Below are 113699 nucleotides of genomic sequence, written 5' to 3'. Positions count from 1 at the left end.
ATTTACCAATCAGAATTTGGTCCGGAGTGTTTTCTAGATCTTTGTTAAGAAGGTATGGTGGGACAACTAGGCTGTAAGGTTTCCTTTTATTCTGCCATTTTGACCTTCTTCTCTGTTTTCCGAAAGAGCACAAGAGTGCCCCAGCTGAGGATTACAGAGCAGGTATCTGTGCTAGATGGCTAAAGAGCTTCCAAGTCCTATAGCAACAAGAGTTATGAATTGCCTTTGCTTTATGTGTATCCTATTTCTATGCCTCACTACCGTTGTACTCTAAACATGAAACCTAGTATTCCTACAGGTGCTATGTGTTATTGTATGAGAGTATTTTTATTGAGAGTAATATTTTGTAGCAACTGTTCTTACTAAGCTGTTAGTAAAGGCCTTTGCTAAGAGTTAATTGTGTCTATTGGCTGAATGTTAATGAGAAATGTGCCAGTAAGGGCTCATAAGCTGTTGTTGCAGGAGTAGCTTAGCCACAGGGTTACCTCTTAAACCCCTATATAAACCACCGAAGCTTGGGACAGTACATTCTCCACATTGGAAGCAGGCTTTTACCTTAACAAAGAGTTTAAAACTCAAGTAATTGGCCGGGATCATGAGCAAGAGGCTTTGGTCAACCTCTTGGGACCCAACTTGTGGGTATAAGTTGGAGTAGCCCCTAGGGGGCATTACATGTAGGTGTCACCACCCCTATTAGCAAGTCATCAACTTTTCCACTTTTTTCCCTTGTATCTCCAAGCACATTTTATAATAGGTTTGTTGATTTAGACTCTAAACCCCTACTTTGGTTTCAATTTCTATGCCTTCCTTAGGAAGTTTCAAATTGTATAGTCACTTGAGAATGGCAGATGTCTGGGATATGAGGTTACAACTAGTTCTTTACTATCTGGAAAACTGAAACTAGGAGTGTTAGTATGGAAATCCTACTTCAAATAACTACTAAGTGCATAAAATACCTAAAAAGAATTGTATAGATTCAGTTACAAAGTGCTCCTTGAAGAAATAAAGAGCAACTTAAATAACTTAAATAACATTGTGAAAGATGGCAGCATGAAAGCAGTGACTTGCTTGAGCTCTTCCCCAAACCCCTCCAAATACCCATAAAAAATGGCTCTAAATAAATTCTAAAGCAGCAGAACCCACAAAAAGACAGAGCAAAACAAATTTCCAACCCAAGACAGCCTGGATGGTTGATCGGAAAGGCGTATCACGCTGGGTGGGGAGAGGAGCTCAGTTCAGCGTGGGCACAGCGAACCTGGAGCAGGCCTCAGAGGACTGAATCATGGGCAGCTGTGGTGGTTTCCAGACTCCTCAATCCATGAATGCCAAAGACAACTTAGAAGGTCAGTGGGAAAAGTCTGTTTTTGTGGTGAGAGAAGAGATAGGTCAGAGCCAGTTCCAGAGTGCAGAGCACAGAGCGCTGAGCACAGAGTGCCACCGCTGGGGTGGTGGCTGTGTCCTGAGCTTCCGGCCCACAGACTGAGGGGGAATCAAGTGGCTGAGCAGAGGGGGACTGGAGGAATCTCTTTGCCAGTGCTGAGACAGGAAACTCTTGCTTTGACCATGCTTGGATCTGGGTCACAGTTCTGGGTGGCGGTCCTGGGGTGAGGAGGAGCGCTGGCACAGTGGAGCTTGTAGTGGAGGCAGAAAGGAAACCCTCCTCACAGTTCCAAGAGAGAAAAGACTGCTTGTGGCCGGTTACTCAAAAGACCAGAGCTCAGGCCAGGAAAAGAGTAAATACCTTCACCCTTTTTCATACCACCTTCAGGTCCCTTAGAAGTATCTCTGAAAACAGCTATATAAACCCCCGAAGCTTGGGACAGTACATTCTCCACATTGGAAGCAGATTCGTACCTTAACAAAGAGTTTAAAACTCAAGTAATTGGCTGGGATCATGAGCAAGCAGCGCAAAAAGAGTCAGACGATATTATCTTACTTTGGTGAAAAAGAAGACCAAAATACACAACCAGAAGAAGACAACAAAGTCAAAGCCCCTACATCCAAAGCCTCCAAGACAAATATGAATTGGTCCCAGGCCATGGAAGAGCTCAAAAACAATTTTGAGAAGCAAGTTAGAGAAGCAGAGGAAAAACTGAGAGTGTTGCTAAAGGAGACCCAAAAAAATACTGAAGAAAATAACACCTTAAAAAATAGCCTAACCCAAATGGCAAGAGAGGTCCAAAAAGCCAATGAGGAGAAGAATGCTCTAAAAAGCAAAATTGGCCAAATGGAAAAGGAAATCCAAAAGCTTACTGAAGAAAATACTTCCTTAAAAATTAGAATAGAGCAATTGGAAGATAGTGACTTTATGAGAAATCACGACATAGTAGAACAAATCCAAAAGAATGAAAAATTAGAAAACAATGTGAAATATCTCATTGGAAAAACAACTGACCTGGAAAATAGATCCAGGAGAGAGAATTTAAAAATTATTGGACTATCTGAAAGCCATGATCAAAAAAAGAGCCCAGACATCATCTTTCAAGAAATTATCAAGGAAAACTGCCCTGATATATTAGAACCAGAGGGCAAAATAGAAATTGAAAGAATCCACCGATCTCCCCCTGAAACAGATCCCCAAAGGAAAACTCCTAGGAATATTGTAGCCAAATTCCAGAGTTCCCAGGTCAAGGAGAAAATATTGCAAGCAGCCAGAAAGAAACAATTCAAGTATGGAAACACAATCAGGATAACACAAGATTTAGCAGCTTCTACATTAAGGACCGAGGGCATGGAATATAATATTCTGGAGGGCAAAGGAGATAGGATTACAACCAAGAATCACCTACCCAGCAAAACTGAGTATAATCCTTCAGGGGAAAAAATGGTCATTCAGTGAAATAGAGGACTTTCAAGCATTCTTGATGAAAAGACCAGAGCTGAATAGAAAATTTGACTTTCAAGTACAAGACTCAAGTGGAACATGAAGAGGTAAACAGGAAAGAGAAATCATAAGAGACTTATTAAGCTGACCTGTTTACATTCCTGCATGGAAAGATGATATTTATAACTCATGAGACCTTTGTCAGTACTAGGGTAGTGGGAGGGGAAAAATTATATGTATGTATGGATAGATAGATAGATAGTTAGATAGATAGATAGATAAAGGGCACAGGGTGAGTTGAAGATGAAGGGGTGATATCTGGAGAACAAAATCAAGGGGTGAGAGAGGATTATACTAGGAGAAGGAGAAAGGGAGAGGTAGAATGGGGTACATTATCTTGCACAAAACAGACAAGAAAAGGTTCTTACAGTGGTGGGGAAACAGGGGAAGGTGAGAGGAAATGAGGGAATCTTATTCTCATAGGATTTGGCTTAAGGAGGGAATAACATACACATTCAATTGGGTATGGAAATCTGTCTTACCCTACAGGAAAATAGGGGAGGAAGGGGACAAGAGAGCATGGGGATGATAGAGAGAAGGGCAGATTGCGAAAGGGGTAATCAGAAGGAAGTACTTCTGAGGAGGGACAGGGTCTAAAGAAAGAATAGAATAAATGGGGGGGCAGGATAGGATTAAGGAAAATAGAGTTAGTTTTTCACAACAAGTCTACTATGGACATGTTTTGCATAACTGCACATGTATGGCCTCTGTTGACTTGCTTGCCTTTTCAATGGGGGGGGGAGTGGGAGTAAGGGAGAAAATTTGTAACCCAAAGTTTTAAAAACACATGTTTAAAAAAACATGTTTCCACATGCAACTGGGCAATAAGAAATACAGGAAATGAGGTACAGAAATCTATCCTGCCCTACAGGAAAATAGAAGGGGAAGGGGATAAGAGAACGGTGGGGAGTGATAGAAGGGAGGGCAGACTAGGGGAAGGGGTATTCAGAATGCATACCATCTTGGGGTGGGGGAGGGGCAAGATGGGGTGAAAATATGGAATTCAAAATCTTGTGGTAAGAATAAATAAATTTATATACAATAAATAAATAAATGAATGAATGAATAAATAAATAAATGGCATTGTGTTCGATGCTCATGGCTAGGCTATGCCAACATACTAAAAATGACAATGCTACCAAAATTAGATTTTAATGCTATAACAATCAAATCACCAAGGGGATACTTCATAGAACTTGATGAAATACTAACAAAATTAATTTGAAAAAAGATATCTAGAATATCAAGGGAAATGATGAAAAGAAGTAGGGTTGTAGGGGGAATAACACTTCCAGACCTCAAACTATATTTTAAAGCAGCAGTTATCAAAAATATCTGGTGTTGTTGGGGTGCTTGGGTGCTTGTGCTTAGGTGCTTGTACTTGGACCCCAATTTCTCTCTAGCTTCAGAAACACTGTCCCTGACGGTTTCTCCCCAGCCCAAGGACCCAGTGCTTAGCAATTACTCATGAGTGGGCCCCAGCAAGACCCTTATCTCTCTCCCTGGTGCAGTTCCAAACAGCACCTGAAGGATTTATTAGTTTGAACTGGCTTTGCACTGGGTCATAAAGACATTTTACCCACTGAACTCTCTATTCTACCGCCCTACCTCATTATCTACATCCTGGACTCCTCATTAACTGTTTTCTAGACTTAAGACATATGTATACTTCCTACATCTATCTTGTCAAACAAGACATTGATTGGTAGTAGACTGGACAACTCTCAGTTACCCTGAACTCTGGTTGACTTAGTGACATAGCAGGCCTAAAACCACACCTCCATGTGGCCCCCCTTGTGGGCTTTTCCCAGTGAACTCTGGGTAAATCACCTGAGCAGTAGATACAACAAGTGCATGTTTCTTTAAGAACTTGACCACTGCTTAACCACTCCCTAATCCTGCTCTGAATCACCTAGTTAGCATATTTGACACATGTCTTATCATATTTTATACTATATAAACTTTAGCTATACTGTTTTAAGATTGCAGGTTCCTTAAGAATCCTTGCCCGTTTAAAAGCGTAACAATAAACTTTTTGCAACTTGGCTTAAGATTGCTTGAGTTTGTGAATTCATTCCAGACAACCCATTTTGTACTTTGGGTTTTTTTGAGGAGTCCCAACCTCTCAACCCTCATCAGTGTTGGTTAAAAAATAGAGATACATCAATGAACAGACTAGATAATGGAGAATCAGAAAGACTACTATAACATGCCATCTTGTGTGATCAGAGCAAATCATTTGCTGCAAAAATCCAAGCAAAACTCCCTAATATCACAACATAAAAAGGGAAGATAACAGCTTAAAAACCAGAAATCCAACAGTTAGGAAAACACCACTTAGCGGTTAGAATCATTATCACTTGTACCTATGAAAGAAAATGTCTTGAGTCTTTGTTCCAGGTCTTTTAAAAATTTTTGGCACTTTCACCTTAAGCAGGTGGGGAAAAAAATGAACTTAATAACTAATTAGCTGTAATTAGCTAAAATAGGAAGTTACCAGATGGCAGCACTTGTATATCCCAGGTGAGCTCTGCTCTGGCCCAACTTTGTCTCCTCTTTAGGTGGCAATCTCCCCAGATACGTCTATGCATTTCTTTAGTCTCTTCCACCATAGAGCCACGTGTTCCCAAATCCTAGTTCTCTCCTACACAGCCCTTGTTTACTGCCTTACTCTAATGAGGGCAATTTGGAGGGGACTTTTTCCCCAACTCCCTTATTTTATATTGTTTGTTTTAAACTAATTTTTTTCAATCAATAAGAAATTATTTTCCCTCCCTCTCATTTCTTACACACACTAAAAAAAAGAAAAGTGAAATCCTTGTAACAAATATTCATGGTAAAGCAAAACAATGTCCTGCATTATGTCCTAAATTAGTATTTCATTCTGTGTATTTAGTACATGATTTCTGTCAGGCAGAGATGGGGGCAGGGGGTATGGGGGAATTCTTCATTAGTCCTCTGCAATCATAGTTGATTATTGAATTGATCGGAGTTCTTTTCTTTCAAAGTTGTATGTTTTTACAATATGTTGTTATACTATAAATTATTCTCCTGGTTTTTCTCACATCACTCTGTGTCAATTCATACAAGTCTTTCCATATTTTTCTGAAACTGTCCCCTTCATTGTTTTTTGTGGCACAGTGGCATTCCAGTGCATTTGTATACTCTGGTTTGTCCAGCCATTCCCCAATTGATAAGTACCCCTTAGCTACCAGTTCATTGCCACCACAGAAAGAGCTACTATACATATTTTTGTGTGTATATACACACACACATATACATACACATATACACACACACACATATATATACATATACATATACATATACATATGTATATATATATATAAATAAACTATTTCTTCTTTCTTTATCTCTTTGAATTTTAGGGAGAGGGGGCAATTTGTGGTACTTCCAAATGTCAGAATCACTAGCTGCCTGATTGCCCCCTATCTTGGGGCAGTTCTTCTGTATAGGATCTTCCTTGTTTGTTGCATACATTATGTTATATTGATATGCATTTTGTATTTTTTTTCATGTATTCATACTCTGAATTCTAAGCTCAAGTAGGCAAGGATCACTTCCTCCTACATCTTTTCTCTCTTTTCTTGATACCTAGGATAAAGTTCACCATAAATTGGGCCTTAGCATAGTATGTTACTAGTTGATTGGTAGATTTCTCCCTGATTCCCAGATTGAGTGAAATACTTTCTTCTATTTCTTTTTAAGGTTGGTATAACTCTACATTTGCTAAAACAATTCTGGATAACTTAAAAAGCTGCCCTCCTGTTTACTATATTCTGAATAATTTGTAGGAAACCTACATATATACTAAAGTTCCTTGTTAGTTTACAGAAAGATGGGGATTTACTAACTCAGCAGCAGAAGATTTGATTGTAAATCAAGTGATCCTTGGTTCTAACCCTTGGGTACCTTGATAGGTGCTGAAGCTTTCAGTCTACCAATAGTCACAGGATTCCAATGCTTTATGTTGCTTTTGTGACAGTCAGTGTGTGCAAATTATGCATTCAGTGGTATTAAAGGAATAACAACCCACACCTGGCTCATTTCCCAGCTTTCTGCCACCTACAGAAAAGCAGGCTGTCACTTTATTAATTAACCAATCTTTGAGTAAATTATACATATTTCGGCCACCAGGTGGTGCTACCTTCAGGATAACTCCCTCTACAAGCGGCTTCATCAGCAATTCGCCAGTGCGAAATACAATGTGTATAAAATGTATGTAAAAAGTATATAAATACCCTGGCTTTCCAATTCACAGCATGATCCCCAGTGCTCACTAGAGTGTGCTAGACTTCAAGTTGTGCTGTGTTTTTTAAAAATTTTCCCGGTAGATAGTATTTTATTTTTTTTTCCAATTACATGTAAAGACAAATTTTAACATCCGTTTTTATACAAAATTTTGAGCTCCAAATTTTCACCCTACACTCTACTTAATATAGTAAGCAATTTGATATGGGTTATATATGTGCAACCATGTAAAACATATATCCATATTAGTCATGTTGTGAAAGAACAAACAGAACAAAAGAAAAAAAACACAAAATAAAGTGAAAATTATATGTATCGATCTATATTCATATTCCCTCAGTTCTTTCTCTGGATGTGGATAGCATCTTCCATCGTGAGTCTTTCGGACTTGTTGCTGAGAACTAAGTCAATCACAGGTGATTATCACACAATGTTGCTGGTACTGTGTACAATGTTCTCCTGGTCCTACTCACTTTATTTTGCATCTGTGCATGTGTAGAATTCAAGTTCTTCTGGTCAGTCCTCTCTTTTGCTTCTGGTGCAGCAGTGATAATGCCTTGACTCAGCATTAATTTAAAGGTATGATGAAAAAAAGACAATGGCATATCACTCTCAACTATCAATAATATGGAAATATTGACATGGCTCTGTCCTTGACTCTATTCCCAACCCACATTTGGGAGATTTTTTTCAGACCAATCAGACTACCGTTCTATAAACAGTCCACCCTAATGGCCATAATAGAGATAACAGGAAAATGGCCTCAGGTCATTTCCCAAAAGAGAAAACATCCTCCTGCTGTCCTTTCTTCTTTCCCTGCTGGTAAAAGGGGCAGAAATTTGCCAGGGACTCCTTTTCAGGGGTCAAGGGCCTCAATCAACTTGATCAAGGAAACAGTGTAGGAGTAGACAGTTTGTCCTCCCTCCATCTTACCAGCTGCTACAACTTTCAGAAGCTGTTGGTCCAGGCGGCTAGGAATTCATCTCTAATTCAGACCTGATTCATTCTGCTTAATAACAACTCTCCATAGTACTGGTAAGCAGCTTGAGTCTTTGCCCTGTATCTGTTACTATGTTGTTCCTGTCAAAGCAAGAGCAAGTAGAGGCTCAAGCCCTGGCTACAATAGCGGTTATCCTTGAAAAATGTCTATCTGAGCACAGACTCCAATTGCTCTTTGTGGCTAGCATGACCAAACGGGACATGCCTCTCAGCCTCTTCTCTCCCTTCCACCACTGAAAGTAGCAGAAGAAAACCCTTTTAAAGGCAAAGAAAATAAAATGTGGGATTTTCAGAACTTATAAAGCATTACCTTGTCCAAATAATTCACCAATTTCATCTCCTTCCCATCACTTCCTCAAAGGTGAGAGGGTCATATTAGCAATATTTACTTTTGTGATTGGGTGAGCATTGGTACACTTTTCTAACATTAAGGAAACCACTGTTGGGGACCATAGGGGCTGGAGTACTGTACTGCAGCACTGGATCACTTTATGATTGGAATCAAACCCCAAAACTCCTATATGGTTGACTGGAACCAGGAAGGGCAACCCTGAGCAGATCCCATGGGACTGCACTTTTACACTTCCAAATACATATGACATCCCCTTGTAGGGTACCCTGAAAAACAGCTTTGTGTTTTATGTTTTGTACTTGGAAGGAGATATTAGTTGATAATAACTAATTAAGTTAACTATAATTAACTTGACTACTTGAGTAGTGACACTTCAAGAAAGGACCTCCAGGAGGCAGTCAAGAAAGATAGGAACAGAGAAAGAGACAAACAGAGACAGACAAAGACAGCAAGAGGGATAAATAATCATGGGGAGAGAGAGAGAGAGAGAGAGAGAGAGAGAGAGAGAGAGAGAGAGAGAGAGAGAGAGAGAGAGAGAGAGTTGGTTTTCAATGATGTGAACTTTTAAATGTCAGACTAGAGCACTTGGAGCATAGACTTGTATGGAAAGCTGGACTAATTCATGTTCCTTGACCTCCAGAGCTTACAACTCTAGAGGCTGCTATGACTGAGCTTGCCTATGATGAGACTGCTCCTTCTCTCTCAATCTGAGCTTTTTGCTCTTAGTTCATTTGAACTCATATATTCTTTGGTATATTCCAGGAGTGGGGAACTTGTAACCTCAAGGCTATATATGATTCTCTAGGTCCTCAAGTGGGGCCCTTTGACTGAATCCAAACTTTACAGAACAGCAGCTAGGTGGTGCAGTGGATAGAGCTCCAGCCTTGGTGTCAGGAGGATCTGAGTTCAAATCTGACCTCAGACATTTGATACTTACTAGCTGTGTGATCCTGGGCAAGTCACTTAACCCTGATTGCCTAAGTAAAAATAAATAAATAAATAAAAATGATTTGTTCTATAAAACTTGGATTCAGTCAAAAGGCTGTACCCAAGGACCTAGAAGGCCATATGTGGCTTTGAGGCTGCAGGTTTCCCACCTCTGTAATCTATCCTGTAGAACTTTTCTGATTTCTGTTTGCTATTTTGCTTAGATAAATGGTTTACTTGCTATTCACTATTTGTGATGATCTTTCATGTAATCAGCATCTTGTGAGAAGTAGCTGAGCTTTAAGAGTGATTAGCTTTCCTTCTGATACTCTAAAATTATACTACTAGACTAGAGATATTTGAGAGTTGGCAGATAGATGTAACTCTAGCCCAGTATCCTTTTTGGGTATTAGAAGAAAGAGTGCCCATCCTGGGCTGTTCTGGATCCTGTCTCCCTCTCCCTCCTACCTATAGTACTGGCAGTACAATCAAGGCATGCCTCTTGCTTTCCACAGATAGGCCAGATCTCAGATTGAATCTATGCATGCCACCATCAAATCCCTGTTTTTATATTGACAGTTTTCCACACCCCACATATATATTACGTGCAGATATACTTAATTTTGTTAGCTAAAATACCTCTATGATGCAGTCTTAACCTGCATATCAAGAAGGATTTATGTACACAAAAACTCTACTTCACTATATTCCTGTTGTCCCATTCTAATTAGTACTCAGGGTAGTGCTATAGACCAGGCATGTGTATTAGTGTATATGCATATTAAATTGATTGGTGTGAGTTTGCAAATGAACCAGAGGGTATAAGCTATATGCTGCTAGGTCCCAAATAGTGCGAGTTCAAATAACCTATTTCTACCAGGTTGAAATCATTATTATAACTTTGAATAACATCTATCTGCCATCCCTCAAATATCTCTAGTCTAGGAGTACTATTTTAGGGCATCAGAAGGAAAGCTGACCACTCTCAATGCTCAGTTCCTTCTCACAAAATGCTAGTTACTTAATAACATAATTATAACTTTGAATAGTATGAATTTGAATACATGTGATCATTTTAGGGAATTATTTGTTCACACTAATCGGGACCTAGTTTTACAGATATAATTATTCTAATAGAAAAGGTGATCCAGTTATTTATGGGAACAATAGGAAGTCATGGTAGCTAGAAAATCTGGGGGTGGGAAGAGTGGGACTGCAGAGTATGTGACAAGGAGAATCATCAAATAAGACTGGAAAGGTAGATTAGGGCCTTTGAATGCTAAGGGGCATCATTCAGCTGGCAAAAGGGAACTATTAACTGATTTTAAGCAGAGGTGAGATATGACCATCCATAGATAAGGAAGATTAGTCTGGGAATATGAAGAATGGATGGAAGGAAGAGAATGGGGAGATAAGAAGAATAGTTAGGAGGCAGTGGTAATAGTTCAGGCAGTTGGAAATAAGGGCCTGTACCAGAATGGTGTCAGGGAGAATAGAGGGGCTGGACATGAGAGATTACAGAGAAAGAATCAGTCAGACTTGGTAACATTGTAAACAAAATGGAGAGCGGGGGAAGAAGCAAAGACAACCTCAATATTTCCAAAATGCAAGACGGGGTGAGTGGTAGCCCCTGATCAATATGGTGAAGTCAGAAGAGAAGCAAGTTTTGGGATAATAGAGTAAACCCAGTTTGGGAGTTAGAATTTGTTATTTGTTGGGTTAGAATCCATAACTTCCTTCACGAGTCAATAGGCAATATCCCATAGGAAGTCTTTTCTGATTCCTCCAATTAGTGGCGTTCATCCTGTACCAAACATTTGTAGAGCACTTATCACGTAGTAGGCACCTCATAAATGCTTGCTTCTCCTGCTACACACCCACACATTAAAAACCCATACATGCACACCCACTTCACTTTGTATTTACTCTGTATATGCCTTTGGTTTTTCCCCTTCCCACTCTCATGTACAATGTTACCAACTCTGACTGATTCTAGACCCTCTGTTCCCACTGACATTGTCCTAGTACAGGCTCCCTTATGTTTACTTATCCGTGTAAAGGAGATAAAAGGTTTGTACCTCTTTGCTTCTCTAGGAGGTGTGAAGAAGCATCTCAAGTTAACTTAATGGAATTATAGGAAAGCTAGCTATTGGGCTGAAGAATCAACAATGCCTCAGGTGGTATTTTTATTTTACTTTTTTTTTGTAAATTTTTAAATTTATTCTAAACTTAAACACAAAATGAGAAAAAAAATTGCCTTGTTCACAGCAGAGCATAAGAGAAACAGAACAATAAATTTCCATTTCAAGAAAACTTATATAATAAATACTACACATTGTTTTCAAAGCTGCCCAGCTTTTCTTTGCTTCCTTGTAGGTTTTCTTTTGTTCTCTGCTGTGCACTTTTTACTTTATTTTCTTCCCCTCCCTCTGCTTCCCCACCCTAAAGAAGACTACAATTAAGTATGGAGATATGTATATATATATACACACACACACATATATACAGATGTCTATAAACATACACATATATGTAAGACCATAATATGCTTATTTCTACTTGTCATCTATTTCTCTGAAGATGGATAACATCTTCCTTCATAAGCCCAAGTCTTTCCATGTTTTTCTGAGTCAGTCAGCTCATTGTTTACTATATCACAGCAATATTCCAACCCAATCCCTTCAAAGAAACCATGAAAAAGAGATGTAAAGGATTCAGCGGTATCAGACCTTAAACTGTATGAGAGCATTGTTGAAGTATAAAATGGATAATTTCAATTATTTTAAATTAAAATGTTCTTGTATAAATAAAACCTATGTAGCCAAGAAAAGAAGAAATGCAGAAAATTGGGGGAACACCATCATAGATAATATCTCAGGTAGGCTGGTGGTCTTTAAAACGGCAAGTTTGCCAGCTCTGAAATCAGGAGGAAATTTTGTCATTTGAGGGACTTCTCCCTCAAGAAGGGAGCCAGTTATGGAGAAAGAACCCAGCTCTTAACGAGGGAATTGTTCTTTTTGCCTTTTCCCTTGCCTCTCTTTGAGGAGGGGGCAGGAGAGGATTTCTCTTTCTTGTAGCCGGTGACTTGTTTACCCAGTAAAAGATGCCACCCCTGGCAGAGAGGGAAAGGCCTGGGAATCCAAGCAGAAGAACTTGCTCAGCACATCCAGGAGGAGCCACAGAAGGACACCAAGAGAATGAATGGAGGACATCAAGGTTCTGAAGCCAGGGGTTTGAATTGCTTTGGCCACGTCTGTAGTTGTGTTCTTCTCTACTAGAAAAAATCGGTATCAGAAGGGGACCATCTACATTAGATCTTCAAATGTGGATGTGAGGGCTATCCCAGAGGAGATGCTTTTATCTTTGTCCTTACTGTATTCCTTCAATAAAATGTAAGCTTCTTGAGAGATGTGCCTTTTTTCATCTTTACTTTTGGATACCTAGCACCTAGCAGAGTTCTTAGCACAGGTCAGGTTTTAATGAATGCTTATTGAATGAATGAATGAATGAAATAATGAATGAAGTGCAGGAAGAATATCCAAGTAAGATGTCCTGTGGGTAGCTGACAGCAGCCTCAGGGGACTGGGAAGGAATAACAAACTAAGTCTGACTCAGGCTGGTTTCCCTTGGTAATTTAGGTCCAATATTGGAAGTAAATGAGACTCTCATAATCCATACAAGTTAACAAAAGGGGGTTTACTGAGCCATAGCAGGGAAAGATCTGGGATAAAGTACTGATTCAGTGGAATACAGCTTCCCAGTCTTGTTCATCCTGGTAGTCTATGCTGTGAAGCCTCAGGTGTCAATAAGTAGATTCTTAGTTCATTGTTCATTCAATCAAATCTCAAGAACAGTTTTAATATCTTGAAAGCAGGGATTCCTAACTTGAGGCCTGTGAATCTTTAAAAAAATATTTTGGTAATTTTCAATATAATTTACTTTCTTTGTATTCCTATGTATTTAAAAACATTATTGTTATTATTGTTATTTTTTTTTTGCTAGGCAATGGGGCTAAGTGATTTGCCCAAGGTCACACAGATAATAAGTATCAAGTGTCTGGATTTGAACTCAGGTCCTCCTGACTCCAGGGCTGATGCTCTATCTATTGCGCTACCTAGCTGCCTCAAATCCTTTTTTTGAAGGAAAAACTAGCCTAATTAGCATGGTGAATATTAGGCCATTTGCAACCATTGCTTTGTAGGAGGCTTGTCCAAGCTCAAGATTACTGAAAAGGTGCCTTGTTAATTAATGTGCCCAGTAGTAAAGCAGCTAGGTAGCAAAATGAATAAGAGTACTAAGCCTGGAGTCAGGAAGACTCATCTTCCAGAATTCAAATCTGGTCTCAGATACTTCCCAGCTGTGTGACCCTGGGCAAGTCACTTACCCTCTTTGCCTCACTTTTCTCATTTGGAAAATGATAAATTTGCCAAGAAAACCCCAGAGGCACAAAGAGTCAGACATGGCTGGAACAAATGAATAGCAGCAGCATAAATCCAAGTCCCATTTTTAAACCACCCTCATCCCCTTCTAGATTTGGGCAGAATCAGGATTAAACAGAAGACAATCCAAATGGCCTATTACCATCTTCATATTCCACCCACAAAAGAAAGCTTTGTGTCAGGGAGAACTGGGACTAGGCCAGGAGGAGTGCCACACTCAGTGGTCCTTAATGCGAGAGACTCTACCTTCTGGGCTCTCACACTTCCAGTCTCCTAAGTCTGCTAGGACTCTTCTAAATTTTCCCTGGAGAAAAAAAATAAATAAAAAATAAAAAATAAATTTTCCCTGGAGGATGTGGGAGAAGCAGTTTGATCTCCTCCCATATCAGGAGAAACAGTACACTTTCACATTTGGTAATGTGAGCTTGACATTAGATCTCAAGAGCTTTATGTTTCTTTCTTGAGTACAGGTGATAGATAGAACAACAATCCTGGGTTAGATATTTCCAGCCGTAGAGGAAGCCTTGCAAATTCAAGAAGTTAGAAGCTCCTGAGTCCTCATTTGGGGTTAGCTGCAATTTGGGAACTCCATGTAATTATTATAACACTTCTTGGAGAAGATGACTATCAGTTGGAGGGTGAGCCCAACCTCTGGCCTGGCTCACTACAAAGTATGGACCTGGAGGAGGTTGTTGGGACAGATCAGAGCTGAAGTGAAGGTGAAATGCCAATTAAGCAATTCCACAAAATGCATCATATGTTGATGTTCTAAGAATCAGTATCTTCTGAGAGATTATAATAGTAGTTAGAAGTTACCACTTCATATTTATGATGTTTGTTTTTGTCAATGCACATTTGTGAGTCTTTTATTTTTGCTAGCATTTCTTTTTTGTGGAGGAAATAAATTGCTGCCACATACCTGATTTACATTTTACAAGTTTCTTAAGATAGGGACATAAAGAACCAGAGAATGCAAGAAAAGAGTGTCCTAACCCAGGACTGAAATCAGTGCAAGAAGTCCCTTAGTGGAGAGAAGGGAGCTAAGTGCCTCAGAACAAATGGGCCCAGCAGCAGGTGTTGTCTTACTACACTGATAGTACTAGTACCTCACAATTTGTTTAGAGCATGCTATAGAAGATCATCTATAGTAACTGGTGTGTGTTTGACTTTACTTGAGCAGACATCTAAACTGCTTGCCTTGTGATAGAATGACTTTGAATAGCTTGTCTGAGACTCTAATGAACTACAGGGTCATTAAGGTAAAGACTGGCTTGTTTATCTGGAAACCCCAAATAACCAACCCTAAGTGTTTAATCCCTTTTTGGGAGCCCCACATTTCTTTAGGACTTTTATGATTTTGATTGCTTTTTAAGCTAGCCTGCTTTGTCCTACTGAGGGGTTGAGTTTGGTCCTCCACTTGGAACGTCCTCCATGTTGCAGGGGTCCATTGAGGAAATTTTGGGTGTCTTACTGGTGTAGGAACCCACTGAAAAATTTTTGTCTGGACAGCCAGTTGGAACTTCCTATGTAGTACAGGGAATCCTTGAAAAAATTAGGTGCTGTATGCATTGTAGGTACCCAGAGATAGATAGATAGATAGATAGATAGATAGATAGATAGATAGATAGATAGATAGATAATAGATAGAGAGAGAGAGAGAGAGAGAGATATGATGTGTATATATATATATATATATATATATATATATATATATATATATATATATATATATATATATATATATATATAATATATATATATATACTCTATATACAATGTTACCATATCTAGATCTAGGTCTAAAATGACAGAAAGTAAAAAAACAGGGAGAGAAGACAGAGCCCTACAGTACACCCAGAATACCCTGTTTCCCAGAGCTAAGACCCAGCAAGCAGTCTGTGTCCTAAGCCTGGCATAACAATAATCCTTTGTGTTCAGGATGATATCACCCTCTGGTAAAGTGTATTGCTTGAACCAGCACCATGTGTTCCTTGAGGGATTTAGCTCCCCCTATTTCCCAGGGCCATCTATCATATATTTACAATCCTGTTCCTTGTCACTGACAGGTACTACACTCCTGATCCCTTCACATAACTCTGGTTCTGTGCCCCAAAGGGTGGGCACGACCCCCAAGATTTGAGACAATGATATTCCCACAGGGCCCTTGGGAACAGTAATTCAAGACCTAAAAATGATTATGTCATGGGCCAGCCCAGGATGTATATAAGACCTGCCTTTGATCCAGCATGTTAAGCCATCCTTCTTAGGAGGGGGTCTTCCCTATGCATATGTCATTTTCCCCACTCTGAAATTTATTAAACTGTTTTGTGTCTCTGACTCTCCCGTGTCTAGCCTGCTCTGTTGGTTTGGCTCTGGCCACCTTCAGGTTAGAGATAGGTTCTAGTCTGGTTGACAGGTGGGACATGAATCCAACAAAAGAAACTGAGAAGGGGTTGCCAGCAGTGTGACAAAAACCCATGTTTGAGTGTCTATGAGGTGGTTAACAGTGTCAAATGCTGCAGAGAAGTCAAGAAGTATAAGGGCTGAGAAAAGACCCTCAGATTTGGTAATTAAAAAACACTGGTAATTTTGGAAAGCAGTTTCATTTGAGTGATGAAGTCAGATTTTATGAGGGTGAAAAAGGTATGGAAGGTGAGAAAGTAGTGGTAGCCAGTATTAGACTGTGCTTTCTAGGAGTTTGGCTATGAAAAGGGGAGAGATAGGATGAGAGCTCAAGGAGGTGGTAGGATTAAGTGAGGTATTTTAGGCATGAGGAAGATTCTAGACATATCTATAAGTAGTAGCAAAGGAGACAGTAGGGTTTGTAAATAATAAGAGGAAAAGTTGAAAATTAGGGAAAGAGCATGTGATAGAAGGGGCAAACTCCTGGAATAGACAAGAGAGAAGGGGACCAAGAGCATAGGTTGGAGTGGCAAAGAAAAAGGCCACCTCTGACACTGGAACAAGCAGGAAAGTATAAAAAAAAATAATATGGAGAGGATTTGAAGCAAAGAACTGGGAAGAAGGAGATCTTGATGAATAACTTCATTTTCTTTCTATAAAGTACAAGGTGAGATATTCTGTTCACAAGGGGAGGATAGTGCTTGTATTATCTTGTTAAAGGCTGTATCCTCTCAGTTAGACTGTAAGCTCCTTGGGGGCAGGTACTTTTTCTTTTACTTTTCTGTTTCAAAAATTATTTTGTTTGTACACGCATCACATAGCATAATGTTTTGTTGAATTTCAGTGGAATTGGCTCATTACAGGGAATACCTTGATGGAGTATTTGAATATAGAGTATAAAAATAATGAGGTTCCAAATTCAAACTTAGCCATCTTTTTCATTGATTTTATAAACATTTACTGAGCACTCAGCTTAACTTAGGCCTAAGCAACTTGCAAAGATATTTTTCTACTATTCTAAGTCTCTGCTCTTTCTTTTCCAGCTTCTAAGGATGCCTATTAGAAACTTCTTCTAAAACTCTTCCTCCACTTTTTCCAGTTTATTAGAACTGCACCAAGAGGGTAGCTACTGCCCATGCCACAGCTTCTTGGAGCCATCTGGTAAACTGTCTAGGCAGAAGGGCTAAACCAGGTTGAAGGTAACCGACAGGTCTCAAACTTGTTGGTGAGTTAGGGGGATGTCTACCCCAAACTTGTGAAGATTTTCCCCAGCAGAATGGGCAGGTCAGAATAGTTTGTTCCAATAGCCATAAAGGAGGCTGAAGCAGGCACTGTGGAGCACTTAGACTTTGGTCAGGCCTCAAAGATGTCAAGATCATCCACTGCATCCTGGGTCATTATCAGCCTTCTTGATATTTGTCCTGTCACTGGACTTCAATGACTCAGGAAGAGTGAAGCTGATGACTTTGTGCAACCCTGCCTTACCTAAATGCAATTCATTCACAAGTCGGACATCACCCATGATGTCATTGGTCCTCTTCAAAAACGAAGTATGAACAAGAATGCACCCTCAACCTGGTTTAGGTCATCTGCTGAGTTTTGTCAGGGTGTGGCCACTGCACATGCTATACGGCTTCTTGGAGCCACAGGTCAGAGTCGGTCAAGGCAAACACCAAAGGTGGATAGGTAGCCCTTTGCACCATTGGTGCTAGTCCTCCTGGAACACCCCATATAGCACTTGATTTAAAAGCCCCTCCCACAAAGAGAAGAGATGATGCTATGTATTTCTAAGACTCTAAAATCCTTTGGCAGTCATTTTGGAAAGACTGTTAAAAGTGATAACTCAGAGGGACAGGTAGGTGGCACAGTAGATAGAGCACCGGCCCTGAAGTCATGAGGACCTGAGTTCAAATGCGGCCTCAGACCAAACACTTGACACTTACTAGCTGTGTGATCCTGGGCAAGTCACTTAACCCAATTGCCTAAAAAAAAAAATGCGAGGGCAGCTAGGTGGCACAGTACATAGAGCCTTGGAGTCAGGAGGACCTGAGTTCAAATGTGGCCTCAGACACTTAACACTTACTAGCTGTGTGACCCTGGGCAAGTCACTTAAGCCCAATTGCCTCACCAAAAAGCAAAAAGAAAAAGTGATAACTTGAGAGAAACTGAGAAGACAAAGGGAATGAAGATAACCTCTTTCCTGGAGAGAAGCATTTGAATCCTAATCTCACTAAGAGGATGACAAGAATTCTTGAAAAGAGATTTTAATTGGTATTCTGAAAGAATTAAATGAGATTTTAATTTGCATTCTGAATGGGAATGAAATCTTGTAATAAGAATTGTAAAGTCAGCAAAGGGATAGGGAGGTAACTCTGACTGCCATCATTTTACTCACAGCTAAAACATTGTAAATAGTCACTTGTCTTTGAGTTGTTACTGTGTTAATAAGTTGCATAGCCAGTAATGTTGATGTTTATTTAAGCCTATTTAAGACAAGATTGGGATACTCTCTTCTCTACAGGTGACTGCTCTTTCCTGGTTTTCCTCTTGTCTCCTTTGCTAGATCTTCAACTACATTATAGTCACTAACCGTGGGGTAGCCCCCAAGGGTCTGTCCTGTGCCCTCTTCTCTTTATTCACTTTATTTCATTTGATGATCTCATCTACTCCAACATGTTCAATTATCATTTCTATGCAGAAAATTCTCACATCTGTTCATCACAATCTCACCTCACAGCCCTTTCCCCTGCTCTCCAATCTCACATTACCTACTGCATATTGGACATCTTGAAGTGGATGTCATAGCCATCCTGAACTCAAGTTGTCCAAAACAGAATTCATAATCTTTCTACCGAAGCCATCCCCTCTTCCCAGTTTCCCTATAATTATTGAGGGCACCACTTTCCTTCTGATCACCTATAGTTCATTATCTGGGTGTAATTTTCACCTCTTCACTTGCATTCACCTCATATCAATCAACTTTCCCTTGGAGGCCAGAAGAACTAGACCCTGTTGTAAAGACAACTTGTCTTGTTTTCAGGAACAGGGAGGACCTCTAAGGATTAAACAACAAACAAAAAACACAAACCTGAATGATGTCCTCACTCTCTGAGACAATAAGCCAGCTGGCATGACCACCTTTATGAAGGAAGTCAGTAGGTCTAAGCACCTACTACGTGCCAGACACTGGGCTAAAACCAAGGACACAAAGAAAGGGGAAAGCAGTCCCTGATCTCAAGCTCAGAATGTAGAATCTAACCAGGGAGACAAACTGCAAACAGCTTATGGCCAAGCAAGATGTACATAGAATAAACTGGCAGTAACCTCAGAAAGAGGAACTAGCATTAAGCATGACGTCACAGAACTGTCATTATGGGGATGGGTAGAGACACAATTTGGTGACGTCATACTTTCTGACTATAACTGGGTAATAACATGCTAAGATAACGAACTGAAGGGTGTGGCTTGGGCCGGACAGCCACGGCCATAAAGACCAGAATGCAATGACGAATACTGCACTGATAAGAGCGGTGACAAAAGAAAGGTCGGGGTGAGTATGACGTAAAACAAGTGCGCCAGGACGCCTGGGCAACCCCGCGCGGCGTCTCAGCGTCCACAGATAGCTTTCCCCTCACGCCTTCCTCCTCCGCCCCTCCCTGGCTCGTTCAGCCGTCGCAGCCTGATGGCGCACTCCCGGAAGTGGCGCTCTAGACAGGGTAATAAAGACAGCGGCGGCCGTGGGGGGAAGGTGTTTGGGGTTGTCTCTCTGTATACAGTCTCCTCCTTCCCGGCTCCGGGAGCCGTGCCGAACCTTCCCCAAAAGAAGAGCAGGCCATCATGGGAGGTGGAGATCTGGTGAGTGAAGGGAGCCTGGGCGGGGAAGGGCGGGGGTGGGGGCTTAGTAACCATGGCAACGGAGGAATGCAGGAGGAGAGGGAAGGGCAGTGACCTTGGTTCCGAGGGGACTGAGGCCCAAACCCCGTTGCGAAGAGGGAAGAGAAAGGGAAGGAGGGCAGAGAGGACTGCAGAGAGGGGTCATGAGGCTTTGTTATGGCGCTTATTATTAAGCACTTACGGTGTGCCAGGCCCTTTACTAAGCACTGAGGGTACAGAGAAAGTTAAAAATCAGCCCCGGCCCTCAAGGAGATCACAGTCAAATGGGGGAGACAGCGTGCAAACAGCTACGTACAAACAACAAGCTTTAGACAACATCTTTTGGGGAAGGATAGCAGTGATTTGGTTTTGAGAAGAAAGAAGCCAGGAGGTTAAGGGGGGGGGGTGGGACACCGGGCAGAGAGAGGGGAGACATGAGAGACAGAGATAGACTGAGACCCAGGGAGAGCACCTTTCTCCTTCAAGGCAGGTAAGGTGGCCTCAAGGGAATCTGATGAGGAAATGAGTCCTAAGGCCCAAGCACCATTGCTTTAGACATTGTTATCTCCATCTTCCCATTCTTCTCTGGCAACTCTTACCCTCTTTTCTCCTTTTTGATCCTTCCTTCATATCACTGCCGAATGAATCTTCTCAAGGCACAAATCTCATTTCTAAACTCCATTCAGTGATTCTCTATTGCTGGCCAAATAAAGTACAGACTTCTTAGCTTAGCTTTAAAGGGCTTCTACTATCTGGAGTCCAGTTTTCTACCCCTGAGTTTTATCTTATTTTCCACTGTGCACTCTGCATTCTAGCCAAACCTGACTTCACACTGGTCATCTTATCACAGAACACCCCTCCCCCATATCTCATTTTTTTCTTGACACTGGCAGTCTTTCTCATGATCGTCCCTAAATATTATTTACTGATTGACACTCCTGCATATTTGGAACACCCTTTCTTAAGCCCCCATTGAGAAGAATTTAAATCCTACTCATCATTTAAGACACGCCTTAAATTCTACTTTCTTTATGAAGGTTTGCTTGATCCTTCTAGTTGGAATTGATCTTTCAATTCAGCAAACATTTGTTAAACTACTGTTGTGGGTAGAGCACTATGCTGGGCCCTGAAGAAGAAACAGTTTAGCCAAGATGTGGTTCTTGCCTGCCTGAAGCTTGTAGTCTAGTAGGGAGGGGGAGAATATGTACATAAGTTTGTTAGACAGCTGCAAAACAAAGTGCTCTGGGAGGTCCAAGTATGAGAAAATTACTAAGTTTAGGGAATAGGCTTTATTACAGCATTTGAAAGTTGGTCTTGAAAAGCTGGGTATTAAGAGGTGGCTGGTATCTGTGGAAAGGGAGAGAAAAGAAAGGAAGTATGAGTATTTAGGGGTGGCTGGTACTTGCAGGATAGTAGTCATCAGCATTTCTTAAGTGACTACTGTGTGCTAGGCGTTGTGTTAAGCCCTTTGGATACAAAGAGAGACATAAGAGTATTCCTACAAAGGTCTTTTCTTGACCCTCATAATGATACTTTACACTTTTATATACTCACAGTCTCCTCTTGTTTTGCTTCGCATTTTAATTATTTGTAAATGCCTTTAAATATGCTCCCTATGGGGAAAGATTGTCTTTATCTTTGTAGCTCTCTGGAACCTGTTGCTTATAGTTTACACTTAATAAGTGTTTGTTGAATTGCGTAGGATTTTTAGTTCTCTATCTTAAACCACATTAGTTTTTGATTGCAGCCTTAGAAGGACTCTTCCTGACCTTGAGCTTTGTGCTGCATATCCAAAACTCTCCAGATGAGTTGAAAAGGCAACTCTTATCTTTCTGACTGAGACTGTCATGAGAGAGGTTTTCCCTTGCCTTATTCCTGTCTCCTATTGTATGAAGAGGTGGAGGCCTGAGAGGCCATGCCAACGAGCATTTATTAAATGCTGAGTATGTGTCAGGCAGGCATTGGCTTAGAGCAGGTCATATAAAGAAAGGCAAAACCAAAAACAATCCTGACCCTCCAGGAAATTCCATTGCAGGGGAAACATCCTGCAAATAAAAAACTCGCCTACAGAGTAGAAAAGAAACTTAGAGGGAAAGTCTCAACACCAAGAAAAGCTTCCTGCAGAAGGAAGAGTTTGTGCTGAGTCCTAAAGAAAGCCAGGGATGTCGGGAAATAGAGATGAGGAGGGAGAGGATTCTAGGCTTAGGGGGCAGGAGATGAATTGTCACATGTGAGGAACAGTGAGCAGGCCAATACTGCTGGATTGTAGACTTCATGGAAGGAGTTACTTGTGAGAAGACTGGTAAGACAGAAAGGGGACAGGTTGTGAAGAGCCTTAAATAGCAAACAAAAGACTTTATATTTGATTACTGATGATAATGGGGAGCTAGTAGAAGTTATTAAGAAAGGGTTGGGGACAACATGGCCAGACCTACTTTAGAGTAGTCCAAGATCACTTGGACAGCTATGTGGAAGGTGGCCTAAAGTGGGAAAACACTTGAAGCAGACTTGAGACCAATTAGAAGGCCATTGCAATAGACCAGGACAGAGGTAAGGAGGGCCTGAACTAAGTTGTTGGTGGTTGTGGGAGTGGAAAAAAGGGAGATGTAATAGGATTTGGCAAGTGATTGGATTTGTGGTACTAGAGAAAGTGAATTATTAGGGATAATGCTAAGCTATCAAACCTGAGTGACTAGGAGGATGGTGGTATTCTTAACAGAAATAATGGAAGTTTAGAAAAGGGGAGAGTTTGGGAGAAAAGATAATGAATTCTGTTTTAGACATGTTGAATTTGAGATGCCTATGAGACATCCATTTGAAATGTCTAATTGGAGATTGGGGATTAGAGCACAGAGGAGACACTGAGGCTGGATATGTGAGAATCCTCTACATGGAAGTGATACAGGTCTGATGATTCTCCCTGCTCTCTCCTTTTGACTCCATAGAATCTGAAGAAGAGCTGGCACCCACAGACCCTCCGAAATGTGGAGAAAGTGTGGAAGGCTGAGCAGAAACATGAGGCAGAACGGAAAAAGATTGAGGAGCTACAGCGGGAGCTTCGGGAAGAGAGGGCAAGGGAGGAGATGCAGCGCTACGCAGAGGATGTGGGCGCTATCAAGTGAGTGTTGGAACTTAGCATTTGGTGAGAACTTTGGAACGAGGGTCTTCTGATATGGATCCAATTCCTGATAGTGGGTTACCCAACTTTTATATTATTTTCATCCCAGATTGGTTTCTTTCTTGTGTGTTGCATCTAGCACTTAATGTGGAAGAGTACCTTGCACACAATAGGTGCTTAATATTGAATTTACATATATGCTTCTACTATTGGATAGCATGCACTTTGGGAATGTAGGTTTTTTTTTTAAATGAACAAAAATTCTTTCCCCCTTCAATTAAAAAACAAAAGAAAACCCTTAATAACAAATATGCAGAGTCAAGCAAAATAGATTCCTGAATTGGTCATGTCCAAAAAATAGAAATCTCATTCTGCACTTTTAGTCTGTCACCTCTCTGTCAGGAGGTAGATAGTGTGTTTTATCATTGGTCTTCTGGAATTGTGGTTAGTCACTGTACAGATCAGAGTGCTTGAGTCTTTTTAAGTTACTTGTCTTTACAATGTTGTTGTTATTGTATAATTTGTTCTGGCTCTTCAGGAAAGTCTTCCAAGGTTTCTCTGAAACTCCCTTTTATTATTTCTTAAGAGTATAATGCTATTTGATTACATTCATATACCATAACTTGTTCAGCCATTCCCCAATTCATAAGCACCTCCTTAGTTTCCAGAGCTTAGCCAGCACCAAAAAGCTGCTATAAATATTTTTGTACATGTGAGTCTTTTCTCTCTTTAATCTCTTTGGAGTGTGGACTTGGTATGGTATTCCTCAATTAAAGGATATGTACAGTTTAGTAACTTTTGGAGCACATTTCCAAATTGCTTTCCAGAATGGCTGAACCAGTTTATAGCTTCACCAATAGAATGTAGGTTCATATTAAGGAGCCAGTGTAATGTCATGGAATGGGGAGTGGGCTGGAATTCAGAGACCTGGATTCTAGTAGCATTTCTCCCACTATCAATCCATCAGCGTGCATTAAAAATACTAAAGAGTTTTTGTAATCTTGGATATAGTTTTCTATTGTGTAGAATAAGGATAACATATTATCTACTCTATACCTTATGATGTTGGAAGGATAAAATGAAATGTGAAAAAAACAAAATCACATAATGTATTCTAAAAGTATAAACCATAAATGATTTTCTAGATTTGTTGTGTAGGGGCATCTGTACTGTTATTCTCTTCGATTAGAATAAATAATTAACAGTTCACTATGTATGTGTGGGGTGGCCTCCAGCTGTAACCAGTTACTACAGTAATATCATTCTGGGGTTTTTGTTTTTGTTTTTGGTAAAAATTCCGTTTTCTCCAGATCACAAGGGCACAGAATATGGAGGAACCCCATGCTATTGGCTCTAAGCTTTACCTGGGGCAAGTCTGCAAACTGGTTATATCCTACTTTCCCTCATCTGCTATACAGAAGGCTCTTAATTTTTTATTAACAGCTGGCATTTTTTACTTAATACAGTAAGCATTTATCAAGTGCTTACTATGTGCTAGGCACTGGAGATATAAAGACAAAAATGCAATAGTCACAGCCCTCAAGGAGCTGGGAATTGTGGTCAGGGAAAACGTACCTAGATAAGTAATTTCCGGATTGGGGTGGAGAGGCCATCGGCAAATCCTCTTTTTGGAGCAGGCACTCGGGGTGAATATTGAAGGAAGACAGATGAAGGGAAGGTGGAAGGCAGGAGAGAACATTACAGGTATAGGGAATAAATAGCCTGTGCAAAACCGTAGGCGCAGGTGATAAGAGTATCATGAACCAAGTACAGCATGTGAGCCGGTTTGGTGGGATCCTATAGTGTACATAGGGAAGGGTATCTGAAATCTGTCTGGGAAAAGAGGCTGGGGTGGGATTGTGGAATACTTTAGATGTCACGCTGAGATGTTACATTTAATCCTCGAGGCAATGGGGAGCTACTGGTTCCATGAAAGATATCCTTTGAGATCATAGCTGTACTTGGTCTATCTCCTTCATTTCACAGAAGAGAAAACTGAGTCTCACAGAGGCTTAAAGGACTTGTTCATTGACACAGAGGTAGTAAATATCAGAGGTGTGATTTGAACTCAGGTCTTCTGAATCAGGGCCAGTGCTGCTTCTACTGTTTTGTGGAATTGACTTTTCTGAAATACAGGAAAAACATACTAAATCAAAATGCTGGAGAAAAGCTAGAAACAGAAATATAAATAGGTTGCTGGTAATTTAAAAGTTCTCAATAGACATATTTATATCACAATGTATGGTGAACATTCTTAAACTGTTAACATACAGTAATCCTGGATCTAGAACTCAAAGCCACATTGAAATAGTTCTCAATTTTCTGAACTTTTTTTTTTTTAGGCAATTGGGGTTAAGTGACTTGCCCAGGGTCACACAGCTAGTAAGTGTCAAGTGTTTGGTCTGAGGCTGGATTTGAACTCAGGTCCTCCTGCCCTCAGGGCCAGTGCTCTATCCACTGCGCCACCTAGCTGCTCCTAATTATCTTTCTGAACCCTTTGAAAAAGTTACTAATTTTATCTTTTTATATTCCTCTTTATCATAATATATGTACTAAAACCTTGCAGAAGAAGAAAGCGTTTTTTAAACTACTTACCACACCACTTCTATCTGTATTATTACCAATTCTGAAATAGTGGAGTTTTCCATGTAAATGAGCTTTCTGGAGTTGAGTGTCATGTCAGACCACTTAAAAACCCCAGCTTTCTCCCTACTTACTCTGCCCCCAACGGTCTTTTATTTACATAATGACCTTTGAACATAGAGCCATGAAATATATATACTATTCTTTGTGCTGACCGTGTCTTGTTTGAATCATATGGCTCAGGAAGGCAGACTCCTTGTCCATGAGCTTTGCTCCTGTGGTATTCAATATATAGAATCATGCTTATATGCACACTGAATTTAGTGAAAACTCATTTCAAGGTGCTTGGTCATCATGTTCCCCCATGGTTGCAGTCATCTCTCAATATAAACAGAGTGGTTAACATCATTATCTATTTAGCCCCATCTTTGTTTTGATTATAATTTTATTTTTGGTGGTAGGAAAGTTTTCCCCATAGGATATTGTGTTTTCTTAAAGAAATTGAGTAGAAATCATTTTAAGACCAGATTAAGCTACAGAAAATAGTTGAGGCAATGGTCTATCTTTATTTCCCTTGACTTGACTGCTAAATTTTATTTCCCCACAGCACACCATAAAAAATACTACTCTAGTTGTCTCCTCCAGCATCTTCAATCACTCCTCTGTTTCCTTTCCTGGTGTCTCTTCTTTCTGACCCTTCCTTAAGGATGGATATTCCTTTAAGGCTTTTTGGACATTTACAAAAACTTAGCTGTGCTGCTGTTCCCTCAAACCTAACATGTTTAAAATCAAATTTTGAATCGACCTTCAAGACGCTTCTGATTTAGCTTCTTTGTCAGTGGCATTACCATTCTGACAGTCACCTGGAATCTTGGCTTTTTAAAAATTTATCCCTCTTCTTCAGTCCTCATCTCCATTCAGTTTGCACATTTTGCTTTCCCTTCAAAATATTCTACATAGCTTAAGTGTCACCTCCTCTGTGTACTCTTCCCTGATTACTCTTGGCCCTCACTGAACTCTTTCTCTCCTTTGAATTCCTGAAGCACTTAAATTTTATACACACTGTTTAGTAGTGTGTGTGTGTGTGTGTGTGTGTGTGTGTAGCTTATTAATTGAATCCTGCTCTTGACAGCTGCTACGTGAGTTTATATCTATGAAGGCATTACTGTGACAGTCATAAGACTTGGGTTTGAACTCCAACTTGACCACCTAACTCTGTGATCTGACTTCTCTTGTGTCCATTTCCCTGTGTCTCAAATGGAGATGATGAAACTAGTATTGCTTGTCTTGCCTTCCAGCAAAATCCTACTCTTGTATTGTGAAGGATGCTCAAAGGCTGTATCATTTTGGTAGGTCTTTGAGTATTGGCCATGTGACAAGGCTGTCTGCTTGTCTTCCAGAGATTATCCTAGCCAATTGAAGAAAGCCATCACCAAAAAGTGATTTTTTTTTCTTGTTACTACATCAATTCATACGTCATCTCATAGGATCATAGATTAAGAACTGGGAAGGACCTTAGAGGCTAGTGAGTCCAGTTTCCTCATGTTACAAATGAGGAACCTGAAGCCCAGAGAGGCTAAGGGACTTACTTAGGGTCACACTGTCAGTGAAGTGTTTGAGGCAGGATTTGAACCTAGGTCTTACTGACTCCACTCCCAGTGTTCTACTTATTTTTACCACATCACTAACTTCATCATCTTACTGTCTCCTAGGCTATAGAAAGCCTTTCATATTGAGTACAGAGGCAGTAACTACACACTGATGAAATCCCAAATGTTGATAGAAATATTGTGGTATTAATCTCTCTGTTCCATAAGGTTATTCTGAATAACAAATGATATAATGAATGTGAAGTACTTTGTAAGCATAAAGCATTTGTAGAATTTGCATTAGCTATTAAGTGTATTTATAAATTAGTAGGTATCTAAGCTTTCTTTGACCACATAGAAGGTGACCTATTGAAGGGATGAATTTCTGAGAACTTTTTTGGTAATTATGGAGTTTGTTTTTTTTCCTCTTGGAATCAGAAAAAAAGAAGAAAAACTGGACTGGATGTACCAGGGCCCTGGTGGGATGGTGAACCGTGATGAGTACCTGATGGGACGTCCCATTGACAAATACGTTTTTGAGAAGATAGAAGACAAGGAAGCAGGTTGTTCGTCTGAGACAGGACTTCTTCCAGGCTCAATCTTTGCCCCCTCGGGTGCCAATTCTCTACTTGACATGGCCAGCAAAATCCGGGAGGACCCGCTTTTCATCATTCGGTATTAGCATAAATTTGGGAGGGAGGCTTAATTCACTGAGACTTTAAGAAGTTTTGCTGAACTGAATTCAGTAGACTCTCTTTCTTTGTATTGGTTTCTCCTCAGATTTTTCCTTTTGAATGAATTTTTTCGTATCTAAGATTGGGCATCCAGGTGCTAGGAAAGCCCAAGTAAGGGATTTTTTTGACTTGGCCAGACTTGGAGATACTGGCGAATTTTATAGTCTGACCCAGATTTGTTTTCCTAATTTTAGTCTCTTTGTTGTAAATGTGGCTTCAAGCACAGGCTAAAGGAAAACTGGCAACCTCAGAAGGATCTAGGGCTTGGGGTAAAAGGAGTGGGTGAGCAGAGAAGTTCATCTGCTGAGGTCTTTACTAGGTTACAGGCTGTCCATGGGAACTGGTAGAACTGCTGACCCACTGTGTGTCCCCTGAATGCCAGGACCCTCAGGTTTGTAGACAGGGAGGAATAAAATAGACACTGGGGCTGTTGTGCTACCCATATCTCCATCTGCTGCTAGAGAATGTAGAAAATGTGGCTCTTAGTCGTCATCTGTAGTGATAGTATAGGCTTGATTTCTTTAAGGGGAAATCTGCCTTAAACCCCTTAAAGGTTTCACCACTTATTTTAGCTAAAGGTAAGGAAGAGCAGAACCTTCCAATTCTGCATTAAGGGTCTGTGAGACTGACCAGGTTCTGTGAGGATTTTAAGCATTGAGTTCCTCCTCTAAGGAGCAGGAAAATGAGCTGATTGCCAACAGGGAGGAGGAGAACCAGTGCATTCTAAAGGTAGTGACGTCTGCAGATTTGGGAAGTTCTTGTGTTTTAGCACTGCTGTACAGATTGCTCTGTGGGACTTGGATGGATTTGTGTGTAAGAGCATCCATTTAGAGAATCATTTCATCTCCTTCGAAAAAAAGAAATGAATGTCAGTGATTTTTATTTTTACAATTTGCTTTCAGAAAGAAGGAGGAGGAGAAAAAGAGAGAAGTCTTGAATAATCCGGTGAAAATGAAGAAAATCAAAGAATTGGTAAGTATTGCAAACATGAGGGCCCCAAAACTAGAATTAATTCCCTAGCAATCAACAAACATTTATCAAGGGCCTTCTATGTGCCAGTCATTGTGCAAGGCTTTAGGGATACAAATAATGAAATAATTTCTACTGGATAATAGCATATGTCCTAATGGGAGGGGCAGGGGTGTAACAAGGACATATGTAAGTATAGACAAAAAAAAATAAAGAGAATTCCAATAAATACAAAGTGGTTTGGGGGGCACACTGGATAGAGTGCAGGCTCTGGAGTCAGGAGGACCTGAGTTCATATCTCGCCTCAGACACTTACTAGTTATGTGACCCTGGGCAAGTCACTTAACCCGAATTGCCTCAAAAAAAAAATAAGATCAAAGGTAGTTTGGGAGGATTGGCAATAACAGGAAAGGAGAAGATGGTGCTTGAGCTTTATCTTGAAGGAAGAAAAAGGGGTCCCCTGAAGCTGAGGTAAGGAAACAATGCATTCTGGGCAAGGAGATAGTAGATAGGGAGTGTCATGTGAGGAACAATGAGAAGACCAGTTTGGCTGGGTCACAGAGTAGTTCATAAAAGAATATATTCTATTCTTACTCTGTTAGAAGTAAGATTTATGATCTGGTTCTGGAAGAGACCTCAGGCCTTCCTAGTCCAATGTCCTTAAATTTTTCTGTGTTGTATAGAGTATATATAACTTTCAGTTGACTGTATTTTTAACTTGATAACTTTTGTTTCACCAAAGCTTACAAACCCGAACAAAGTCACAACCAGCCCACCAGAGTACTGTCTCCGAAATGGTTAAGCAAAACCATCATGCTTGATATGTACTGATACTGCCTGCTGTCTTTTATTTTAGTAGTTTGCCATTTGTTAAAAGGAAGCAGGGTGTATCCTTTGACTTTAATAAGTTCGTGTATTTTGTCAGATTTTTTTTTCTGTGAGTGCATTTTTAGTGAAGCATGATTCTTTTATCTACTTTTTGGTTTGAGGGGAGAAAGGCATTGTGTGGCATAATTTCCTTGGTAAAAGAGGGAGCCTGGATTTTACTATGTTTAACAACTGATGGGGCTGTTCAGCAGATCAAAGCCTATTCCTGAATTTTTTTGACAGAACCCGCAACCCTCACCCACTTCAGCCTAGCCTGGAGCAGAATCAGACAGAATTGGGAAGTTGGAAGTTGTAGGGGCTAATCTAACCTCTCCATTGAAGGAATCCCTGCTATCCCATACCTGACAAATAGTTGTCCAGCCTCTGCTGGAAGGTCTCTATGGATGGGATCTTGCCATGTCTTAGATTGCTTGTTCCACTATTGAGTGGCTGCTCTCATTATTAGGGAGTTTTTCTTGATACCCAGCCTAAATTGCTACTTCCACCCATTGTTCTTTGTCCTGCCTTTGGGGACCAACCAAATGGAACAAGTTGGATCTCTCCTGTACTTAAACAGCCTTTATTTTTTGTAGCTGGGCCCCTCTTAATGTAGCCCAAGAACAAATTGCCTTTTTTGGCTGCCACATTACACTGCTGACTCATATTGAGCCTGCAGTCCACTACCTCCCCCCTCCCAGCTTTTTTAGAACAACGATGTCTGTCTGTGTCTCCCTCATCTTACACTTGTGAGGCAGCATTAATAGAGCATAGATCTGGGACTCAGAAAATCGGTTCTATCACCATGACTCTGGGTAAGTCCCAGTCTCCTGCAGCCTCATCTTATGTTTTTGTTTGTTTGTTTATTCTTGAAGGCAGTTGGGGTTAAGTGACTTGCCCAGAGTCTCACAGCTAGTAAGTGTCTGAGGCCCTATTTTAACTCAGGTCCTCCTGATTCCAAGGCTGATACTCTGTCCACTTGCCCCAAGTTTCTTCATTTTATGAAGTGAAGATTGCTACTATTGATTTAGAGGGAAAAATGCACTTTGTAAAAGCACTTTATAAATGTGACCTATTCCACTAAAGTCCTGCTCTGATGCTTCTTTGTGGTGTAGAGGCACTCTAAAGGCTACAACAGTGTAACATGTCCTGCCTCTGCCAGGCCCTGCTAGATTGGGAAGTCTTTGAGGATGAACTTTAAGTCTTTTTCTTTTTTCTGAGATCCGGTTTAGTTGAGTTTCATTACGAGGTTGGCCACAGAAGGATGCATTTTTTCACCATAGTATCATTCAAAGAGTACCTGGTATTTTGCTGTCTTCTTTGCTGGCGAGAACACATTCTGTTGAATAGTAATACTAACTCCTTAACAGAGGTAGCATGTTCTTGGCTTAAAATGAAGACTCCTAGAAGGCATGGAACTTTGATAGTGTTCTATACTGCTGACAATTACAAAGCTATGCAGTTAGTGGAATGTTAGTTTCTTGAAAGTAAGAACATTTTTCATCCTTCTGTCCTAAGAGCCTGGCATGTGCAGAGTGCATAGTAGGTGCTTTATGTGTGTTGTATTTATTCTGTTGAATATTTGGCACCAGTTCCCCTAGAAGGCAGATTGCCTGAGCCTGGTAGGTACCAGAAAAGTATTCCATGGGAGGGAGTCAGGAATAAAAGGTGGAGGGAAATCAACATTGTGCTTTGTGAATTTTCTAGTTGCAAATGAGCCTAGAAAAGAAGGAGAAGAAGAAGAAGAAGGAAAAGAAGAAAAAGCATAAGAAGCACAAGCATCGAAGCTCCAGCAGCGACTGTTCTGCCAGTGAGGAAGATCGTAGCCGTGGAAGGTGCAAGGAGGAGGCGTTCAGTGCCTCATTAGCTCATATGTTGCTGGGTAGCATCCTGGGCCTGGAGAGCTCGGCCTGGTCTTAGTGATCTTTTGGCAAACAAAACATCTCAGTTTCTGACTCAAGGTCTTTTGGCTTCTGATTCTTACAGGCCAGAAATGGGTTTGTCAGGTTCTTTTTTAAAACAGGCTAATTCATCCATTTTGAAAAACATTTTTAATCTGAACTTAGATACCAAATAGCATGGGCATTTTCATATGCTTAGTACAGAAAAAGAGGATTGTACATGAAACTGTATATATGCTGTTTTTCTTTTTAAGTATATGATAAAATCCACCTGTAGCTTTCAAAGCTGTTTTACTTATCTGACCTTATTTCTATTCTTTTCTCTCCATTTATCCACCCATTCTTGCCCACTCTGTCTCTCTCCACCATGAGAATAGCAGCAGGCACCTCTGCCTCTGACTCACTGTCAGCCTCTAGAATAGCAGCACAGGGTTGGGGGGAAAGAGCTCCAGTGGGGGTTGGGGCTGTCAAGCCAGGCCCACGATTTTTCACAGGAAAAACAAGATTGCGTTGATGCATCTTCCCAGCCAAGAAAACCCAAATAGGGAAACACACTCCTAAGTAATAGCGGGAAGGTGGGAAGGCCATGGAAGGGGGTAGGGAGTATGTTTGAGCACATGAGATTAAATTGCTTTCTATATCTCCTCCCTCACACAGTTGTTTGTATCTTTTTTTTGCCTTTAAATTTCTTCTTAGGTCTCAGAAGAAGATGGCAAGTCCTCCTCCTGTTTTGCCCAAAATTTCAGGTTATGGCTTACAGGTAGGTACTTGGGCTCCCCCCCCCCATAGTGATGCCAGTGTGCTGTTTTGTTCAAGTGGCACTGAGCATTTTTTAGCATCTGATAAAAGATAATAAGATGCCTAAACATTCAGGGCAGGTACCCCTGAGGCACACCTGTATCTTCCTCCATGATGTGCTTCTGTCTCTTGGCAGACAGGACAGCACCATGAATTATGTGCTAAATTGTCAAGGTTGTGATTTGGGCTTCCTCATTTCTCATTCCCCTTTGCATCCCTTGCCCTAGGCTGGGTAGGAGAGAGTTGAGAGGGGAAGTAGTTAGGTTGGGTGGATAAGGTTTGGGGGTGGCTTTTTAAGGTAATGTTGTTCCTATATTTGCATGGCTGTACCTACCTTGAAAATAGTTCTGCAAAGCTAAGATGATATGGTCTTGATGTCTACTTGGTGGTCATTCCTTACTTGGTGTCAACTGGACTTTCTTTTAAAGTTCAGGTGTTTGAATAGCTCTTCTGCTTTATCCTCTCTATAGATTAAGGACACTGGCCATGATCGGAGACTACCAGGACCTCTGGCAACTGAAGTCGGGGGAGCACACAGGGTCAAGAATCATTCTAGGTCACGGAGCGCCTCTCGTTCGCCTCCAAAACACACCAGCAGGAAGGGGTCATGGGATGGTGACACACGGGACAAGAGGTCACGGTCCCCTAAACATAGTAGACAGTGAGTATGCCACAATTAACAGGGAAATAATTGTAGGGATTGTACTTTTAATTTCAGTTAGCAGTATATCCGTATGTCTTGGATACTGTTTTTGTTACATTTAGCTTTTCTTCTTGCCCTTGGATGTAAAAATCAGAGGAACCATAAATTTATAGGTACATAGGTACATTCCAGTATATTTTGAATGCTGAGTTAAATGCTGTCTTTGTCATCTCCTGTGTATTCCCTATGGCTTTCTCTTTAAGAGATTGTCCTTCCTTCTTCCTGTCTTTTCTCTCCCTGACTCCTCCCTCCCCCCCCACACACATTGTCTTGCTGTTATGCATTATAGTTCCTTCTCCCAAGGGTTTCAGAGGCATAGAGTTAGTCCCCCTTGCTGAAAAGACTCTTTCCTTGATTACAGGCACAATTCCAAAGTAAACAGGAAAGAAAGAGGCCGAACTAAGAGCCCTTCCCCCAAAAAGGAAGGGTATCAAAGGCGGCATGCTCCAGGTTATACCAGGTAAGTTGGGTGCCTAGTTAGGGTAGCTCCAGAATCTTGGGGTGTGAATCCAGGAATAGTATAGACCAAGCTAGAAAGATGCTGTCTGTCTAATGGGCTTTTTCCCTGGCAAGTCATTTTACTGGTTTTTTCCTTTCTGCTGTCTCCAGTAACTTATGCCCCATAGAGATATCCATGGCCAAACTTTTTTTTCCTTAGAAATTTTCTGTCTTGAGATACTAGCCAAAAGTCAATTAAAATTTGATGCCAGAAAATCAGTCATAAAACATATATCATTGCTTTGTAGAAGAGTTTGGATAACACTTGACGTGTTGTCATGAGGAGGGATGGCTAAAGATACTGATGGGTCCCTAGACCAAAAGAAAAAGTCTCTGCTCTTAAAGGAGAAGTGGGGTCACAGGCTATAGCATAGAAACTTAACTAAATACAAGATAATTTGGGAATGGAAGGAAAACTAATGACTAGAAGGCTCAGGGAAGGCTTATTGTAGGACATACCATGATTGAGTCTTGAAGGAACCTAAGGATTCTCTGAAGCAGAGATAAGGAGGAAGTGCATTATGGGTATGAGGAACAGGAACAGCCTGTACAAAGCAGACAGAGAGGAGCTGTATTTTTATCCATGCTCAACAGCAAATAGGCAATTTTGGCTTCAGTCAGTCCATCAAACATTTATTAAGCCTCTATTATGTGCCAGACACTTAGGTACAAAGAAAAAAAATTAAACAGTTCCTGCCTTCAGTAAACTTGCATTCTTTTTTGTCATCTCCATTGTATACATGTACACATCAGTGTATACAAAAATTGATACAAGATAACTTTTTTTTGGGGGGGGTGTCTGCATATAATTGGAATGCTAATGGAGTTCAGGTAAGGAAGGCCTCATGTAGGAGTGGTGTTTCACCTGAATGTTGAAAGAATATAGGGATTCTAAGAGGCAGAGGTGAGGGGGGAGTACAGCACAGGAATGGGGAACAGTATCTACAAATGTATAAGGATGGGAAATAGGACATGGCCCTAGGAGATGCTTAATTCGGCTGAACCATAGAGTATGTGAAGGGAGATAATGTAGATAATGCTAGAGGGATAGCTTTGAGCCAGGTTGAGATCCTTTCAGTGCCAAACAGAGGAGTTTTAATTTGATACCGGAGGTTAATAGGAAACCCCAGGAAACTGAGTGGTAGAGTGGCTAGTCAGGCGTATACTTTAGGAATATCACTTTGGCAGCTTTGTGGAAGATGAATTAGAGAGGCTGGACGCAGGAGATCAATTGAGCTGTTACAGAGGTCTAGTCAAGAGGGCATGAGGACCAACATTTGGATGAGAGATGCTGTGGAGACTTGACAGCTGAGTGGATGTGGGTGGGGGGAGGGAAAGTATTCTGAACTGTTTGTGATCAGAAAGCAGGTGATCCACATAACCAGAAAGGTTAGGAATGAGTGATGAGTTTGAGGGAAAAGTATTAAGTACCCTACTGAAAAAGTTGGGTTTGAGAAGTTTGTGGAACATTCAGTTTAGGATATCTAGTAGATATTTGGTGATACAGGATTGGAGCTCAGGAGAGAAACTATGTCAGTGATACAGCTCTGAGAATCATCTGCATAGCAATGATAATTGAACCCATGAGAGCTGATGAAGTCACTGTGTAAGAGAGTATAAAGAAGAGGGCCCAGTATGTAACCTAGGGATAGACCTATAGTTGGGAGTGGGGGAGGGTATGGATAAAGATCCATCAGAGGAAACTGAGGAATAGGCAGAAAGAAAAGGCGTAGGGGGTTCATGAAAAAAAAGATCCAGTGTATCATCTAGGTCAGGGGTAGGCAAACTGCAGTGTTGAGGCCACATGTGGCCTTCTAGTTCTTTGGCGCAGCCTTTTGACTGAGTCCACATTTTACAAAACAAATCCTTTTGTTAAGAGGATTTGTTCTATGACGTTTGGATTTGGTCAAAGGGCTGCACTTGGGGACATAGAGGGCCACATGTGGCATTGAGGCCAAAGATTCCCCACCCCTGGACTAGGTGGTCAACAGAGTCACATGCTGTAAAAGGTCAAGAGGGAGGACTGAGAAGAATCCATCAGGTTTGTCAATTAGGAAATCATTGGTAACTTTGGACAGAGTAGTTTCAGTTGAGTTATGAGGTACATAGTGTATGAGGGAGGACTAATATGAAATAATTTGGGAAAGGTAGGCTAGATATAGATTCTGAGGCTTTCAATCCTAAAATAGTACATTTGTATTTCATGCTAGGGACATTGGGGAGCCACTGACATTTCTTGAGCAGGGAAATAACATGTTCAGACTGATGCTTAGGAATATTATTTTGATAGCTGGGTAGAGTCTGAATTGGAGGTGAGGGGGTGGGAGAGTAGGAGAAAGTGGAAACAGGAAGTCCAGTCAGGAGGTTGTTTCAGTAATCTATACACAAGTGATAAGGGCCTGAATAAAGGTGGTAGCTAAAGACATGCAGAAGCAAGAAATGATGTGTAGATTGACAAGGCTTGGTAACTGATTGGATCTGGTAGATGATGGAGAATAGAGACTCAAGGATGACTCTGAAGTATTGAACTTGAATGACTAGAAGAATGATGTATTCTCAGTAGAAAAAGGTAAGTTTGGAGGAGAGGCAGGTTTAGAGGGGAAAACATTTGGATTCAACCTTTTATAACATTGCTCCTTGGGTGTGCATCACTCACGGTCTTGGGAGCTGTGGAGAGTTAGAAATATTCTTGGAAGCCTACCTAAATGTAAGTGGAGCTTACACCATTGCCCTTCGTAAGGTTTCAAGTGAGAGACTCAGGAGGACTTGTCTCTTGGATTTTATTTAACTATTCTGTGGGATGTGTATATAATGACACTGCAGTTATCTGGCATTATTAGAAAATTAGATGGACAGCTACAGTCCTTTCAACTCTAATGATTCTGTGAGTGCATTTTCTCCCTAGACAACTGAAGATTGCTTCAGTTCAGAACTTAAATTTTACTGTAGCAGCCCTGAGTGCTAGGTAGAGCATAGATAAAAGGGATTTGCCTAAGGTGACACAGTAGTTTAAGTGGTAGACCTGAAACTAGAATCCAAGACCACTGACTCCAAGTCTGGTGTTCTTTCCACTGTCCCTTTCCTTGTAGAACTAGACTACTGAGGAGCAGCTAGGTGGCACAGTGGTTAGAGGACCGGCCCTGAAGTCAGGAGGACCTGAGTTCAAATGTGACTTCAGACACATAACACTTACTAGCTGTGTGATCCTGGGCAAGTCACTTAACCCCAATTGCCTGAAAAAAAAAAAAGAACTAGACTATTGAAACTCTGGACTTTTAATAAACAGAGTTTGATCTCTCTGACATGGATTTTCCTCTTTGTTTCCAGAGAACACTGGAAAGAATAGTGTGTGATTTGGAATGTGGAATATCAGGGATAATTCTTGTCATTTTTGTAAGGAATTAAGTTGAAATTCTCAAGCCATACTGGTTTCTAGTTTAGTCCTAGTGTTTTGTCTCCAGATTCCCAACCATTTCCAGATGTGTTTTATGGCTAAAAACAAGATCAACTTTGAAATGTTCATTTATTCAACAAATATTTGAGTGTTTCATATATACAAAGCACCATGCTAGCCCCTCCTTTATGACTGTGAGTATGGGGCCTTCTGTTTTTGTTCTCATGCTCCTTATTCCTTAAATCATTCCCAAGACCTGATTATTGACTTTCCTGAATGACTCTAAAAATAAATAAGTCTTTGATTTGATTCAGGATGGTTGAGGGTGCTATGCTCTCTAGGTCCTCTTCATTGACTTTCTTGGACCAGGGAGTTTGTGAGGGAGAAAAGGGAGTCTCAAACAAGCTAAGTGTGTGGTGATGACTAAGAGAACCTCCTGATCACACTGAACCTGGCTTTCTCTTCCATATATGAGATTGTTCCCAGCTGGGAAAAGGTAGATCTGGCAGGGGTTTATGTTTACAGAAAACTCTCAGCAGAGGAACTGGATCGAAAACGGCAAGAAATGATGGAGAATGCCAAATGGCGGGAGGAAGAGAGGCTGAACACTCTCAAGAGGCATGAAAAGGAAGATGAAAGAGAACGGAAGCTGGAGAAGTTAGACTCTCGGGATGGGAAATTCATCCAGTGAGTAGACTTGTCCCCAGCCATTCCCCTCCCTTCCCCCCAGACTGTTGGCATATTTCTTGTAATTGAGTAGAAGGGTGCCTCGGTGTCATGGCTCTGAAAGAAAGCCTCTGCTCTTGGAACTCAGCTTCCAGACCGCTGTTGGTGTAGGGGTCCAGGCCTCTGACGAGACAGTGGGATGTTTTTTATTTTGTGGTGGGCAGAAGATAGGTTTCTCAATCATTGACATTCTCTGGCCCTCCTTTTAACTTTGGATATTTCATTGTTTAAGTATCTTTTTCTAGTGGGCCTTTGCCTCACTTTCTACAGCAGATATATTTTCTCTTATGGGTACTTATGGAGAAAAAGAAATCTGCTGCTTCCCCCAATTGTATGTAGTTCCAGATGGAGTGCTGAAAGTTATGTGTGGGCTTTTAAAAGTCTGTTTAATTTATAGTAGCCAGAATCTTGCTTCTTCTTACCATGACCCAGCCAGAGAGTTGGTCAATTAGAAAGGATGTTTTTGACTTGTCTCTCTCAACTCCTCCACAGCCAGTTGAAGTTAGAAAGTACGTCCACCTCCTCCTTAGAGGACAGGGTCAAGCGAAACATCTACTCTCTGCAGAGAACTTCAGCTGCTCTGGAAAAGAACTTCATGAAGAGATGAAGCTTGTTCACGAGGCTCTTATGCTGATTATCCTGAGTTTTCTAGGGAAGCTGCTGGCTCCTTAAAGAATCCTCTTTATAAGAGTTAAGATGACTTCCACGGATGTCAGATGGCCACTGCTCAAAGTGATTCTACTCCAGTCATTCCTGAGAACAGCTAATGCCCCTCCTAAAACAGGATGAAGGCCCTGTTGTGTTACAGTACCAGTCAGTTCCTTGGTTGCCTCTTCTGGTGTATATTGCAGAGTTGGGGTTTTTCAGTTTCCCATCTTTGTTTCAGTGCTCCTAGAGATTCCTACTACTTTGTATAGCTATTCATGGTCCTGACAATGGTCCTGTAAATTTACCCTGAACCTGCCTTTTCCATCAGATTCATTCCCTTTCAATACTCAAACTCCCTTTACAAATCACTCGTGGACCTCTTCAGCTGAGAAGTAGCAAATCAAAGGATAGAATCAGTGTTCCTGGCTTCTATTACAAAATGTCTTGAAAGTTAATTTGAGACAGACCAGTGCCAGCTTGGGAAGAACCAGAGAAAGAAAAAGGGAATTCAGGGAGGAAATCCAGAGAGGTGGAGTAACAATACTAAAAAGAACCAAATGAACTTTTAAACTATTTGGTCTTTAAAAATTTACAGCAGTATATTGTGTATATGTACAAATGTATAATTTTTAATAGTTCTTTTAAAAGTTATTTTTGTCTAAACATCCCATTTGAGAAGTGATTTTTTGATATATTATTACCATATCAAACTAGATACCAAATAATCCTGTCACACAGGGCAGCTTTCTTTTCTGTGTAGCTGGGATGGTTTTAACCACTTCCCACAGCGCCTTAACCCATTTACAGATGGATTACTTTATGTCTCTGAATGTAAAGTTTATGGTTCCAGAGGTACAACCAAACTGCCAACAGACCTCCTGGCTTTTAAAAGAAAATAAAATAGAAATTCTGTTTATTTTCTTGTGCTCCTTTTATGGTGGTGTTAGTACATTGTTGGGGTTTAAAAGTTGCTGTCACCTAAAAGAAAACACAGTGAAACGTTAAGGTAATGAATGAGGTACTCCTCTACCTCCTTTTCCCTCCATCTTTTTGACCAGTGCATTTCAAATGTCAGTAAAGGATCATAGAGTTAGATCTGAAAATGGACCTTTAAATGTCATCTAGTCTAACCTTTCTCATTGTACAGATGAGGCCCATAGTGGTGGTAAGTGGCAAAAGTGGACACTGAAGCCTTGACCCTCAGACTCCACATTTAGCACTATGTCAGGGTCTCTAGTTTTTCCAAGGCATTTTTCATCCAAAGCAGGAATATTTCTTCATTTTTATCCTGATGCTGAATTAAATTCACTTTATTTATACAATGGCTACAACGATCATCTAACAGAGAAAATGAACTAGGATGTGTTTTTCATTTGTATTTGACCACAGCTATAGAATTTTAATTTCATCTGTCTTAATGCCCTACGTTTAGGGATAGAATTTCACTGTCCTCTCATGCTAGGGACTTTAAGGGTCTTTATTATATATTTACACACCCTGTCTCAACCAACAACTCTTAGTGTGGCTTTTATAGCTTGAAAAACTGCAAAAAGACTTTGGGACACCGTATTTTAATCTGTAGAGTTTAAGGGGATGTGGGGCTCAGGGGCACAGACTGGGTCAGTTCTCAGCAGCCTAGGTACCTTGGTTTTGAAATACGTAGCAACACTTCTAACCTAGCTGATTCATCAGTTATGTAGGTTCAATAAGGAGATTCTTCCTTTGGGATGAATACGTCACAACCCGTGTGCAGTTTAGTTAGGGACTTGATGTAGCCAACCTGAGAATGAGACGACTTAAAATCCATGCGGCTGAAGGTCCCTCAACTCACTGCTTTAGCGGGAGATGAAAGGGAGGCCAGGTGGGTGGATGCTGGACCCATTCATAAAACCCAGAGTTCCCGGTCTTCTCTTCTCATTGGCCGTGGGGAAAGGGGGCGTGTCCCTCGGGTGGAGCACGCCCTACGTCCAGGGGAGTGGGACAATCCATGCTTGGATAGAGCAGGGGGAGATTCCCCTCAGTTTTCCAATTTCCCTCTCCTCTCTACTGCTTTCCTCCCTCGGGGTGAGGATGGTACGTCCCACCTTCTTCGCATTTCATCCCCCACCTCCCCTCCCGGAGCCGCGGCGATTGCCGCCATCTTGGCGCGTCAAACTGAGGGAAGGAGCCAAAGCGGGGCTTCGGGGGGCCGGGGCGGGGGAGCCCCCCCTGGCGGCGGCTAGCTACACCAACCCATTCCGCCCCCCCCTCCCCGCTCGGGCGCGGGTCTTCTGGACCCGCGGAGGCCCAGCTGGCTCGGGCCGGGTGCTGTCAAGCAGTTGGCGGGGAGGGGCCGGCAGAGCGGCCACCGCCTCCCTAGGACGGGCGGTACCACTGGGGCGGGGGCGGGCGACTCCCTCACCTGGGGGCGGGGTAGGTAGCGGGACGTCCCGGCGCCTGGGGCGGAGGGGAGGGAGGAGCGTGGGGCGGACGGTACCACGGGGGCGGGGGCGGGGGGAGGTAACGGGCTGGGCGGTACCATGCGGCGGTGAAGGCGCCGCCGCCGCCGGGGCTGGGGATCGGGCCAGGCAAAGAAGCGTCGGGCCGCGGGCTCGGGAGCCGTCTCCGTCGCCGCCGCCGCCGCCGCCGTCCGGGCATGTCGTCTAACTGCACCAGCACCACGGCGGTGGCGGTGGCGCCGCTCAGCGCCAGCAAGACTAAGACGAAGAAGAAGCATTTCGTGTGCCAGAAAGTGAAGCTGTTTCGGGCGAGCGAGCCGATCCTGAGCGTCCTGATGTGGGGGGCCAACCACACGGTAACCACCCTCCCGCGGGCCCCATGCACCCCCACGCGCCGCCGCCGTCCGCGTGTGTCACCCTGCGTGCCCCGGTGCCCCACGCCCCTTGCATGCCTGCTGCCTTCCCTGCTGCCTGCAGGCTGCGCCCACCCTCCCTGGGGTTCATGCACCAGCCCCAGCGGCCCGGCCCCTCCATCGATGCACGCACCCCACCCTTCGCATGATGCCTCCGACGTGTGCGTCTGCCAGCCCCCCTGGATGCTGCTCCCCCAGGCCTGGTATCTCCCGGGTAATTCCTTCCCATTCCCCTTTCCCCCTGTTTCTTGCATCTTAGACCCCCAAAAAAAAAACCACACACAATGATTGACATGTTGTTCTGGACCCAACAGGACCCCCACCCCCAACCCCCCTAGACTGGAGCTCTCTTGGAAGGCCAGGGTGAAGATGTAGCTCTCGATCTCTTTTGCCTTTCTCTTTTCTGTGTATCTAAGCTGCTTGCGTTCTTTTCTCCCATCTCAGCTTGTTGGTCCGTCTGGGCAGGATTTGAAAGGTGGGAAATGGAGGTCGGGGAAAGAAGAGTGGGGAGTGGGGTTGGCCCGAGTCTTCTGCTCTGATGCTATGACTTCACAAAGTTTCCCATCACCCTTGGCCTTCTTGACCACCTCTGCAGAAATTCTGATTTTTCTCATGTCTCTTTCTTCCTCCAAGCAAGATGGTAGTTACGTTGGGTAAAGAAGTCTGTATATACATACTATTAGATATGATCTTTATTCTCTCCTTCCTTGCCAGTGGTTCTGTAGGAAAGAGTAGTAGAGAGAGAAGGAATGTAACTGACTTTAGGGTAAGTCCTGATTTTGATGAGGATAAGAAGGAATGTGTCTTTTTTGTGCCTTTTCACCAAGTGTTATGTGAAAGAGCTTTACATTTTAAAGTTTACCTACACCATGATCTAGGGTCCCAACCTCAGGTGGGAGAGGATATGGTCAGGGAGAATAAGGGCTTTGTGGGAAAACACCAAGCAGAATATTATCCCATTTCTGAGTTTCTTTGTCCATCACTTCCTTTACCAGGACTTACTTATCAGCAATAGATGTCTAGGAATGGGATGGCAACAGGGTGCTGAAGCCAGCTAAACTATCCATCTATGGGACCCTTCAGTTCAAAAACTGATTATTTAAGGCCCTTTCTTTTTCCTCTTGCTTTCATTTCATTTAAATACCCATTAGGCTATCTTGCCAGATGATAGAACAGGGACATTAAAGGAGCCAATCCTTTTCTTCACTACCTTTTGGCATCTATAAATTTCAGTTTTCTAGGCCACCTCTGCCTCATTGCCATTGGAAACCACCACGATCAGGTACCTAGATGTTAACTGAGAAGTGCAAGAGTGAGTGTAGGGCCCGGCAGGATTTTTTCACCTTTCTCTACAGGAGAAGACTGGCTGGTTGATTGATAGACTCCAGTCTGATCCAGGGTCTTTGATCTTATTGAGGTTAGAAAAAAAGTATGCAATGATAGTGTGCATGGTTTTAACACATTGGTTTGAAAAGTTATTGTTTCACAGTGGTTGTCCAAATAGGTTTGGGGAACTGCAAGCTCATAACTGCCAGACCTTTAAGAGCTTCTTTGGGCCAAATATCCTATTGATGTGTAATTCTGAACTTGGAATGGCGATGAAATTTTGATCACCTTGCTTTTTCAGGGGTCAACCAGGGATAGTGGTAGGATCAGGTCCTGAAGTATAGATCTCCATCTGGACTCCTAGTTTGTCTTTCTTCCATAATATTCTTAGACAGCTTGATCCTAGTAAGCAGCTGCTTCTTTGTGTAGAAAACTGGAAGATTTTAGAATATAGAAAGTCAAAGATCACATAATCTGTTCCCTCATTTTATTGGGAACGAAACTAAGTCTCAGGTGAAGTAACTTTTCTAGGGTCACAAGAAAGAGTAAGGGGGTCCCAATGCTGCCAGAACCAGTACGTCTAGTGAATATGCTTATTTTGGCGTATTTCATTGTCTTACGTCAGGGAATTGGAATACACTCATTTGGTCAAGGGCAAATGGAAATTGTCTTGATGTTGCTGAAGAAGCTTGGTAAGTTATTTTTACTTATTGGCAGGAAGTTTTACAAGTTGTGCTTGTAAATCCACATAGAATCTGAGGAAGCTTCAGAATGACAGAAAAGTAGGTTCCAGTAACTCCTATTAACATGCCATTAGGAAAGGGTACTCATCTCCTTTGTTAATTTCTATATATTCCTGTCTTCTGGTTCTTGGGAGTTTGAGTGAAGGCCCATGTTTTTAGGTATAATTTAGATCTCTGGGGAGCCTCACTGGCTCCATGCCTTCAGCCAGGAGGGATGAATCTTCCCATGCTGTTTAATTGCATCTCAGATTATATGGAGATTGAGGATTTCCGTGTTCTTAACTATGAAATGGGGAGAATATTTCTCCCCAGATGATATTGGTAGAGTACTGTAGAATCTCCAGGAGACTGGCACTAAATTTTACTTGGTGGGTGGGTGTCCTTCCTTAGAACACAATTTCTTTAAAAAGAAGAATGGCTCCTTCCTGAATAAGAGCTCTTTAGCTTCCTAAATGACAAAGATTTTAGCAAAGCATCTGGCAGGGTGTCTTGTGTAATTGTTGTCTACAAGATGGAATGCAATGATATAGAAACTAGTACATTTAGGTGAATTCTGAGCTAGGTGAATGGTTGGGCCCAAAGGAGAGTCATTAATAGTTCAGAGTTTAGCTTGGAAGGAAGTCTGGTAGAAATCCCCAAGGAGCTTTCTCTACTGTGGCCCTATGCTGTTAGCATGCCATCTCTGCCTTTATCAGTCATTAGTAAAAATGTTAATGAAATTTGCAAATACCACAGAGCTAGGAGGGAAATCAAATGCAGAGGACAGAATTAGAATTCAAAAAGGTGTAGAATATCAGGCCACATGTAATAAAATGACCTCTAGTAGGGGGTAAATAGAAAGTCATACACTTGGGTTCAAAAGACTAGTTTGTAAACATAAGATGGAGGCCTAGATAGCAGGACATATATATAAAAATATTTTGGACTTTTAGTAGCATGCAAAGTGCAATATGAATCCACAGTGGGATATGGTAGCCAAGAAAGTAAATGTGGTCTTTGGTTACATTTTTTAAAAGCATAGTGTTCAGGACTACGGATGGTGATAGCCTTACTACTAACTTCCCTAGACAAACCACATTTGAGTTATTGTGTTCCATTCTGGGAGCCGTATGTATTAGAAAGGACATTGATAAGATGGAGACCATCCAGAGAAGGACAGTGAGAATGGTGAAGAGCCTTGGGGTCATAAGGATCTCCTGAAGGAACTGGGGATGTCTTCCTTGAAGAAGAGAAGATGTGGAGAGACTTGATAGGTCTCTTCAAGGGTTTGAAAGGCTGTTATTATATGGAAGAAACATTAGACTTGGTCTGCTTCAGCTTCAAAGGGCTGAACTAGGAAGAGTGGGTGGAAGGTATAAAGAGGCAGATTAGGCTAGTTGAAAGGAAAAAAAATTCCCAACAACTAGAACTACCCCCAGAGTGGAATGAACTGCCTTAGAAGACAGGTTACCTCTGACTGGAAATCTTTCATCAAAGCTAGGGGATCACTTGTCAGCTGTGTTATGAAGGAAAGAGGAGCTTTCTGGTTTGGATTTGGGTTGTACTTAATGGCTTCTGAGGTCACTTCCAATTTCAGTTGCCCAATCTGTAGAATGAAGTAGCTGAATTAAAGAAACTTTAATAGTCCATCCTAACTCTGAGATTCTGGGACCTCTTTGATTATTACATCTCTCATTAATTTTGTATTTATGATGTCTTCCTAGGAAAAGGTGGCCCCCAGGGCTGTGATGGTGTCTGGAACAGTCAGTGTAGTAGGTATTAAGGGTGGCTATGGCTTTACCCTTGGGCCATATGCCATATAATTTCATGGCTCATAAAGTACCTGGTTATTTGTCCTTCAAATAGAGATGGAAAGGAGGAGTTCAAGACTTTGAGATAAATGAGCCCAGCGTTATGCCTGATGACAAGGTAGTGAGCTTATCGTGGATGGTACCACAGAGAGCTAACTGGCTTTTCAGAGGAAAAATGTGAAACATATTGATTGCTGGACTCTGTAGCAGCCAAAGGGTGGGAGTAGGTTGAACAAAGCAGTGCTGACTGTGGAAACGTGCGGTTAAAGGGACATGGATAAAGTGGATAGGACAACCCCTAAGAAGGTAGATTGGGGGTGAGGACACTTGTGGCCTGGTCAGCTTCTAAAAGGCCTTTGAACTTATGTGAACTGATACTGAGTGAAGTGAGCAGAACCAGGAGAACATTGTACACAGTAACAGCCACAGTGTGTGATGACTAATTTTGATAAACTTAGCTCTTCTCAGCAACTGTGGTCCAAGACAATTTCGAAAGACTCATGATGGAAAATGTTATCCACATCCAGAGAAAGAACTTTGGAGTCAGAATGCAGATGGAAACATACAGTTTGCTCTCTTTTTTTGTTGTTGTCGTTTTGTTTTGTTTCTTCTTTCTCATGGTTCCTCCTATTGGTTCTAACTCTTCTTTACAACATGACTAATGTGAAAATGTGTTTAATATGAATGTATGTGTAGGGCCTATATCAGATTGCACTCTGTCTTGGGAAGGTGGGAAGGGAGGAAGGGGAAGAAAATTTAAAACTCCAAATCTTAGGGAAGTGTATGTTGAAAACTAAGAATTAATTAACTAATTAATTAATTTAAAGTAAAGGGCCTTTGACCTTGAGGAATCTTTTTAAATCTTTGGGAGACTCAAAGTATCTCACACCTTTGAAGACCTACTCAAGTGACCTAAGGGTTCAGATCTCTGCCTGATGGTGACCATCTTCATGGCCTTTATGCATTTTATTTTTGATTAGTTCCTCCCCAGAATTAAGAGTTAAACATCTCTTCTTCCTAGTTACTGCTCTCTGAAGCATGATGTCTCCACTTTGTTATCTCCTTTCTGCCATTTCCACACCCTCTCTCACGCTGCTCTTTATTCCTTTTCCCACTTTCCTGTCTCTCTACCTTCTTTTTGATTAGTCCTGGTCTAGAACCGCCCCATTTGTCTTCTTCCACTCTCCTGCTTTTTAAAAATAATCTTACTCGTTTGTATTCTTTTGTGGGCCTTCCTATGCCTGGCATCTTTCAGTACAGGGCAGAAATTAGGAAACAGAAAGCCAAGGAAGGAGAGAAATAAACATAGAAGTAACCTAATTAGTACTTGGGCCTCAAAAAATCCCTCTTTGGTTTTCATGTTTCAGGTCTAGATGTCCAAATATTTGTATTGTCTCAGTCTCCAAGCTCTCTTTTCTTACATTCTCTCATCCACGATAAAGTCCAGTGTTTTGCACATCAAAAATAGTGATCCTTTTGGAGAGTCAGCATTAGAATTAGGTCCCCTGGATCCCCAGTGTAGCTGTTTGAAGGACAGCTAAGGTCAGATGCTCTGAGGCATAGGAGGGGTGTTTGGAAAGGTGGAACCAGGTAACCGAGATCACCTCTTTGGGCTCATATTCAGTCATTTCGTGATTTATCCATGTTGATTTAGGCCTGGTAATGTGCAGATAGGCCAAAATGGTATTCCAAGGGCTCCTCAGTTTCACCAGTGTAAATATTCCTGCCATTGGCACAGGTTATAACCCATCTATGTCTTTGTGTGTGGTGATTAGGAGATTGTTGTGATTGAATAAAGCCTTCTCTGTTCTTATATTTGATCTTGGAATATAGTAGAATTTTTTTCTTCCTACTTGTGTTTTTATTGAATTTCAAAGTACTCATTAGTAAAAAAAGGGGAGCTGGCCCAGAAGTGTTTTGGTAACAGGGAGATTAAAATACTGCCTTTAGTATGTTCCTTCCTACAGTGGTACCCCACTGCCTATAGAATGAATGTTGGGCAGAAGGCATTGAACTTTAACATCCTTAAAATACCTTTAACACAGTCTGCCCCCACTCAGGAAGATAGAGTCATGTAGAATCATTGATTTAGAGGTGGAAGGAGCACCAGAGACCATCTAGTTCTAGTCCAACCTTCTTATTTGACAGATAAGGAAAATGAGGTTCATGGAATTGAAGGCCCAAGGTCACGTAAATAATAAGCATCAGAGATAGAATTTGAATCCTGTCCTCTGACTCTGATGCCTTTTCCGTTGTACTGAATTATGGTATTCTGGAGTTCAGAAACCTGGTTTTATTTCTGGCTATGCCCTGAGATTTTGGGGCCATGGTAAATCACTTCTCCCTTCTTAGCCTCAGATGTCTTATTGAGAAAATATGGCTGTTGGACTAAAGAACTTTTAATGGTCCATCTAGGTTTAATATCCCGTTTGTATAGCTTTAACCTACTTTACTTTATGGTAGAAAACCTTTACTTCAGCCAGGTCATTTCCACCCTTCCCCCATTCTTCACTCCTTGTTCTTCCACAATGTCCTTTCCCAGATTTCTGGGCTTATTCATTCCGACTCATCCTTTAGGATCCTGCTCATGTCTTGTTTCTTCCATGGATTCTTCCTTGGCCACTCTCACCCATGCTGATATTCCCTTCCTGAAAACTACTTACTATCTGGATGGTTGTTTTTATATTTAATCACATGCAAGTATATTTTATTTAATGTTGTTAATTGGTTCTGTGAAAATATTACTATGAGAAACAGAGTTGTGGATCCCCATTGGTTCCCTAATTAGACCATTTGATTTACATTTCAGATGGTCAGGCAAACATTTGTAAAACAAGTTCTCACAATGTTTCAGTGTTCGGTTTATAATGTACTAATTTCATTATTGGGAAATGGCATTGATTGGGGCTGACTTATAAAGGGTCTGCCTATACAGTTTTATAATGCAAAATCACAGAATATGGAAGCTAAAAGGGAGCTCAGAGGTCATCTAGCCCATACTTGAATAAGAACAATCACTAAAACATTCCATTGTTGGTTGTCTATCCTTTTTTGAAGACCACTAAGTAGAAGGAAGGAGTTAAGAGATATGAGGAGTAGTGAAGGTAGAAATGACAACATTTGGCAACTAATTCGACATATGAATGAGAGAGAATGAGGAATCTAGCAAATCTCGTGCCTAGAAGGATGGTGATATCTTCAACAGAAATAGTGATGGGTTTGAAGGAAAAAATAATGAGTTCTCTTTTGGACCTGTTGAATTTGAGGTACCTGTGGGGCACCTAGTTTGAAAATTCCAGTAAGCAAGCTGGCAGTGCAGGACTAGAGTTAGGAGAAAGACTGACTAACCATCTAGAGCTAAGAGGCATATGTATAGAATTGATAGCTGCACCCATGGGAGCTGATGAGGTCACCAAATGAGAAATTGTGGAGAAAGAAGGCCCAGGTTAGAGCCTTAGGGTATATGTGGTGGGAAGTCAGATGGATGGATGGATGGATGGATGGATGGATGGATGGTTTCCAGCAAGGGAGACTGAGGAGTAGTAGTTAGATAGAGGAACCAAGATAGCAATGTCAGGAAAACCCTGAGATGAGAGAGTGTTTAGGAAGAGAGAGTGGTCACCAGTATCAGTTGTTGCAGAGAATGAAAGAAAGATGAGGACTCAGAAAAGGCCGCTGGATCACTGGTAACTTTGGAGGAATCAGTGGGAGGAGTATTCATAGTGAAAAAAGTACTGGGTCTGGAGTATCTGAGTTTAAATACTGTCTTTGATTCTAACTGCCTGTGTGACTTTGGGCAAGGCAGTTAACCACACTCAGCCTCAGTTTCCTCATTTGTAAAATGACGAACTCGTACTAGAGGACCTCTGAAGACTCTTCCAGTTTCTGTGACCTATGATATAGTAAGCAAAATTTCAGTTGAATGATGAGGTTTGAAGTCAGACTGGGGATGGCGGGGGAAGAGAGAGTGAGAATGAGTTGGAAGTGAAAGCAAGGAGTAAAGACAGTTGTTGTTTTTTTCACTAGAAAAAGGAGAGATAGAGGACAATGGCTTAAGGTGATGCTTGAGTCAGGTGAGGGTTTTTAGGAATGAGGGACACCTGTGTGTGTTTCAAGGCAGCAGGGAGCCAGTAATAGAGAGCAAAGATTAGAAAGAGAGGGTGGATGATCATCTGGACAGTCTTCCAAGAAGGAAATCAGGGAATGGGATCAAGGGTAAAAGTAGAAGATTTGGCTTTAGTAAGAAGAAAGGCCACCATTTCCTCCAAGATTAGAACAGAGAGGAAAAGAGAACAAGGGATAATGTCAGAGTATGGAGATGCAGAATGGGGGGGAAAGGGAGCTCAGAGAAAATGGTCTCTTTTCTTAGTAAAGGATCAGATCCTCTACTGAGAGAGTGGGGGGTAGGGGGAGCGTGAAAGCTTTGAGTAGAGGAGAAAAGAACTCTGATGATAGAGAGAGTTTCCTACTATGACCTGAGCCCAGATGTATGAGTTATCCATTGGTTTCAGTTGTCCATGCCAAAACACCATTTGATGGCATAAATAATCAAAAGGAGAGTAGACCCTTTTCCTACCTAGTCAGCCTGCACATAGTTGCTTTCACCTTGGCCCCCATCCCCTCAACTCCCAGGAGGGATACAGTTAGATGGATAAAATTGGTATTCCTGAACATGGTTTCGCAAAGTTATTTTCCCTTTCCCAGGCAGCTGAGAAGGTGATCTCGCTTTGGTCCCGTAACAAGGTCTAAATTCTGGACTCTGCTGCATCGATTCGCTACAAGCCCTTACTCTTTGGGTCATTTACATAGTCTCCCCAAAAGTGGGGATCAGCTGGAAAAGAGACAAATATAAGGCCTCTTTAGATGCACTTCTTGCTTCCCTTAGCATATCTAAGAGTCAGGCTTTATGGGAGAGGAAAAGGAAACAGAATTGTTTATATGCTATTTCATTTGGTGTAGAAATAAGGAAAATCAGAATGGTTTTTAGCCAAAATTCAGGCTTAGCAAGCAAATTTACCAAAAGGTAGCAGAAAAGAGGGCTTGCAAATCCTCCGAAGGGTAAGATGTCTTCTCACCTCATCACTTACTGCTGCAAAAACAGGTTTTATTTAGCTGATGGTGTTGGTGTGGAATACCTAGTCCTGGCCTCTATGAGTTGAAATGGCACATAACTAATTGCCAGAAGTATGCTGAATCCTTTGCCTCAGTTTCCACATTAATAAATGAAGACTGGGCCTTTCTCACTTCTGGGAAGGCAGGATTTCCCCAAGCTGAGTCATAGTACATGAGCTTCCTGGGACTCTTCCAAAGAAAAGGATTTGAAACATAAAAAGGGTAGTAAATTAAATGCCATTTCTAAGATTCCTAGAAGAATCTTAATGACTCTTGGTTGGGTTTTTTTGTTTTCTTGTTTGTTTGTTTTTTTGCTGCAACAAGGGGCCATGTTGAGATAACAGGATGATTTGTATAGAAATCACCTGGCAGATACCATGCTGCGGTCCTGGACCCATTAGTTATGACTCAGGTCACAGTGGTAAATACAGAATGGCAGTTGGGCTTATTACACCCAGGAGAAGTGAGGCAGGGGAACATTGATGGCTGGTAGTCTGCCTTACAGTGGGAAGAGGGTTCCTGGAGGTGAGACGGGTGCATTGACCCAGCCCTTTCTCCTGTTCATCAATGGGAATCCCACCCTTGTTTAACATTCCACTCCATTGTGTCCTGGCTCATTGCTAACTGTGATGGGGAGGGGAGGATGAAAGAAATGGGATGACTTACTTCAGTCACTGGTCAGGATTTAAGTAAGAATAATTGAGTATGGAAAACTGATAGAACTTTCTCAAGGGGAGGTATCCCTCCATCCAGATTTTTGCTCTTCCCTAGCCTGACTTTATGATGGGGTTGAATACAATACTTCCTTATCAGCTTATAAATGATCATGTCCATCTCAATACACCTTTCCATATCACATTTCCCCACTTCATATTTCTAATTGTTTCCCCGTTGATGTTAAAGAGCTATTTATTTAGATGTTTCAATTTTATAAAGAACAAACTTGGCCCCAGATAGGAGTGGAGAAGACACGTTTGCAGAGGTAGGAGTCTACGGGTTAGAATGTTGCATATGAGATCATTTTTTTGATGTGTTAATTGGTTTTACTGAATTTTCTTTCTCTTTGTTATCAGGGCTGGCTCTGGAGGAGGAGTGAGAGGGATATGGAGAGAAATGTAGGCTATATAAAAACAAAAGACATCAATAAAAATCTATTTAAAATTTTTAAAAGAGTTATTCTGAGATTTATTACTATTGGGTCATAAGATTTTGAGTTAGAAAGGACCTCAGAGATCCTTTAGTCCAATGCCTCTCTTTTCATATGAGGAAAATGAGACCCAAAATGATGAAGTGACTTGGCCAGTGTGATACAGAATCTACCCAGGCCCCTTGACTCCAAATCTAGTCCAATCCAATCAATATTTATTAAGTGCCTACTATGTGCAAGGCGCTGTGCTAAGCCCTGGGGATACAATTAATTAAAAAAAAAAATCTTCAATGGGGCAACTCTGGCAGGTATATAGTCTAAACAGTATCTTCATTTTATAGCTGAGGGGTGAAATTATTTGCCCAGGGTCATATATCAAATAACTAATAATCAAACCCAGATCTTCTGACTTCAGTATTAATGCCATGTATTTATTCATTTGTTCGTTCATTTATCTATCTATCCGTTCATTCATTTACTTATTTATTTATATATTCATCCATCCATTTATTTATTTATTTAGGCTAGGCAATGGGGTTAAGTGACTTACTTGTCCAGGGTCAAACAGCTAGTAAGTGTTATGGGTCTGAGGCCAGAGGTCCTTCTGAATCCAGGGCCAGTGCTTTATCCACTGCACCACCTAGCTGCCCCCTAATGCCTTTTAATTTTTTAATGTTTTATTGGTGCTCTTTTTCCCCCTCAGATATCACTGTCACTTCCCAACAGCCCCTGCCCTCAAGGAGCTTACACTCTAATGGGAGGGGACAACACACAAAAAGAGGCAAGAAAGTGAGGGGGGAGGAAAACCAAGGGGTACCCAGGAGCAGTTGAAACCTGGCAGGGCAGCAGATGCAAAGTGGAGTGAGCTGAGTCCGGTTTCTGCCTTCTATAAAGAAAGGCATCAGGAGGAATTTGGTGTTCTGCCCTATAGCCCTCTAATCAGAGTGGAGAAGGAGACTGAGGAAGGTAGTGTCAAGGCTTGAGTTAGCAGCATCATAATAAGATTAGAGGTGGTGAGCTTTCTGGAGTTGAAACCACAGAAAGCAGCAGATGCCAGGTGGAGATCCAGTGTGTGTGTGTGTGGGGGGGGGGTTCCTACTAATTTCAAGTCAGTTACTTGAAATTTTAATAGATGAGTACAATTCAAATAGACTCACTGGGCTTCCCCACCATTTTACAGATGAAGAAATTGAGTCCCAGATAGGTGAAGTGACATACTCAAGTTGCCTGGATACATTGGGAATCTCAGCTAACAAATATTGAGCCCTTTTTCTATCCAAACTTCTTATTGTTAGACACTGGAGGATGAGGAATGATTTAAGTCAGACCTTCAAAGAGTTTACAATCTAGTAACAATAATGTTGCATTGGTATAGCACTTAATAGTTACAAAGAGCTTTTCTTGAATTACCTCATTTTATCCTCACTCCAACTCTGGCAGGTATGTCGTTCAAATGGTAATATCTTCATTTTATACCTGAGGAGTGAAATTATTTGCCCAGGATCACACAACGAATAACTAAGAATCAAATTCCAGTCTTCTGACTTCAGTACTAATGCCTTTTTATTTTATTTATTTTTTTTTTAGGCAATTGGGGTTAAGTGACTTGCCCAGAGTCACACAGCTAATAAGTGTTAAGTGTTTGGTCTAGAGGTCAGATTTGAACTCTGGTCCTCGACTTCAGGGCCAGGGCTCTATCCACTGCGCCACCTAGCTGCCCACCTTTTTATTTTTCTTAATGTTTTATTGGTGCTCTTTTTTTTTTGGATATCATTGTCACTTCCTGATGACACTTCCCCAATCATTGTAACAAAGAGGTACAGGTTTTTTTTCCTATTAAACATATTTTCAAATTAGTCGTGGTGTAAGGAAGAATTAGAACCAATAGAAGGAACCACTAGAAAGAGGAAACAAAACAAAATAGAAGAAAAAGAGCAAATAGTATGCTTCGATCTGCATTCAGACTACATAGTTCTTTCTCTGGATGTGGATAACATTTTCCATCATGAGACTTTTGGAGCTGTCTTAGATTCTTGCCTAAGTCTATCAAAGTTAGTCATTGCACAACGTGGTTGTTACTGTGTACAGCGTTCTCCTGGTTCTGCTCACTTCACTCAGCATCAGATCATACAAGTCTTTCCAGGTTTTTCTGAAGTCAGCCTGCTCATCATTTCTTGTAGCACAATAGTATTCCATTACATTCATATACCACAACTTGTTCAACCATTCCCCAGTTGATAGGCATCCCTTCAATTTCCAATTCTTTGCCACCATAGAAAGAGCTGCCATAAATATTTTTGTACATGTGGGTCCTTTTCCCATTTTTATGATCTCTTTGGGATATAGCCCTAGAAGTGCTGTTGCTGGGTCAAAGGGTATGCACATTTTTATAGCCCTTTGGGCATAGTTCCAAATTGCTCTCCAAAATGGTTGGATCAGTTCATAATTCTACCAACAATGCAATTAGTGTTCCAATTTTGCCACATCTTCTCCAACATTTATCATTTTCCTGTTTCATCATGTTGGCCAATCTGATAGGTGTGATGTGGTACCTCAGAGTTGTTTTGATTTGCGTTTCTGTAATCGATAGTGATTTAGAGCATTTTTTCATATGACTATAGATGACTTTAATTTCTTCATCTGAAAACTGCCTGTCCATATCCTTCAAAGAGGTACAGTTAAACCAAACAAATCCACCCAGTACTAACCATATCTGACGACATATGCCTGATTCTGCACCTGTAGTCTTCCCCCTGTCTGATGAAACATATTTCACCAGCATTCTTCTCAAGTTGCAATCCAGCACCATTTACACTATAACATGTCACCTATTTAGTAAGGGAGATGATGTGCGCAAATTAGTTATCTATAAGATTGAATGTTGTAAGTGCTATAAAGGAGGTACTTTAGGAGTTGAAAGAGTAGAAAAATTACTTTTTTTTTTTGGATGGCACAGTCAAATACAGAAGGAATGGTGGCATTTGATCTCATCATTAATGAATAAATCAGGTTTGAGAGAGAAGATGGGGAAGTGGGATTGTGTTTGGCATCGGGCTCTTGTTATGTAGGACAGAGTCATCTTAAATTCTTCCCTGGTGGCCGGCCTCATCACAGTCATGAGCTCATTGTTTTCTCCTGCAGATCAATGAGCTCAGCAATGTTCCAGTCCCAGTCATGTTAATGCCAGATGACTTCAAAGCCTACAGCAAGATCAAGGTGGATAATCATCTCTTCAATAAGTAAGTTCCTGGGGTCAGGTCTCCTGTTTGGAGGGCAGGCCTTCCCTTCAGTTGGAGAACTTTGGAAGCCAGATAACACAAAAGCCACAGACTTTAGCTGGCTCTTCCCTCTCTTACTGCCTCTTGATCTACCCTGCTTTGTCAGCAGTGCCATAAGGCTCCCAGTGGGCCTTCAACTGGGCACCAAGGACTCACTGGGGGCCAACTTGGATGGAAGTGAGCCCCCTGGTAGTTGAAGTGTGTAGTGTGGGGCTGCCAAGTTGTCATGATCTTGGGAATCCTGGTGTGTTTCTAGTCTGAAATGCAGTCAAACTCCCTGTGGATACATCTCTCCTTGCCCCTTTGAGTAGTGTGGAACAATAAGCCTGGTGAGGTGCCCAAGGGCTCTGGCCAGGGTTGCTTTTCCCATTTTTGGCCTTTATGGCATCTTGGTTAGGAAGCTAAAGCATCTGGGCTTTCTCTCTGATAATGGAATGGAGGACCCCAGGAGCTAGGGCTAGAGGACTCCTCTGTGCTCTTTGGAGATGTCTGCCCTTTGCTCCTGCCATGGAACATCTACTTACTGCCCACCCCTCTTCCTTTGTGCTTTTGAATTCTGATTCAGTTTTCTGGAATCCCACAGCCCTCCCTTGCTTCAGCAGCCTCACTGTCTTAATCCCACCATTCACAGAGACATGAATTTGGTTTTTGAACCTCCTTCAGTGTCTCTTTGCCATAGGGAGTAATAAGAACACTTTGTTCTAGAAGCCATCTCCACATCACAGCTGCCACCGACTAAATTGCCACTTAGCTAAGGAGAGGCAGCAAAATCTGAGCAACTGTGTTCGTTGTCAGCCTCTGGTTGGGAGTAGGGAAGGAGACTTTGGTATTCCTGGGGTTTGAGTGAGATCCAAAAGGATCCAAGGGACTTTGGGCCCATCACAGTTCCACCATCCATTGACTCATTCCCATTGTTCTTGGACAGAAGCAGGGGGTCCCCTACCTTTTTGGGAGGAGGAGGCAGGGTACTGGCAACAAAATTCTCAAGCAGATTTCTGATCGTTAAATCCCAGAGTAGTGGGGAGGGTTGGGAACCCTCCCTGCTGGGAACCCCTTCAAACTGCAGAGGGGAGGAGGCATGGAAGCAGCAGTAAGCTAGGAGGCCTTCCAAGAAATGTTTCAATCTTTTGGTAGGAGACTCATGACTTAAAGCACCAGGGCAAAAGTCATCTTCCTTTTGTGTGCTGGAGAGAGGAAGGCAGAGTGCTTAGGCCATCCTATCCCTCTCCAGGGCAGTGATCTGAGCACTTCCATTGGCAGCAAGTGATGATATGAACAAGGGTCAAGTCTGAAGATACTTGACATGATGTCACTCCTCAGGGACCTTTTAGCATAGTAGTGGAGGGTGGACTGGTTTGTGTGGGTTTCACTGAAACCCATTGGGCAGAAAGGTTTTGAAATTCAGGAAGACATCTCTACTTTTGCCTAGGGAGAACCTACCCAGCCGTTTTAAATTTAAAGAGTACTGCCCCATGGTGTTCCGAAATCTCCGGGAGAGATTTGGGATTGATGATCAGGATTACCAGGTAAGGGGTGTCTTTTTTCAAGTGGGCCTGAGGGTGGAATTGGTAGGGGGGTGTGGCGAAGACCTTATGTGGACAGGAAGCTTGAAGCAGCAATCCCCTGGGGAAATTCAGGTGTTAGTGCTGCTGGTAAAGGCACCACAGGCATAACCTTAGCTGAGAACAGGGCCTTGACACTTCTCCCTGGACCCAGGAAAGCTGAGTCAGTAGGGCTGTTGGGAGGTTGAGCAATGGGATGGAAGAGGGGACTGTGAAAGCTGCTTCATTTTGGTCTGACATTCCCAGTCTAGGCTGAAGACCCCTTCTCCTTCGTAGTTTGAACTAAGAGAGAGTTGTTCCCAGCAAGAGATAAGAGGCTTCTTAAAGCAGATAAGACAGATTAGGAAAGGAAGACTTCAAGGCTAGTATAACTCCTTTCCAGGTATGAGTGTCAGGTAATAAATAAACCCCTTATGATTGGGGGAGGGGGGCAGGCAGGGTAGATTAACTGCCCCCTCCACTTGATGTCATTTGTGGGTTGAGGGAATCAGTCCCCTCCTGTAAACTGGGGGAAATGATCCCGTTATCAGGAACATTGGAGTATGACTCATGCGTCATGGTTTCCCTTTCTCCTCCACCTCTTCATCAGCTTTCCAAGTCTTTCTCCCATACCTAGCAGGCCCTCCATCAACTGAGAACTGGGAAAGAGTGGAATTTTCCACCTTACCTATGTAGTAATAGGAGATACAGTTGATCCTTAATTATCTGTAAGAACCAGGAGAGTATAGTTAGTTAAAATCTGTAAAGGACGCACAAGCCTCCATTTAGCTGGAGTAGTGGCCTCTCCTCTCCTCTGAGTAGACCTTTCACTGGCACTGGTCTCAACTTCTCCTCATCTCATCTCCAATCCTTGTCCCCTAGGTGGAGGCACAACACAAGTAGGTATATGGCTTTAAGGCAGAGACTTAAAAAGAAGTGAGGAGGAAAAACCAAGCACCTGAATAATTAAAATTCAGTTGTATCCATATGCTACAGGAAGGTGACCCATGTCCTATGTTAGGGTGGAGCCCAAAGTAAAATCCTAATTTTGGGAAAGAAGCTTGAGGAGTTTTTGATCACTCTAGACGCTGAAGTAACTGCAGGTTAGCTTGCCATCATCACCCCTTTGCTGTGGCTTACTTCTCATCCCTTGTCTCACATCATGCTGTGCACTGAACTTTTCCGCTGCCTTGCTGGGTAGATAGCTGTGCTGAGGATTGAGTAGGGCTTAAGGGCGATGATATAAGTCAAGATTATTTAGAGCAGGTACCATACTTCTCATCTTTTTGTTGATTAGAAGCTTTGGGAAAGAATGTTTTCTGTCTCTGTTTTACTTGGCCTTCCTGCCACATTGGTCTTTCCAGGTAGAAGTGGGAGCGGTAAACATGTATCCACTGAATTTCCACTATTGAGAAAGAAAGTATTATACAGCTTTGGGCCTGAAAGCTCAGTCTGAGACTGGTTCTAACATTTATTTTCAAACTAAGCACTTCCCCTAACCCTTTCAATTCCCTTCCTCTCTTCACGTATGAGGATTGGGCAGACCTAGGAGTAGCAATGTACCTAGACTGTCAGGACTCCTTTAGAGTTTAATTCTTTTTTTTTTCCTTTTTTGGTGAAGCAGTCAGGGTTAAGTGACTTGCCCAGGGTCACACAGCTAGTAAGTGTCATGTGTCTGAGGCTGGATTTGAACTCAGGTCCTCCTGACTCCAAAGCTGGAGCTCTATCTAGTGCACCACCTAGCTGCCTTGAGAGTATACTTCTTCATAAGACCCCTCATTTCGTGCCTCAATTTTCCTTTAACAATGAAAGTGATCATACTTCTCTCCCAGGAATACTGAGGCCTATGTAAATTAACCCAGGGAAGTTTGGGGCAAGAAAACTTGAAAAAAGTAAGGAAGGCATCAAGTGAGAGAGAGAGGGAAAAGATAGGGAAATTAAGCATTTGCAGTGAGCAAATTTCCTGGGGTTAAAATTTTTTCCAAATATTTGGAAATAGGTAAATATGGGCCTTATGTCTAAGAATAGCATTATTCAGCATTCAAAAGAAACCTTTATTAAGTGCCTGCTGTAGGCAAGGACTGTGCTAACTAACCACTGAAGGAAACAGAAAAAGACATAGTTCCTGCTTTCAAGAAATTTATGATTCTAGCTGTGTGACCCTGGGCAAGTCACTTCACCCCATTGCCTAGCCCCCCTACAAAAAAAAATTTATGGTTAGGTAGGGGAGATATGACATGTACACAAATAACCATCATAACAGAATGTGCTAAGCGTGTAAGAGAAGTACAAAGTACTTCCCTGCCTCCCACTTCCCATTTCCCCTCCAAAGTAACCCATTATTTTTCGGCTTGTCTGGCAAACAGAAAATCTCTTTCTTTTCACCTGACTTTCCAAAGGGTTGCTCTTCTTTTTAAAAGAAATTTGATGGTTTGAGAAGAATTTTTATTGTCCTTTTTTTGTTACCTCTTTCATTTCTGAATATATTTCTTCCTCCTCCTCCCAGTGAGCTTTCCCTTTTAACAAAGATTAAAAAAAGAAAAAAGAAAAAGAAATAGTTTAGCAAAACCAACCAGCACATTGATCATGTTTAGCAGTTTATTCGTGGCTTCTTACCTATAGTTTCTCACCTCTGCAGTGAAAGGAGGGCAGTATTTTTTCTTAATTCTTCTGCAGGACTAAGGTTGGTCATCATATTAGCATAGCATTTATTTTTCTTTTATTGTTTTTTCCCTCCGTTTCCATGGATATAATTCCATTTCCATTCTGTACATTATTTTCCTGGTTTTCCTTCAGACTACATCAGTTCATAGAAGAGATTCCATGCTTCTCTGCTCTTTTACCTTATGGTGCAAGATGATTCCATTACATTCATTAACTATCGTTTGTTTAGCTACTCCCCAGCCAGTGAGCACCTACTTTGCTTCTAGTTCATTGTCATGCCAAAAAGTACTGCAATGACTATATGTATAGAGAGGATTTCCATTCTGTCTTTGACCTCTTTGAAGTTTGTGCCTAGCAGTGAGCTCTCTGGATCAAAAAGTTTGGGCATTTTAGTCACTTTTTAATTATCATAATCCCAGTTTGCTTTCCAGAATGTTTACCAGGGGTAGGGAAACTCCAGCCTTGAGGCCACATGTGGTCGCCTAGGGCCTTGAGTGTGACCTTTTGACTGAGTCCAAGTTTTACAGAACAAATCCTTTTATTAAGGGGATTTGTTCTGTCAAGTTTGGATTCAGTCAGAGGGCTGCACTTGAGGACCTAGAGGGCCATGCAGGCTGCAGGTTCCCTATCCCTGGTTTAGGCCAATTCATAATTCCACCATCAGTTTATTAGTGTGCTCCTCCTGCATTGAGTATTTCCATCTTTAGATAAATTATTTTCTTTGGACCAGACTCTCTTCCATGGCTGCTGTTGACCTCTGTCCCCCAAATGAGATGGAGTCTTAAAAAGGAGCAGAGAGCCAAGAAGTGCCTCTGAAGCTCTGACAGCCCTAGTAGATGCAAAGCTGGAGGCTGGAGCAAGGGCAAATGCTGTCCAGTGAGAAAGGAGAGCCAGCTGCTATCTGCAGAGAGGGCCCAGAGGGCCAGGACCACAGGGAAACATCGTATGTTTCACTTGTTTCCTGGCACTTAGGCGGTGCCTCTCAAGGGTTGTCTTCAGCTCTCCCATCTGGCTTTGGTGAGCTCATTCACTTCCACAGCTTCAGATACTCTTTGTATGCAGATGGCCCCAAACAAACATCTTCAACCTTGATTGCTCATCTGCAGTTCAGCCCACATCTGTACATACATGCCTTACATTTGGGTGTCTCACCATATGCTTCAAACTCATCATGTCCAAAATCAAGCTTATCTTTCCCCTAAATTTTCCTTTAGTGGCATTACAGTTCACCTGTGCTAGAACACGTGGTGTTACCTTTGCTTCTCCTTTCATCCTTATGGGCCACATCCAGTTGATTACCAAATCCCATTGATTCTTCCTTTGTGGTGAGATAGCAGTTTGTCTGAAAAAGATCTGGGGATTTTAGTGAGTAGCAAGCTTAGATGAGTCAACATTGTGATATGCTAATGTGGTCTTACCCTACATTAAGAGGGGCAGAGCCTCCGAGAATAAGGAAATTAAAGTCCCTCTCTGTCCTGGTCAGACCTCAGCTAGAGTGATGTTCAGCTCTGGACACCACAGATTGATGGGCACCAGTTGCAGAGTGTCCAGAGTAGTGAAGAGCCATGTCCAGTAAGTCCATGTCATATGAAATTAGGTTGAAAGAACTGGGAATATTTAGCCTAAAGAAAACAAGGTGCAGGAGGAACGTGATAGTTGACTTTGAGTATTTGAAGCACTGTCATATGGAAGAGAATGTGACTTCTTTTGTTTGTTCTCAGAAGGCAGAACCAGGAGCAGTGAGTGGAAATTGCCAAGAGGCCAGTCTAGGCTTGGGGTCAGAAGAAACTTTCTACCAGTAAGAGCTGCCCAAAAGTGGACGGTGCCACCTCAGGAAGTGCTTTATAGGATGCCTTCCAGCAGATATTGGAGATCCACTTGTCAGGAGCATTCTGGGGAGTAAGGGATTCCTTTTAGGTATAGGTTGAACTAGATGGCTCCTGGGTCCCTTCCAGCTTCAAAGTTCTGTGATTTAGTGATCTCTGGTGGAAGCCCCTTACTCTAGGCCCATTGTCACCTGCCAGGACTGTTGCCATAGCCTCCTTCCTAACACACTTTCTTTCTCCCTCTTCCAGTTCATCCTTCACATTACCAGAAGAATATTCTTTATGCACAGCTTTGGTCAAATTCTCCAAAACCTCTGCTCGTGCTCTCTTCACTTGGCTCCCTATGGCACACCAACTGACATTTAGGCTTCTTTGCTGGGCACCCGTGACTCTCCAGCCAAACCAGGTCTATCACTTGCCCACCTTTGAGGCTTGGTGTGAACTGGAATATTGATTCTCTGTCTCTTCACCCTTTAAAGCCCAACTCAAATGTCACCTTATACAGTACACCTTCCTCTAATTTCTTCTTTAATGAAAACCTTTTCCTCCTGTATCTCAAACTTCATTTCGTACTTCCTTCATGAAATTGTGTTATTTTGTACGTCACTACGGTTAGATACTTTTACCAAACTGTTAGGCCTGGCACAGTGCTTTGCACTGAATATGCATTTCATATATTTTTAATTGAATTGAAAAAACAACACCCAATTTATATCTTGGTTTTCATGGGAGATAGAAGAACAGCAGGAGATAATTGGGAATGGGATTAATCTTCTCTGGTACAGATAGGGAAACTGAGGATAATCTATATGAAGTGACTTCTAGAAGGTCACACAGTATATCAGGATCAGGATAGAAGCCAGGCTTTCTGCCGTTTCCATCTAGGACTTTGACCAGGAGGCTCTGCCTTTAGTTTGCAAGGAAGCTCATTGGAACTAGAATTGAAGGAAAGACCTTTTCCCATAATTCCCTCTCCATACCAGGATGGAGGAGGGGGGGAGGGAGAAAAAGGGGACCGTACAGGCAGCACTGTTTCTGTTACTCAAAATTCTTTGGGAGTTGCACATTTCCTTTAGGAAATATGTGAGCAGGACTAGGAGTTCCTGTGTCCTCATACTTGACTGCAGGGGCCGAGGTGGGGTAGGGGGGAAGTTGGACCTATTAAAAGGAGATACCTAGTACCAATTGGGGTCCCAAGGCCAGCCTAACTTTTGTCTTGGTCTACCAGAACTCAGTGACACGCAGTGCCCCCATCAACAGTGACAGTCAGGGTAGATGTGGAACACGTTTCCTCACCACCTATGATCGTCGCTTCGTCATCAAGGCCGTGTCAAGTGAGGATGTGGCAGAAATGCACAATATCCTGAAGAAATACCATCAGGTATGTTGAGGCCTGAGTCTGAGCTGTGGGGGAGGGAGGAGAAAGGGGGTGGCCGAGGGGGAACAGTTGAAAAAGGCCATGGCGGGGAGGAAGCATCTTACTGGAGAACGGGGTGCTTTCTAATAGCCGAGCCACTGTGCCTCTCCTGACACCTGCCCTAAAATAGATGAAGACACTACTGACTTATCCCAGCCTCCATCACTGCCACTTTGGCACCAGCTTTGTCCCTCTCTAAGGAGGCTCTTCCATCTGGAGTGACCCTCCAAGCTGTCTGGGAACCATCTGAAAAGGAGCCTGGCTCACATGTTCCCAAGACTCTTTGTACTTCGTAGCCCTAGTGGCTTCTGCCTCCAGTAGCTGAGTCAGTGCTGGAGAAGCTATGGAGAGAGACAGGGAAGCGGGGTGAGGGATGGAGTGGAAGGAGCAGCTCTGGTCCCAGGACGAGGATGGAACTTAAAGCAAAGGCCTAACCCATTTTCTCAGCAAGTTGCACCTCAGACCAGGCCCTTATAACACTCATTTGTTAGGGCTTCATTGGAAACAGGGCTAAGGGGGACTTATGTCCAGCTTCATAAGTGATAGACCCTCAGAGCTGCTAATATGATGTGTCCAGGGAGGGGCCCATCTGTCCTAGGCTGTGTCCAGCTGTTATTCCTCCCTTTTTTTCTTCCTGTTCCCATCTCCTCCCATTCTAGTTCATAGTGGAGTGTCATGGAAACACCCTTTTGCCCCAATTCCTGGGCATGTACCGCCTGACTGTGGATGGTGTGGAGACCTACATGGTGGTCACTAGGAATGTGTTCAGCCACCGGCTGACTGTGCACCGAAAGTATGATCTCAAGGTATAGCACCTGTGAGGGTCCTGGGCTCCCACACCCAGTGAGGTCCAGTGGGATAATGTATGGTGAGCCTGAGGTGCCACATAAATAGGAATTGTTATTCTGCAGGCGTGTAAGATAGCTAGAGGAGCTGTGGTCTGCCTGAGAAGATAGCTTGGGGAGGAGGGGGTGGTCCTCTGCACTTAACGTCCAGACGTGTCCATGTTCCCTTCCTGTGCCTCAGAGCCAGCCTGGGGTTCACCATGTGGTGGACAGGAGGCTAGCTGCAGCCTGCTTTTAACCCCCAAAGTTTTTGTCCTTTATGTACAAAGAGGATAACCTTGACCCACTCTTAGTGGGATGCGCACAATGAGGCATGAGAGTGCAGACGGCTTGGGATGAGTTGTCCATACAGTCACCTGGATGGTGACTTTTATCTTGCTTTTGACCTAAGGTCACATGATTTTAAGCCAGTGGCCTGAGTCTGGGGTATAATTTGTGGTTGTACAACTCTTTTCTTTTCCCCTAAATGAAATTTAACTGGCCTATCCACACATCAGACTTCTGAAGTTGGCATTAATGCCACAGTTCTAACAAACTCTGTCCAGTTCTTTGTTTCTTGTTTCTCCCAGCCTTCCCTCCATTCCCTAGAGGCCAGGCCAGTCTGTTTCCTCAGTGGACTTAGCTTTTCCATCCTCCCATAAGATATGCAGTGTATTTGCCTCTTCTTCCCACCCATCACAAGGGATTCATCTTGCTCTTCTTTTATCTTCCTCTTCAGGGCTCTACTGTCTCCAGAGAAGCAAGCGACAAAGAAAAGGTAGGCTAGGGTGCTTAGTATCCATAGTCTAGAGATCTGGAGTGGGTTCAGTGGGAATGAATTAAACATTCCTTCTATTGGCAAGACCCTCTAGGGACCATGCTGTTTATCCCCTTAGCTCTAGGCCTGAGCCCAGCTTAGGCCAGGTGGCATGGGGGAGAGGGGAGATCTGTTATATTAAAAGAATGAGATTCCCACAAGGCTCCTCAGTCTTAGCAGGAAATTCTTCCATATAACTAACCTAACATCTTCCTGCTTTGTTTCTAGGCCCTTGTCGCTACCTTTTTCTTGTTATTCATCTCTGGGCCCTCCCTGGGTTCTTCTAGAAGCTAGGACTGAGACTTGCTCGCAGGGGCTGGTGACCATGCAGGCTGAGCATCTGTGTCTCAAACATTCTGACCCCCCCAGCCTCCCACCCCCCATGTGAATGAGTCCCAGGGTTGCCCTGCCTGGCTGACACTGCCTTCCCCCTCCCACAGGCCAAGGATTTGCCAACCTTCAAAGACAACGATTTCCTCAATGAAGGACAGAAGTTGCATGTAGGGGAGGAAAGTAAAAAGAATTTCCTGGAGAAATTAAAACGGGATGTGGAGGTAATAAACATGGCCATCTTCCTACTTGGGAGGAGGTGGGAGGTGAGCCAGGGGAACACCTCCCGCCAGGGCTCCACCCATCTAAGTCACTAGGGAACCTCCTTTTCCCTGATTAACTCCATCTAACTGTTCCTGTCATCCCTGCCCAGCTGTTATATTACAGATCTATTATGTTTACATTTTAATATTGCTTAAGAGGTTTTGTGTACGTGCTTTAACCTCCACAAATAAATTATGAGCTTCCAGAGAAGAAGGACCATTTCATTTCTCCTGTTTCTGCTCCTTTTTTTCCTTAAGTATTTATTAGGCACTTGTTATGTTACAAATATTATCTTTATTGGTCCACACAACAACTCTGAAAGGGAGGTGCTGTTATATTATCCTTATTTCATAATTGAGGAAACTGGGGCAGACAGAGGTTAAGTGACTTGCAGGGTCACATACCAAGTAAATGGCAGAGGCCAAGTTTGAGCTCAGGTCTTTATGGTTCCAAGCCCAGCACTCTGTGCAGTATGGTGCCATCTAGCTATAGCTCTTGTTTTTCCTTACATAAAATTTGTTTTTTACATAAAAAGTGTAGCCAGCACCTGATTTTAAATCAATTAATTTATAAATTCATTGTGTTTTTTGAGAAACATATGTTAGCATTATAACAGCTTAAAGAAATGTCATGGCATTTCTGAAGCAGCTGTTGTAGAGTGGAGAGAGTGCTAGGCCTAGAGTCAAGAACACCTGAGTTCAAATTTGGCCTCTGACATTTACTAGGTGGGTGACCTGGGCAAGTCACTTAACCTTTGTTTGCCTGAGTTTCCCCAACTGCAAAATAAGGATAATAGCAGTACCTATCTTGAAATGTTGTTGTGAAGACGAAATGAGATATTTGTAAATGCTTAACAGGTACCTGGCACATAGTAGGTGTTCTATACATGCATATTCCCTTCCTTCCTCTTTCCTTCATGGCTCTCTTTAAATAAAAAAAAATCTGTTTTAATTCTTTTTATTTTCTTCCATATTTTAATATTGGCATAGTCTCCTACTGCCCTCTTACCTTGTACTAATAGTGGAAAGTAAGTTGAATTTGGAGTCAAGAAGACCTGAGTTCAGATTCCACTTTTGACATTTACTAGCTATGTGTTCATAGTCAAGTCATTTAACATCTGGGAAGCTCAGTTTTCCCATATGTAAAATGGAAACAAGGAAGTATCCTCCTCACAGTGTTGTTGTGGGGCCCAAATGAGATATAGAATGCACTTTTAAAATCTCAAACTACTTTATAAATGTCAGTTATTATTAATAACACTAGTAACAATAACAATAATAATAAGCTAGTATGGATTCAGAACAGTGCACTAGCCTTCATATACAGAGATTACACACCTGACTCACAAAGGGCTGTGGCTTGTTCTCTAGGGCCTAGATGTATTCTCCCTCCCTGTTTGTAATCAATGTGTCACATCTGGATAACAGCCTAGGGTGAAGGGTCATTTGTGGCCATTGGCAAATTAGCTAGAGCTCCAAGTTCTGGCCTCTATTTTAATAAAGTGCTTGTCAAGTGAAAGCACTTGCTGATCGGCTGATCTCAGAGTGCATTTCTGTTTTCTAGGGCCTTTGGAATACTCCAGGGGAGCTAAGAATTAAGGGAAGAGGTGGGAATGGTTGGTATAAGTCTGTTGCCTTACCCTTATAGGGTGAAGTTTTTCTCTTACCCTTGGTGCCTTCCTCCCCTCTCCTGGCCTCCTTTCCCATTTAACTTTCTGTCCTGTTCATCCTTTCTGCTTTATAGAACTGATTGGAACTTTCTGTATAATCTCTTCCTTCTGTTTCCTCCCTTAGTTCCTGGCCCAGCTTAAAATCATGGATTACAGCCTTCTGGTGGGCATCCATGATGTGGACCGGGCAGAGCAGGAGGAAATGGAGGTGGAGGAGCGGGCAGAGGATGAGGAATGTGAGAATGATGGGGTGGGCGGCAACCTGCTCTGCTCCTACGGGACACCCCCTGACAGCCCTGGGAACCTCCTCAACTTCCCCCGATTCTTTGGCCCTGGGGAATTTGACCCATCTGTGGATGTTTATGCCATGAAGAGCCATGAAAGTAAGTAGGAGCACTGCTCTCCCACCCCATATCTTCTGCAGTCCCATGGCCACAGAACCTTGTCATCTGGGAGAGCTGCTGCTGGTGGTAGTAGCTACAGCATAACAGCTGGAGCCCTGCTTTGGGGATCCACACAGGGCCCCGATTCTGCAGCTTCTCCCCTGGACAACCTTAGACGAGTCATTTCGGGCTGGGTTATCTCCAGGGTCCCTTTCAGCTCTAAACTTTAGGTCTTCCCCCCTCCTTGGCTTCTGCCGTCAGCCACTGGGTTCATGAGCTGTCTCCATTTGCTCCAAGCTCCCTGTGTTAGTTCTGTGTTACATCTAGTAACTCACTTTTTTAAGGGTTCCTTTCTCAGTCTTGTGGAATCTCTTGAGGATGGGAGAGGGGAAGGGGCTTCAAAGTAGAATTTGCTTTCATATGCCTTCCCTGAAGCATCATGATCATGTTGTGGAAAGTGGGAGAGATGGCACTCCAGGAGGATAATATTTCAGGTGCCTTTGACCTGTGGGTAGGTGGTTTGGGAGGGTTTCTGAGTTACTTAAAAGCAAAGACCTGAAAACAGGAGTGGACTGGACCAGCTTGTCCGACCTCTCTGCCTCCCAGCTTTTGAGGATACAGTAAAATAGTCATTGAGAAGGTACTTTAAGAAGATGTCCAGGGAGGATTGGAGAATCTCTGAGTTTCATGTCTGGGGTAGGTGTTTTATGTCTGACCATGTCATCTCCTGTTCTCCATTTTCTTGCCAGATGCCCCTAAGAAAGAGGTGTATTTCATGGCCATCATTGACATCCTCACACCCTACGACGCCAAGAAAAAAGCTGCACATGCTGCCAAAACAGTGAAACACGGGGTGAGTCTGTCCTGGTCCAGTTCAGGCAGCAGTAAGCGGGGAGACCTTGAGGAGGGGTCTCAGAGGTCCCTTGTGTCTGAACGAGAATCCCTTCTGCCAGCAGTGTTCCCAGGAGGCTATCTCCTCCCCAAAACTGGTCTCCTTCTTGGTCTCTCTAATGGTTAAGAAGTTTTTCCTCACTTCAAACCTCATTCTGCCCCTCTGTACTTTCCATCCATAGCTGCCCTTCATCCAAGCAGAGCATCCTTCTTACACATGGCAGTCCTTCAGTGAGTGAAGGCAGCTGTCATTTCCTCCCTAAGTTTTCTCTTCTCTAGGATAAATGTCCTTAATTTGATCAACTAATGCTCATGTTTTCCAGACCTGGCCCTGAGAAGTGGGGTGGTCTGAGGCCTGCTGCCCCATTCTCACCACAGGACGGGCTGCAGGGAAAGCTGCTGTTTCTGTTTGTCCTCCAGTCCCTCCGGGCAGGTGGGCTTACCTTGGCCTTATTTATCTTGCACTTGGGGAATGATCCCACCTGCTTCTTTTCCCAGAGGGTTCCTGAAGATGTTGTGCATCTCACCTGGCAGCTTATAATAACTTTGTTTTTGTATTTATACTGCTCCCTAAAGGTCTCTTTCCCTCTGGATTTAAATCCATTGTTCTGCAAAATAAAACATTAGAAAGATCTGGGACCTTCACCATCACCTCTCCACATACTTACCTACCCAGCTGTGTTGTAGGCCTGAGGGGACGGAAATTTCAGCTTGAATGAGACCTGCACTGAGGGGAATAGAAAAAAGCCAGGTCCAATGCAGAAGAATCAGTTAACACTAAAAAATTGTTTTCAGGAGTCTGTGCTTTATATAGATTCATACCAGTTCTATGCTGACCACGTGAAGATACTTAGGGCCCTTCTTAATTTAGCAGGCTATGATTCTTTAACATGTCCTTTATGCATTGCAGGCTGGGGCGGAAATTTCGACAGTGAACCCTGAGCAGTACTCTAAGCGCTTCAATGAATTCATGTCCAATATCCTGACATAGTCATCATCTGCCTGCAGCCAGAACCAGAGTGCTGGGGCGGGATCTGGGGAGGAAAGGAGGAGCAACAGGTGGAGAGCTGAGGTGTGGGGAGAGGGGTGAGCTTCAGAGGAGAGACTAACAGCCTGCAACACTGTACAAGACACTGTAGCAGCATGTGCAAGTGAGAGAGAGAGAGAGTGTGTGTGGGTGGGGGGGGTGTGTGTAACTTTATGGGAATCTTCATCTTCTATGCACCCTTGATTCCCCCACTTGACCCTGGTGGAAAAGTGGCTCTCTCTGTGACTGAGACACCCAGAGGCTGGGCAGGGCTCCGTTGGGTTTATTTGGGTTTTGTTTTTTAAATCGCATTGCTTCAACATTGCTATTTATAATGTTGTGTGCAAGTCATCCTATTCTCCCCCATCCCAACTCCCTTTTAATGACAAAGCCCCAGTAGCCCTCCCTGCATGGGGGCCTTTTAGAGCAAAGCACTATGACATCAGAAAGGAGAATGCCAGTAACTTCTAAACCTCTTGGGGGGGGGTTTGGGTGGATGGATTTTTTTTTAACTAGGGTATCGAGTGCAGCTCTTCCCACTGCCTACCATGCGTAGAAATTTAAAACGAGATTGTTCTTCCATCTATACTTGTTCCCTTCCCCCAGCCCCCCACATAGCCCAACACAGGCCATGGGGGACCGATGGCCAAAGATGTCAGAGTTTGGTGGAGTCCAACCACAGGGGAGAGTAGTGGCTTTTGGAGCCATTTGTTTTAAAAGAAACTGCACATGCCCATGGAATCATGGCAGATGTCTCCTTCTCCAAGCCTGCCTCCCAGTGGATCCCAGAAGTAGAAAGTGTGCCTATAGATATTATCATCATGTATTCAGTTATTTTTCCCTTCCAAGGAATTGAAGTGTGAAAGTCACCCAAAATCTTGTGTACTTCTTCTCTTTGGATCTAATCTCACCCCACACCCCCCGCCTCCAGCAAGCCTTATTTTATTTTGGACATATACGTGTCCAAGTTCTTAGCCTGGGGAAAGTGGAAATGTTCCTTCCAGAGTGTCTCTTCCAGCAAGATCTTTCCAAGCCAAGTGTTGTCATGTAGACATCTTATTCTTCAACCCCTGGTGCAGCTTTCAGAAGCTAATGAGGCTAATGAGCAAGAGAACACCCCTTTTTCTATTTGCACCCTCCTTCCAACGGCCCAGGAGTCATTTGTGGAAACATTTCCAGGAAGTTAAAATTAATGTGCTTAGTAATATGTGTGACCAAGATCTAGCACCATCTGGGACGACTTTTTTTCCCCCACATACACCTGGATTCCTAGCTACTTCAGCATCCATTGGTCTTCACATTTAGAAGTGATGGCTTCTTCAACTTCATTTTGGGCTCTCTCTTACCTCAGGGGCCCTGATGATTTACTTTTGTTACAGAAATGAGCCAGGCATAGGTCTCCATGAGGTCAGGGAGTTTTACTTTTTCAAAGAGAGAAAGCTCAGCCACAAGGCACCCAACCAAGTCAAGACACTGATTCAGTGTGAGGGGAGGATGACATTCTCACATCTCTTTACCTAGGTTTGGGCAACCAGGGCAAGTAGTGGTAAAAACTTGTAAATAGTATTGTAAGACAATATGGTTTTACCACACCCTTTGGAATGAGGTTTGATTTCCTTTGTTGTAAGGAGAGGTAGTTTAGGCTCAGCTTCCATGACTGGAATGGGAAGCTTTTGTCCTCTGTCCTTTTGATCTGGATTCATTATAGGAATAGATTAGAGATGGATAGATTAGATTCATCCCTGCCCTGTGCTTCTTGGATGAAACTCGAAGGGGTGGTGGGTACAGGGTTGCTTGGATCAGCTTTCTGCACCAAAGCTTCCAAGGTGGCAAGGGGCAGAACTTGGAACCAAATGACCTGCAGAAAGCCAGTCAGACCTAGGAAAGGAATTATGTAGGAATGATCTTTAGACTTGATCCCATCCCCAAATCAAGAATGAAAAATTGGATCTGACTCTAGAACTCTGTTGTCTGAAAAGTTTGGAAGATTATGTCCTCCCAACACTATATATCTGTCGATCATGTTGCCATAAAGTGTATACAAAGTGCAGATGTGATTTTATCATTTAAAGATGAACTATCTAGGTATCTAACTTGTTTAACATTATGGTTTAAAATTTTTTTTGTATATTGTTTACATTTTTTGAGAGGTAGCATTCTGTTTCAAATGCTCATTTTGTTTCTAGACAGTATTTTTGGTTGTCTCCCAGCCACAAGGTAAGATTTACCAGCATTCGAGTTGTGGTTTGGTGGGTTTTTTTTTTAAGGGTTACAGGCCTTTACTCACCCCATTTTCTAGTATTTTTCAAAACCATAGGTTTGGCCCTTTGGAATTAGAGTATTTAAAAGCTAATCGTCTTGGTTTATTCAAGTTTTCTCATTTTTTAATGATTAAAAAAATGTAGAAAAAAGGAACTGGTGGTGTTCAAAGGCTGTCTTCCCCACATCCTTTGGGTGGGTGGAGTCCAACCCTCCCCTACCCCCTGTCCCATTTTTGTTATGATTTTGCACAGAAGAGATGAGAAGCTGTTACAGTCTTAAAACATTTGGAAGCAATTGTGGAGTCTCTAGAGATTAAAGGTTTAAAACAGGAAAGGCAGGATGAGATGGAAGTTAAGAGGGTCTGTCTTCCCTTCTGTCGTTTAAGGGACTGGATAACATGTATTCCTAGTGACATGTGTCCTCCTCTTCAGACCTTTGTATTTTAATGTCCATGGCTGCAAATGAGAATCCAGTAGGCTCCTTGTCACAGTGAAGAATTACTTATACTTCCACGATAAAGACCACTACCTGAAGGCCCTGGCCTCTTTTAACTCAATGACCACTAATCTTTGCATGCATTCATGTCCCACCCCTAACTTCACCACATCACCACAATACACAGGAACACAAGCCCCCTTTCTTTCTACCCCTCATGTTTGGTGGATTAGAAGATATTCCAGCAAGTTATCAGCCCCGTAGACCAGGCTGCAGCATGCCTACATCCTTCAGGTTATTCCATCAAGAGGGTTAGCAACCTATAGCCCTTCTCTAGTCTCCCACTAATTCTATGGTGTCAACATTCACCTGACTTATAGTAGGTAAAGAGGCTGCTAACCACATCAAACGTCATACTGTCCTGTTCTTGTATCTCAGGACAGGGCCTCCCCAGCTGGTGCTTCTGACACACATTTATGCTCTGGGTGGAAAAGGGTATTCTTTTGTTTTTGCCCTTATCCCAGGAAAAAGAGAAAAATCTTGTTTTAAATTTAGAATGGTAGAAAGTATTATTTGACTCATTCTTATGTAAAGCAGCCCCCTTCATAAATATATATGAAGGAGAACAGAATTGTAAACCTCATATGAACTAAAAGGCTGGGGCATGGTTGGACAGATTCAATTTTTTAAGCACAGAGAGCAAAGGGAAAAAAATTACATTGCAGCAAATACTGAGGCCCAATGGATGGCTCATTTCAAAAGAGCCAGTTCCCTGTATCTGAAACATGGCAACTCTTTAAGATCACACCAGAAAATCTGTAATCATCATGTTTCTTTTTTTCCCTTCTCAAGTCTTTACTTAAAGGTATTCTTACCATCTCTTGATGTCATGTCCATATCTCCCAGGAAGCTTGGGGTGGTAGATCTTAAAGGAAGGGGAGCTAACTTACGGAAGGAATTTTTCTCCCTGCTCAGTCGTTTTGTAAGAGATCGAGTGTGATGTCTCCAAAGGAATAAGTCCAGGATTGCTCCTTAACTGGTATCACACTTTTTAGCACAGTGGGATCATTGCAATTGAAACACAATGTGAATGAAGTTTTAGGTTCACCTCTTTGGGGGAAGGGAAAAACTCCACCGATCATGACATCTAGATTACCCACTGTTTCCATTTTTTAAATAGGAATTTTCAGTCCTCTGTGCTTGTCTGTTTGCTCGGAGAAGTTTGAGACCCTATTACTGTTTTGAAATGCATGCATGTTACAAGATGAATCTCTGACCTGAGGAAAAAAAAATAAAACTCCAAATTTTGTGTACATCTTTTCTTTGTTATGGTTTTTGTGCCCACCTCGGAGTAAAGTTTAAAGTAGCATTTCACCTTCCAGTTTGCAAAGCCAACTTTAGCTGTGCCTCAATTTGGAGAAGGGCTGTAGCAAATGCCATTTCAAATGCCATTTCTACATACTTCATTAGACTACTAACTTAAAAGGCCAGTGCAGCTAGGGCCTCCTTATTGTATCCTATCACCTCTCCCAACTCCTCCACTCTGTGTCTGCCTTCAACAAGATCTGGATACATGCCAAGCCTCACAGAGCCCAATCCTACCAGTTGTGGGTGAGAAGTGCTAGGACCCCCTGAAAGCTTTTACAGATAATCCTTAAAATGACAAGTCGACAAGGCAAATAAAACCTAAGGTTCCCTGCAGGTCAGGAAGAGAATGAAAGGACCAGGTTAAATCCTTGAAACAACTATGGAAATTACTCAGAAAGCAAAAACAGAGGTATCTTATTACTTTATTTTTTTAAGAAAAGAAAGGGAAAGGAAAATGGGTGGGAAAGGTTAGTCCATCCGTGCCTTCAGTGTCCGAGTAGTGATCTTGTCTTTCTCACTAAAGGGGAAATTGAGAGAAGATCATAATTTAAGTTTTAACGTGACTGTCATGCATAAGTGACCATACCAACACAGACACTTTTTCAAGAAGCCTAGAAATAATGTCAAAACCTAGGAACAGTCCTTAGTGACCACCTAGAAGTCTCTGGACTCCTAGTTCAGTGCTCATTATACTGCAATACAGTTGCATTAATAGTTGCACTAATCCCACTTTGGGATGTGATGCATGTGGGGATTTGTTTTGCTTGACTATGCTTGCTCGTTACAAATTTTCTATTTCTTTTTTCATGGGAGGGAGAAGATGGGAGAAAAAATGCATAATTAAAAAAATATTCCCTCCACTCAAATTAAACACAACTGTCTGCTATAACAGAGAGGAGCCCTAATGGATAATCAAAAACTCTCCTGGAATGGAAAGGAATTCACTTGCCTTTTAGTTTTGCTAAACCACATACAGACTTAGTTTACAGTCTTGAAAATCATACTGGGGAATGGAGAAAGGAAATGCAGAAACTTGCTGGGAATCAGCAGAGACAGCCATCCTGAGATTTTTAAGATTGGCTACAGATTTGTGTATCCCTCCCCAAAAATCTGGAGCACAGGGGAGGAAAATAAATGAAGTTTACATTCTTTTACTAATCTGGTTATGTTAAAGCCCAGGGACAAGTGTCTATGTTTGAAACTATTTTCCAGGCATTTGTCTCTGCTGCTTTTAGGTAGAATGATCCCCCAAGTCTTCTGACATTTAGTCAATCCAGGCAAGTGCCATAACAAGAAAGGAAAGCTCAGAGTATAACAACCAGGCATTACACTTTAGGGGACAAGGAAAGCAAATTGAGAAGAATATGAGTGGCCTTAGTTTATTCCCACCTTACCCTTGCTACAAAAGAAGTAGCTCCCTCTCCGTAGCCCACCCAAGGCAGTAAGAAAAAATTTACACCACTCCATACTCACATGATATGGACAATCACCCCCATTCCTGACACAGCATCCCGATCCACAGCATTCAGCATGGCTTGGGAGATGGTTTCAAAGAGGTGTTCGGGTTCCTACCAAGAAAACAGCCTCCTATCAACTCTCAAAGCCCTGGAACCCAGACTTGGCCCAGAACCTTGCATCCACTTACTCACTAATGGTACTCAGGGAAGGTCTTCAGGCCTAACCCAGGGTCTCATCCCAGCCCTTTCCTATCTTATCCCCAATCTGTAAATGAGTAGGAAGAATAAGCCTTTGAAATACTTCCTTAAAAAGCAGTAGTCCTACAATTCAAAACTGGCTGGGATATGGACATCAGGCCTGGAGGCTACTCCTCTCTTGAAGCCAGTGAAGTGAAAACTGAAGAAATGAGTATTCGTTAACCCAACTCTGGCTCCAACTCCAGCCAGAAGCTTCTCTGGCTATATGTTCATTTTTTTCTGCACTTATCATGCAAACTCGATTTTTATTTGATGACAAAGGGGTAGAATGCCAGGCAGCTACCCCCAGGGTTTGGGATCTCCCAACACCCTCACCTCCACTTACCATATCTGGTTCCCAGAGGGATTCACACATCCCATACATCTGCTCCGAGCAGGTGCCACTGACCACAAAGTCATCCGTCACCATGGGACAGCCAATGAGGTCCAAGGAACAAATAAAGGGCTCAAAGGTCTTAGGGTGCAAGCCAGCAATGACTGGCTCAGTGTAGTAGGGGCCAAACCTGGCAGTGATGGGGTGGAAAGGGTTGGTCAGAAGAATTCAGTAGGTACCTCCTCACTCCCACACTCCTCCCAGACTAAAGTGGGGCAGAAAGAAAACATCCCGCCAGTCAGTGTGCCATCAGCTTGTTTCCTTTCATCGATTTGATTGTAAGTTCTTCATTCCCTATTTAGCATCAGACAATACTTAAGAACTCTTCCGATACTCTCTCCTGCACTTCCCTTAATGCTCCCTTTTATAACTGCCCCTGGCATTTTCTTTTTAGCACCCCTTCAACTTTGGTCCCTCCCATCCTCATGGTCCCTCTCCATTCAGTCCCTATCCCTACACTCTCATAAGTGAACTCCATCCTAAGGGCCCTTCTCTATTCATCAGCATGTCAAGAGAGCTTTCTCTCTCTGATCCTAGAGAATCTGCTACAGCCTTAAAGCACTTTGAAGTCTGAGCTCCTCTCTGGAAGTCACCAGCTTCATGTTCATGGGGATGGAGGCCTAATACAAAAATAGTTTAATAGTTATATGATGCTTTCAGGTTCGCAAAGTGCTTTACATTCACTGCTTCAGGGGAAGTTACAGATGAGTTGCCATCTATACTAGCAGAGGCAATATCCACACAAATGAAAGTATAGGTATAGGTCTGAATATAGTATATGCCACCCGTCCCCTCCCCCAGATCTTTCTGAATGAAAAAAAAAATATACACACTGGAAAACACTGCTATGGTAAGCTACATTTGAGTTTTATACAAGTTGAAATGGGAGGAAAGGGAGGGAGTGTGGCCCATTTTACAAAGCAGTAACTATAAATTGGGAAGTTGCTGGGAATAGCGGAGAATGTTGGATCTGAGGAGAGAAACCTGGCCTCAGACTCCATTTCTGACATTTACGCTGTATGAGCAAGGACGGGTTGCCTCACATCTCATAACAAGGAAAGCATTTTGTAAACACTATAGAAATGTAAGCTAATAAAAGAATTCAGTTTGACTCTCGATATTATTATGCCCACTTTACAGATGAGGCACAGAGAGGTTAAATGATTTTGACTATGTTTACCCAGCCAGTAAATATCAGAGGTCAGACTCTAACCCAGGTCTTTTTGGACTCCTAATGCCAAACTCTTTCCACTCTACCGTCCTGCTTCCCTCAGAAAGTCCCTTTCAAAACAAGGCCTCCCTCTTCCACAATAGTGTGTATATATATATATATATATATATATATATATATATAGATAGCTAGAAGTACCATCTTTTAGCACCATCGATGTTTCCAGTGCCCCTGCGAAAGACCTCCCAGACCTTTAAGCCCAGGGCCTGCTCACCGTTTCTCATAGAGAAGGTTGGCTACCATGCTCATAAGGGTATAAGGCTTGATCTGTCGTCCTTCTTTCAGTTCATATAAATTCAGCCGGAATTTGAGGCGCTGAGCTCTGAGGGAAAAAACCAAGAACCAACCATGTCAGTACAGGCTTGTGGCCCTCATGTTGCCAGACATACAGATAGCAAGTAACAGAGACCAAGCCAATATTATCAACCCCGGACAAACCTCACCTTTCAAGATGCCTTCTCCAAACAACTCCACCTGTTTTATTCAAGACCCCAACAGTACATCTGTTTTCGTTAATCAGAACTCGTGAATATGCAGCTTTATAAATATTTCCTTCAATAGTTCTGCCTGCTATCTGTCTTAACTGTACCAACAGGAAGGTGAAGTGAAGGGTAAGCCTACTCACTTTTCTGCAACTTTTTTCCACTTTATTTTCCTCTTGTTCTGATCTCAACAAAATGAACATTTCCATATACAGTTAGGAAAAGGAGAAGACTGTGTATATGATCTTTAACTTCTTCTCCCTAACCACCCACATCCAGTTAGTCACCAAGTACTGTCAATTCTTCCCTATACAGTAACTCCTGAATTCATCCAGTCCTTTGTCCCACTCCCATACCTTAAGCAGGCCCTCCCTTGTATCAGAATTATAAGAAACCTCTTCACTTTTATTCGACAGCCTCTCCAATTCATTATGCTGGACACCACAAGATTAATATAAAATGTGTCACTTTCAACATATTACCTAATTACTTAGAAACCTTTGATGGTTTCTCACTGCCGAAAGGATAGAGTGTAAATAAACCCCTTAGTCCTTCCATGTTCTGACTCCAAATCTACTTTTCTAGTCCTATTTCCCTGTTCCTCCTTTTCCTTCCTTCCTGTCAATTGCTCAAAGGACCAGGTCAAATTTTGTGGCAGCACAGCTTAAGTACAGGTCTTAGAGTAAGACTTAAGTAGGTTCAAAATAACTCTCTTACATTTACTAGCTGTCTGACTCAGAGCAAGTCACTTAACTTCTCAGTGTCTCAGAGAGAATTCTTTTTAGTTTTGGCTTTTTTTTTTCTGGTGATGCAATCAGGGTTAAGTGACTTGTCCAGGGTCTCACAGTTAATAAGTGTCAAGTGTCAGGCTGGATTTGAACTCAGGTCCTCCTGACTCCAAGGCCAGAGCTCTATCCACTCTAGCCACCTAGCTGCACCATAATTAATTCTTCAGGACTTATCCACTAATTCTTGGTTGGTAGGTAGTGATAATGATAGAAAAAGCAATGGACAAGAAGCCAGAAGATCTGGATTCTTGTTCACACTCTGTTATTTGGATGTTTGACTTTGGATGGGTTCTTTCCCCTCTCTGAGCTTCCCCTATATGTAATATAGGAGGACAGGACTGGATGCTCTCTATAGGGTCCCCTAATTCTAATACTCTATAATTCTTTGCTTTCATGCCTACCCCGATCAATCCAGCTCAAAACAGATTTGTTATCTTCATTCCTACACAATATCTTTTGTACCACTGTTTTGATACTTGTCATTTGTGGCTCAGTACTGTCAAAAGACTTTTGAAAGAGTGTATCCTGTCTCCCCAACTATACTTCAAGCATAGTTCCTGATCTCAAGATGCTTTATTTATATTTATATCCTTTCCTCTTCTCCTCCAATCTTACATGTGCTAAATTCTTGATAAACACAATGGCACACAATCAGGGCTAAGTGAAGGCAGTGGGGGCAGAAAAGGAACCTTGCAGGGACAGGCACTTGTGAGAACAAGGAGTCTTAACCTTTTGTGTCATGGCAGTCTGGTGCAGCCTAGGGACCCTTTCTCAAAACTGTTTCTAGACAGTTGAAAAAAAATTCTAGTTAGAGATCAGTGAAAAGAATGATGTCATTTTTTCCCCATCTAAATTCACGGAGTCCCTTGAAATCTATCCGGGAACTCCCCAGTTTGAGAAGAGGAGGGCAGGAAGCTCACACTTACACGGTCTGTACGTCGGTGGCCAGGCCAGCCAGGCCAATATATAAGCGGTCACCCATGGGGAAGATCTTCTGGAAGTCGGTGGTCACCATCTGGGCCTGGATGCCGAAGCGTCTGTCCGCTGCAATGGCCACACAGTTCTTCCCCTTCATGGCCATGACGGCCCCTCCGTTATAGGACATAATAGACTGGGGGCGTGGAGGCGAGGGAGGTCAGCGGTGGGGGCAGCCACGGCCCCTCGGCCCTCTGCGGTCCCAGGCCCGCCTCTGCAGCCTCCTCCAAGGTCCGCTCCCCGCAGCAAGGCCCTCGGGCTGTTTCCCCTCCGTCGCCCCCTGGACCTCCCCTGGGACCGCTCTCCTCCCTCTGTCCTCTCCCCTCTTCAGTCTCTTCCTTCTCAGCCCTCCAGAGCCCCGGCCCAAACCGGGACAACACACTCACCATGGTGCCGGCGTTTAAGACGTCCCCAGATGATCTGCAACTATACACCCGACTACTCAGGACTCCGGCTCTCACAGCGCGCAACCGCAATCACTGCCGGTCCCGCCCCTCCTTCTCACTGGACTCCCAATGGCCCATCGTCCGACTTCCTGTCACCATCAAGATCTTTGATTGGTCTTCTAGTCTACCGTCAAGTCACGTGAGTCCGAGCGAGTAGGGGTAGACCTATCAGAAGTGGGCGGCAAGGGGGGAGCGGGGTTGGACCGAAAGTGAAAAGTCACGGTCCGGAAGCAATCCTCTATGCGCCTAGGGGCATGCTGGGATCGTGGAGGACTCTGTTGGATTCTGCTACCGCCTGTGCGCATGTGTGCCGAGCTGGGCGATCCGCGGCCTTCCTAGTGGTTTTCCTGCAGCTTGGGTTGTCCGTTGTGCCGTCTTGTACGTGCACACACACCGCCCACCCCCCAAACCCCACTTAAGACTCTGCGGGCCCCAGGGATTGCATCTGTTTAAACAGTAACGAGCGAGGTTCTAGTCACTTGGACTGCACTGTGCACGCAGGTCGTTTGGACCATCCCTCTGCCTAGCCCTGGTGCAGGAAAACGGTGGTCGACCCTGGTGGGGATGGATTGTACGTGGCGTCCCTTTTCTAAAAGGGGTTCAATGACCAGTGCTGTGGTCAGACCTAAAATAGGAAAAAAAAAACTCCGACAACCTTGTGTCTGCTAGATGATAAATCGGTTAGAATGCTGGACTTGGAGTCGGGAACACCAGAGTTCAAATCCTGCCCCAGAAACTTCCCGGCTAGGTGGACTCTGGGAGAATCACAACCTCTGTTGGCGTCAGATTACTTATCTGAGATAATTGCAGCTACCTGACAGGATTGTGAGGATAAAATGAAATAATACTTGTAAAGAAACTTCATAGTCTCAAAGTGCCTGAGAGATGGCTCTCTTATTAATTCTTATTACTGTCACACCGTGTGCTCTTACCTCTCCTGCTAGCTGTAAATTGCCAATAATTCTGTTATCTGGTGTAAGTGGGTAGCTTCATGGAATTCAGCAAACATTTATTATGTACCTACTATGGGAAACCGTTTAGACCACAGATTGTAGAGAAGGGATCATTCTATATGCATAGGTAGAGGATGTTTCCTCACTCAGAAGATATCTATACCAATGGAATCAAAGCAGTTCCTATCCTTATTCCTGTGCACCAGGTGCTGTGTTTAGTGTTGAGAATAAATACCAAATAAACCTACGATTTCATTAGTTTGGGATTTCCTTCCAATGATGCAAATCACATCACATCTCTGGTTTGTCCATTCTGGGAGATTCTTACTCATATCTTCTCAAAAATTCACCAGAGGGAGTCCTTCTGACAAGTTAGAGACCTTTCTCCCCGTGTCCGTGGGCAAACAAGTCAAAACCTCTCTGAGCTTCATTTTTCTCATCTGTAGAATGAAGAGGTTTAATGAGGTGTTCCCTGATAGATGATCCTATGTTCTTAACATCGGGAGGGTACCAGTGGAACACTCTGGCTGTTCATGGGTCGTCCCTGTTTTTTGCCATGTGACCATTCCATCTTTTCTTCCTTTCAAACCAGTGCTTGATGACATCTCTTGCTGCTGTTTTCCTTTGGGGTCCCTTCATGGGTTTTATGTTGCAGCCAGCTCTCCACAGGGTAGGTTCCACCCACCACCTGCTTCTCTGTTGCCCTTTGTGTAATACACATTTTTAGCTCTGTTTGGAGGAGTAATGTTGTACAGCAGCATCAATTGACTATTAATATTTATAAGATTGGCCTTTCATACACTCCAGGGAGGTCACTAACCAAAAAAAGGCTTTATAAGAGACCAAAAAAAATTTTGTAGCATCACTTTTTTTTTTATCACTAGAAGATCTCACCGTCCACCTGAAATCTGTGTTGTCTCCCCTGTCATAGTGGCAAACTACCTTTAGCAAGCATTCTGTCTTATGTTTGCCCTGAAGTTTATTTTCTGAGCACCATTTTCCTGTTGTTTTATCTTCCAAGAAATATTTAATGCTTTTGATGTGTGGATGGGAGACACCTTGTAAAAGGGCCATCTATCTATCTATCTATCTATCAATTATCATTGGTTCTGTTAAATAAAATGCTTTTTCATAATGAACAAAATATAAGTACAATGGGATCTTATATTCTCTTTCAGTTATAAAGTGACAAAAGATATGATTCACTGATGAATATTATGTTTAAAGTCTGTTCATTCCCTATTTATGCTTCCTCTCCTCAGTCACCTCCACTTCTCTCCCACAGGTATCCTGTACATTCCTCTTCCTAGTCCTGTTCCGCCACCCCCCACTCCCTTCCCTCATGGTAGGTAAACTTTTTGCCTTATTTTGCCGGGACCAGGCTTCTGCATCACCGCCACCTGTTGCACACCATACTAGTGCAGGTATTATGCTCCCCTTTCTAGCACCTCTTTATGTGTTATCTCCTCCGTTAGAATATGAGTTTCATGATTGAAGAAAGAGGAAAAGGACCTATACGAAACTGTTTCATATTAGCCCCAAATTGGAAACTAAGGACTGTCCTCTTACGGAATAGCTAAACAAAACATGGTATTTGAATATAATATATGGTATATAAATAGAATGTAAAGTACGGGATATAAATAGAATATCCCATTATTATGCCACAATAAAGGATGAAATGGACAGATTCAGAACCTGGGAGGACCTCTATGAACAGAGAAAAGGGAGCAGAATTTAGTTAAGTTATTTATACAACTATAACCACATGGTAGAGAAAACCAGATTTGAGAGGCTTTAGAACTATGATCCCTGCAATGATAAACTATGAGTGCAGAAGACTGAAGATATAACAGGACACTGAGCTTCATCCAGAGAAGTGGTGAACTAAAAATGCAGAGACATATTTGGGGGCATGACCAATGTAGGAATTTATTTTGCTTCGCTGTGAGTATTTATGATGATAATTTGTTGTTGTTGTTCAATGGGGGGGGATGGTAGAAGGAACAGAAATGCATGTAAAATAATTTATAATTTTTTTTCAGAAAAAGTTTTCAAAGAATATAAACTACTTGATGAAAGAGACTGTCTTGCTTGTATTTTCATCCCCAGGGCTTAACACAGTACCTGGCATATATCCAGGAATAATGACTAAAAATGAAAACTATCCTGCCTTTGAGGAACTCTCATCCTACTGGGAGAAACAACATTTACATAGAGAAGTGAATTCAAAGTATATGGGGGGGCCCCCCCTCTTGTTGGAAGTCACACTTGCCCTGAGCCTTGAGGGTGGTAGGGATTTCTGAAAAACCAGGGCCTGAAGCCAAAATACCAGAGCTCTAGTTCTGCTTCTCATCAGAGACAAGTTAGTTTATCTTTCTGAGCTTTAGAGTCCTCCTACAAAATGGGGACAATTCTTTCATTACCTGATCACAGAGTAGTTGGGAAGAAAGCCCTCTGTAAACCCTGAAACATCATAGAAACGTGATAAATTGAAGCATATTCCTGTGATTTCATTAGTTTAGACAACCCTGGATGAGGAACCCTCTTCACTTACAGGTGGTATCGTCACTGTATCTGATAGTTTTAGAGAATTACCTAGTGAATTGAGAGGTTTGGTGACCTGTCCGGGGTCAAACAGCCAGTACAGGTCAGAGGTTAGAATTAAATATCCCATAGCCAGTCTTCCTGGATATTACTATTAATTGCCAGTAATTAAAAAAGAAAATTCCTAGCCCAGGCAGCCTGAAAAAACAGGACTGGTTTCCTCCAGCAAGTGTAAGGATGGAAATGTGCTTAATTTTATAGAGAATAGTAGAATTTGAAGCTAGAAAAAGGACCTTAGCCATCATTCAGAAGAGGAAATCTAAGTCCTAGAGAAATTAAATGACTTACCCAAGTGACAACGTCAGTTCCTCTGACTTCAGATCTAGTACTCATGGTGATACTGAGTGCTTAATAAATGCTCAATCTATCTTATCTATCTATCTATCTATCTATCACTTATCCATCCATCCATCTTTTATATATCATCTATCCATCCATCCATCTATATATCAATCTAACCATCTATCCATTATTCATCTGTCATCATCCATCATTTATCTATCATCCATCTATGTATCTGTCATTTACCTATCCAGCCAGCCAGCCATCATTTGTCTATCATTTCTCCATCCATTTGTGTATCTATCCATCAATCCATCCATCTTTTATCTGTTCATCTTTCTGTCCATCATTTGTCTATCACCCATCCATCCATGCAGCTATCATTTATCTATAATCTGTCCATCCCTCTATCATTTATCTGTCTATCCATTCATTCATCTATCCATCCATCCATCATTTATCTATCATCTATCCATCCATCATTTATCTATAATCTATCCATCCCTCTATCATTTATCTGTCCATCCATTCATTCATCTATCCATCCATCCATGCATCTCTCTCTCTCTCATGCTCTCTCTCTCTTTCTCTCCCCCTCACTGTTAGCTACCAAGCCTCATTAAAGAAAGGCAGTCTGCCAAACACTTTTGAAAGTTATTTAAACTTTGATCAACTGTAATGACTAACTCCTATTTCCAAGGACCAGTGAGGAACCGTGCTAGCCACCTCTTGCAAAACAGATGATTGACTCAGGATGCAGAGACATGCATTGTTTATGTATACAGTTTCGTATGTTTACAATTTTTGTATGCATACAATTTTGGACATGGCCAATGTGAGAAATTATTTCGCTTGCCTGTACTTATTTGATACAAGGGTTTTTGTTTTTACAATGGGAAGGGATAGGGGGTGAGAAAAGAAAATAAATGCTCTTTAATTGAAAACTACCATTTTTAAAGGATTACGAAAAATAAAGGAAGTCTTTTTCTTTCTTCTCTACATTTCTCCCCCACCCCGAAAAAAAAGAAACGAAATCGACACCTCAGTGTGTTCCAAAGCCAAATATAAATTTTGAATCTTCTGTTGTTTGGGGATTTTTCCCGCCATTGTTTCCTATTTCCATTAGCGGGAACACAATGCACCCTTTGGGACCTGATCCTCCCCCTGCGCCCCCTGTAAAACCCGTCACAGACACTCGTGGAATGCATAATACTCAGAATCCTGGATCCCCGTTCCAGCTTCTGAGCCCTCGCCCTTATTCTCTGTCGGTTGCCTCCTTGCTTTGCATGCTTCTTCCCATATCCCTGGGCCCCTGCTCCCTGGACTTGGCTCCCCATCACCCCGCCGGCAGCTGTCATCCTCCCAAGTTGGCTTTCTTTTCCTACTGTGCAACCAGAGCTTCTCCACCAGCAGCCGCCAGTGGGCTCCCTTCCATTGACTCAGGACGCTGCGGGGTTGGCTTTTAACGTGGTCTCTGTGGCGCAATCGGTTAGCGCGTTCGGCTGTTAACCGAAAGGTTGGTGGTTCGAGCCCACCCAGGGACGGAAGTTTTTTTCCACAGGGAGAAGAAGCTTGTGGAAATCTCCAACCTGCTTCCCTCGCCCCCCCCCATCCCTAGACTTCTTGGACTTGTGTTTAAGATATTAACAAATATCTATGACGCAGAACCACTGTGCCGGGGAAACGTTATTTGCCTCCGTCAGTACAAGCTTCACTATCCCCACCCTGGAATTGGGTTGCAAAGTAAAACCAAAAAGGGGATGGGGGAGGTACGCTACATATTCTATAATGTGCTTTCTGTGGCCGGTTTTGGAGGATTTGGAAGGAATTTGCCCGGAAGGTTGGACAGTCTATTGTCCAAAGCAGTCTATGTCGTGCATTCAGGGTCACATTGTGGCTCTCTTTGTGTGCTGTTTTCTGGATCTGAAAAAGAGGAGAGAGCGGGAGGGGGGTGAGACGGGGGGAGAGAGAGACAGACAGACAGACAGACAGAGACAGAGAGAGATGGGGAGCGACATGAAGAGGAAAAATGTTAAGAGATAAGGAGAAAATAGGAAACACAAAGACGAGACAAAGCCTGAGAGAAGGTTACAAACAAAAAGAGCTATATGGAAAGATAGGAAGGGAAATTCAGAAAAACAGAAGGGGATAAGATGAATAGATATAAAAAGGGAAAGGAAGAGAGATGGGAAAGACAAGAAATGGAAAGAAAGAAGAATGTGGCAGAGAGATCCTTCCCATCATCATTAGCATCTTCAAAAAGATATTATGAAGCTCATAATTGTTCTAGGTAATGTGCTGGGGTCTGAGCAAAAATAATTGCAGTAATCCAGCCTGAGCCCTTTGAGAGCAGACAGATCTAAGACAGACAGACTGACTCCAGTGTCAGAATAAAATTTTGGAGCCAGGACAAAATAAGATTGTAAAATATTAAAATCAAATACAAATCAGTGGGAGTGTATGGGTGTGTGGGTGTGTGTGGGAGGGTTTGCCCTGCGGGAATCAACTTCCCTCAAGGTGAAAGGCGTCTTGGCCTGCAGGAAGACACGATTTTAGTGGGAAGGAGATGGAACAATCTTGAAATTTCATAGGATCACAGATTTAAAATTGGAAGGGACCTCAAAGGTCATCCAGTCCAGCCCCCTCATTTTACAGATGAGATAACTGAGTCCCAGAGAGGTTAAATAACTCCAAGTTCAGCAAAATTTTGCCATTCGTAGAGCATTGGAAGACTACTTGAATGCTGGAAGGGGTCTTTGTGAAGTGGGTTTAGAATGGCTGTGTTACACCGTCAAGGCTCTGGCCTCAAAGTGTTTATACCCTTTAGCTTCTCAGCTCACCCTCCCATTTCCTCCCAGTTGTCCCTTGGATTAGCTGGCAAAAGTTGAGCAGAATAGCATCTGTTCTCTACAAACACAACCTGTTACCCGAGGAGCCTATTCCAGCTGTGACAATTGGCCTTGATTCGAATTGTTGGTAATTCGTTGAGAATTAGCAACATGAGGTCTCTTGGTCTAAAAAAGAAATACAGAAAGAATAGAGGAAAGAAGATTTCTGATAGCTATTTGAATTCAACCAGGGAGGCGTTTGAATTTATGGAGCTGGGGGGGGCAGAGGGAGTTGAGGGGAGGACAGCTCTGCTCACATAATTCAAGAATGTGCTGACCCTTAATATCCTCTACCCCTTTGGGCGCCCATACCGGCCCTTGATTCTCACAGCCTTTCTATTGCACCACGGAGATGGTTCTTAGGCGGAAAGAAATAAATGGCTTAGGTTCTCTTGGTATTCCCAACAGATTCCTCTGAGATCCCTGCAGAGTGTGTGTCCTGGACTTCTTCCTTTCTTCTTCCTCTTCCCCTCCCTCCTCTCTTTTTCCTTCTCCCCTTCCTTCGTCTCCTCTTCAATCCATTTTCCTTTCTCCTCCTTCATTCTTTCCCTTGCACCTCTTCCCTTTTTTCATTTATCTTGCTGCAATTTGTATCTCCCCCCTCCTTTTTCTTCTTCTTCCTGACCCCTTCCTTCATTTCTTTCTCCAACTCTTTCTTCTCTTTCTATCCCTCCTCTTCCAATCCAATCCAACACACATTAAATGCTTCCTACAGGAGTTGCAAAAAGAGATTCAACACAGATTGCTGTCCTCAAGGAGTCTTAAAGGAGGGGTAGGGCAAGTATACAAAAGAGAGCGAGATTAGTGCAAAGGAAAGATCCCTGGCAAGTGCTAAGGCAAATTTGTGAAAGGAGAGTTCAATTTCATTTGTCTCCTCCTGTTTTTTTTTCTTTTTCCTATCCATCCTTTTCTTCTCTTCTTCCTCCATCTGCCACCCCCCCCCTTTTCATGTGGGTGGGGAGGGGTCACAGAGCTAAAGGCTCAACTTAGCTAACACGGATACTGGACTCTGAGCAAATCATCCATGAAGATTAAACCTCGATTACTTCACTCTGCTGGTCAGTGGCCAGCGAATGAAGGCAGGGAGCTAACCTTATCATTAGTGATTTTATAAAAATGCATAACTCAAGCATCCGCCCACGTGCCTACTTGCACTTCTAGCCGGATAATCGAGCTCTGAGAAGAGCATGTTCTAACCATCAGTCCAATAAATCTTGTAAAGCGAAAAGCAAATCGATCTCCCTTGCCACCCCAATTGGCGGTCGCCATAACACAGTAACGATTTGATGGTCCCTGCAAGAGTGGGCTGCGGCCTGATTCCGTCGAAGACTTCTTCAAGCCGTCCTCATCCCTTCACCACCTGTCTCCTTCTTTCCCTCAGGCAAGGGTGTCATGAACAGGAGGGAGGGGACTGGGGGAAGGGGATTGGCCTGGAGAATCATCTTCATAGCATCCTGAGATATTTTCTGTCTCGCCAGGTCCACACCCCATCCCGCAAAACCCTCCTGCCCTTCTCCTTCGCATCGGAGAAATGAACTAGAAAGTGGAGATGGGGAGAAAGAACTGAGAGCACCAAACGCGCACGTTGCGCGAGAAAGGACCGCAGGCAGAGGGAGAATCTGGCCCGCTCTGGCCACAGGCTTCTTCTCTGGCTATTTGTCACGGTTTTGCTTTTCGTTTATTTTTCATCGTTTCCCTTCCTTGTTCTTTCCTCCATTGTCTCCTTTCCTGTTTTCTTTTTTTCTTTTCTCTTGAGCGCGCGCGCGCGAGTGCGCACGCACGCGCACACACACACACACACACACACACACACACACACACACGCACACACACACACACACGACTGGGTCCACCCTGGGGGAAGGACAGAGCCCGGGGTACAAACGCCAAAGACTGAGGCACCCCCCACCTGGCCTGAGCTCTCCATGGGTCTGCGCTCCAGCGCTGCCAACCCCTCCTCCCTTCCACGCCGTGGCCTCGCACCCCTGCCTGAGCTCCTCCCTCTTTGCTGTGTCTTGACACGCGGTCCTCCGCCGCGCCGCTGTCGAAATTGGTGGAGAACAGCACCACTGCTTGGAGGCTAAAGAGCCCCCCCTCCCCTCCTGGGGGGGGGGCCGGGCCAGAGCCCAGGAACGGCTCCTCCTCCGGCAGGCTGGCGCCGAGCCGCCGCGGTCCCTAGGTTGTCTGAGCGATTTAAACCCCCGGGGAGAGGGAGCTAGAATTAAAGATGGGGAGGAAATTACGTGCTCATATTATGTGTCCGTACACACACACACACCTATACATACACATAATTAGCAACCGAAAATCAATTCCATTTGGATTAAGCAGAAAGAGCCAAGATGAACAATACAGAGGCCGGATGGACCGGCAGCCAAGGCGAGAGGGGCTCCCACCCAGAGCCCCGGGCCTAATCGATAACATATTTAGACTGAGCGTACAATGTTCCACTTCGAGGCTTTATTTCTCGATTTTCCCAGCCTCCGGCGGCCAGCTCGGAGTCCAGCCTCCTTCGGGGAGGCGGAGGTGGGGTCACAGGATTAGTGGGGGCCAGACATTTCGGGGTAAGAGGGGCTTTGCGGGGAGAGGAAGAGAGAGATAAGGGTAGAAGGCTACTATAGGTGGGGAAATGATGAGAGGAGCTGTTTGGAGCCGGAGGAGGTGTGTCCTCGCTTGAGACGGGGTAGCAATCGTGGGGACCCAACCTAGCCTGCCTCCCCCCAACCCCCCTCTTCCCCCTCTCCGCAAACACCCTGAAGGAATGAGGTCACGTGGGGTGGGGAGTGGGCGGGACCAACTCTTGTCTGAAGAAAAAAAGCCATTTTGGTCCCCCCCTCTCCGCCCCCCGTCCCCAGTCCCTCCCCTCCCCCTTTTTGTCCCCTCCCCTCCCCTCTCTACCTCCCACCCACCCACCCACCCCAAGCCGCTTTCACAAACTCCTTTCTTACGCCAGGTTTCTCCCCTCCCGCCTCCGGAGCGGGAGACTCGGCTGGGGCCCTCTCCCCCCTCCCCTACCTCCCACCCCCCCCTTTCCCGCGACCCATCGGACCCCGGACCCAGGTAAGCGCGCGCGGACTGCTCCTGCCCTTCTTCGCTCTGGCGCCGGGCCCTGGATGCAGGGGCTCTTTCCCCCTTTATGAAGCTACGGAGGTGGGGGCAGTGGTGCTCCGCGTGCTGCCCCCCTTTTCCTGCTAACCCCCCAGCCCGCCCCGTCTGCCTTTCTTTCTCCCCTTTTCTTTTTTTCCCTTCCTCTGCTTCCAAGATGGCCGAAGCGGATTCCCTCCCCCTCTTTTTTAAACGAGTTGCCATCTCCCCTCTTGTCCTCGACCACCTCCACCTCTTTATACCGCAGCCCCCCCATTCTCCTGCCTTAGGGATGAAGTGGAGGGAAGGGCCTGTGAGACCTGGGAGCGAGGGGGGGGTGTCTTCGTCCTCTAGACCCTTTCCACTAGCCTTAGAAGCACCAGATCCCCAGCCACCAACAGCTCCGTAACTGGGGGAGGGGGGCGTGAGCGCTCCCCACCCCCCAGACCCCAGGCGTCAGGGACATTCGAGGAGTTGGGGAGGTGCTCCCTGTTTCTTACAGGGCTGGGGGGAGAAAGGGGGTAATGCCCTTACGATTCTGCGCGGGTCGCAGTATCTTTCACCAAGGGGTGCTCTCCTCCCCCCTCCCCAATATAGTGGCATATACTCCTCTTCCCCCCAAAGAAAAGGGACCAGTGTCCATTCCCTGCTTATAAGATACTCCCTTCGCGGGCCCCGCACAAAGTTTGACTTCAGGGAGGTGGCGACGATCACCCCAAAACTGAGGCCCCATATCTCAGGGCTGGGGGTGGGGGGGGAAAAAAGAGGGTTACTTATCGCGATATTCCATCGGTTGTGGCAGAGGGGAGGGGTCTGGAGGACTAGCCCCTCCCCCACTCCCTAGCTGGAGCCTGGGGCTTCCTCCTGTCCCCCACCCCACCCCGAGTCTTTTGCCTCCGGCGCCTTGAGCTGGTTGCGTCGTCTCTTACCCACCTACCCTTCCCTTACTGTATATCCAAAAATGCCCCCGGCCCCACCTCCCCACTTGAGCCTGGGATTGCTCTGGTTGAGGGGTCAGGGGGCGTAAGAGAGTAGGGATGGTGTAGAAATTATCCATAAATATTATAGAAAAGTGTTGTGTCTTTGCTTTCCTCCTCCCATTCGGTCACTCTCTTTGTCTTTTTCTCAGACTCCCTGTCTCTGTGTCTCTCTCTTACGGGTATATGTGTGTGTTTAGAGTTGTACTCCCCTTGTTGCCTCTACCTCTAAGGGACCCGTGAAGGCCCTCCCAGGGTCTTCCCCAATGTCTGTATTTCTGCCTCATGTAGTCTCACTCTTTCCCCATGTTCCCCACGGCCCCATTCCTAGTTGATATTATTTGGGGAGGGAACACAAAGCTGACATTGGTGGGACTTTACCCCTCTGGGGTCCTTCTGACCTGTGGGGGTGGGATTAAGGCCAGCTTGAGTTGGGGTGGAGGGAGGTGAGAAATGAAGAAGAGAGGTAGAGGGCATTCTTTAATCAGAAAGAGCTAGAGGGGTGTGTGTGTGTGTGTGTGTGTGTGTGTGTGTGTGTGTGTGTGTGTGTGTGTGTGTGTGTCACGCTCACATGTGTATGTGTGTTCGATAGAAGCCCGAAGTCTATCCAAGGTGAAGCTTCTCCCTTGGGGGGAATAATGGATACAAGAGGAAACAGCGTAGGATTACTTTGTTGGTGTGGCCAGATATGGAGTGTTTTCTGGCCAGGTGCTTTCTCCATCCTAGGGTTCTGTTTCCTGGGGAATGAGCATGTGCTCTCCCTTGGAATATGGTTGCCTTTGTTGAGGAGAGAGATTTGTGTTGAAACTTGTCTTGGATTTGGGGGAGAAGTGCACAAAAGGTTAGTGTGGGTATGTGTATTTCTGGTTATAGTGTATAACGTCAGGCTCTGTGTGTATAGACCCTTGCTGAGGAGGGAGTGTGTGTGTGTGTGTGTGTGTGTGTGTGTGTGTGTGTGTGTGTGTGTGTGTGTGTGAGCAGTGCATTCATCTGGCAAGTCTTCGTGTGCCTGGCTCAGTCTCTCTCTGGCTGTACATGTATTCGGGTGTGTCTGGTTCCCTGTGTGTCTGGCCAAATGTATATCTGACCACATCTCCATGTGCATGTGAGAGAAAAAGAGAGGGAATATGATTGAGTGTGTCTGGCTGTGGTTTTTTTTGTGTGTGTTTGGCTATGGGTCTGATTCTGTCTCTGTGTTGGGTCTTTGTCTGGTGCCACCCTCTGTTGTGTCTCTTGGGTTTGGCACCTTTCTAGGGGGTTCCCTGGATGTCTGCTGACACCACAGCCAACAGGCAGCTAGCACTGAAAAATTGGAAGGACTGGGAGCCAGGACAACAGTCAACAACAGTCTGCCAAGCAGACAAGGGGCTGGGCTATGGTGGATAGGGGTAAGGGAATTATAGGAGAGCCAAGGGACTAAGAAATCAAGGGCTACCTTCTCTTGTACAACAGGCAGTGGTGACCAGAGTGCCAGGGAGTGGATTTCTTTTCCACAGTGCCTGGAGAAGAAACCCAGTGTCCCCAGGGGAAACTGATGAAGGCCTGATTATCTCTCTAAGACACACTTCTAGGTAGAACAGATACAAACAGCTATTTGCCAATGAAACTGACGATCTAAATGAAATGGATGAATATTCACAAGAAATATAACCTGGATTAACAGAACAGGAAGTAGAATGCTTAAATAACCCTATTTTAGGACAGATAAGTAAAGAACTATCTCTGCATGGCATCGGAGAGGCATGCCATGGGAGCAGACCTTGGGGCTTCGGTCAGGTCTTGGCTGTGCCTTTCTACTTGGCATATGACCTTGAGAATGTCTTTCTGGAGTTCATTCTTCCCTATTTATAACATGGTGCTGGGGACAGGTGGGTAGGAGAAACTGGGGGTTGAACTTGATCCTGTCTTCCTTACCCCTAGACATGAGATAAGTGTTTTAAAAGGCAGCGAGGTGTTGGTGCACTTTATGATGGACACAATAGCAGTATAATCTTGGGCAAGTCTTTAATCTCAGCCTCAGTTTCCTCATCTGTAAAATGGGGACAATAATAGCACCTACCACAGGGTTGTTGTGAGGGTCAGATGAGATTAACAACATTTGAAGAAAGTATTTTGCAAAACTTAAAGCAGTGTGTAAACTCCAGCCACATAACTACCTTGGTACCTTGATGAACTTTAAGGATTCCAACCACAGGAACCTCAGACAGGTTCTCTCTCTCATCCCCTTACTTGCAGGTGGTGCTGTCCATCTCCCATTCGAGGCCCACTGGGATCAGGTTGGAGGTGGGGTGGGGAGGGGACTGCCAGCTCTTTGAGAGCCAGATGACCTGGGTTTGCTTCCTGCTGCTACTGCTGACTAAGTTGCATGACTGAGGTCAAACCCCTTTCTAAGTCCAGGCCTTTTCCTTTTTAAGGTGAAGGAGGTAGGTCAAGATTGTAGATTCTGAAACTGTTTTGAGTCATGGACTCTTTGGCAGCCTGTTGAAGCCTAGAGATTTCTTTCTGCAGTAATGTTTTTGAGTGCATAAAATAAAATACATGGAATTGCAAAGAAAACCAATGGTTAGTGAAAATAAAGATGTAATTGTTCCTTTTTTTTTTTCTCATTCAAGTTCATAGATACCTTAAGATCTATCCAGGGAGATCTTGGGGGGTCTGTGCAACCTTAAGGTCCCTTTCAGTCATGACCTTGTATGACAGTATATATGACCTTGAGTGACCTCTGCTGATACTTAGACTCTGGGTCAGGGAATTGGGATTATTTTCATTGGAGAAAAGAAGTAGTGGTGAAGGGAGGGGAGAATGTAACTGTCTTTAAGCATTTGAATGGTAATTCTGAGCATGCTGAGGCCCTAAGTCTCTTAGGAAAGACCTAAAAAAGACTGAAACCAAGAGAGACTTGGGGAGCTGGGGAGTTTCTGTTCTTGTGAACTTTGGGGCCAAAGAAAGACACCTGAGAGTGGAGGAGACGGGAGCTATATGGAGGCTCAGGGCCTTCAAGTAAATGGTCTGATTGGGAGAAGGGACAGAAAGAGCCCATCTTCCTCTGGAGGAGGAGGGGTTCAAAGGAGTACCAATTCTCCATTGACATCCCATTTCTGAGCTAGGTCTGCTGGATTTGACTTCGAAGGCTTTCTGTGAATCTTTGCCTTTTTATTTACTCCTCCTTTCTCCGTCAGAGTCTGCAGCTTTGGCTGTGGTACTCCTCTCTCCTCTTCTCCCCCATCCTGGCCCCCACTGTCTCTCCTCCCCCACAGACCCATGCTGGTGGTATCAGGGGAGAGATTAGGTATCAGGTGTGAGGGGGCCCTGAGGCCCAGAGGTGGGGAGGAGGTGGGGTCAAAGGCTCTAATACTAATAAAGGCTCCTGTTTACTGTACCTCTTGGCATCCTGCCTGCAGGGCTCTGCAGGTAACCATGGAAATCAGGTGAGGGAACCAATCAGCATCCCTTAACTCCCTCCTCCCCATAGGTGAGTCTGAGGCCCCTCTAGATGGGAGGGACAGGGGACACGATGGAAAAGTGGGAAACATCTTCTAAGATCTAGGGAGGAGAATAAAACCGTAGTGGAAGCTGTCATATTGATCTGAAGCTTCCAGGGGAAGAAGAGGGGCCTGGTTAATATTCCGAGCTGGATTTTGCTTCTGAGGAGAGTTCTGGCTGACTCCACCATGGCTCCTGGTCACTTCTGAGCGCATGAGGCCTGTAGCCTGGATGTTAGTGTGTCTGCCTTGATGGAAACTACCTTGGTATATGCATTAAAAGCAAGAGTCTGCCGTTTTGGAAACACAGCAAGTGTGTGAATGAGGTGGCTGCGTTGGTGTGGGGAGTCTGGATTTATGTGTAAGGGAATGGGAACCTGAGGAAGTTGGAACATGAGTAAGATGATGATGACAGCAGCCCTGGCTCCATAGGGATGCCAGGCCTCAGCTTCCTTGTGTAACACCCTGGCCTCTTCATCTCTGACACAGGGGCAAATGTCAACACAAACAGATAGGTAGACACTGAGCCTTTCTTTTCTCTCTCTGAAGACTGGAATGAAGCATCATGGAGCAGTAGAAAGGATACTATATTTGAAGTCAAGGGACCTAGCTTCAGGTCTCAGTTCTGTGTGTGTGTGTGTGTGTGTGTGTGTGTGTGTGTGTGTGTGTGAGACCTTGGGCAGATCACTTCATCTCAAAGTGCTTCAGTTTCTTCATTTGTAAAACTAGAGGATTAGACTAGAACAGGGGTTCTTAACCTGGGGTCCATGGACTTGAGGTGGGGGTATCTGTCAATAGATTTCAGATGGGCAAACTAGAATGGGAAGACAATATCTTTATATTTTCACTAACCTTAAATTAAGCATTTCCTTCAATTATGAATTTTAAGAAAAACATCATTCTGAAAAAGGGTCCATAGATTTCACCAGATTGCCAGAAGGGGTCATGATAATAATAATGATAACAACAACAAAAAAATTAAGAACTAGTCAACAAGAAAGTTCTCCAAAGTGTTCCTTTCGGCTCTAAATCTTTAATCCTGTGATCTTAGAAATTAATACATAGCTATCTTGCCAGGAATGGAGTTACTATAGAAGTGGTCAAACAACTAAGATCTCTCTAAGATCCCTTCTGACTTTAAATCTATGACAGTTTCCTGTGACCCGGGAGAGGAGGGAAGACTGACGTCTGTGCCTGGGACCTCAGAACACCTTGTATCCTAGTTTGTTTTTTTAACCTGGATAGCTGTCTCTGTGTATTTTTGCCTCTGAATGAATATTGCCATGTGTGTCTCTGTTTGTACTGAGCATCTCTGCATATGTATGTCTATATGTCCCTGTGAATGTCTGTGTATCTGTCTGTCTTTATGTGTGTGTATGTGTGTGTGTGTGTGTGTGTGAGAGAGAGAGAGAGAGATTGTACCTGTTATACATATCTTTCCATATCTGCTTACCATTCAGTGTTTGCCTGTGTATCTCTCTCTTATTTTCCATCTTTGCATCTCTCTCTGTCTCTCTGTCTCTAATCCTTTCAATCTGCACTTTTTCCTCTCTGGGTCTCTCTTTGCTTCTTGGGTCCTGGCCAAACTCGTCTCTGGAGTCTCTATAGAAACCCCTTGATCCTGGCTGCGAATGTCTTGCCCTAGAAAAACCAAATGCTATGGTTTTGGAAATCTTTCCTGATTTGGGGGATGGTTGGGGAGGGGGGCTGGAGCAAGAAGAGATATGGAGGGGATGAGGTCTGCAAGGGCTACACACAGCCTACTCTGACCTTACACACTGGAGTTTTCCTAGGGTGGGAGGCAGGGTAGGGTGGCTTTCTCCTGTTCACATTTGAGATGTGATTTCTGAAGGGAAAGGAAAACAAATTAGGAAATTGAGCTTGGGACTTTGACACCCTCCCCACCAATGGCTTCTTTTTTTTTTGCCCACCTGTGGAAGAGAGAACGTCTTCTGTGGTTGCTTCAGGCATTTGTTAGAGAGTCCCAGAACCTTAGACTTGGGAAGGTCTGTCTCCCGTATTCTGTTACTGACCCTACCTACCTATAGTGGGCAGAGGGGGTCATCAGTGGGTGCTGGCACATGCTGTGGTGTTTGTCTGGAGAGATGTAAGGGGGGAGGAGCATTCATTGGTGGGAAGTGTGAGGTATTTTTTAGGGAGTAAAGTTGGTAACTGCTTGTCCATGCAGCAGGAAATTTGGAGCACACAGGTGGTTGTGGTGGTTGTGGTTTTTGCCCATCTGCCCACCTCCCTCTGCCTCCCTGCCCCCTTTGACCTGCAGAGCTCCACACTGGACCCTGGGAAGTGGTCCAGAGGAAGATAAAAGCATAATCTCTGCCCTCAGAGAGCTACCGGGGCAGGGGGTGAGGGGAGGGATCGCTCAGGAAAGGAGGGAGGCCATGCATCCAGGATGCAGGCAGGAAGATGGGTACAAATGAATGAACTGTGGTCATCAGGGCAGAAGACCAGGGAGGGGATGGAAGCAGTAGAACCAGATGTAAGGAATCAGTAACAACTTCTTATAGAAAGGAAGTCTGCAACAGGACTGGGAAGGAGGAGAAGGAACAGGATAGGAAAAAACAGAAGGGAGGGGGCGGGGCCTCTGAGAAAGGCATTGGCCAGAGAAAGTGAGGTGTGGAAGGGGAACAGGTTCAGTGCAAAGATGGAGGCCAGGAGAGGAGACTTTCCAATGTGGAGGGCCTCAGGTCGAGGAGTAATTGTTAAAATCTGTTTATTGACTCTGATATTATATGACTTTGTGGTGTAATAAAAGGAGCATTGGATTTGTCATCAGTTCATCTGGGTTCTTGTCTTGGTTCTGCTACTACCTATGAGACCCTGGACAAATCATTCACTTCTGTGGACCTCAGTTTCCTTTTTTTTTTTTTTGAGCCTTGACTCTTATTTATTATTTTTTGTTTTAACTTTATTAATTTATTTTATCAACAATCATTTCCATAAGCTTTTGAGTTTTAAATTTTTCTCCCCCTCCCTTCCCACCTCCCTCCCCAAGATGGCACGCAATTTGATATCGGCTCTACATATGCATTCCTGTTACACATATTTTCACATTAGTGGATGTGGTAAGTAAGAAGTAGAACCAGTAGGAGGAACCATCAGAAAGAGGAAAGAAAACTCAACAGAAGAAAAAAAATAGCAAATAATATGCTTCAATCTGCATTCAAATTCCATAGTTCTTTCTTTGGATGTGGCTAGCATTTTCCATCGTGAGGCCTTTGGAGATGTCTTGGATCCTTGTATTGCTGAGAGGGGTTAAATGAGTTTTCCTGACTCCAGGCCTGGGGCTTTATCCAGTGCACCACCTAGCTGTCCATATCCATACATGCGTGCGTGTGTGTGTGTGTGTACACACGTATATGTACATACATTTATATATACATACAAATATGTATATTGTATATATAATATCATATATCATATACATATATGCAGATCTACGTATGTAGGTATGTATCTGTCTATCTGTATACACATACACACACACACACACACACATACACACACACACACACACATATCCTCCTGTTGTTGAATACCAGACTGAGACACAGTCACATCAGCCAGAAGAAATTTTACTTGTTTAAACAGGAAGAAACAAAGATTGCTCTGAACACTGAACTCCAGGAAAGATCTCAAAGGACTTTCGTGATCTCTTAGTCCACCTTTTATCTCAGCCCCCTGCCAGCTGGAGGGTTCTTCCTGTCATCTAACCCAGATCCTTCATCTTTAGTCTTGTCCTGAGCACAGGTGGACCATGCACTTGTCTAGTCCCATTATCTTCCTGGGCCATCCAGGTGTCCAGCACCTAGGGTGGGATCTGTGCGGGTGACAGTGGGGAAAGGTAGTAGAAGGGCCCAGGATTCCATCTTCCTGTCTTCAAGCTTCTCCCCTGGCTCAGTGTTTAGGTTGTTTGTTTGTTTGTTTGTTTTTTCCCCAGGACGGCGCTCCCCCTCCTTTACCCCAACATCATGCATCGGACAACTCGGATTAAGATCACAGAACTGAACCCCCATCTCATGTGTGCCCTCTGTGGGGGATACTTCATCGATGCCACCACCATTGTAGAATGTCTGCATTCCTGTAAGTGGGGGAAGGGGCTGAGGTTTGTGTGGTAGGCCATCTTTTCCAGGGAGCTGGTAGGGGAGAGGTCCTGGGCTGTTGAAGAGACTTAGTCTCTGCCTTCAGTCTGATAGGAAAGACACTGTCCTAGGCCCTTGGGGAGATCCAGCTTTAATTGAGATGTGATGTAGTATAGTGGGAAGAGGCCAGATTCTGGATTCAGAGGACCCAGGTTTGAATGTGGCCTCTGCTAGTGGCCACCTGGGTCAGTCTCTTCCCTTCCCTGGGCGTCAGTTTCTTTATCTGTAAAATGAGAGGAGTTAAAGTTTGGAGTGGATGACCTCTAAGGTGCCTTCCTATAATGGGAAAGACTGGATTTGGCCTGAGAGAATTTCTCATGCAACACCTCAGATTCTAAGACTGCCAAGGCAGAGACAAAGATACTAATGAACAGAGTACAAACAATATGGAAACAAGGAGTGTTTAAAGTGGCATTCAGCCCAGGCTGGGAGGGGAACAATTAAGGAAAAGAGGGAGTTAATCAAGGAAGGCTTCCTGAAGGGGGTGACCTCCTCTAGCGACTCGGTAGCTGCAGTCTCTTTAGGGTACTGGACCACGTGTTAGGTCAACATCTGGCCTTGGTCTAGCAATTCCTGAGGACGGGAGAGGAATATCTTGGCCAAGACCCCCTTTTGCCTGCCCTACCCCATCCCATATAGGAGAAGAGAAAGTTAATCTAGCAGGCATAGAAGATGGCTTGGCCGTGGAGTTACTCCTGTGTTGAAGCCAGGTGTATACAGGAGTCTTCCTAACCTCCCCCACTCCTTTCCTCTCCCAGTCTGCAAAACCTGCATCGTCCGATACCTGGAGACGAACAAGTACTGTCCCATGTGCGACGTGCAGGTCCATAAAACACGTCCGCTGCTGAGCATCAGGTGGGGCCCAGAGACAGTAGGAGGAGCTGACATCCCCTTCCCTTCCAGCCTCCTGCCCAGGGTTCTTTGCTTCGCTGGTTGCTCTTTGTTCTGCCTGCCCTCCCTCACCCCTCACCTGGTCACTTTCTTTTCCTGCCTAAGAGACCCCCGAATGGGGCGGGGGGGGGAGTCAGGAAAGAGCTTAAGAAACCACTAGGGAGGGATAAATTCTTGGGGTGGGGGTCATAATTCAAGACACAAGAACCAATTGTCTGGTGACCACAGAGGATGAGTAGCATCGAAGAAGGGTTTCCTGGGGAGATGGGGAAGGTCTTCAGCTTCTCTTGACATGTTCTTCATGGTGAGGTCTGTGAATCCACTTGTGGCATCTTTTCCAGGTCAGACAAAACCCTTCAGGACATCGTCTATAAACTAGTCCCTGGACTTTTTAAAGGTACAGGCTGTCTTTGTTTCATCCCACCCTCGATCCCCAACCTCCCGTCCTTCATTTCCTTGAGGACCCCCCCCCAATTCACCTTGCTTACAGTGAGCTTCTCTTCTCTTCCCTTCCAGATGAGATGAAACGCCGGCGAGATTTCTATGCAGCCTACCCTCTCACCGAAGGTGAATGTTTCCCCTCAGTCCTGGGCTGACTCGGTTGGGGAAGGGTGGGGAAGCAGAAGCACACGTGTGTATGTATCAGACTCTCTCTCTCTCCCTAATTCCCCACCAAGACCCTGTCCCCACCACGACATGACTTGGGTTTGGTCCTTCCCCACACTGGGCTGAGTGAGTATGCCTGCCAAGAAAGGAACCCTGTTGAGTATGCAAGTCCTGAGCCCTGGGTGCTCCAGCAGAATGTAAGCTCTCTGAGGGCAGGGACTGTTCTCATTTTTGTCTCCATATCCCCAGTGCCTAACTCTGTGTCTGGTACAGAGTTGGTGCTTAAATACTTGGTGAATTAAAATGAGTGTGGGAAAGTGGGGAGGAGTGGCAAGTATGGGCCCCCTTCCTAATCCCCCCCCAAGGCTGAGGACCCTCCCCCCCACCTATCCTGCCACTGACTCCACTTCTTTCCCTCCTAGTCCCCAATGGGTCCAATGAAGACCGAGGTGAGGTCCTAGAACAGGAGAAGGGGGCCCTGAGTGATGATGAAATCGTCAGCCTCTCCATTGAATTTTACGAGGGTGTCAGGCAAGTCTCTTGCCCCACTCTGGTCTGGGGGACCTGGAAGTTGGTCTAGATCAGGATACCTGCCTGGGTCATGGGGGCTTTTTTTCCCTGCTCCTTAACTGGAGTTTCTTCATTCTCTCCCCCATCGATGGGATCAACTCAGGGTGGGAGTGTTTCTGATAATGAGCCCCTCCTTGGAGGGGACTGGACGGGGTTGGGAAGGGACCCCCTCCCTCTCCTGGGATTTCCTGGCTTCATTCCTTCCCCCAACAGGGACAGGGAAGAGAAGAAGGGCGCCCTGGAGAATGGGGACGGGGACAAGGAGAAAGTGAGTGCTAGAGGCAGAAGGGACAGTGGGATTGGGCCAGGGGTGGGAGCGGGGAAGAAGCCTCGAGGGAGGGGAAAAAAGGGGTTCAGGCAGGTGGTGGGGAGTCGCTGAAGTAGACTGCAGTGTTGTTCCTTCCCTCCTCCTGCCTTGAACCCCTCTGTGCCCTCCCTTTCCCCCAGAAGACAGGGGTACGGTTTCTGCGATGCCCAGCAGCCATGACGGTCATGCATCTTGCCAAGTTTCTCCGTAACAAGATGGATGTGCCCAGCAAATATAAAGTGAGCCCCAAGTGACTGTAATCACATGATGGATGCCGTGTCTGTGTGCAGGTTCATGTGTCTGTCTGTCTTCTCTACAGCCTAGTTGGCCATATTGACTTTACTTTGGTCCCTCTGATCTTCCTAATGCCAGTCCAAGTTTGATGACCTTCTCCTGTGCTCATTTGTGCTCCTAGAGGACAGCAAGGGAGATAAGGATATACTGTGGAGGTGTGGTGGGTCTGGCCAAGGAGAGAATGATGGGCTCACTTGGTTTGGGGATCTTTTGTGTATTTCATGACTCAGCCCTGGACTCTTTCTCATAGGGCATGACCATTTTGAAAACAGTAAAACCCAGTTTGATTTCAGCAAGGTATTTGACAGGGCCTCTCATAATATTCTTATAAACATGATGGAGACATAGGGGCTGAATATGGGCACAGTTAGGTGTAGATAACTGAGGGGAACCAAAGAATGATAAATATCTGTTTCAGCCTGCAAAGAAGTCTCTAGTGGAACACCACAAGGCTCTGTCCTTAGCTTTGTAGTGTTCAACATTTTTTCTGTATTACTAATACAATTGGTGATGAATCAGGATCTGAAGATATTGATGGATTAAAATGAACTGGATCCAATCTAATAAGATGAAATTTAATAGGGAAATTTACTTTTGCTTGACTATGCATATTTGTTATAAGAGTTTTTTTTTAATTTAGGGGAGAAAACATGCAAATAAAGATAAAAGCTTAAATTGTTTGAAAAAGAAAAAAAGATGAAATTCAATATGAATAACCACAAAATCCCACGATGGGGCTAAAAAACTCAATTGTACAAGTATGGAATTGGGGAAACATGTCTAGACATATTGTAAATGACAAAGGTTCACGGGATTCATTCAATGGACTGCAAGTTCAGTATAACCCCATGAGGGTTTTTTTAAAACCTACCTGCTCTGATTTTTATTAATCAAATAGAATCATTAAATAATTGTTAATCACTTGTAAAACGAGTGTCCAGAGCAAGAAAAATAAATGTCCCTCCGCCCTGGTCAGACCAAATCTGGAGTGTTCAGTTCTGGGCGCCACAATCTGGGAAGAACATGACAAGCTGGGGCCTGTGTAGAAGATGGTGGCCACGATGGTGAATGAATGAAAGAGTGAAGCATTAAGTACATACTACATGCAAAGCTCTGTGCTAAGTGGTAGGGAGACAGATAGAAAAAAGGCAAAATGGGCCTTGCACTCCAGGAGCTCACATTCTAATGAATAGACTCGAAACTGACAAATGGAAATTATTTGAAGGAATCTAGGGGTGTTATTTAATCTAGAGATGGATGTCTGGGAAGGCTGGGGCATTTATAGCTGTCTTTAAGTATTGAAAGGACTGTCCTTGTGGAAGAAGGATTACATTTATTCTTCTTGTGCCCCTGGACAGCCAAACTAGGAATGATGACAAAGAGGCAAATTTTGTTTCCATTTAAGAAACATTAAAAGTCACATGGGCTATATAACCTGTGTCAGATTGCTTATTATTTTAGGGAAGGAAGGAAGAATAGAATTTGGAACTCAAAACTTAAAAAAAAATGTTAAAGATTATTTTAACATATAATTGGGGGAAATATTAAAAATTTTTAAAATGCTTTTTCATTTGTAACAATTAGAAATACTTTTAAGAACTGGAATAAGTGGTCTTAGAAGGTAGTGAACTCCCCCATCCGTGGGCTGGATGACTGTTTGTTGGAAACATTAAAGAGAGGATTCCTCTATAAATATTGGTTGCTCTAGATGACCCCTGAGGTCCTTTCCAGCTCAGATGAGAATTCTCAGATACCTGTTCGCTCCTTTCTACACAGGGGAAGCCTGGTAGGCTTAGGAAGACCCCTTTGAGCAAAGCTCTGTCTTCTTGGGCAAGTCATGATGTCCATCCTCTGTTTTTTCCCCTCCCTCCCTATCCTGGGATGGGTGTTTCCCCAGGTGGAGGTGCTGTATGAGGATGAACCTCTGAAGGAGTATTATACACTCATGGACATTGCCTACATTTACCCTTGGAGACGGGTGAGCATTAGGGATAGCCAGAAGGGAGTAGGGAGATGGGGGAGTGGGGGCAGGCAGGGCTGGGGTAATTCACTCAACCAGAACTGAGTTCTTTCTTTCATCCTCATTCCTTTTTTCTTTAACTTTCTGGCGTCTCAGTGTCTGTTTCTATCTTTGGCTGTTTTTGCTGGTTTCCCTCCTGTCTTTGTCCTCATCTCCCCTTCTGCCTTCTCTTGATGCTGATGTGATGTTTTTGGGGTGAGGCATGTAGGGCAGGAGGGTCTTTTGCCCCTGACCCTGCCTTTCCTTCCCTTTCTCTCTCCTGGCTCCTCTCCCTCCCCGCTGCAGAATGGCCCTCTCCCCCTCAAGTACCGAGTCCAGCCGGCCTGTAAGCGGCTCCCGCTGCCTACTGTACCGGCTCCTTCAGAAGGCACCAACACCAGCGGGGCATCGGAGTGCGAGTCGGTCAGCGACAAGGCCCCCAGCCCCGCCACCCTGCCTGCCACCTCCTCCTCCCTGCCCAGCCCTGCGACTCCTTCCCATGGCTCTCCTAGCTCCCATGGGCCTACCACTACCCACCCAGCCTCCCCCAGCTCCACATCTGCACCGGGGGGCACCACCACCAATGGCAGCACCTCGAACTGCCTGCAGACACCGCCACCTACCAGCAGGGGGCGCAAGATGACTATCAATGGTACCCCAGTGCCCCCCTTAACTTGAGAACTAGGGCTTTCCTCCCTACTATTTGTGCAGCCTCACTCCTCTGCCCCTCCCCCTTTTTCTTGACTTTCTCTCTTCCCTCCTTGATTCAAGCTCCTTCTACCCCACTATGAGGGGCCAGAGGAGGGGGTTGGGTTTTATAAATAAATCTATCTATATATATATATATATATGTACATAGGAAAACCAAATATACATACTTATTTTCTATGGACTAGCCAGATTAATTTAAAAGCTGCAGGAAACAGAGACCTTACATGTATGTGTGTGCAGGTACGGGTGTGAATTATGTGTGTTTGGGTTTTCTTCATTCATTTTTAAGGGAACTGCATGATTTACTGTAGCTCCTTCCCCTTTTGGATTAAACATTTAGGTGGGAAGGGGAAGGGAAGTAGAGTCTGTGGGGCCGGGTCTGCCCCATCTTCCTGCTCTCCCCTCTCCTCTTATGGATCTGATTGCCTCTGTTCCGTCTGGGGTTCCCCTCCTCCAGGACCCCAGAGCTTTAGGTAGCCCCAGGTCCTGTGAGGACAGCACAGCCAGGGCAGCAGAAGCTACCTTCATGGAGTCTTAGAGGCAGCTTTTGGAGATGGGGTGTGATCATAAAGGGGAGGAGGGGGTGGGGACGAAGGTGGGGAGAGCTCTCTTCTCCACTCATCCTTCCTTCACTGCTCCCCCCCACCCCCGTGCTTAACGTAGGGAGCATTTCTCAGACAGTGCCTTTTGCAAATGCGGTTTGTCCTTCAGTTCTGAGGGGGGAGATCTGGAGGCTTGGGTGGCAGTAGTTCCCCACCTCTCCTCTTCCCCCCTTCCCCCAGCCTTGTAGCTTCTGTGGATAGATTAGATTTTTTTTCCTTTTGTTTGTGCCCTTTTTGGCATTAATCTTGCTGAAGGAGAGAACTTGAGGGGGGAGGGGGAAAGGAGACATCAAAAGCTCCTGAACCCACTTGGAAGCTTTCCCAGTGTGGACACTCTTCCCCTCCCCGCCCCCCCATTCCCCTTTTGCCGGGGGGTTAACTGAGGCCACAAGTGAAGTCCACGTTTGGGACTTTGTGGGGAGAGGACATTTGAACCTCACACAAGCACACTGACCCCAGACTTGGGAAAAGTCCCTAGGAGGGTCAGCAGCCCCCCCCCTCCATTTCCCCTCACCCAGGGGCCCCAAGTTTAGGACAGATGTAAAGGGGGATCTCAAAGCACAAGACAAAGGTAGGATTACCAGGGTCCCTCTTTCCCCAAGACTGTTGCCTGCAGATTGAACAGACAACCTTGGTTTGGGGTGGGGTGGGTTAGGGTTAGCCCCATCTGGTGGAAGGCTGAATTACTTTGTTACAGGGCTGGGTCGGGCTCCTCCTCCGATCTTTGCTCCTCCTCAAGCAATCCCAGCTTGGCCCTGTCACTCCTCTAGTGTAAATAGTGAGAAGGTGGGATGGGGTAAGGAGGCAGGGCACCACTCCCTGACTCTTCTGTAGGGGTACAATCAACCAAACGGCTTTGTCTGTGTGCATCCTGTCCTTGCTTCGGGTCCTGTGATCTGTGTGTGTCCCCTCCCTCCCCCTGCCTTGGCGTTTGTACAACTAATCAGCTTTGTAATAAATGCTGCAGATTCTCCGTGGGTTTGTGAGTGCTTTTCTTTTTGGGGGTTTGGGGGTGGCATATGATGGGGAGTCCATTGTTAAACAGGATCCTTTTAACCCTCAGCCCATTCCATGACCTCAGTGTGACACTACTCCTACCCCCCAAAAGTCAAGAAAGGGTTGCCATCCCTATTCCCCCATGGAAGCTCCAGAGAATTCATTAAAAAAAAAAACCTTTGAAGGTTTGCAAAGCATTCTATGCTCATAGATTAAGAGCTGGAAGGGACCTCAAAGTTCATCTAGTCTGACCTCATTTTACAGATGAGGCATCTGAGGCCCAGAGAGGTAACAGGACTTACCTAGGATCATACAGCTAGTGGGTAGCTTAGCTAACAGGGATGTGAAACTAAGTCTTCCTGACTCGCTCCAGGCTGCTTCTCAATGACCTCAGCCTAGCCTCACTAGAGCGCTGAGAGGTAGGTACTACAGGTATTGTCACTCCCATTTTAGAGAAGAGGATACTGAAGCCTAGAGAGATTAAGTGACTTAAGTCAGAGTCATACAGCTAATAGAGAACGCCCCAAAAGCCTTAGTGCACTAAAACTTTTGGGACACCTTGCATTTGTTAGAAACAGAAGCTGAATCTAGCTTATCCTCACTCCCTGGGCTAATTCTCTATCTACTATGCCACACAATGGCCGCACTGAATGCCTAGTACTTTGGGGTTTTTTTCTGCTTCAATTCCCTAGACCCACAATTCAGGATTTTAATTCTAGAATTGGCAATTTCCCTGTCTGTAAAGATTTTTCCTAAGCATAGGGTGTTGGGGGGAGGTGTTTTTGACAGGCAGGGGGAAAAGGGGATAGGGCTAGAGAACCTTGAAACCATTATTATATTTAGTAACATCACTGCCAGTATTAGTATTTAATATAATATATATTAATAAAATATAGTACTTAAGTTTTCAAAGCACTTTACATTTACATTGACCAAGTGCATTTTTATAGCCCAATCAATAAGCATTTATTAAACACCTACTCTGTGCCAGGCACTATGCTAAGCACTGGGGATACAAGTTGAATGAAGGTAAAATTCCTTATTCATAAGGAGCATACATGTAGCTTCCAAAGCCAAGTGAAGAAGAGGCAGAGGCAGGTGGAGATACATTTGGATGGGGTATAAAAAAAATGACTTGGGAAACAGAAGACCCATACTACCCAGTAAAACTAAAGCCAGCTTTACCACTAGGAGTGGTAAACGCAAGTCTTCAAGCCTTCGTCAACAAGCTTGTTCCTGTGTGCCTGGCAGTGATAAATATTGGTGATACAAACAAAGGTCCCTCAAGGAGAATACATTCTATAAACCTCAGTTTCCTCACATGTCAAATGAGGGGGTTAGGTGTGCAGCTGACATCTAATGTTAGGAAAACCTCAAACAAGGGAGAGAGAAATGTGTCAGGCCACCAATCCTGGAACTGGATCTTCCCTCCTTTCACATTAATGAAAATTAAGAAAAAGCAACACTTGAGAAAATGCATTACTAGATATATTTAATGGTGCCAGATGGGGATGAATACATACTCCTGGGTTCTGAGGGTGGAGGGGACCATGGATCCTTATACTCTGACCAGAAGGTCAAGAGATCAAATCCAGAATGACACCAAAAGCCTCCTACCCACGGAGAAGATACAGGCTCAATCTAGACCCAGGTGTGGAGGAATACAAGGGTCTTGGGAGGATCTCCTGGTGGGATGGTAGCCAAGTCCTCTAAGGTGCCCAGAAGGGAGGTCCCCATATCAAAGGAGATGCTGCCAACCCAAACCCAATGCCTTTGGTGTGGTATGCTGGTCAGAGTGGAGAACCCTCTTGGGCATTCTGTATTCGTTCATTCTTGTGAGTGCCATCACAATATGGGGGCTTCAAGGTTGCCTTGCAGCTGCAAAGAAAAGCTGAACGGTCTTCTTCAACTTTGAACCTGAGGGGGAACAGGCCCGTTCGCTGAAAGAAGTGGGAGCCATCACAGTAGGGCTATAGGAGAAACAAAGGCTGTAAACACAACTACTCAGGGCTGGTGCCTTTCAGGTCCCTGTGCTGGATGCTGAGCTGGGCTGGGGAGGGAGCTACAGAGCCAGACTGAAACCTGTCCTCAGAGAGCCCCCAGTCTGATAAGGAAGACAGAGTCAAGGAGCTACCCAGTCAAGTCAGAGGAAGTAGACTGGAGATGGCTTCTTGGGAATACTGAATCTGTTTTCAAAGGTGGGGAGGGGGAAATGAATTGATAAGAAAGGGGGAAGATTAGGAAGGTTAAGTCCCAACAAAAATGAGATAAGCTTAGGAATGACTTAAAAGCTGTACCTGTCTCCCCCCACCCCACTTTCAGAAAGATTTTACTGGGGTAGAGAGGGTGGAAGAGTCTCTTGGAGCCACCGGGAAGAGAGGGCAGACTGGGGGGGGGGGAGCCCAGAGGATGCCAGAGATGCTCCCCACCCAATACCCACTTTTATAGAGAGTCCTACCTGGTTCTTACTTCGGCCACACACACACCATTTATACGTTTTCCCTGCCTTCAGGAATACCTTGATGGGCTTTTTCTGAGCAATCACAGGCTTCTTTCTTGGAAACCATTTGCTCTATGGATAAAGATGAGAGGGATAAGTTTAATAATCTTTATACAAAGTAGGGCTTTTCCCTCTTCTTTCAATTTATTTAATTTTTTAAAAATTTATTTTTTAATAAATATAATAAATGTTTAATAAATGTTTGTTGAATTAATTATAATTCAGATGTACGGAAAAAGTTATTAGGAAATAGATTCAGCACCAGAAGGGCCCTTAGAAGTCATATATCCTAAGCTCCTCATTTTACAGATGAAGAAACTAAGCCCTGAAGTGGCTTACTCAAAGTTACATAGTTAATAAATCACAGACTTCGAGTTTGATACCAGGTCTTCTGACGTCAAGTACTTTTAAAAAATTTTTATTTATTTATTTTTAATTTTCAAGATTTACTTCCACAAGATTTTGAGTTCCAAATTTTCTCCCCATCTCTCCCCTCCCCCCACCCCAAAACGTCAAGCATTCTGAATACCCCTTCCCTTGATCTGCCCTCCCTTCTATCATCCTTTCCTTCTCTTATCCCCTTCCCCTTCTATTTTCCTTAGGGCAGGATAGATCTCTATACCCCATTGCCTGTATATCTTATTTCCCAGTTGCATGTAAAAACAATTTTTAACATTTGTTTTTAAAACTTTGAGTTCCAAATTCTCTACCTTCCTTCCTCCCCACCCACCCTCATTGAGAAGGCAAGCAACTCAATACAGGTTATACATGTATACTCATACAAAACACTTCCATAATAGCCATCCCTATCCCACCCCTCTAAAAATTTATTTTTCTCCTTTCCAACTCATTTTCTCACTGAAGGGAAAAAAGCCTTATGTATGTATGTATAATTAAGCAAAACAAATTCCCATGTTGGCCGCGTCTAAAGATGTATATCTCATTTTGCATATTAGTCCATCATCCCTGTCAGGAGGCAGGTAACATGTTTTTACAGTGTGGTCATTGTACAAAGTGTGCACCGAGGGTCCATGAACTTGCTTTTTTGTTTTTTTCCTAAATTTTTATATTTTATTTTTTCCCAATTACATGTAAAAACAAATTTTAACATTTAATTTTGAGTTCCAAATTCTCTCCTTCCTTCCTTTTCTTCCCCTCTCTTTGAGAAGGCAAGCAATTTGATATACACTATACACGTGCAGTCATGTAAAACATTTCCATATTAGCCGTGTTTCAAAAGAAAACAGACCAAAAATACAAAAGCAAAACAAACCAAAAAAAAAGCAACCCACAAGAAGAATAAAATTTTTAAAAGTATGCTTTGATCTGCATTCAGACTCCCATCAGTTCTTTCTCTGGAGGGGGATAGCATTTAGGGTGGAGGAATGAGTTTCCCCATGAGTCGTTTGGAATTGTCTTAGATCATAGTATTGCTGAGAAGAGCTAAATCATTCACAGATAATCACTGCTACAATATTGCTGTTCCTATGTATAACATTTTCCTGGTTCTGCTCACTTCACTTTGCATCCATTCATGTAAGTCTTCCCAGATTTTTGTGATACCATCCCACTTGTCATGGTTTTATAGCATAGTCTTACAGCACAACAGTATTCCATCACAATCACATACCACAACGTGTTCAGCCATTCCCCAGTTGATGGGCATCCCCTCAATTTCCAATTCTTTGCCACCACAAAAAGCTGCTATAAATAATTTTGTACATGTGGGTCCTTTCCCTTTTTCTTTTGATCTCTTTGGGATACAGATCTAGAAGTGGTATTGCTGGGTCAAAAGGTATGCACAGTTTTATAGCCCTTGGGGCATAATGAACTTGTTTTTTAAATAGTTTAAATAGTTTGAGAACTACTTAAATATAATTGGCTTCCTTTCTATTCCTGTGTATTGTATACATTTAAAAACATTATTCTGAGAAGGGGTGCCTAGGCTTCACCAACCTGTGAAAGGGATTCATGATGCCCACAAAAAAGGATAAGAACCCGATACAGGGCTTTAAGGTAGGCTTTCTATATGTATGTATGTATGTGTGTGTATATATATATATATATATATATATATATATATATATATATACACATACACACACACATATATGTATGTATGTATGTGTGTGTGTATATATATATATATATACATACACACACACACATACTCTCACACATATACATATATATATGTACACACATATATCATCACAGCAACCCTTTAAGCTAGATATTATTACTATGCCCATTTTACAGATGGGGAAAGCATCCTGATTCTAAATTCAGGATTCTAGCCATTATTACAAGCTACTTCAATGCATGTGAGTATTTACTTACCAGCCAAGAGGAAAACAACCTGATCTGGTTCCACCTCAGCTCTGCACTCTGGTGTGAGGGATGGGGACAGAAACAGTGGAAAAAGAGAAGAGGGAAAAACAAAATAAGTTTTTAAAAGTTGATCCTGGAGCTTTAAGGTAATAGAGGGGAAACTTGTTCCTCCACCGTAATTATTTTAATTCACTTCCCAAGGTTGAGGAAAGGAAGGAAGAGGCAAAGGGGAAAGAAAGAAACTGAGGGAAGTGGAAATGAGAGACAAGAAGAGAGTAAACAAAAGGATGAAGGGAATAGAATCTATAGAATGATGAGAAGACCTAGGGCAGCTAGGTAGTGAAATGGATAGAGTCCTGGGCCTGGAGTCAGGAGGACCTGAGTTCAAATGTGACACTTCCTAACTGTGTGACCCTGGGCAAGTCACTGTTTGCCTTAGTTTCCTCATCTGTAAAATGAGCTAGCGGAGGAAACGGCAAATCACCCCAGTAACTTTGCCAAGAAAACCCTCAAAATGGGTCACAAAGAGGCAGGTACTACAGAAAATGACTAAACCACCATCATCTGAGAAGACCCAAGAGAATTCAGGAATGGAAGGCAGAGGGAACAGAAGAAACAGGGGGAGAACCAGGGAGTGCAGGGCTTTTTTAAAGACCTTCTAGTCCAGCCCTCTTTCATTTTACAGATGAGAAAATGAAGGCCCAGAGAAGTAGGGTGACTTGCCCAAGGTCAGACAGGTAGTAAAGAGCAGCCCCAGGATTTCAACTCTATTGATTCCAAATGTATCGGTCTTTCAGCTGTTATCCCCGAGGCTGAGGAAGAAGGATTAAAGGTTGCAGAGTGGTGGAAGGGACCTCAGACACCCTTCAATCCATTTTTTTTTTTTGCAGTTTTACAGTTGAGAAATTGGGGCAAAGGGGAATGGGGGGTGGGGCAGGGTGTAGGAGGATAAAGAGGGCCCCGAAGGGAAGCATAAAGAAGAGAAGGTTGGAGGAGAATTGGGAGAAAAACTTAGGAAAAGGGACCACGGGGAGAAAAGACTAGGGGAGGCAAGGAGTTTAAGGGATAAGGGAGAAAGGTGACTAGTGGAGAAGGAGAAAAGGCATCAGAAGGGAGGGAGGGAGGAGATTAAAGGAGGGAAGGACCGGAGAACCCGGGGAGGGAAGGAATCGGGGAGCTGGGGAGAAAGAGGAGGAGAGAGGACCCAAGGACAGGTTCAGGAGCTGGGGGAGGGAAGGAATCGGGGAAAGAAGGGGAGCTGGGGAGACAGGAGAGGAAGGAGGACCCAAGGACAGGTTCAGGAGCTGAGGGAGGGAAGGAATCGGGGAAAGAAGGGGAGCTGGGGAGACAGGAGAGGAAGGAGGACCCAAGGACAGGTTCAGGAGCTGGGGGAGGGAAGGAATCGGGGAAAGAAGGGGAGCTGGGGAGACAGGAGAGGAGGGAGGACCCAAGGACAGGCTTAGGAGCTGGGGGAGGGAAGGAAGGTTCTTGGGAAGGGGTCGAGGCCAGCCGGAGTGGGGATGGGGGGACTGAAGACGGCTGGTAAGCCGTCCAGCTCCGGCGCCTCTCACCGCGGCACAGCTCCCCACGGTCCGCAGCCCCGCCACCACGCCGGCCATGGTCGTACTGCGCCATGGGGCCCCGCCTCCGGCCCCGCCCCGTGGCCCGGTCACCTTCCCCGCCGCTGTGTCAGGCTCTCCCGCGGGGGCGCTAGGGATGCGTCCGCTCTGCGCCCTAGCCGTACGGCCGCCGTGCGCCCTCGCCCTCTGCGCACCTCCCCCTTACTGAGGTAGGCTGGCGGGGCCGGGTGGGAGGAGCGAGCCGAGCGCCGCGTAACCCTCACAGCCCTGGGCACCAGCTGTTTTCCCCGGCGGATTGCGCCCCACCCTAAATCTGGGAGGGAGAGCGCTGAGGTTGCTAGGGGAGCCCTGGCGGGAAAGTATCTGTGCGCGCATTTGATGCATCCGTCTACAAAAAGTATGCACACTGAAATGCAAGAGGAGCCTCTAACATCCGAGTACACCGAACTGGTCATGTCCCTCTTCTGTCCTAAAATCTTCAGTGGATCCCTATTACCTCCTGAGTAAAGTTCTTGAGAACGTTCAAGGGTCTCCACAATGTGGCCATGCACCACCCTTCCAGCCTTATCTCATATGCATCCCATGCACGCTACAATGCCACGTAATCTGGGCCCTGTGCCAGGGACCTGGGCGGCTCCGAAGTATCTTTGTGCTGTACCTGGTGCAAGAATGTCCCCTCATGCTTCTCTTCACTTATTGGAATACTTTACCTGGCCTTTCAACTATGATCAGGTCACTCGTTCTGTTAGTAGTGCCTAGAGTGCTGGAGTCAGGAAGACCAGTTCAAATCCTGCCTCAGCTATTAACTAGCCGAGTGACCCTAACTTAACTTATCTGCCTCAGTTTTCTCATCTGCAAAATGGAGTTAAAAGTAGCACCTACCTCCCAGGGTGGTAAGGATCAAAGGAAAGTGGATAGATGAAATACATATACATAATACAATGTGGTTGTTCTGTCGTTTTTTCAGTCTTGTTGGACTATTCTGTGACCTCATTTGGAGATTTATTGGTAAAGACACTGGGGTGGTTTGCCATTTCCTTTTCCAGCTCATTTTATAGATGAGGAAACTGAGGTTAAGTGACTTGCCCAGGGTCACACAGCTAGTAAGTGTCTGAGGCTAGATCCCACCTCAGGTCTTCCTGACTCCAGGCCTGACACACTCTATCCACTTCACCAGCTAGATGCCCACAATACAATATACATATACTCATATGTCCATCTATTACACGAATGTACACATATATAATATACTCATATGTATACATACATACACACATGTACACATATATCTCCCACTACAAGGCTATTATTATTACTGTTCTCAAAGATACTTTGTCACCAAAGCCCTCCAGAAAACGATCTGATTTGATCAATGGAAACGACTTAAAACCAGAGGCATTATCCTCGAGCGCTGCACTCTAAAGACAGTGGGATTTTTCCATTTGGATTTCGGCTGAAACCTTCCACATGGGTTGTCTCCCCCATTAGAATGTGAGCTCCCCAGTGTTTTGCACATAGTAAGCATTCGATCAATGCTTCATTCATTCAAAATCCTTCAGTGGCTCCCTACTGCCTCCACATTAAAGTTTAGACTCCTGACTCCAATTTAAGGCCAACTACAATGTGGTTACAACCTCCCAGTCCTGGCTTAGCTCTTCCTACCCTCTTTTGGGATCAAAGGTGAGAGGCATCTTGTTAGAAGTTTTCTAATAGAACCCTCTTACAAGTGAAGAAAGTGAGAACCCAAGATGAAAAGTGATTTCTCCAAGGCCACACAGGTAAGTGTAGACCCAGATGGCTCTGGAGGAGAAAGTGAGGCTGGTGACTTTGCACAGCCCTCCCTCACTTAAATCCAGTGCACTTGCACTGCATCGCCTCCCTGATGTCATGGTCCTCTTCCAGAACGAAGGACAAACAGCAAGTAAATTTCGAAGCCAACTTTAGGACCCAGATCCTTAACTCCAGACCTACTGCTCTTAATGTGCAGCCTAAGGCATGGGTGGGGAACCTTCAGCCTTGAGGCCACGTGTGGCCCTCTAGGTCCTCAAGTTCGACCCTTTGACGGAATCCAAACTTCACAGAACAAATCCCCTTAAGAAAAGGAGGCCACAGGTGGGCTCAAGGCTGAAGGTTCCTCACCCATAGCCTAAAGCCTTTGAATGTGCCTGCTCTCCAGTTACTAATTCTCTTGTTTGGAGAAGGCTAAGACCTCCTCAGGGCAGAAAAGTAAGGTACTAGCAGTAAGTAGGTCACTTGGAAGCCTTCAAGTGTTTGTCACTCTATCCGGGGAGTATTAGCACAGTTCCTGGCACACTAAATAGGCATTTAATCAATACTTACTGAATTTGCTTTCCTGCCCCTATAAAAGCTGGGAAACTTGAGGCTGTGTTGTATGCACACCCTGGCTGAGGGACAGAGGTGCTGTTGGAAGACACAGAGTACATACTTGCTAAGCAAGGGACAACCCTGAATAATAATAGTAGTAATAATAATAATAATAATCAGTTGTTTCCCACTCTTCATGACCCCTTTGGGGTTTTTCTTGGCAAAGATACTGGAGTGGTTTGCCATTTCCTTCTCCAGTTCATTTTACAGATAAGGAAACTGAGGCAAACAGTAACTTATCCAGGGTCAGACAGCTAGTAAAAGTGTCTGGGGCCTGATTTGAACTGGGGAAGATGAGTCTTCCTGACTCCAAGCCCAGCAGCATATGGCACACTGAGGTTTACAAAATACTTTCAGACCTAGTTGATGTGTGACCACACTTTTTCCTTTTTCTCTTTTTCTTCTATGTTTTAAAGGTTAAGGGGAAAGATGTATTGGGAAAGGAAGGTGATAGTTAAAAAAAGAGAGAGAGAGAGAGCCATACAAACTTAAAATGGTGGAGGAGGGGAAGCACACTTTAGTTCTGTGAGCTAGATGTAGAAGTAGAATCGTTAAAATGGAAGAGCCCTTAGAGGTCCTCCAGTGCCCCCCTCCCCATTTTACAGATGAGGAAACTGAGGCACAGATAGGGACAACGACCAGTCAGTCATTCAATAAACATTTATTAAATACCTACTATGTAGGTGACATAGGTAGGAAAATGAGCTCAAGTTCTCTGATGTCAAATTCATGCTGTTACTGATGAGCAAGTATCAGAGCCCCAGGTTCAGAGCCAGAATTTCAACAAATCCAGGCCTTCCTAATTTTCACATCGAGGGGTTCTTTCCTCCAAACAACACCACCTC

General features: G+C 43.7%; 5 protein-coding genes and 1 non-coding gene across 9 annotated transcripts; 4 read left to right on the top strand and 2 right to left on the bottom strand.

The window, feature by feature from the left end:
- Positions 1-19959: 19959 nt before the first annotated feature.
- CWC25 (CWC25 spliceosome associated protein) lies at positions 19960-39590 on the top strand. Its single transcript, XM_020997323.2, has 10 exons — positions 19960-20131; positions 23095-23267; positions 27878-28114; positions 29076-29145; positions 31714-31841; positions 32604-32667; positions 33176-33366; positions 33770-33868; positions 37826-37987; positions 38519-39590. The coding sequence occupies exons 1-10, from the start codon at positions 20114-20116 to the stop codon at positions 38631-38633; spliced, it is 1257 nt and encodes a 418-aa protein (XP_020852982.1). The 5' UTR covers positions 19960-20113; the 3' UTR covers positions 38634-39590.
- Positions 39591-41168: 1578 nt separating this feature from the next.
- On the top strand, positions 41169-72584 carry PIP4K2B (phosphatidylinositol-5-phosphate 4-kinase type 2 beta). 2 transcript variants are annotated; one of them, XM_020997322.2, is made up of 10 exons: positions 41169-41468; positions 54785-54882; positions 56351-56447; positions 62181-62333; positions 63029-63175; positions 63933-63971; positions 64451-64564; positions 66398-66656; positions 67406-67509; positions 68458-72584. In XM_020997322.2, exons 1-10 carry the CDS (start codon positions 41310-41312, stop codon positions 68536-68538), a joined length of 1251 nt encoding a protein of 416 aa, XP_020852981.1. In that variant the 5' UTR covers positions 41169-41309; the 3' UTR covers positions 68539-72584. The 2 variants fall into 2 exon arrangements, with proteins under 2 accessions (XP_020852981.1, XP_078012142.1); XM_078156016.1 differs by lacking the exon at positions 41169-41468 and adding an exon at positions 41527-41739.
- A 459-nt stretch (positions 72585-73043) lies between these two features.
- Positions 73044-78698, bottom strand: PSMB3 (proteasome 20S subunit beta 3). Its single transcript, XM_020997768.2, has 6 exons — positions 78590-78698; positions 78155-78339; positions 76173-76280; positions 74680-74857; positions 74113-74207; positions 73044-73156 (listed from the first exon to the last, which is right to left on the bottom strand). The coding sequence occupies exons 1-6, from the start codon at positions 78590-78592 to the stop codon at positions 73108-73110; spliced, it is 618 nt and encodes a 205-aa protein (XP_020853427.1). The 5' UTR covers positions 78593-78698; the 3' UTR covers positions 73044-73107.
- Positions 78699-83961: 5263 nt separating this feature from the next.
- TRNAN-GUU (transfer RNA asparagine (anticodon GUU)) lies at positions 83962-84035 on the top strand. Its single transcript has one exon. It is a non-coding gene; the product is annotated as a tRNA-Asn (tRNA).
- A 4256-nt stretch (positions 84036-88291) lies between these two features.
- Positions 88292-104035, top strand: PCGF2 (polycomb group ring finger 2). Of its 3 annotated transcripts, none has more exons than XM_020997647.2 (10): positions 88292-88439; positions 96881-97023; positions 97841-97937; positions 98315-98370; positions 98490-98540; positions 99002-99110; positions 99363-99417; positions 99600-99695; positions 101648-101728; positions 102056-104035. In XM_020997647.2, exons 2-10 carry the CDS (start codon positions 96912-96914, stop codon positions 102425-102427), a joined length of 1029 nt encoding a protein of 342 aa, XP_020853306.1. In that variant the 5' UTR covers positions 88292-88439; positions 96881-96911; the 3' UTR covers positions 102428-104035. The 3 variants fall into 3 exon arrangements, with proteins under 3 accessions (XP_020853306.1, XP_020853305.1, XP_078012141.1); XM_020997646.2 differs by having other exon boundaries at positions 99597-99695; XM_078156015.1 differs by lacking the exons at positions 88292-88439; positions 97841-97937 and having other exon boundaries at positions 96911-97023; positions 99597-99695.
- A 1498-nt stretch (positions 104036-105533) lies between these two features.
- CISD3 (CDGSH iron sulfur domain 3) lies at positions 105534-110617 on the bottom strand. The gene is made up of 4 exons (XM_020997772.2): positions 110461-110617; positions 108899-108946; positions 106517-106630; positions 105534-106028 (listed from the first exon to the last, which is right to left on the bottom strand). The coding sequence occupies exons 1-4, from the start codon at positions 110506-110508 to the stop codon at positions 105849-105851; spliced, it is 390 nt and encodes a 129-aa protein (XP_020853431.1). The 5' UTR covers positions 110509-110617; the 3' UTR covers positions 105534-105848.
- Positions 110618-113699: the final 3082 nt, after the last annotated feature.

The sequence above is a fragment of the Phascolarctos cinereus genome, unplaced genomic scaffold (assembly GCF_003287225.1).
Source record: "Phascolarctos cinereus isolate Bilbo 61053 unplaced genomic scaffold, phaCin_HiC Scaffold_5;HRSCAF=322, whole genome shotgun sequence".
Classification (NCBI taxonomy): domain Eukaryota; kingdom Metazoa; phylum Chordata; class Mammalia; order Diprotodontia; family Phascolarctidae; genus Phascolarctos; species Phascolarctos cinereus.
This window is presented reverse-complemented; position numbering and strand designations above follow the sequence as displayed.

Bases quoted from the DNA above. Each gene is read 5' to 3' on its own strand.
- CWC25 (XM_020997323.2), top strand. The intron at 29,146-31,713 runs GTAAGTATTGCA...TGAATTTTCTAG, and splicing joins TGAAGAAAATCAAAGAATTG to TTGCAAATGAGCCTAGAAAA. The intron at 32,668-33,175 runs GTAGGTACTTGG...TCCTCTCTATAG, and splicing joins TTTCAGGTTATGGCTTACAG to ATTAAGGACACTGGCCATGA.
- PIP4K2B (XM_020997322.2), top strand. From the start codon at position 41,310: ATGTCGTCTAACTGCACCAGCACCACGGCGGTGGCGGTGGCGCCGCTC. The intron at 54,883-56,350 runs GTAAGTTCCTGG...ACTTTTGCCTAG, and splicing joins GATAATCATCTCTTCAATAA to GGAGAACCTACCCAGCCGTT. The intron at 63,176-63,932 runs GTATAGCACCTG...CTTCCTCTTCAG, and splicing joins ACCGAAAGTATGATCTCAAG to GGCTCTACTGTCTCCAGAGA.
- PSMB3 (XM_020997768.2), bottom strand. The intron at 74,208-74,679 runs GTAAGTGGAGGT...TTTTCTTGGTAG, and splicing joins CCCTCTGGGAACCAGATATG to GAACCCGAACACCTCTTTGA. The intron at 73,157-74,112 runs GTGAGTATGGAG...TTTCCCCTTTAG, and splicing joins GGGGTGATTGTCCATATCAT to TGAGAAAGACAAGATCACTA.
- PCGF2 (XM_020997646.2), top strand. From the start codon at position 96,912: ATGCATCGGACAACTCGGATTAAGATCACAGAACTGAACCCCCATCTC. The intron at 98,541-99,001 runs GTGAATGTTTCC...TTTCCCTCCTAG, and splicing joins AGCCTACCCTCTCACCGAAG to TCCCCAATGGGTCCAATGAA. The intron at 101,729-102,055 runs GTGAGCATTAGG...TCCCCGCTGCAG, and splicing joins ACATTTACCCTTGGAGACGG to AATGGCCCTCTCCCCCTCAA.
- CISD3 (XM_020997772.2), bottom strand. From the start codon at position 110,508: ATGGCCGGCGTGGTGGCGGGGCTGCGGACCGTGGGGAGCTGTGCCGCG. The intron at 108,947-110,460 runs GTGAGAGGCGCC...CCCTCACACCAG, and splicing joins CCGTGGGGAGCTGTGCCGCG to AGTGCAGAGCTGAGGTGGAA. The intron at 106,029-106,516 runs GTAGGACTCTCT...TTTCTCCTATAG, and splicing joins GTGGCCGAAGTAAGAACCAG to CCCTACTGTGATGGCTCCCA.